Genomic DNA, 144,179 nt, shown 5'->3' with positions numbered 1-144,179 from the left:
AGAAAGGAAAAAAAAAAAAAAAACAGCAGGATGATCTTTGAGGAGGAACAAAAATGCAAAAGTGCTGGGGACAGGAAGATATTAGAAACCTGAATAAAATATTCCCACCAAAAGAAAGTCTTGCCTGTGAGAAGACTGTTCAGACTGAACAGTGCGGCTACTATGAAAGGGCGGGAGCAGTACATTCAGAAAATGCCCAAAACTAAGCAGAAAGAAAGTTTGGAAAGAGAGAAAGATTGCTGATATGGTTTAATTTGAAATCTTTCAATAAATTTCAAGTTCAAAGGGTGAATTCAATATTTTGAAAGAGAAAGATGTTAAGAAATCTGGGAAACTCTAGGCTGGTGACAGAAACTTATGCACTTATCAATCTTTGGCGGAAAAAAAAAATTACTCCAGAGAATAGCCATGTTTTTAAGATTTTAGCTGAAATAACAGAGAAGGGAGCCCAGAATATTGATCCTGACACATTTCACACCTTATTCTCAAAATATACACTGTAAAAATTGCCTGTTGATAGATCAGAAAAGCCCATCCCCTCCAAAAATGGATGGAAGAAGAAGGTACTCTGTCCCTGTGCAAAGATTATGAGTGCGGTGTTCGTTGGTTCAGTTTTGTTCCCTATGATTGAAATGGTTACCTGTTCATTTTATTATTGTTTATAGTCCTTATTCATATTCTCACTGAACTAGGGTTTATTTTTACTTGTTGAACTCTTTATTTAGTGGAACATTAGGCCTTTGACTATAATATAAATTAAAATTGTTATCTCAAAAACTAAAAAAAGAAATAAAACAGAGAGAGAGAGAGAAGAGGAAAGGGAGGAAGGGAAGTATCATTATATTCTTAGAATTGTGCACATAAACTACACTGAATCTGCTCTCTGTATTAATATCATATTAATATGAGAATTGATGAGAACTGTGTTGTAGTAACTATCTTTCAATTGTTGTGTCCCTGAGAACCTAATGGATTAAACAATTCTCTAAAAAAAATAAGATTAAATTAAAAAGCATACAAGTGAAAACAGAATCCTTGGAGAACTGAGAAAAAAGTACAGAAAAAAAATGAAACAAAATAATTAAAAGCTTACAAAGTAATAGAATGAGAGAAAAAGAAGATCTAATATATATTTAATTGGCACCCCTTTCATCAACATATGAAATCAAAAAATAATAGAAAAGCACAAATTCTTCAAACAAGAATGAAAAAACTTGTTTGGGAAGGAAAGAAAAAAAAAGTCTGAACTCAGATTGACATGGATTTTGCTTCTCTAAGTATTTCTAACAAGAAGAATATTGAGAAGTTTTCTAAGTTGATTCTGTGTTTTCTAGTATTTGTTCTCAAATGTAATGAGCTTTAAAGGCATTAATGACTTTTTTTCCAGCAATCAAGAGGGACTCTCAGTTCATAGAATGGTGTGATAATCAAAATATGCAAAATCCTGTCACCAGATGCTCTTACACTTGATCTTAGCCAAAAGGCCGAGAAGCGATCACCAGATGCTCTTACTTAAATAACTATAGAATGTAAGAGTCTGAGTAGCCATAGACTACTACATTAACCAAAGAAATAAAATGGAACAGATTAGTAGCTCCTAACTATGCTGCAAAACAGTAAGAAAGAAAAGGAGGAATTCAGGATTTCAAATTCACAACTCAAAATCTGCATAAATACCAAAAAAGTTCCTCTTTTTGTCTGAAAGAAATACTTGTCTCCTATAGTCACTGGACAGATAATTATGAAGATGATACCCAAAGTCTCATCCTAAACAACACGAATTGAACCCCTAGTTTTCCAGCATGTCTTCTGTCAAAATGAGGGTGTCATCTGGGAAGGAATGACATCCTGAAAAAGGAATGGAAACTTATGGGCAGATCTTTATGAAGGAGGGGACAATGAATCCTCAAATTCTTTGAAGTCTTCTTTACAATAGTAGGATTTTTGTATCTGTAAAAGGAACTGCATGGTTTTCTCTATGTAGATAGAACTCCAGGAAAGATCACTGGGATCCTTAGGGTATGAAATCACGGTGGAAGAATATAAAGATGGCTTTGAACAGTTTTATTGTTTTACTTAAAGAGCTTCAACAATGTGTTTGGATAAGTGATCAACACATGAACCCACAGATGATCCACAATAAATAAGGCAAAATGTTAGATTTGCCTTGTACATACTGTAGAAGAAGGGGCCCAGAGGCCTACAAGATTTGAAATTACAATGCATTTGTCATATAAGATCTGCTAACCCCTAGAGGACATAATTTTTACAACAGTGAGAAAGCCACAGCATTCTTGAAGATTTCTATGCTCTCTCCTCTTTAGCCAGAAATTACAGTGAAAACTGCTGTCATCAAACTGGGATCCCAAAATATATTAGGGATAACGAGATCCTGGGGGAAACAGAGACTGCCCAATTCTATAAATAATTTGTAAATTCATACAATTGTTTCTTTAAAGATTTATTTATTTATTTATTTGAAAGGCAGAGTTACAGAAAGGCAGAGGCACAGAGAGAAAGAGAGAGAGAGGTCTTCCATTTGCTGGTTCAATCCCCAGATGGCTGCAAAGGCCTGGAGTGGTGCCAATCCAAAGTCAGGAGCCAGGAGCTTCTGTGGGTGCAGGGGCCCAAGGACTTGGGCCATCTTCTACTGCTTTCCCAGGGCATAGCAGAGAGCTGGATTAGAAGTAGAGCAGATGGGGTTTGAACCATCACCCATATGGGATACCAGTGCTGCAGGTGGTGGCTTTATCCTCTATGCCACAGTGCTGGCCCCTAAATTAAATAATACTTAAAAGAGCTTGTCTATCAAAAAAATTACTTGTCTATCAAAGTTCACTTTAATTTCCTTGTTTGAACTAGCAAAAATTAAATAACAGCTTTTGTTATTTAGAGAAATTTTCAAACACCTTAGTAACAATCCACAATATACAAATATTTATGGCATTATAAAAACTCATTGCATAATCAGTTAAAATGTCTTCACTGACACAAAAGCAATTTATAACAGCTTGCTTATTTTTCATTTTAAGCATATTAAAAGAAAGTTTTGGAAATTTTTTCTACATTCCATAATATAGTTTCTTAAAATAAAATGGAATGTAAACAATACATTAGAAAGATCATTCACCCAAAACAAGTTGCATTTATCCCTGGTATGCAGGGATGTCTCAACATATGCAAATCAATAAATGATACATCAAATTAAAAATTGAACAACAAAAATCATATGATTCTCTCTATAGATGCAGAGAAACCATTTGATAAAATACAACTTCTTTAATGATAAAAATCTTAAGTAAATTAAATATAGAAGTCACATTCCTTAACACAATCAAGGCAATATATAACAAACCCACAGCCACCATCATATTGAATGGGGAAAAGTTGCAAGTATTTCCACTAAGATCTGGAACCAGGTAAGGAAGACCATTCTCATCATTACTGTTTAATATAGTTCTGGAAGTTTTAGCAAGAGCCATCAGGCAAGAAAAAGAAATCAAAGGGATACAAATTTGGAAGGAGGAAGTCACATTATCCCTATTTGCAGATGATGTGATAATATATAGAGGGGAACCAAAAGACTCCACAAAGAGATTATTGGAATACATAAGAGAGTTTGGTAAAGTGGCAGGATATAAAATTAACACAGAAAAGTCGATAGCATTTTTATACACAGGCAATGGCATAGCTAAGAAACAAATTGTGAGAACAGTATCATTCACAATAGCTACAAACAAATTCAAACACCTTGGAATAAATTTAACCAAGAATGTGAAAGACCTCTACCATGAAGATTATAAAATATAAAAAAAAAGAAATAGAAGACACAAAAAAATGGAAAAATCTCCCATGTTCATGGATTGGAAGAATTAATATTATTAAAATGTCCATACTACAAAAGCAATTTACAGATTCAACAAGATTCCAATCAAAATACCAAGGACATTCTCAGATCTAGAAAAAAATTATGCTAAAATTTGTGGAAACAAAAGAGACTCCAAATAGCTTTAGCAATATTACACAATAAAAACAAAACTGGAGTTATCATAATACTTCAAGACATATTATGGGACAATTATAATCAGAACAACCTGGTACTGGTACATAAACTGACATGTAAACCAAATGGAACAGAATAGAAACTCCAGAAATTAATCCACACATCTACAACCAACTTATCTTTGAAAAAGGAGCTAAAAGCAATCACTGGAGCAAGGACAGTCTCTTCACAAATGGTATTGAGAAAATTCAATTTTTATATGCACAAATATGAAAAAAGACCCTTACCTTACACCTTATACAGATCAACACCACAATGGATTAAGTATCTAAATCTACAATCTAATATCATCAATTATTAGAGAAAAACATCAGGGAAACTCTGCAAGACACTGGCATAATGACATCTTGCAAAAGACCCTAGAAGCTCAGGCAATCAAAATCAAAATAGACAAAAGGTATTACATCAAGCTAAGAAGCTTCTGCACTGCAAAGGAAACACTCAACAAAGTCAAGAGAAAACCAACTGAATGGGAGAAAATATTTGTAATCTATGCAACTGATAATCCAGAATCTATAAAGAGCTCAAGAAACTCAACAACAACAAAATAAACCATCCAATCAAGGAATGGGCAAAGAACACAAACAGGCATTTTTCAAATGAAGGAATTCAAATAAAGAACCAATACATGAAAAAATGCTCAGGATTACTAGCCATCAGGGAAACACAAATCAAAACCACAGTGAGGATTCACCTCACCCCAATTAGAATGCCTCACATGTGGAATCAACAAACAATAAATGCTGGCGAGGATGTGGGAAAAGGTATTCTAATACACTATTTGTGGGAATGTAAACTAGTACAACCATTATGGAAGACAATATGGAGATTCCTCAGAAATCTGAAAATAAATCTGCCTTATGACCAAGTCATCATACCCTAGGAATTCACCCAAAAGAAATCAAATAAGCATATGAAAGAGTTATCTGTATCCCCACGTTTACTGCAGCTCAGTTCACAATAGATAAGATATGGAATCAACCCAGGTGTCTATCAGCTGATGAGTAGGATAAAGAAAATGAATACACTATGGAAAACTACTTAGCCATAAAAAAGGAATGAAGTCCTGTCCTTTGCAACAAAATAGATGCAGTTAGAGACCATTTTCCTTAGTGAAATATGCCAATCCCAAAATGATAAATGCCATATGCTTTCCCTGACTTGTGGTGGTTAATACATAGATTATAAAAATGTAACATATATGAGTGAAATTGACATTTTGATATGTGCTTATTGTTTACAGCCCTTGTCATACTCTTGAGGAACAGTGGTTTTTCTACTTAGTACTTCTTGAATTCTATATTTGGTGGTGGGTTAATCTAGTGATTATAAAATAAACTGAAAATATGTTACTGAAAAAATTAAAAGAAAAAATAAGAAAGAAAAGAGGAGGGAGAGTGTGAGTTTGAGCAGGAGGGAGGATAGGGTAGGAAATATTATGCTCTTATATCTGGATATATGAAGTACATGAAATTTGTTCAGCTTGTATAAATAAAAATTTTTTAAAAATAAAAAATGGAGAATAATGTCATAAAATCAGGAATTATTTCTAAAAGCAAATTAGTAAGAATTTCTACCAAGACTATTCTAGTCCCTCTCCACTTGATGCTAACATTTTTAAAATATTACTTTTCATCAAATCATCCAGATAAAGGCCTCAAAAATAAACTAAAATTCCACAAAGTCAGCTATTGAGCAGAAGTCTAGATTCCGTGTGACTACTTTTAGAACAATACAGACCCTTCTTAATGTACTAGTCACACATTTAAAAATTTGTCTACTAAACAGTTTATTATAACATCTTTTACAAGAGAAGTACTCTAAGTATATGTCATTTAAAATACTCTATCACTCTCTGATTGATGAGAGGTACCATTAATATCATTATAATTAAAGCAGAATTCTTAATAGACTACTTCCAGGAGAGATTACTTTAATAGATATTCCCAGTTCCCATCCTGTCAAAGCTAAAAAATAATTTCCTCTAGTACTCATTATATATTTATAATATATAATAAACTAGTACTATTTTTAAATACTGATAATTAGGTGGAATACTATTAACTTAGATGTCACAATATATTACTCAGGGTATGTTGCTTACTAAGACAAAAAAATACATATTTTTAAATGTGATTTTATTCCTTACCTGAAAAAGTTAGATCCACCAAAAATTTCTAGACTTATTTATTTTCCACAAACTCAGGAATGATTCCATAAATACATATATACCTCACCTCCATGTCCAAAGGCATTGACCCAATTTCTGGACACCATGCCCATTTTAATCATTCAAATATGTGAGTCAGTGCTTCTGGGCCTTACTGTGGCTGGATTGACTTAGAAAACAACACCTGTTCATCTCCTGGCAAACATTCTCAATGATTTCCTAATTTTTTTATAAAAGGCAAGGTTCCTCCAACTTGTCAATGAGGACTAATGAAGAAAGCGCCTACATTCTATTTCATTACTTTGCTCCACCTAGTATCTCTCCTCATAAACTCAACCAGCCATTCTCTGTACTGTCAGGGAATCACTATCATTCACAGGCTAATGGATATTCTCTTCCCTGAGGAATAAAAACATTTATTTCCTAATTAAAGTATAATAATCCAATGAAGCCAAATTTGCTTTTTGTTTTCCATTATGTAGGAAACAGGCCAAAACTATTTTTTAAAGGGCTGTATCTCATGTTCACTTTTCTGCCATATTCATCTCAGATTTTTCTCTTTTCCTGGAAAATTTTAATTTCAAAAAAAAAAAAAGCTAGAACTCTATTTGCAAACAGCAAAAGGAAGATTGGCAACCCATGGAAGTATGAAGGCACAGTGAGAAATGTATAATGATTAAATACAAGTCATTCAATTTTGATGATAATTAGCAAATTTCCAATGAAACACTGAAAATGTACCAACTACATTCATTTGGGTAATTATTACTCAAATAAATCTATGTGTGAATTTATGCACAGTGTCTATATATTCCAGGCACTATGTTAGACTCTTCTTGCAGAATCTCATTTAATCCTCACAAAAAATCTATGAAGCAAATGTCATTACCTTTTTTTTGTTCCAAATGAAAAAACTGAGGCAGGGAAAGGTAAAATAATTTACCTATCCATCCACTGCATAGAAAAACAAAATGGGCCTCTATTTTTAGCCTGGCCCATCTGATTCCAAAGCTTTTACTCACCCTGCTAGACAACAATCTCTCTTCCCAAACATCCCTCTTAAGCTCTTGCATATCCTTTAAACTCCAGCTCAGATTTCATCTCCTGAAACATTTACTGAACCTTCCTCAGTCAGACATGAATTTCCCCAGTGATATATCTCCATAGCATGTTGGTTTCCATGGCCATTAGCTGCCTGCAAAATGTTGGAATGGGCTGTGGAAACTTTCCGCTCTGCCACTTGACTGGATCACCTTGAGTGCAGAAGGTGAATCCCATCTTTGCACATCAATGCAAAGGTTGGTACTGAATTAAGATCAACCATCAATACCAATAAATCTACAACCTGAAGAACTATCTTAATTATAGGCACATAAATCCATTCTGTAATATGTGGGTTGCTAGTAAATGTACAAATTCCCTATAATTTCACCCATTCTCATCAACAACAATAAATTATGTGAATGTAAAAATGTGAGATACACATTTCTAAGCTCTAGAAGCACTACTTATTAATAACTTCATAAAGTCAAACACCATTTTAATGAAATACTTAAAAACTTAAGAATTTATGATTTACAGTCTCAGGGCCAACATTGTGTCATGGTGGGTAAAGCCACCACCTGTGATGCTGGCATCCCATCCCAGTTCATGTTCCGGCTGCTGCATTTTCTATCCAGGTGCCTGCTAATGGCCTGGGAAAAGCAATGGAAGATGGCCCAAGTGCTTGGACCCCTGCCACCCATGTAGGGGACCCAGAAGAAGCTCCTGGTTCCTGACTTTGGCCTGGTGCAGCCCTAGCCATTGCGGTCATCTGAGGTGTGAACCAGCAGATGGAAGATCTCTTTCTTTCTTTCTTTTTCTCTCTCTCTCTCACTCACTCTCACTCTTTCTCTCCCTCTTTCTCTGTAACTATGATTTTCAAGTAATAAATAAAACCTAAAAAAGAAATGCAATCTCACAAAATATTAAGTATATTACTCTATACTTTGTCAATTGACTTTGAAGAAAGACTGGTTTTGTGGTCTGCTCTGACAAATTTATTGTCATTTCAAAGCTTCATTTACACTGAAAATAGATGTGTCATGAATCAAAAAGTATTGTCTATCAAACTGCTTCATGTGAACCTGCCTAAAGGAAATAGAACATTGGAATAATATATTTGATTTGGAATACTTTTAGAGACTCTACTTTAAGTATTTCCCTCTTTAAAATGTTATCTAATATTAAACAAAATACTTATTCTTCAATTCTTGGAGAGCTATCATAGATGATTTTAAATAACATTATTTTATTTAAATGCCTATATCACGTGTATAATCCAGTAGTAAAATCCATAACTTTGAAATCAAATGATCCAAGTTCAAAATTCAGCTTTGATACCTACTCACTGGGCAACCTTGAGAAGAGTACTTAACCTCTACATACCTCCATTCCTTATCAACAAAATGGAGATAATAATGAAACTTACCTCATATGGCTGCTAAGAAGGTTTAATAGGACAATCCATGCGAAGGACCTGGGGGAAAAATGAACATTTTATTATTATTATTTGCTGTTAGCAGTACTAACATGGTTCTTGTCTTTATTGTCATCATTGTTACTCTGTAAAGTGCTTAGTTCAATGCTTTTACACAGTAAGTATATAATTAATTTGAGTTACTCTCACTTTTGTTCCTGTTGTTAGTTTTATCTCACAATAATTATATCCTCTTGCAGTCTCAATATATTTTTAAAGTTGTTATATAACTGTTAAGCTATATTCATTATGCAAAAATTCAAATATTAAGTAGTTCAACATTGGTAACAGAGCAACAACCTATACATGATTTCATGAAATCAGGGCTCATTACTCTAAACTTCAGGAAATGAATCATGAATACACAGAACTATCAGCTGAAGATTGTGATTAGGAATTTAGAAAAACTTCCCAAAGAACACTTGTTGATCTATTATTTTCACAATGTAAAAATGCTTGAGATATTCCTTATTACATTATTACAAGTCATTGAAATAAAAATTAGAAAAATTAAAATTGTATTTTAAACAGTATACATATCATAAAAGTACTCTGTGTTTTATATTCTGTATGGTACTTTCAATTTCTTATCTCAGCTTTTATAACTAAGCCAAAAATCACGTAGAAAGGTAGTAGAGATGGCTAGAGGTTTGTATTTGCCACTCTCCACAAAGGCCTCAACAACCCACAATATACCTCAAAGGATATAGCCTGGCTTCCAGAAAGGACCTGGCAGGCAGAGAGCAGCTGTATTTCAGCCCCCAGGCACCAAAACAATCTGTATAAGGCCTCTGAGGAGACCAAATAGCCTCACAAATGTAGTAAGACGCTTCCTTGGACAATACCAAGCCAAAGCAATGAAAGGGCTAGAAGTTCATGTTTATACAATTCCCTTGGTCCCATGTCACGAGCCTTATTGAGAAGTGCCAATAGGGATTTGGAGGTATTGATGCTAAAATTTCCTCAGAGATTATACAAAAGATTGGGTAGGGTTACCTTATCAAAAGCCATTTGTAGTGATAGAAGAAATTTCATCTAAATATATAGTCTACCTCCTACTATTTTTTTATATTTTATTTTACTCTCTTGGGATGTTAGAGATTTATTCCCCTTAACAATGCCTATCAAAATATCTCTCCAGAAAATGTCTGGAAGGAGTTAAATGAACTCGACCTCTGCCATCTGGAAGTACAAACTGCATTCAGAATAGTGTATTTTCTGAGCAAGAGAGAGAGAGAAGCAAACTGTATGGCAATCATCAAAGACATATCAATTAAAATTGGTAAGTAGCAAAATCTGTTGTTGGTGAACTACTTTCTGCTCATTTTGCATTTAGAATACAAGGTGGTTAAGCCATGGAAGGTGCTGTTGATCTGTACTTGCAGAAGACAATTTGCCGCAAATCAAAGAGAAAATCCTGGGGCCATTGTTGTGGCACATAGGGTTAAGCTGCTGCATAAACCACCATCCCATGTCTGAATGCTGACTAGGGTCCCTGCTGCTCTGCTTATGACACAGTTCCCTGTCAATGTACCTGGGAAAACAGAAGAAGATGACCCAAGTACCTGATCCCCTGCCACCCACATGGAAGACCCAAATGGAGTTCTTGGCTCCTGGCTTGGGCCTGGCCTAGCCTAGGCTGTTGTAGGCATTTGAGGAATGGACCAGTGGATGAAAGAATTCTCTCTCTCTCTCTCTCTTTCTCTACCCACTTCTCTCTGTCATTCTTGAAATAGTTAAATCTTTCTGTAATAAAAGAGAGAATATCCTGAAGAATTGTGTGACACACATCATTGAATGAGAAATGGTAAACATATGTTAAAAAATTATGATTATACAAAGGGGTCATCAAAAAGTTTATGGAAAATATATATTATAAAAATATTATGTATGGACTTCAAAACGTTTGCACCAAAATAGACCTGTTTTCACTCCATTTTTCCACAAACTTTCTGAAGGACACTCATTTATTTATATTATTATAAAAATTTGAAAACACTAACAGTTTGCTATCTCATAAATGACATTTCCTTCATAAAAGACATAAGCTTATCTCCCATTTATATTCTCACATTAAGCAACTGTCAAAAATCCTTGCAGGTATGTGTGATATGATGAGTTGCTTTACTGTGTTGTGTACTTTGAGGTCCATGAGAACAGCCATTTGAAATGTGAATTTATATAGTATAATAGTCTGTTCCCACAGAGGAAGCTATGAATATCACTCAATACCTTTTGGCCACCCATGAACATCTCAGCAACTTTATGAAAAAAGGATTGTTATATGTAAAGTATTTATCAAACTAAATCTCACTTTTCTCTAAGTAATTTTTCTTTCATGGTTGTCAACTGACCCTGAAGACTGGGAAAAAAAATCTAACTTCTTATTTCAAAATATATTGCCAACTGGTGTAAATTTCTACCTATCAAGTGAAGATCAAGACAGTAAATGTTGGCAGGGTTGGTTAACTATCAACAAGGTTGATTCGGTTCCAGTTTATAGAAGCTGGTTTTCAAGTAGGTAGTATCACACAAGAATGTCAACTGCGAAGGTGAAAACAAATACCTATTCTCAGATTTCTTCTTTTATTCTTTCTTTATTTTTTATTCTTTGTTGAACTTCCTTTGTTCTTATTCTTTCTGTACTCCAGGTTGACCCCTGTCTATCCTTGATCTGTTTTCTCTCCGTACTGTCTCCCATCTCTTTTTTTCTGCATTCTCGTGTTCAAGTCTCTTGATTTCTCTTTCTGATTCTCTTTTTAAAACCATCTTTTGCCTTTCAGATCCTGCCTTTGTCACCAGCACTCCCCAACCCACCTTCCATTCACTTCTACATTTTCTCTTTGCCCCCTAACCCTGGGACTCAAAGCCTGCCAATGTTAGCCTGATAAAGAAACGTGTATTGCTTGAAGATGCAATCTTATCCTAACCTAGTCTCAATCACCAAAAATAATAATTATAATATTTCAAAGGGCAAGTGTTTAGCCTAGTGGTTAAGATGCCAATTAGGACACCTCCACACCACCCCCCACCCCAGAGTTCCTGGGTTTGCTTCATGGCTCCACTCCAAATTCCAGCTTTTTACTAATGTAGACCATGGGAGGCGACAGTGATGGCTCAAGGTAGCTGGGTACCTGCCATCCATGAGGGAGACCTGGATTGGGTTTCCAGCTCCTGGCTTCTGGATCAAGTCATTGCAGGCATTTGGCAAGTAAACCAGTGGATAAAAGCTCATTCTCTCTCTCTCTCTCTCTCTCTTGCTCTCTCTCTTTCCACACAAACACATTCTCCCTACCCTGTCTCTCAAACAAATAGTTTTTTAAAAAATAATACAAGTGTGAATAGAGGCTACTAGCCTTGAAGTTTTAGTAACTTCATGGAACAGCATTCCAAAAATGCGAAAACTTATCAGAGCTTCACATTTTTGGAATGTGAAATACTAAAAGTGTCGCTCCCCCTCTTCGTGGAGGAGCAACACAGGACCCTGCGCTGTTCTTTCGTCTGCTCGGCCCTCCCCGGGTTTGCTGCTGGTTCTTCCCGGGTTGGCTACTATCCCTTCCACCTCCGTGGAAGGGCAGTTCCCCCTGGCCACATTCCCCACTTCCGCAGGGGAGCGGCACACCGCCGGCCGGCTCTCTCGGGGGCTGCACGGGTTCCCTTAGATGTTCCCCATAGATGTTCCCGGTGCATGCCATCTCTCTCCTCCTTTATAGTCCTCCTCCGCCAATCCCAACTCGGCTGCCCACACGCCGAGTACGCTGCTCTCCAATCAGGAGCAAGTCCTACAGTTTATTGGTTGAACTGGAGGCAGCTGTGCGGAAGCTGTTTACTTCTCTCCCAGCGCCATATTGTGGGAGAGCAGATGCATAGAATAAGTCTTAATTCCAGTAACTCAGTCTAGTCCGGATTGCTCCCCACAAAAAGCAGTCTAAATGCTTTAATAATGTATCAAGAATTTATCACTATTAAGCTTTCCTTCATAGAAGTGTGATTTTATTTTCTACAATATACTATCTAAATTGGGTTTTAAAAGCATACCTAGACGCTATATTAAAAGAGAACATCTAAATAATACAGTATAATTAAAACATGAAAAGTTAGAATAACTACAGAGCAGTAGAGCTGAGTTGTAAAGAATTACCTGGGAATTTAGCTAGATGGTGCTAGAGCATGTGTTTGGCCAGTTGCAATATATAGTGGCTGAATGGAAATTACTAGGCCAAAGATGTTTCGTATATTTTAGGACACAGAATTCTGCTATAAATTAAAGAGAATATTATAATTAAACTTTTTAAAAATCTAAACATTCTCAGAGTGACATTTTACATCTTTGAAAGGAAAGAGACCTTCATTAATATTTATTATATATATGCTTAACCCTGAAGTAGGACATCAATATTCACATTCAGAAGTTTCATCATTTTGAAAGTTTTTAAGTCTTGTCCATTCATTAATTATATCAACATGTTCTGTGTATAGCATTCTGCTGGAAGCTTTGCCTTTGATCAAAATTGACAGTCACTCTGATTTTTCAAGAAATGTCTCCCTCCTCACAAATTACACAATTTCAAAAAGGGCCAATGTACACAAATCTTTCAGCTTCTTTACATAGCACACATTTAGCTACTGCATGGCTAACTTTCTATGCCATGTCATTATTCAGTTTTTTTAATTGTTAATTTAATTTAATTGTTTACATATTTTAAGTACTTTGAAGTGGGAAGAGAGGCCACTTTCATCAGCACGCCCACAAGAGAAGAGATTACTCTGGACTACTCTCATCTCATGTCAGAATACATTAATTTAAAAGTGAGTCACAGGCAAACTACTAACAAAAAAAATGAGTGGATTGTAGCTGTGTGTGTATATATAGTATATAATTAGTACTTAGTATTTTCATATCTTTAGTTTTTTCAGAAAAAAAATGGTTTGTAAGTTCTCTTCTCTGAGAGAGCATGGTGAAGACAAATAATTACCACTATGGCCAATGTCCACTTGCACAAACTGAGCAAGAATGACAGGGTTATAATGTATTGTCCCTATTTGAACTCTACATATCACTGATCTATATTAGGAATATCATATTATATATGATCATATATTTAGGTTCATGCACTGAGTTTATGACTTCTCTAGATCTATCCACAAAAGAGCAAAACTAAAATCTGAATCATCTGTAGCATGGACACTAATTTTGTTCTTTAGAACCCTATGGTGAGGCTGGTATTGTGGCATAGCTGTTTAAGTCACTGTCTGCAACACCAGCATCCCGTATGAGCACTAGTTCCAGCCCTGGAAAATGCACTTACAGTGCAACTCCCTGCTAATGTGTCTGGGAAAGCAGCAAAAGATGATCTAAGTACTTGAGTCCTGCCACCCATGTGGGTGGCCTGGATGGCATTCCTGGTTACTAGCTTTGGCCTGGCCCAGCCTTAACTGTTGCTGCCACTTGGGGAGTAAACTGGCAGATGGAAAATCAATCTCTCTCTCTCTCTCTCTCTTTTATTCTCTCTCTCTTTCTCTCTCTCAACTGCTTTTCATATAAATAAATAAATCTTAAAAAAAAAAAAACTTACGTTGTTTCCAGTAATGCCCTGCAAAAAGTGACAAAGATAATATTGATATGTATGATATCATACATAGATGATATTGCTAAGGCCTTTACTACACACCTGACTTAGAGAGAGAGAGAGAAAGGGAGGGAGGGAAGGAGGGAGGGGAAGGAGGGGATGGAAGGAAGAGAAGGAGGGAGGGAGGGAAGAGGAGAAGAGAAGAGAAGAGAAGAGAAGAGAAGAGAAGAGGAGAGGAGAGGAGAGGAGAGGAGAGGAGAGGAGAGGAGAGGAGAGGAGAGGAGAGGAGAAATAAAGGCTTTCTGGATTCTTTTCTTTTATCTTAATCTCTTTTTCACTTGTTTTAAATTACTACAAATCTATACCCCAGAGGGGAGGAAGAAGAGATTGAATAAAATTTTCTTGTGATTCTTCCTTGTGGAATTCCCCCACAAGCTGAGAGGGAGAACACACCCACTCAAGCCTGGAGGAGCCCTGTGCGTTCTGGAACTACTGATAAGCCAGCTAGATCCCCCTCCAGTTCTCAATTATGCACTGTCTAGAGAAGAAAGTCATAGAGTCAAACGTCTCTATAATAAATTCTGCTGGAGCCAGCAATGTGGTACAGCAAGTTAAGCTACCATCTGTGACATCAACATCCCATATGAGCACCAGTTAAGAGCCCTAGCTCCACAACTTCTAATCCAGCTCCCAACTAACGCACCTGGAAAAGCAGCAAAAGGTAGTCTCAGTGCTTGGGCCCCTGCCACCACCCACATGGGAGATCCAGATGGAATTCCAAGCTCCTGACTTCTGCCTGGCCTTGCTCCAGCCTTTGTAGCCATCTGGGGAGAGACTCAGTGAATAGAAGATCTCTCTCTCTCTCTCTCTCTCTCTCACTAACTCTGCCCTTCAAATGAACAAATAAATTTTTGAAGATGAAAATAAATTTTTCTTACTCAGTACATTAAACCATTTCCAACTGATAGAAATGCACAGACCTTAGTATAATTTGACTAAGTGCTGGATAATACCCACTTAACAGTTTTACAATGTTGGGTTGTAAGCATTAAATGAATTCATGCATATGGTACATTATAAATATTCATTCCTTGCTACCTTTTGTCTATAATTCTTAATAGCTGGAATCATGCTGGACGTGGAATAAGAAGAAGAAAAAGAAAGGTAAAATTATTCTACCTGAGTCGGTGGTCAATCCTACCAACTATTGAGCTCTATAATTTGGGGCCAATTCTATAATTTCTGAGCTGCACTTAAAACATTGATAAAACGTTTATAATAAAACCTCCTAAATCTACCTTCAGATTGTTGTGAATATTAAATGGATAATACATACCCTAGTGCCCACATAGAGCAAAAGTGCCATATTTCACAAAGACTGATGTTACTATTTTTATTAGGTGGAATGTCAACAGTGAATGTCTGTGGGATGGGGATAAGAGACTGCTAGAAAAATGAATAACTGGGGTCAGCCAGCACTGTGGTACAGTTGGTTAAGCCATTTCTTATAACAGCAGCACCCATGTTGGAGTGTCAGTTCAATTTCCAGCTCCTCCATTTCCAATCCGATTTCCTGATCATGTACCTGGGAAGGCAGCAGAGAATGCCTCAAGTACTTGGTCCCCTGCCACCCAAATGGGAGACCTGAACGGTGTTTCTGGCTCCTGGTTTCAGCCTGAATGAGCCTTGGCCATTGTGGCCCTTTGGAGAGTGAACCACTGGATGAAAAATCAATCTCTCTCTCTCTTTCTCTCTCTCTCTCTCCCCGTCCCTCCCTCACTCCCTCCCTCCCTCTCCCTCTCTCATTCTCACTCTATCTTTCAAATAAATAAATAAATATTTTTAAAAAGAAAGAGTAGTGAATAACTTTTGCTAATGAGTCAAGCCAAATAAATGAAATTAACATTCCTGAAAATTATAAAGGCTCTCTATCACATACCAACAGCCAGTATCATACAGAATGGGGAAAAGCAAAAAGCATTTCCCTTCATATCTGGAACAAAACAAGGATGTCCACTTTTTCCACTCTTATTCAATATAGCACTGGAAGTTTTAGCAAGAGCAATCAGGGAGGGAAAAGAAATAAATGGCATCACAATTGGAAAAGAAGAAGCCAAATTATCCGTGTTTGTAAATGGCATGATGTAAATGGAAAAACCAAACACTCTAGCTGCTAGAATTGATAAGTCAATTTAGCAAAGTTGCAAGTTACAAAATAAACAAACAAAAAACAGTAGCTCTTTTGTATGCTAATGATGAACTACAGAAAGAGAAATCCATTCACAATAACCACAAAAAAATCAAATAGTTAGGAATAATTTAACCAAAGAGGTGAAAGATCTCTACAATGAAAATTATCAAACACTGATGAAAGAAATCATCAAGGACACACAAAAAAGAGAGATATTCCTTGCCCATGGATTGGAAGAATCAATATCATTAAAATGTCTATACTACAAATTCAATGCAATCCCTATCAAAATACCAATGACATTCTTTACAGAAATAGAAAAAGCAATCCTAAAAGTCATATGGAAATACAAAAGACTCAGAATAGCCAAAGCAATCCTGAACGAGAAAAATCAAACTGGAGGAATCACAATTCCTGACTTCAAAGCACATTACAGAACTATAGCAATCAAAACAGCATGACACTGGCATAAAAACCGATACAAAGATCAATGGAACAGAATAAAGAGCCCAGAAATTGATCCAGATACATCCAGCCAACTGATTTTTACAAAAGTGCTCAGACTGTGCAATAGAAATAGGATAATCTCAGCCGGCGCCGCGGCTCACTAGGCTAATCCTCTGCCTTGTGGCGCCGGCACACCGGGTTCTAGTCCCGGTCGGGGTGCCGGATTCTGTCCCAGTTGCCCCTCTTCCAGGCCAACTCTCTGCTGTGGCCAGGGAGTGCAGTGGAGGATGGCCCAACTGCTTGGGCCCTGCACCCCATGGGAGACCTGGATAAGTACCTGGCTCCTGCCATCGGATCAGCGCGGTGCGCCAGCTGCAGCACGCCAGCCGCGGCAGCCATTGGAGGGTGAACCAATGGCAAAGGAAGACCTTTCTCTCTGTCTCTCTCTCTCACTGTCCACTCTGCCTGCCAAAAAAAAAAAAAAAAAAGAAATAGGATAATCTCTTCAACAAATGGTACTGGCAAAACTATATGTGTATATTATATTATGTAGATTATGTATATATATAGTTTTGCCAGTACCATATACATATACATAAATGAAATTAGAGCCATACCTTTCACTACATACAAAAATCAGCTCAATATAGATTAAAGGCCTAAATTTAAGACCTGAGACTATGAAGATGCTGGAAGAAAATGTAGGGGAAACATTCCAAGACATTGGTGTAGAGGACAATTTCTTGGACAAGATCCTCAGAGCACAGGCAACAAAACTAAGGAAATGGGATTATATAAAACTCAGAAACTTCTGCATAGCAAAGGAAATGACCAATAGCGTGAAGCAACATCCAACAGATTGGTAAAAAATATTTGCAAACCATCTATCTGACAAAGGATTAATATCCCAAACTTATCAGAAACTTAAAAAACCTCACCACCAACAACAACAACAAACCAGTCCAGTAGAGAAAGAGCAAAGGACTTCAATAGGCAGTTCTCAAAAGAAGAAATACAAATGGCCAACAAGTGTATGAAAAAAAAAAAAAAAAGCTCAACATCATTAGTCATCAGGGAACTACAAATCAAAACCACAAAGAGAGATCACCTCACCCCTGTCACAATGGCTAAAATCAAAAACACGGGGTAACAAATGCTGTGGAGGATGTAGAGAAAGGGAAACACTTATACACAGCTTGTGGGCATGTATACTAGGCAGTCACTGTGGAAAACAGTGTGGAGATTTCTTGAAAAGCTAAAACTAGTCTCGTCATATGATCCAATGAAGTTATTGGGTAGACCTAGTATCGTGAAAGCTCAGTGGAGAAGGAACTGCATTCCGGCTCCCCTACGTGGTTGTCAACAGGCCTCGCTTCCTTCAGGGTTCTTGGATCAGGAAACTCTCCTGCCTGTTGCCAGAGTCACTGTCCCATCCTAGTCGTGCGGACACCTCCAGTATTACAGCTTGCTTCTTCAAAGCCTAAAAGAGACAGTGATTCTAGCAGGACAGAAGACACAATTTATGTTACCATACTCTGCTGGTTAGAACAAGTTACTGAAGAGTAGGTGGTTGTACAAAACTGACAATCTTAGGAAGTGTGGGTCATTGAAGCTCATGTCACAAGCTGCCAGCCACATCTATGAGGTCTCATTTTCTCCCTTACACATCTCCATTGATATGTCATATTATAAACATATTTTATATACAAGAAAATTTGTTTGAAAGTAAATATAATGAATTGGCTAATCTGTTCAGAAAACATTTACAAAATATGTACATATGAGTTATAAAATTTTATTCTATGATGTGATAAAATCAAAGAAAATGTGCTTATCTATACAGTTTGCCATTCAGGTAGTTTGAAAAAATTAAAGCGAAGGAGGAAAAGACAAGGGGAGGAAAAAAAGTAATTTAATTACCACATACCTGGTAAACAGCTGGTTTAAAAAAATAAAAATATCATTAAAATGTCTTTAACTAGTCCACTATATAGACAGATATGAAAAGCCAAGAAGTTATAATTGCTGGGTAAAAAACATAAAATAAAATATATGCAATTATTACTGTAAAGTAAAAGCTATGTCTGTGCCATTATATGATTAAATTTCTATTATAGTGATATGGTAAGGGGATATTTTGTGATGTTGTTAGTCATTTATGGTTGTATTACCAATGCAGAATGGTGAAATAAATACCTTTTAAAAACTAAAATAGTATGGCTATACTTGACCAAAAATAAAGATTAGAATTATTTTATCACCTCAGATTTTCCCAAAATAAATTTTGAAAAATATGAACACTTTATAGGAATTATTCCTTCTTCCCACAATTACTACAAAGTGAATGAAATTACATAAATCGCATATGCCTTCCTCTCAAGCTGAAGCATGCCCTTCTAAACACAAAATGTCACATGGGAAGAAAACAGAGACGTCTGTGAAAATAAAAGACCCGTGTTTCAGGCCAGGCAGCTTATCTGATTAAGGAAAGAGAAGAAGGTTTATAGTCAAAGACTAATTCTCCAGCACCACTCCACCAGCTTTTCAAACAATATTTATGTCCCTCCAAGCCTCATTCACAACAGTTGAGAAGGGTTTCTCAATTCTTTGTGGTATTATTAATTCTTGGTTGCAGTTGTTTCGCCCAGGCTCTTCTAACATGCTAAGCAGAAAGAGCAAGACATAGATCACTGCTGCTGGAACAAATTAGAAGTAGTGGTATGAGGTTTTTCTGCCCACAACACACACATAATTGGAAAGAAGTTTTACTAAAAGGGATAAAATTGTATATTTAAATGTATGCCCCACCCTTTTTAGGTTTCTATACAAAATATATAAAAAACTGAATTCATGCAAAAAAAATTTAATGTTGAAGAAATAAGCTGACAGGAGGCACAATTTCCTAAGGAAAACAGTCATTTCAAGAGGTGACAACAGAAAAAAAAAAATCATTAGCTTTATATTGGATGCAAAATTGGTCATCTCCATAGTGTATAAAAAGGTGTCATTGAGAGCCACTCTGAAATAAAACTTCAGTTTTCCCATTTGGGTTTCAAAAACCAATAACAGAAGTCAAAAATAGAATGTCACTGCATACCTCTTTCCTGTGAACAATATCCCTTTCTTACCAACATTAAAGATACTTAAGAAGTTAGAGTTCAAAGACCAAAGAGAAAATGACTCCCATATTACACCAATCTGAAGATTTAAAGAATTTTTCTAATGTGTAATGTTTCTGCTAACTTGCCTTTGTTCTACTTGGGTTTGCTTTGGGGTGGGAATTTTTTTTAATGTAAGCAAAAATGAGATTAAACCATTATCAAAGCAGCAACTGTAGTTCATCAGCTTAGTCACCAAACTAACTTAGAAATTCCAAATGGTTGAACTGAGATGAGAATTTAAGCTTCAAACTGGAGTCAGGACATGAATTGTGTGTAATGTGTTGAGTTTTCCTTTATGAGTGCATATTAGTGACAGGAGTTGAATTATGACAAAGCAAGATTTATGACTATTTGGTTTAAATCTTATCAACAAGAACTTCATCAATACAGTTAGAAAAAAAAATGAGGGAATTTGAAAACATTTTATTACACTGGCTTTTAACTAATTCCAAAAATTCCCTGTTCTGACACCAAGAGACCTAGACTTCACCAGTCCCAGCTACCTACCCACTTGGCATCATAATGCTTCCATCTCCAAAATAATCTGGCACTTAGACTCCGAATTCAGATATACTTAGATTTGAATCCTGGTTCTTTCTCTTAATCCTCGTAGGCCCAGGGACTGAATATTTGCCTTACTGATAAACCTTACATAATTGTAGTGCCTTTGTACAATAGAATTGTGAGTAAAGGTAAGTAAAATCATTTAGCACAATGTCTGAGATATTTTAAAACATGGAATAATGGTTTGTAAAGTTAATTATTATTGACTTCATCACCTGCTTTTATGCAGTAAAGAGGTTCCAACTGGTATTGCTGAGAGATAATTTATTCATATACCTGATTTACTGCAGTTTCCAATATCTTTGTTTTTAAATGTGTCTAATCAATTTTCTTAAATACATATATTATTAATAAGTACTCATTTATCTGTCAGTTTAGAGCCAGACACAAAGGAATTAAGGTCACGAAAAGAATAAGCAAAATAAGATAAAAATATCGGGCCCAGAGGTGAGCATTGTAGCACAGCATATCAAGTTGCTCCTTGGGATGCCTACATCTCATATCAGTTCAAGTCCTGACTACTCTAATTACAGTCCAGCTTCCTGCTAATGCACCTGAGAAGACAGTGGATGATGGTCTAAGTGCTTGGGGCCATGCCACCCTAATGGGAGACTCAGATGGAATTCTGTGCTGTTGCAGGTATTTGGGAAGTGAAACAGCACATGGAAAATCTTTCTCTCTCTCTCTCTCTCTCTCTCTCTCCCTCCCTCCCTCCCTCCCTGCTTTTTAAATAAATACATCTTTTTAGAAATCAGGTTCAGGGGAAGAAAGAAGTAGTGAGATGAAAGTATACTTTCAGAGAACTGACAAGGACATAAATTCTCTTAAAGTCAAGTGACTGAAATGCTTCTTTTCGCCGGCACCATGGCTCAATAGGCTAATCCTCCGCCTGCGGCACCGGCACACCGGGTTCTAGTCCCGGTCAGGGCGCCAGATTCTGTCCCAGTTGCCTCTCTTCCAGGCCAGCTCTCTGCTGTGGCCCGGGAGTACAGTGGAAGATGGCCCAAGTCCTTGGGCCCTGCACCTGCATGGGAGACCAGGAGAAGCACCTGGCTCCTGGCTTCAGATCAGCACGCCAGCCGCGGCCATTGGAGGGTGAACCAACAGTACAGGAAAACTTTTCTCTCTGTCTCTCTCTCTCACTGTCCACTCTTCCTGTCAAAAAAAAAAAAAAATGCTTCTTTTTGGCTATGTACTTGAGAATTTCTCTCTCATAGTCTCTGTATCATGCATTTTTTTTTGGTGTTTTCAAATATGTTTCTCTTTTTTATCTCTCCACTCTGACCCTAAGTCAATGATTGCTCCTTATCTTGCTGTATACATTCTGCTCACGGAGGTAAGCCTGGAATCCACAGGAAGAATTACAGACATAAGAAGACCTAGAGACCATAGACACATCTGTCTTTCACTGGGACAGGAGCAAAGATGCAAAATCAGAACCATCAGACAACATCAAGTTCAAATTTAAATATGGTTTTGAATTAATGATTTAATCTTTAATAACTTACCTAGAAAGAAAAACTTGTTCATATTTCATTTTTTAAAGATTTATTTCATTTATTGAAAGGTGGAGTGATGTGGGGGGAGAGATAGAGAGAAAGAGATCTTTCATCAGCTGTTTCACCCCTCAAATGGCCACAACAGGCAGGCCTGGGCCAGGCAGAAGCCAAGAGCCAGTAATTCCATCTGGATCTCTGAAGAGGATGGCAAGGGTCCTTCTTGGGCCATCTTCTGCTGCCTTCCCAAGCACATTAGCAGGGAGATAGACTGGAAACAGAGCAGCCACAATGCTGATCCCAAACTTTTTCATATTAAAAAGACAATTTTCCCTGCTATTTTGGTACATAGTGAATTTCTTTATTCCTCTTTCTATGATGTTTCTTTCTTATTTAGGGGGAAATAAAGATGATAACAATTAAAACTTCAAAAAGTAGAATTAAGTGATTCTTGTTACATTCTTTACATGCTTTACATGCTAAGGAAAAAAAGAAAATTTATAAAAGTTCACTTTTTGAAATCATGGGCATATGAAAAGCATTGTATTCATCTAAAGTTAAGAGACATTTACCCAGCACTTACCACGCAATTGCCATTGTGTTAACTGCTGGGGATACATTTTGTGAAAACCTGGGGAGGAGGTCAGCAGAGAGAGGAGCTAGAGAGACAATGTGAAGCACTTGGAGGAATGAAGAAGCCAGGGAAAAAATCCCAGTGGAGGTAATGCCAAAGGACTTTTCAGAAAATGATTTCCACTGTTCAATGTGAAAATCCTTGCTTTGTTCCAATAGGATGCAGTCCTCTGCTCCCGCCAAAAATATGGTTATGTTTACTGCTTTCATCAATTCTTTGTGTAATTTCTTTGTTTAGTTGGTTAGTTTTTGGTTGAGGTTGGCATTTAATTCTTCATTAAGGTTTTAGTAAATAGGAAGTTTCAAAATATTTCTATTTCTTTTTTTTGTCTTTTACTTGAAAGGCAGAAGAAATGAGACAGAGAGTCAAATGGAGAGAGATCTTCGAACCATCAATTCACTCCTTCAATGCTTGCAACAGCCAGGGCTGGTCAGGTCAAAGCCAGAATCCAGTAATTCAATCTTGGTTCCACACATGGGTGGCAGGGACCCAAGTACTTGGGCTGTCACCTGCTGCTTCCCCAGATGCACATTAACAGGCAGCTATCCCTAAAGTGGAGTAGCTGGGCTTGAACCAGACACTCTAATACAGGATGTAGGCATCCCAAGTGGCGACTTACACACTGCACAAAACCTCTGCCCCGTGATAATTTACAACACATCTGTATTACCAGTGGGTAGAAAAGTAGCATGCGAAGGATGGTGAAAGGATCCCCAAGTTGAACTGATTGATAGACTCAAGAGTTTACAACAAAAGTAGCTATAAGACCATAACAAATCAAACATAAAAATTAGCGATCTTGAAGACAGACTATTTAAAAATTCACAGTTAGAGGAGAAAAAAATAGCAGGAGTGATGCAAGCTTATGGAAACTTTGGAACAGTATCAAAATAGCAAATATTTGAGTTACTGAGGTTCACTAAGAACTTGAACATGTCAATGTGCAACAAATTTTATTCAAAAACATGATAATGGAGGCAGGTGCTTGGTGTAGCAGTTAAGATACCACTTATGATGCCAGGATCCCATATCAGAGTGCCTGACTTTGAGTCCCAACCCCACTTCCAACTTGAGCTCCAGCTAATGTACACCCCAGGAGGCAGCAGACAACGGTTCAAGAACTTGGGTCCTTTCCACTAATAGAGGAGACCTGGATTGAGTTCTGACAGAAAATCAACAAAGAAACAACAGAACAAACCCGCATTATGTACCAAATGGACCTAAGTGATATCTACAGAACCTTTCATCCCACAGTTGCAGAATACACATTCTTTTCATAGGTGCATGGAACTTTCTCTAGGATGAACCATATTCTAGGCCATAAAGCAAGTAAGTCTCAGTAAATTCAAAAAGATCAAAACCATACCACACATCTTCTCTGACCACAATGGAATGAAGCTGGAAATCAAGAAGTCAAGAATCTAGAAAACATATGTAAATATATGGAGAATGAACAATGTGCTCCTGAATGAGGAGTGGGTCATAGAAAAAATCAAAACAGAAATCAAAAAATTTTCTGGAAACGAATGAAGATGACAGTACAACATTTCAAAACTTATGGAATACAGAAAAAGTAGCGTTATGAGGGAAGTTTATAGCAACTGGTACCTACATGAAAGAACTGGAAACAAACCAAATAAATAAGCTATCAATGTATCTCAATGATCAAGAAAAACAAGAACAAACCAAACCCAAAATTAATAGGAGGATATAAATGTTTAAAATTAGAGAAGGAATAAGCAAAATTGAAACAAAAGATCAGTGAAATGAGATTTTTAAAAAAAAGATAAACAAAATTGATACACCATTTGCACAACTAATCAAAAAAAGAGGGAGAAGACCCAAATCAATGAAATCAGAGATGAAAAACAAATGTAACAACAGATGCCACAGAAATAAAAAGAATCATCATGAATTACTACAAAGTAATGGCAATGAAATAGATGTGTAGACCAATGGAACAGAATAGAAACCCTAGAAATCAATCCAAACATCTACAACCAACTTACCTTTTTTTTTTTTTTCTTTGACAGACAGAGTGGACAGTGAGAGAGAGAAACAGAGAGAAAGAGAGAAAGGTCTTCCTTTGCCTTTGGTTCACCCTCCAATGGCCACCGCAGCCGGCGTGCTGCAGCCGGCACCCCGCTGATTCGAAGGCAGGAGCCAGGTACTTATCCTGGTCTCCCATGGGGTGCAGGGCCCAAGCACTTGGGCCATCCTCCACTGCACTCCCGGGCCACAGCAGAGAGCTGGCCTGGAAGAGGGGCAACCGGGACAGAATCCGGCGCCCTGACCGGGACTAGAACCCAGTGCGCCGGTGCTGCTAGGCAGAGGATTAGCCTGTTGAGCCACGGCGCCGGCTAACCAACTTATCTTTGACAAAGGACCAGTTATTACCAAAACACTATGGCACTGGCAATAAAATAGACATGCATCTACAACCAACTTACCTTTGACAAGAGACCTAAACTCAATCCCTGGTGCAAGGACAGTCTCTTCAGCAAATGGTGCTGGGAAAGCTAGATCTCTGCGTGCCAAAGTATAAACAAGACCCCTACCTTACACCTTATACAAGAATCCACTCAAAATGGATCAAGGATTTAAATCTTCCACCTGATATCATCAAATTCCTAGAGAACATTGGCGAAACTCCGCAAGACTATGGCATGGGCAGAGACTTCTTGGAAAAGACCCCAGAAGCACAAGCAATGAAAGCTAAAATTGACAAACGGGGTTATGGGATTATATCAAGCTGAGAAGCTTCTGCACTGCCAAAGAAACATTCAGCAAAGAGAAGCGGCAACCTACAGAACAGGAGAAAATATTTGCAAACTATGAAACTGATAAAGGAATATCAGAATGACAACAACAAAACAAACAATCCAGTTAACAAATGGGAAAAGGACTTGAACAGGCATTGTTCAAAAGAGGATATTCAAATGGCTAACAGACACATGAAATCAATCTACAGATTTAATGCAATAGCTATCAAAATATGACATTCTTCACAGAACTCTAAAAAAGTTTGTATGTAACCAAAAAAGAAAAACTGAATAGATAAAGCAATCTCAAGCAAAAATAGCAAAGCAACCTGAACTTAAAATATGCTACAAAGCTACAGTAATTAAAAAGGCCTGATATTGGAATAAACAGATACATAGACCAATAAAGAAGGACACTCTCACATCTACACCTAATTGATCTTTAAGAATGATGCTAAGTATATATTTTGGAAAAAGAACAATATTTTTTCACTTAATGGAGCTGGGAAATTGGACACCCACAAGCAGAAGAATGAAATTAGACCCCTATCTCCCACTATGTACAAAAATCAACTCCGAATGGTTTAAGAACCTAAATGTAAGGCTGAAACTTTAATACTACTAGAATAAGGCACAGGGGAAATGCTTTAGGATACTGGAATGGGCAAGGATTTTCTTGATCAGATTCCTAAAGCACAAGAAACAAAAGTCAAACAGAAATATGGAATTTCATCAAACAAGAAAGGAAACAAAGTAGAGAGACAACCTACAGAATGAAAGAAAATATTTGCAAGTTATACCTCTAACAAAAGATTAATAACCAGAATATATAGGGAATTCAAGCAACTCAATAGAAACAAAACAAATAATCCAATTGCAAATAGGCATTGGATCTAAACATATTTTTCAAAGAAAGACATATAAATGGCCAAAAGGAACATGAAAGACTATGCTCAACATCACTAATTATTGGGGAACTGTAAATGAAAATCACAATAAGTTACCACCTCACTTCCAGTTGGGCTTTCTGTTATCAAAAAGACAAAAGATAACAACTGAGAATGTGAAGAATGTGGAGCAAATGGCATCTCTAAACATTGTTGATGGGTATGTAAACTAGTAGAGCCATTGTGGAAAACAACAATAAGATTCCTCAAAAAACTAAAGTAGACTTTCCATATGATCCAGAAATTCCATTACTGGGTATACACCCAAAGGAAATGAAACCAGTAAAGAGACATTTACACTCCCAGATGAAGTTTCCAGAAATGGAACAACCTAAGTAGTCATCCACTGATGAATGCATGAAGAAAATAAAGTTCACATATACAATGGAATGCTATTGAATCATAAAAAGAACAAAATCATTTTATTTGTGACAACATAGATGGAACTGGAGATCATTCTATTAGTGTGGCACAGAACAACATATACTGCATGATCTCAATCATATGTGGAATCTAAAAAGTTGATCTTTCAGAAATAGAAGTTAACAGCAGAAAGGCGTGTACCAGAGATTGAGGAGCATAGCGGGAAGAGAGGAAAAGTTATATAATAGAAACTAAGTTAAAGTTGGATAGGAGAAACAGGTTCTGGTATTCTATTGCATAGTAAGTTAACTACATATATATTACAGGCTAAAGAAAGGGCTTTGACTGTTTTCACCATAAAAGATGATAAATGAGGACATTCATTTGTCTATTCTGATTTGAACACTACAAAATCTATACATGCAATGAAATAATACATGGTACCAATACACTCTTTTTGAGTATCAGCTAAAAATATATTTTTATATTTGTTGTCTATCAGTCAAATTCACCTGGGTATCCTATATTTTATCAGGCAACCCTAGAGGACAGCTCTCTAAACAACACTCAAGATTATTCACTCAAAGATGCAAAGTGAAGAGTGTTTATACTCTGGCTCCCATCCCCAGAGGGAATGGGGTGGGGCGGGGTGGGGGGGTGGTGCAACTGAGGAAGCCAATAGGAACAGAAAGAAAAAGATAAACAATGCAGCTGAAGCACAGTGCCATCAGCCTACATCTGCACACTGCTGGTTGCTGCAACAAAAGCCAGAGCAAAAATAAGGGCCAATACAATCATACTTAATATGTAAATTAGACGTAGCATACCCTATATTTAAATTGCAAAGAGAATTTTTCATATTTTGGAGGGAAAATATACCTTGAAAACTGATGCTACTTCTATCATTTCTCTCTATCCTAGTGACAGACATGAAAAGCCAATTTTCTTTTTTCTTTGCAACAACTTACAGGTGATGAAGATAAGAAGCAATAGTAGAGTGGACATGGTGGTCCATCCTGCTTGTATCCTCAGGTAAGTCAGTCTTGTTCAACAGAACACCAAGCAAAGCCACACTGATTCTGACAGCTTTTCTAAACAGTTAACAAGTCACCATAAACCAACACTGAGAAATCCTGGTGGATGTCACTTCACAACGAATGTTCACTGAGAACAATGCAACAAACAAATGAGATTCTATCTGGATCCTAGTAGAGCTAAATAAGAGCAAACTGGACAACCTGTCTCTTCCAGGATAGATCATGCCATTAAAGGATAGAGCTCTTTAACCACTCAGCAAGAATTCTAATGCGAAGGTTTCCCTAAACTAACCCAGAAAAGAAAATCACATACTAAGGAGTAGCTGGAATGATTGCATACATGAATCTTCTCCAAGCCAATTGAGACTTTCTCCACATTGATATAAAATTCCAGTACACTTTTTCTTGGTGGATGAAAATTGATTGTAAGATTCTCATCTTTTGATCTTTGCCAAGAGCTTCCAATTCTCCTTATTTCCATCTGATTTCAAACTGTCAGTAGTTTAAATAAATTAGCACTACATTTCATATTTTAAGGACTTTCCATTTTGTGAACCATTTTTATCTATTGACCTTTAAATTAATCCAGTTCAAAACTCAGTCATTTGCAGAATTTTGAAAAAAGGACGGTTTTTTTATAAGTACTATAAATAGTCTAGTTTGGGGATAGAGAAAGAAGGAAATCGTATATCCAGTATACCCAAAGAGTGGATTCACCTACAGTATTTGGCAGTACACATTCTTTCCTTGCGTGATATGTCACAATGGTAAATGATTTTGTAAATGACAATGGCAGGGTGAATTGCAAAAGTTCTTCTAATTCCTTGTACTGGTAATCCAAACATGTTGAAAGATTACACAGAAGTAAAATTCTCCTCACAGTGAAGTTATATATAATATTATGCTCCTGAGTACTCTCATTCTTTTATTCCCAAGATTTTATTCCCCTATGGGTTCATTTTTCCCCTTTTTCCCTCATCAAGAGGATATTTAGCTCATCTCTGTGGTCTCCATTTGGGTATACTATTCACCTGAGTGGAGTGTGTTTACATAGGCTGATACCTGCAAAGCACCAAGAAGTGTCTCCTTTCTCAGACTTTGTTATCAAAGTCATTAGGTCCCTGAGTTTACTCTCTGTATAGTTTACCATCTACATTGTCAGAAAAATTCCCTGTGGAACTAAGCCCATTAGCACATCACTTAAGTGAGGAAGTTAGAAAGGTGCAGAGAATAATAAGTATCCTGATAAGAGGGGAAAGGTTTTTCGGCATAAGGAAGGGATTACACATGTAATGAAAACAAGGCACTAAATTCTTTTCCTTTAGATTGTCTAAAGTCAGAAAAACAACAACACCACTTTACTACAATTGTCTCCTCATCTCCGGGAACCATAGAGTAAGCCTTGAAAGAAATTCAGAATTATTTCCAACATGAAGGATTGCTCCAATTATTCTAAAAGTTTAGTGTTCATAGGACCAGAGGTGAAGCAGAAAGTCATGTCTACTATTGGTCTTTTTTTTAAAAGATTTATTTATTTATTTGAAAGTCAGAGTTACACAGAGAGGAAAGGCAGAGAGAGAGAGAGAGAGAGAGAGAGGTCTTCCATCCGCTGGTTCACTCCCCAGTTGGCCACAATGGCCGGAACTGCGCTGATCGAAAGCCAGGATCCAGGAGCTTCTTCCAGGTCTCCCCATGGGTGCAGGGACCCAAGGACTTGGGCCATCCTCCACTGCTTTCCCAGGCCATAGCAGAGAGCTGGGTTGGAAGTGGAGCAGCTGGGTCTTGAACTGGTGCCTATATGGGATGCCAGCACTTCTGGCCAGGGCGTTAACCCTCTGTGCCAGAGCGCTGGCCCCATTAGTGTTTTTCTATTTTTATTTACTTAGAGCCCCATGGAAAGAATGGAAAATAAGAGCAGTCCCATTCATAATTTCTTAATTGAAAATTAAAGCTTATATTTTTATATCTGCTCCCTCCTTGCCATCTAACATCATAGAAAGATTGTGGATCAACTGCTTTACAGATGAGGAGACTGAGATAGACTCCCTTATGCGATGATTTATTGATAAAGCTGAGACTGGAACCTACAACATGAACTTAAAGTTGACCTACAACCTCTTTGGTGATTTCCTTCCACCCACTGTTGTCTTTGAATTATCATGTCATAAAGGCCACCACACACATAACCTATATCACAAAATCACAGTATATTTCAACAAAATGTGTGTTGCCACGAATATTCATAACTAAACCTAGGTTTTTTTCTACCCATATCTCAACTCAAGGGTGGCTTCTTGTTCTAACCAGAACAGCTTCATACCAGCAACAGCCTGCAAAACTATGTACCAAAAATGCAAAACTCTTTCATTATATTATGACTGAAAATTACTGTTATGTCAACTTTCTAATGGAATGTCCAAAACTGTATCTGGTTAATTTCAGGTAAACTTAGTCCAGTGTAGCAATTTCTCAGTTTAGTGTGATAATATACTTCATTTCAGATATGTAACTGGTTCTCTTTTTACTATCTGCTTAGTAGAGTTTATTTAATCTCCCAAGAATCTGTACAACTAGAAGGGAGCTGGGACAGAGGCTCTCCTACTCTCAGGGTGCTCAGTTCCACTTTCATGCCCCACCTTGGATACTATCGCCTTGACTTAAGTCTCAGAAATCACCAAACCTTTGTCATCTCTGTCCCTGTCCCTACCTCAGGAGTATCTTCATTTCTGCCACAGACTCCAGTCATTAGGTACAAATAGGTTGCTTTTGGGCCTGCTTCTGTTATAAAGTCCCTGTGATTTCAAAATAAGAACTTAAACTGAAACTATTTTGATCTTTAATTTGATAAATGTCAAGGGCTTGTGTTTCTGTAAGTGCTATATTTCTTGGTCTAGATATTTCTGTACCCCCCAAGACAGAAAAAAAAATATCAAAATCACCAAAGGAAACATTTGTTTTAAGGAATTCTATCTATTGAATAGTTAATATTGTAAATATAATTATCCTTTGATAAGTTCCTAGAATAAAAATTGTTTTAATGTTCTCATATCCAAAGGAACTGGAGGCATTGTTTTCTCAGGAAGAGCTTTCTACCTGAAAAACCTAATTATTAAGGGGAAAATAAACACAAGATACATTTAAAAACCTTAGCCTAGCAGTGATGACATAGATTTTTGGATTCAATTAATGTAATTCTGGTCTTAGCTCTAATCATTAAATGAGAGAATGTAAAAGAGAAAGTGGTTCTCACTTAAATATGGGTTACGTGGTTAATTAAACAAAACAATGCCAATCCTAATGGTCAGAATGTTAGACATATCCATTCTACATCCAATTCTAATCTAATATTGTCTAATAAAAAGCATAAATAAACTCTGCAACAAATATTTGTGGTTTTCATAGAGTCTGTGGAATTCAAATCCATGTCATAACTGAACTCATCATTGAACTAAAGGAAGAAGATATGTTCAATTTGAGATCATTCTACAAGGTCAGAAGCAGAACAGAGAAAACATTCTTTTGCAAAAAGACAGTCCTAATCATTGATATGTAACCAAACAAAACCTAATAAATTTAGACCAAATTACACAAAATATAAAAGAATAGAAGAACTCTGATCCTGGACTATAAAGCAGGACAACCTTTGGCTTCCCTAGTAATATCTGATAAAATGTGTGCATCTGACCTGAACAGTCATCATGTTTCCTATTGACCAGATACTGATGAGCATTGCTTTAGTCACTCTCATTTACATTAAAAAAAAAAAAACTCCTAAAAATTTTCTTAGCGAATAATTTACTTCCTAAAATTTGAGCGGCATTTGGAGCCAGCATTTGGCTCAGAGAGGTAAGCCATAGCCTGCAACACCAGCACCCACTATGAGTTCTGGTTCAACTCCTGGTTGCTCCACTTCCAATCCAGCACCCTGCTAATGCATCTAACAAAGGCAAAGGAAGATAATCCAAGTGCTTGGGCCCCTGTGGCCCACTCGGGAGACCAGGATGGAGTTCCAGGCCCCTGGGTTCAACCTGGCTCAGCCCTTGGTTATTGTGGCCATTTGGGTAGTAAACCAGCAGATGGAAGATCTCTGTATCTTACTCTGTGTCTCTGTCTCTCGTTCTCTCTATCCCTTTGTCTCCACATCTCTCTCTCTGTCACTCTGCCTTTCAAATAAACTGTTTTTTTAAATTGTAGTGGCATTCTAATTGCTATTAATTTTTCCAAGGTTTTCAAATGATTGAGAGAATGAGAAATAATTACTTTAACAAAACTGAATACCACAACAAAGCTTCAAAACGTTCTGGATGAGGCTCGCATTGTGGCATAACGGGTTAAGCCACCATCTGCAAGGTAGACATTTCATATGGGTACTGGTTAGAGTCCCAGCTGTTCCACTTTCAATCTAGCTCTCTGCTAATGCGCCTGGGAAAGCAGCAGCAGATGATCCCAGTTCTTGGGCTTCTGCACTCATGTGGCAGGTATGGAAGAAACTCCTAGCTCCTGGCTGTTTTAGCCATTTGGGTAGTGAACCAGCAGATAGAAGATCTCTCTATCTATATCTCTCCCTACCTCTCTCTCTCTGTAACTATGTCTTTCAAATAAATAAAATAAATCTTTAAAAAAAAAAGCTTGCTAGACCAAAAGGCCCTAAAATTAGTTATGACTTGAAATTAGAGATTAAAATATCAAAATGAATCAAATAGTTCACCAGTTATCAAATGTCCAGATAATGAGCTTTTCCAAGACTTTTATATTTAAGTATAGGGAAAGATAAAATAAAGTAGCTAGCATTTGGCAGAATACAAAGTCATACGTAATTAGAAAATTCATCAGTTCTGAAATGGTGAAAATGTATTAGTGGAAAATATGAAATACTCATAAAACCAAAAAGAGAGGGGAAAAAAGATTGTGAATTACAAGAATAAATTTTTACAATTCTGTTTCATACTTCTATTACCTAAATCTATTTTTCATTTCTTACTTGTTTTCCTTCTGAATGAACAGAGCTTACACCATATACCATGAAAATATTCCACATAAAAACAGGTAAGTTCAGATACATTTGGTTAAATACATTAGAATAAATCACACTTAATTTGCCTATTTTTCAAAGATTACCAAACAAGACAAAGTAAAAAGATTAGAGTGTTAAAAGTGATTTTATGAATTAGCAATATATATTCTCATTATGGTTGAATTCTTCAATAATCACGGGGGAAATCATTAATAATGTCTTTGAATCTTTAATTACAAAGTGAAGCTTTGCCAGGTTATCATAGATAACAGATTACAGCCAAGGCTTTAAAAAAATCTGTTTGGTCCAGGATTTGACTTTATCTAAAAGCTAATAAACTTAATAAATAGCCTATAACTGTTTCATGGATATCAAGACACAAGACCCTTGGGTTTAACTACTGACAGGCTGGTGCCGTGGCTCACTAGGCTATTCCTCTGCCTGCAGCGCCAGTACCCCAGGTTCTAGTCCCGGTTGGGGCTCCAGATTCTGTCCCAGCTGCTCCTTTTCCAGTCCAGCTCTCTGCTGTGGCCCAGAAAGGCAGTGGAGGATGGCCCAAGTCTTTGGGCCCTGCACCCACATGGGAGACCAGGAGGAAACACCTGGCTCCTGGCTTCGGATCAGTGCAGCGTGCCGGCCATAGCGTCCATTTTGGGGGTGAACCAACAGAAGGAAGACCTTTCTCTCTGTCTTTCTCTCTCACTGTCTAACCCTGCTTGTCACAAAAAAAATTTACTGATGACACAGCAAGCAGCATAACATAATATCATAACATCAGTTTTCCTCACCCACCACATGGAATTGATAACTTTATGACCCAAAGACACTATGTACATAGTGAGTTGCAGCTGAGGAACACTGAGCTTCCATTATCCACTACTATTAAAATGAGGAGTCAGTAAGCATGCTTTTGAAAGAAGTTACCTTAACTCTTAACAATGAAAAATAGCCCAGGTCAAAGAACTTGCACAGATTTGCAGTACTAGCACACCTACAGAATCACATAGGAGCACAAGGAGGACTGTGTTTCCAAACACGCATATTATTTGGCCATTGATCTCAACTCCCATAGGCATTTTCTTTATAACAGTTCACTGAAAATAGTCCAGCGACTTGTCTAAGTCAAATTCATTAGAAGATATGTATTTGGGGGCCGGCCCTGTGGCATAGCAGGTAAAGCCGCCACCTGCAGTGCCGGCATCCCATATGAACGCCAGTTAGAGCTCCAGCTGCTCCACTTACAATCCAGTTGTCTGCTATGGCCTGGGAAAGCAGTGGAGAATGGCCAAGTCTTTGGGCCCCTGCACCCATGTGGGAGACCCAGAGGAAGTTCCTGGCTCCTGGCTTCGATTCGGTACAGCTCCCTAACTGCCAACTGAGGAGTGAACCATCAGATGGAAGACCTCTCTCTCTCTGCCTCTCCTCTAAAAATAAACAGATATAAAAGATATGTACACGTTGAGAAAAAATAATTCATAATATATGTATACATGTTTTATTTTTCCCTTATTTTACTAAGATAATGTTTAAAGTTGTTCACTCAGTCTTATTTGAAACTATAGATAAGAGAAGGTGTTGTGGCACAGAGGTTTAATTTTCTACTTGGAGTACTAATATCTTACATTGCAGTGCCAATTAGAGTGATAGCTACTCTGCTTCCTATTCAGCTTCCTGCTAACACAACCTGGGAGGCAGGAGATGATGGTTCAAATGTTTGGTCCCTCTCACCCATGTGGGAGACACAGATAGAAGTCGAGGTGGCTTCAGCCTTGTCCAGCCTTGGCTATCACAAGCATTTAGGTTGTGAAACAGTGGATGGAAGATATATGTGGGGTTGTGTGGGGTGTTTGTGTGTCTATATCTATTCTCTGTCACTCTGCCTTTCAAAGACATGAAAATAAATAAAAATTTTAAAATAATGATAAAAACTTAGTGATAGATAATATGCATTATGAAAATAATTTGTCATTTATGATGTTTAAGTGAACTATTTGTCTCAAATGTCACATACTAACTAGGATCTATGGGAACATGACTGTCTTAATAAACATAAATATTCAAAAACTTAATATTTAATTTTAGGGGCCAGCACTGTGGTGCAGGGGATTAAGCACCCACTTAGGAGACCCAGAAGAAGCTCCTGGCTCCTGTGCACCTACCTAGACCTATGGAAGAATTCCCAATAGTATTGTTCAAAAGAATCAAGCTAGGGGCCGGCACGGTGGCATAGCAAGTAAAACTCCCGCCTGTAATGTCGGCATCCAGTATGGGCGCCAGTTTGCGTCCCAGCTTCTCCACTTCTGATCCAGCTCTCTGCTATAGCCTCACTTGCCTGGGAGACCTGGAGGAGGCTCCAGGCTCCTGACCTTGGATTGGCCCAGCTCAGACCACTGTGGCCATCTGGGTAGGGAAACAGTGGATGGAAGATGTTTCTCTCTCTCTCTCTTGCTCTCTCTCTCTCCCTCTGTAATTCTGCCTTTCAAATAAATAAATAAATCTTTTAAAAAAGAATCAAGTTATAAAACTCGAGAATATTTATAGGAATACAAAACTATCCATTGATCAATGAGATAAAATTCACAATTGACATTCAATAAAAAGTTACTAGATATACAAAGAATCAATAAAAAATGAAGATGCCATCTAAATTGACCCAGAACTTACACAGATTTAGAATTAGCAGACAGCAGCATTAAAATACTTTTTTAAAAGATTTTTTATTTATTTATTTGACAGATAGAGTTACAAACAGTGAGAGAGAGAGAGAGCGAGAGAGAAAGAGAGAGAAAGGCCTTCCACGCTGCACCGATCCGAAGCCAGGAGCCAGGTGCTTCCTCCTGGTCCCCCATGCAGGTGCAGGGGCCCAAGCACTTGGGCCATCCTCCACTGCCCTCCCAGGCCACAGCAGAGAGCTGGACTGGAAGAGGAGCAACTGGGACTAGAACCCGGTGCCCATATGGAATGCCAGCGAGGATTAGCCAAGTGAGCCATGGCACCGGGCCCCTAAAATATTTATTATAACTGCATTCTATGTGTTAAAAAGAATAAGTACAGACACAGAAGATATAAGAACAATACCCAAATTTGTCTTAATTTAACTTATCTCCATCTTCTAAACCTAATTCAATGTATTAGACAAAAAAAATCTGTATAGAATTAACAGATCACATATGGCAGAACAAAGGATAACTGAAATTCAGCATGTATTAATAAATACTACATAAAATTAAACAGAGAAAAATGAAGTTTTTGAAATAACAGAAATTGTAAGTAAGGTACACCTTCAAAGAGCACACAACTAGTAAGTGTGGTACAACTTCAGTATATTAAATCAGTGCTCTCAAAGGTGTTGGAGAGTTAGAAAAAAAATTTGAAGAAATTATGGCCAACATGTTTCCAAATTCATAAACCAACAAATCCAAATATCTTAATGAATCCCAAGTATAAGAAGCATGAAGAAAACTACATCTATGTACAGCAAAACCAAATTACTCAAATCAAGTGACATAGAGAAAATCTTAAAATCAGAGGATTCAAAAGATACACGCAGAGGAACACAGAAAAGGATGGCACTGGATTTCTTGTGAGAAACAACGTGCCAAAGAAGACAATGGAGTAGCATCTTTAAAAATTCTGAAGATTAAATTCTCAATGGATAATTCTATAACCAGGGAAATGATCTTCTAAAAATTACAGCAAAATAAAAAATTTTCAGACAAAAACTAAAGGTAGTCATAAAAGCAGACCTAAATCACAATGAAAGCTAAAGTGAATCTTTCAAATAGAAGAAAACTACAATAGAAATAATTATTGTTATTGTTGTCCACAAAGTAATGAATATCACTGGAAATGGAAACTGGATAAATATAAAATCATTTCCTCTTATTACTTAAATATCTTTAAAAGATTACTGACTATTTTAAAAATAACAAATGCATACTTACCTAGCAGGTGAGATACCATGATCACAAACGTGGTCTTCCCATGGCGAGGCTATCCATTACACTTCAAATGTGCTGACCCCTGCAATTTCCCCAAAGGTGGGAAACTCAACAGCTTAATTTTAGGTAGTGGGGGATTGCATTCGTGCGCTCCCCTAAAAAAAATATATAAATACAGTGTGGGTTATAATATATAAAAATAAAATGTATGACAACAATTGTGTAAAAGTCATGAGGGGAGAAACAGGTATTTACTATTGTATTTACATGTGAAATGGCATAATATCACATAAAGGTAGATGATGATGAGTTTAAGATATATAACATAAAACCTAAAGTATCTATGTGAATAACAGAAATTATAGATGATAAACTGAGGTGAAATAATTAAAAAATACTACTTAATCCAAATCAAGGAAAAGAAACAAATATGTACTAAAAAAATGCAAGAAGATAGACTTAACCTACCCATAAAAGGCAGAGACTGTCAGACTTGGTAAAAATGAAGGCTAAAGTGCCTGTAAGAAATATAGTGTAAAAATAAAGATACAAATAGAAGGGAACTTCTTTGTCCTAAAAAAAAAAAGACATCTACAAAACAACCACAGCTAACATCATACTTAATAGGGAAAGACCAAATGACTTCCTCCTGAGTTCAGGAACAAGTAAAGGAGATTCTGTTTTATCATTTAAATTAAGTACATGTACTATACAAGAATTTCTAGCTATATATAAAAGGAAAAGAATAAAAGACATTCAGATCAAGATAAAGAAGTGAAACTTTTATTCATAGGTCACATAATCATCTATGTAGAGAGATGATAAAGAAAAAAAGCTACCAAAACTTAAACAAACTTGAAGATATATTATCAACACAGAAATCAACTGTCATTTTTTAAGATTGTTTGAAGGTCAGAGCAACAGAGAGAGAGGGAGGGACATCCACTGGTTCACTCTCCAAATGCCTGCAACAGCCAAGGCTGGGCCAGGTTGAAGCCCACAGCCAGGAATTCCATCCATGTCTACCACATGGTGTTGTCAGGGACCTGAGTACTTGATCCACCATCTGTTGCTTTCCCAGACACATTAACAGGAAGCTGGATCAGAAGTGGAGAAGCTAAGACTCAAACCTGCAGTCTATTGTGGGATGCAAGTGTCCCAAGTGGCATTTCAATCCACTGTGCCACAACACTGCCCCTCAATTATATTTCCATTTACCAGAAATAAACAAGAAGAAAATGACATTTAAAAATATTATTTATAATAGCAAAACTATGAAATATAGACAAATGCAACAATTTGAAACATCTGAAAACTATAAAACATTAAAGAAAGAAATCCTAAATTAATTGAGACATATATTGTGTCCATGGATCACAGGACTCAATACTTTCAAGATGTTTATTCTCTAAAACTTACCTCACTTATTAAGTTAATCAAAATCCCAGCTCCTGTGTTGAAGAAAAAAGAAATCTTCTATTTTTGAAAGAAATACAGATAAATCTTCTAAAGCAATGCAATTTTGTTCTCTCTCTCTTTTTTTTTTTTTTTTTTTTTTGCTTAAATCTATTTACTTTAATTTTATTTGAAAGATAGAGAAACAAAGAAACAGATCTAGACAGATGGCAACTGCCATTCGATGACTCACTCCCTAAATGTCAGCCACAGGTAGGGTTAGGCCTAAGTCGAGAATGCAGTCTCCCGTATGGGTGGCAGGGACCCAAAAACTGGCGCTGCCATCTGCTGCATTAGCACAAAGCTGAAATTGGAAGTGGAACGAGACTTGAACCCAGGCACTCGTCTATGGGATACGGGCATCCAAGTGATATTTAAACCACTGCGCCAAATGCCCACCTCTGTTCTCTTACAAAGGTGTTTCACATATTCTAAGTGATTACGTTTCCACATAAAATTCATATCCTCTGATTCAAAGATTTCAACATAGATACAAAGGCCAACCAATCAATCTGACATAATAGAATTCAAAAATAAGGGTGGGTATTTTCCCTAGCAGTTAAACCACCAGTTGGGACACCCACATCTCACATCAGAGTGCCTGGGTTTAATACCTAGCTATGGCTCTTGATTCCAGCTTCCTGTTAATGCAGACCCTATGAAGCAGTACTGATGGCTCAAGTAGTTGGATTCCTGCCACCCATGTGGAAGATGTGGATTGAGATCCTGGCTCCTGCTTTTGCCCTCCCCCATGCTGTTGAAAGCATCTGGGCTGTGAACCAGTAGGTAGGAGAGCATGCAATCTGTCAAATAAACTTTGTAACTTTTTAAAAAAATAAATAGACCTACACATACATGGACAATAGATTTCATCAAAGATGAAAAGGTCATTCTGTCCAGAAAGCATAGTCCTTTTAAGTCATAGTCCTAGAATTGCATATCCCCACATTTTTTTAAAAAGTGAACTTCATACTTCATGTAAAAATTAACTCAGAAGGAATTCAAAGTATAAATGCAAAGGCTACAATTATAAAGCTTCTACTCTGAAACACAGAAGAAATCTTTGTGACCTTCGATTCTGTGCAGAGTTCATAGACACAAAATGCAAAAACAAATTCTATAAAAGAATAAACATAAACTAAACCATTAAATTATTTTTCTTAGGAAAAATGTTAAAAGATTGAGAAACACATCATAACAGAACAATATTTGCAGATAATTTATCTGATAAAGCATTTATATTAACAATATATAAAGGCTCTCAAAACTCAACAACAAAACTTCTATAATTTTTTTTAATTGGCAAAGGATTTAGACACATACTTCAAAAGTGATACTCAGGTAGAAAATAAACACATGAAAAAAATACTCAACATCATTATCCATTAGGGAAATGCAAATTGAATATACAACTAAACATCTGTTAAAATTAATAAATCAAAAACTAACCACTCCAAGTATTGAATAGAATGTGGAGGAACTAGAATTCTAATACACTGCTGGTTGGAGGAGTATAAATGATCGATCACTTAGCAAAACAATCAGAAATTCTCTTGGAAAGAAATCACTCACATAATCTAAACATTCCTTCTGGTGCTGTGGTGTATGGGTAAAGCCACCGCCTGCAGTGCTGGCACCCCATTTGGGCAAAGGTTAGAGTCCCAGCTGCTCTACTTCTGATCCAGCTCTCTGCTACAGTCTGAGAAAGCAGAAGATGGCCCAAGTCCTTGGGCTCCTGCACCTGCATGGGAGACCTGGAAGAAGCCCCTGATTCCTGGTTTCAGATCTACACAGCTCCAGCTGTTGTGTCCCTCTGGGGAGTGAACCAGCAGATGGAAAACTGATATCTCTCTCTCTTTCTCTCTCTCTCTCTCTTCTCTCTGCCTCTGGCTCTCTGTAGTTCTGCCTTTCAAACAAATAAATAAATCTTTTAAAAATAATTTAAAAAATAAACATTTCTTTCTAAATATTTATCTAAGCAAAATAAAGACACAAGTTCATACAGAAGCCTATAAAAATATCCATAGGCACTCTATTTGTAATAGTTGCAAACTGGAAACAATCCAAATGTCCATCAACAGATTGATACACAAACAATGGTACACCCATACAATGGAATGCTACCTAGCAATAAAAAGGCATGAACTATTGATAACCACTACAACATGAATGTATCTCAAAATAATGAAGCTTAAAGAAAGAAGTCAGACCAAAAAAGGAATATAAAGCATTTGTTGTAGTTTATACAAAATTCTAGGAAAAGCAAATTAAGTATTATGATCAGGGTTGCCTCTAAAAGAGTAGAAGCCTGGAAGAGGAGAAAGGAAAGATGGATTTCAATGGGGTTCAAACATTTAGCAGTATCAGAAACAACGATTAACTTGAATGTACAAGACCACTGCATGGTGTTTGCATATCAAAACATGCCATAGAGCTCAGGCCCTTGTGGCCATTTGGAGAATGAACTAGCCAGTGGAAGGCCTCTCTCTCTGTCTCTGCTTCTCTCTGTAACTCTTTTAAGCAAATAAAATAATAAATCTTGAAAAATAAAATTATAAAAGATACACAATTTTGCATTACTCACAGAATTTTTTAATTATAAGAGGACAGTATGAATGACTATATCACTAAAGAAGAAAATTTAGATGGAAGGAAAAATGTCTAGAAAAATATTAGCAAAAAAAGAAGTAAAATACTCAAATAAATCTAAAATACTAAAGATACTATATTCAAACTAAAATTAATTTTAAATAAATAAAAATAAGTATTTTACCAAAATGTAGGTATACTCTTAAAAATTATGCTATTTCCTGTTAAAAGATGATTAATTTAAAGTAAAGAAAAGAATAAAAATTAAGTTTCTGCTATAGAAACTTCAGTTGGTTATCAAACTGTAAGAGTTTTCGGTTTTCAACATAGTAAAATAAGCATGATTTAATTGTATTAGCAGACGATTTTCACTGTAATTTCTAGCACATTTCTCAGTAATGGTTCAAATAACCAAAGGTGTAAATAATTAACTGACTTCATTTAAAGGTGTTTTTTTTTTTTAACCCAACACTGCATTTTGAATAATTTCAGGGGCCAACATTGTGACAAAATGAGTTAAGCTACCACCTGCCATGTTAGCATCCCATATGGGTGCCAGTTTGTATCCCAGCTGCTCCACTTCTGATCCACCCCTTTGGGAAAAGCAGCAGAAGATGGCCTGTCTTTGGGCTCCTGCACTCACATGAGCACCAGGCTTCTGGCTTCAGCCTGCCAATCCCAGCTATTGTGACTGTTAAGGAAGTGAACAGTGGATGGAAGATTTCTCTCTCTCTCTCTCTTTCTCTCTACATCTCTCTCTATATCTCTCTCCATAATTCTGCCTTCCAAATAAATAAATCTTTAACAAATCAATTTCAGATCATGTAAAAAGAGGCAAAGTAGAAAGATTTATGGGTTAAATTAAATATGCCATATTTGAACCTAAATCTCCTCCAATCTTATGAATCCATTTTTCAAATCACTCTATTCCCCTCCCAAAAATTCTCAGCAATCCTTCTGCCCCTGCCCATGTCATTCACTTTTTATTTACCTTTTTTCACCCATGCTCCTTCATATCCCTCTGCACTGTTCATTTTTTCATTCTGCTTGTCGCCCTATATTTTATTCATTGTCTTCCCTCTGTTTATTCCTTACACTGAAAAAAATTACTCCAGTATCCACAAGGAATTTTTAAAGAAATATTAAAATTTTCATTTTTCAAAATAAAAAAGCAGAAAACTCTAAACCCAGCAACTGTAAAATACAGATTTCAACAGGGATGGAAACAAGAAAAAGAAACATTCAGATAGAGATCAAGACTTATAAAAGGGAGAAAATTAAAAAGAAAGGCAGGCAGGGAGGGAGGCAGGGAGAAAATATGGGAGAGAGGCAGAGAAGGGATAGATAAGTAATTATTAGGAAAAGTCAGTAATTTAGCTATTAATGCCAAAATGTAACTGCTGAGATAATCTTTGTGAATTAATTTAGCTCTCCTTTTTGTTTTTTAAGTCTTCCATCAGTTTATTAGAAAGAATGTAGACAATTAAAATAATCCCCCCTGTCATGAACATAAATTGAGGTTTTTCAGCCCTGGTATAAGCTGAATCGAAAAAAAAATAAAGGGAAAAAGAATTTCCAACTAGTGTATAAACATTTTATCACTCATTGGCCATACTGCCAGTGCAAATACAAATCTGGTCTAAATGTACAGACTCTCAAGCAACCATGTATAGAATTCTTCATCCTCCATGCTGTAAGATGTAAAAGCTTAAGGACCAAACAATACCAAATGTACAGGCTTCAAAAACCATCTAAGTCAGGGCATTCACTAGTTTTAGTTAAGATACATCTGGAACACTGGCAAGTGTTCACTTACATAGAATAATGTGAAGTGAATTTTTTTTAAATAAACTTGAGTGGAACACTCCTGAATGATAGACAAGTTATCAGTTTAAGAAGTCAGCCAATTTGTTTCAGCCACTTTTGAGTCCCTGTTCTAAAACCCAAAATTTACTTGTCTTTTCCTAAGCAGAGCACTTCCTGTCATGGCAGTATATATGGTATGAAGTAAAAGAGACAAGTAAAATGTTTTTATTTATCCAAATTGCTGTTATCAATTATCTAGGACCTACCTAACTTCATGGAAGTTTGGGAAATGTTCATGTGTAAGGTTGTTGCCTTAGCTAACTTAAAATTGCCCCATACAATGGTATGCATCAACCCTTAGTGAAACCTTTAAAAAAATAGGTTTAAAATGTGTTACAGGAGGCAAATGCAGCATTTGCCTTTAGAGCTATCAACTCAGGCATTCTCTCAATTATGAAGATTGGCAGAGAAATCACTTTCTTTCTCAAAATCCAGGTGATGACAATACACCTTACTCCAGATCTGGCATTTTTTCATCATCACGGTCTTGTGAACCATCAACCTCTCCACCTACTTCTGTTAAATCTCCATCCTCATCACCACCCTTGCTGTTCAACATCTCAGAGAAATGATCAAAATTAGCTATGCCTTCATCTGAATCATCTTCCCAATCTTTCCAATTTTTTTAATGATTTATTTATTCATTTGAAAGTCAGAGTTACACAGAGAGAGGAAAGGCAGAGAGAGAGAGACAGAGAGAGACAGAGAGGTCTTCCATCTGCTGGTTCACTCCTCAATTGGCCGAACAGCCAGAGCTGGGCCGATCCAATCCGAAGGCAGGAATCAGGAGCTAGGAGCTTCCTTCGGTTATCCTACCCAGATACCACGTGCGGGCAGGGGCCCAAGGACTTGGGCCATCTTCTACTGCCTTCCCAGGCCACAGCACAGAGCTAGATTGGAAGTGGAGCAGCCGGGTCTCCACCAGCGTCCACACTGCAGGCGGCGACCTTACCTGCTATGCCACAGTGGCGGCCCCTCTTTCCCATTATTAAAGTCCACAATAAGACAATTAAGCTTTGCCCTTTTTTTGTTACCTTTGCCCACGACTGGCCAGATTCTCCTTCTTGTGAACAACATAAAATTGATCTGTCTCTGGGGCCGAACCTCCGTCCACAATGCCAGCACTGCACATGGGTGCGGTTGGAGTCCCAGCTGCTCCACTTCGAATCCTTCTCCCTGGGAAAGCAGCAGAGGACGCCCCAAGTGCGTGGGCCCCTGAACCCATATGGAAAACCCAGATGAAGCTCCTGGCTGGGCCAGCTCTGGCCGCTTTGCTGCCATTTGGAGAGTGAACCAGCGGATGGAAGACCTCTCTCTTTCTGTCTCTACCCCTGTCTGTAACTCTGCCTCTCAAATAAATAAAACATTTTTTAAAATGCATCTTGTCCATTCTTTTGTGCTTGGAATCATCTCGATCAATACAATGAAAAAGGTCAATTTCCTTTAAATGCCTAAAATTATCACTTCCTCAAAGACAACTGCATGTAAGTTTGGATTTTTCAAAATTTACATTGACGTCTTTACTGTCTTCAACACAAAATTCAATGAAGACAAAGTCGCTTCGGTCATACCACTTTCAGAAGCGGGCTGCGTTGAGGAATGGGCTGGGGCTAGCGGGTGGGCTGCTGGCCTTACCGCGGCGGCAGCTAGGAGCCGGCTCCCCTCGGGCGGCGACTCCCCTCCAGCGTTTTCTCCTCTCGCTGCCCTCAGGCGGCCGCGGCGGGCTCGATCTGGGTCCCCAAAACGCACAGCGCGGGAGCGCGGCTGCTCATGTCCCGGCGAAGAGGGAAGGGAGGAGAAGGCGCGCGAGGACGGAGGCTGAAGAGCGCGCGAGCGAGTGAGGGGTCCTGAGGTCGTTTAGCGCTCCTGTTTAGAACACCACTTTCCGATGATCGTGACCGAGTCCTCCTGGAGATACTTTGTTCTGCCTTCGCTGGTTGACATCGTCTCGCTTCACAACAGGTTAAAACAAGATTTGGTGTCAGTATTAATTACATTTTCGTTTTTACCATGATCCAGATTGTGCTTTTTCTTGTTTTGCTTGTTATTAAGGAAAGGGCATCTGTTTCATCTACTATTGATCTTTAAAAGCCTTCACTTACACACAAAAGCAGGAGTCACAGTGGAGTACTTTGCATACTTCTTACAGAAATGTCAGAAACTCTTTTTACAAATGCAGCAGCTACCTGGGACTGAAAGACCAAGGGCCTTGGGCCAGAAGGCACTTTTACTCTCAAGGCCATATGGAATGAAAATTAGATAAAGAATAATGTTGATCTTCTAGCAAAAATATCTTATTTTCTGCAATCCATAGGTCTCACCTACTGGCAACAGTCAAAATAACCCACTGGGTTATTAATCCTACTGGCAAGACAGTGCCGGGAGAAAACAGTAATAAAAAACTCATCTCCTCCTTAACCCAAGGTGGGGTTCCTGTCCTTGGCATAAATGTCTTTGACAATAATGCCATTTTCAAAACCAACTACAAAAAGAAAGTATGACACCCCAATATGAGATGTGGGCACCCCAATATGAGATGTGGGCACCCCAACTGGCATCTTAAACTGATGAAAACCAAGTGTCCTCCCTAGAAAATATTCTTATCAAGAATTAATATCCTGTAACTGAGAAGTATAAGAATTCTGTTAGCAATTTATATTATCTGTGAAATAAGACATAAAGTAACTGACTTCTATTACCAGCTGGTGGTGGTTCCATAGGATTAACAGATGGGGCACTAACTCTATGGATTATAGGTTTGTTAGATTTACCAATATTAAATAACTGCAGAGTTGGAATGATAGCTGTTTTTAGGACAGATGAAAATGCAGTTTACTTTTTTTTTTTAAGATTTTGTTCATTTACTTGAAAGGTAGAGTTATAGACAGAGAGAGGGAGAGACAGAGAGAAAGGTCTTCCATCCACTGGTTCACTCTCCAAATGCCCGCAATGGCCGGAGCTGAGTCGATCTGAAGCCAGGAGCTTCTTCCAGGTCTCCCAGGTGGGGCCCAAACACTTGGGCCATCTTTTACTGTTTTCCAAGTCCATCGCAGAGAGCTGGCTAAGAAAAGGAACACAAACTGGGGTCCATAGGGGATTCCGGCACTATGCCACCATGCCAGCCCCTCAGTTTACTGGGTTTGAAAAGCAGAAAATAGACTAGCAAAGGATAAAGCATCTTAGGATGAACTTTAAATAATTTATTTACCACACACCTAAGCAGCAGTTTATCATTGTTTAGAAACAGACAACAAAATACATACTTTCATTGTCTGGAGCTGTCCAGGAATAACCAAACCCTTAATCTTTGGTATATCAACCATAAACGTGTAATATTTTTACAATTCCTATTCATCATAACATGATCATCATAACATGATCTTTTATAAGATCTGTAACAATTTTTAGAATTTTTTGGAAGTCAAACATAATTGGTGTTTCTGGCTTACTTTGAAACCATGACTATTACGTTAAATAATTATTGACACATATCTATAAGAGAAATTAATGAAGACCTAACTAGCATAGAGTTTGTCTGGCTCTGACCTTAGAAATTAGAAGAAACCTGACAGATGCCATCAAAATCACAAATTTTGCAGAAAATACATGCCTATTCTTGGTTAAATGAAAATATATTGGGGACCGGTGCTGTGGCATAGGAGGTAAAGCCCTGGCCTGCAGTGCTGGCATCCCATATGGGCACCAGTTCAAGTCCCAGCTGCTCCACTTGCAATCCAGCTCTCTGCTATGGCCTGGGAAAGCAGTAGAAGATGGTCAAAGTCCTTGGGCCCCTGCACCCACCTGGGAGACCCAGATGAAGCACCTGGCTCCTGTCTTCTGATCAGCGCAGCTCCGGCTGTTGCGGTCATTTGGAGAGTAAGCCAGTGGATGGAAGACTTTCCCTCCCTCCCTCTCTCCCTCTCTCTCTGCCTCTCTGCATTTCAAATAAATAAATAAATAAATCTTTTTTAAAAATATGTTCAGCAGGGCTAATCAAAGCAACTTACTAAATTGCAATATCAAGAGAGCTTCATGTTCTGCAATGGTCAGTTTTTATTGAAGAGTAATGTTGGTTTTTTTGTTTTGTTTTGTTTTTTTTTGTTTTTTTTTTTTTTTTTTTGGACAGGCAGAGTGAACAGTGAGAGAGACAGAGAAAGGTCTTCCTTTGCTGTTGGTTCACCCCCCAATGGCCACTCCGGCCGGTGCACTGTGCCGATCCGAAGCCAGGAGCCAGGTGCCTCTCCTGGTCTCCCATGGGGTGCAGGGCCCAAGGACCTGGGCCATCCTCCACTGCACTCCCAGGCCACAGCAGAGAGCTGGACTGGAAGAGGAGCAACCAGGACAGTACCCGGGGCCCGACCGGGACTAGAACCCGGTTTGCCAGCGCCACAGGTGGAGGATTAGCCTATTGAGCCGCGGTGCCGGCAGGCTCGAAGAGTAATTCTTAACAATCAATTATAATTTTTGATTGTAGATTTCTCAAGTTAAAATTAATTATATCTCTATAACATTCCTATAATTTGCTGGCATCAATATGGCATTTATGTTGCATTTGATATAAATTGTGAAGAATGATCTTCTCCTTCCCTCTTGTATTATGCATAAAAATTCTGGTTGTTGGTTTTTTATAACCATTTCTGTACATCTTCCACTAGCTTCTTTTCCTCATCTTACCATAGCTCTTGACTGTATCATAATATCCCACATTACAACAGAAACAAAAATGAAGGATGGATCAAGTCCATGATGTGGTCAAAATCCAGAAAAGCTAATGGAATGGCCAGGCCAAAGCCAAGTGTCAGGAATTCAATCTAGAGCTCCCTCATGGGTGGCAGCAACTCATGTACTTGAGCCATTGCCACTGCCTTCCAGAGTGTGTGTTATCAAATGCAGTTAGTAACCAGAGCTGGGATTTGAATCTAAGCACTATGATGTGAGATACAAACCTCATATTTGGCATGTTAACCAGTAGACCAAATGCTACCCATAAATATTTTTATTTTTAATTTTAAGGTGAACTAGAACAATTTGGAAAATTATATAGGTAGGGGACATATTAAGATCTTGGTGGGTAAGTAATGACAGATGAGGGAACAGAGGTGGAAGAGGTGTGAAAGGTAAAGGAGATAGGATGCTCCAAAGTGTCACATAGGAAAAACAAAAATAGGATCAGCAACGATGGATGAGGTGATGAAAAGATAAAGAGGAAGGAGAGCAGGGCAATGCTGACATGGGAAAAGGGTATTAATATTGAGATAATTTGGAACTTCAAAAAGGAGTCTGGCTTGTGGAAAAGGCTGAAGATTATAATTTATTAGCAGTACTCCCTCTGAAGTGAGAAGAAAAGATACAAATTGTTCCATGCATAAGTAGAAAAGAAAGTATGAGGCTCAATACAGGCATCAATGTTAGGCAGTTTTGAGAAACATCTGTATATCCATATCTATATCTATTCCAGACAGGAAGAGCTATCAGTAGACACTGAGAGAGGTGGGCAAAGGAAGAAAGAAGTCCAGGTGAGTCTTGAACAATTCTCTTATACCAATATTTTTGTAGTAGTGATTATCATTATGTTACCAATTTGCTTATTAATATGAATAGGGGAGTGGTTAATTACTCTGTTTGGCAGGTGGGCATAAAGGTATAGTCAGGTAGGAGCATGAGGTCACACAGGGGGTTTGAGGAAGGCATGGTCTTCAAGCTCAAATCTAATCCATTTTATCTTATATGCCTGCCTCCATCAATTATAATTGGATTTAACCTGATATTTTAAAAGCACATAAATAAATGCATACACTATGTTTCATTAAGTACTTTTGTTGTGGAGATAGGCACCCCTGTACTATGTTACAAGGATTGAGCACTCCAACTAGGATTGAAGATACCCTCCCCAACTAGACTTGGTCCAGATTCTTGTCTTCCTACAGGTACGAATACAACCAGGAAACATATAGAGGTGAACAGAAAAGGAGGATTTATTGAAAGGCAAAAGGATAATACCCACTCAAATCTGGGTGCAGACAACCTCAAGAGAGAGAATCCGCCTTTTTATAGATAAGGGGTGGGGCTACAGTGTGCTTGATGATCTCCAAAAAGGTATCATGGCATTTGGTGCCTGATGGACAGTGCAACTTAGCTGCACGACCCAAATCTTCATCCACGTTGAATGGGCACGGTAGGCAGTGGGAGTAGGGCAGTGCACATGGTTTGAGTGTTAGCAGTTCTTGTCCCTCACTGACTCCCTGCCTATCCCACATCACTTCCTTACATATTTGACATAAAGGAAGTAATTCTGTTAACAATGAGTAAAAATACATCTGTTACTATTGATGATTATTTGCTTACCATAAGAGTAATGAAATGATGATGATGGAGACTACAACAGAAGGCAGAAGACCTGGCTTCATGCTCCATCCCTCACCTGCTAATGCAAACTCAGTTCCTGGCCTCTAAGAATAGAAGCCGGGAAAGAGCCTAACCTTAAAGCCTGTCTCTCAGTCTGCTTCCTGAAATTATCTACATTTTCACATCATCAGTGCTTGTTTTCAGGGAGGCATTCACTCTGCTTTCAGAGCACAGATCCCCTCTCCCTCCCTCTTATTGTTTGGTTGGTCTCCTCACCTGCCAGGTGGCAGGTTATCTCTCCTAAAAAGCCTCTTATCTCTTCTTCATTTGTTTTCTAACTTAACCAAAATCCCCCTATCTGCTTTTAATTTCTTTGTTTGTTGAAATTCCTATGATTTCTTTTGGACAAGGTGAAGACTAAGAGGACCTGGGCTAGCTCAAAGAGTTGACTTAGCTGTGCCAAGAAATCCATACAGCTAACAGCATCTGGTCAAGCAGAGAGCATCTGTGTCCTCCATGTCTACTGTATTAAGAGCATTGCCACATTTTCTTACCCATCAATTCCCGTGTTCTGATCATGTATGAATGTCTTACAGTAGTGTTTTGGATTTCACTTTCATAATTGCTTAGAGAAATGTATATAAAAGATGCAAAAGAATAACTCCTAAATGGGAAATATATACATATATATGTGATTAAAAGGTACTTTACAAAGTACTTGGAAAACTGAAATTAAAAAATGTTTATTTTGTTTCAAAATATTTTTGAAATACATGCATACTATTTTCATAATATGCATTTTCCACAATCTTTATGTTTGTGTCATATCTTTTTTCTTTTTTTCTTTTATTTATGAAAAGGGAGCAAATTTCATGTATTTCATATATACAGTTGTAAGAACATAATTACACTTTCCATCCTTCTATTCCTCCCACCATGACTACCATACTCCTTCCTCCTTCCTTTCTTGTATTTCTTCTAATTTTTGCAGTGACATACTTTCAATATACTCATAAGCTTAATCTTCCAGTAAATAAAGAATTCAACAAGTAGTGGCTGGCATTGTACAGTAGCAAGTAAAGCCAGTGCCTGTGATGCTGGCATCCCATGTGGGTGCCAGTTAGTGTCCCAGCTGCTTCATTCCAATCAAGCTCCCTGGCTAATGCATCTGGGAAGGAAGTAGAGGATGGCCCAAGTCCTCGGACTCCTACACTCATTTGGGAGATCCAGAGGAAGCTCCTGGCTCTTGGCTTCAGATCAGCGCAGCTCTGGCTGTTGCAAGCATTTGGGGAATGAACCAGCAAAAGAAAGATTTCTCTCTGACCCTCCCTCTTTTTCTGTAAATGCTGCCTTTCAAAATAAATCTTTTTTTATTTTTTTTAAGATTTATTTTATTTATTTGAAAGACAGAATTACAGAGAGAGGTAGAGACAGAGAGAAGAAGTCTTCCATCTGCTGGTTCACTCCCAGATAGCCACAACAGCCGGAGCTGCACCAGTCTCAAGCCAGGAGCCAGGAGCTTCTTCTGGGTCTCCCACGTGGGTGCAGGGACCCATAGAGTTGGGCCATCTTCTACTGCTTTCGCAGGCCATGGCAGAGAACTGGATTGGAAGAGAGGCAACCGGGACTAGAACCAGCACCCATATGGGATGCTGGCACCTCAGGCCAGGGCTTTAACCTGCTGTGCCACAGCACCAATCCCTCAAAATAAATCTTTTTAAAAAACAGAATTCAACAAGTAGTAAGTAGAAAAATCACTGTTTTCAGGAATATAGACAAGAGACATAAACAATTATCAAATCTCAGAATGTCAATTTCACTCATAAATTACTTTTTTGTATAAATTTGTCAATTTTTATATAAATTTGTCAATTTTTATATAAATTTGTCAACTTCACTCATAAATTACTTTTTTATGTATTAGTTACCACAAATCAGAGAAAACATGATTTTTGTCAATTTAGGACTAATTTAACTAAGGATAGTGGTCTCCAATTATATCCATTTTGTTGTGAAGATAGGATTTCATTCTTTTTTATGGCTGAGTAGTTTTCCATCGTGTATGTATACCATGATTTCTTACCCAATCATCTGTTGATGGGCATCTGGGTTGATTCTATATATTATTATTGTAAATGGAGGTGCTGCAAACATGGGATTATAGATAATGCTTTCATATGCTGATTTCATTTCCTTTGGGTGAATTCCCAGTAATTGGCTGGATCATAGTAGATCTATTTTCAGATTACTGATGAATCTCCATACTGTCTTCCACAATGGTTGCGCTAGTTTACATCTGAATCAACAGTATTAGTGTACATTTTTCTCAACATCCTCACAAGCATTTATTATTTTTTAATTTTCATATGATGGACATTCTAACTAGGGTGAGGTAAAACCTCATTGTGATTTTGATTCGCGTTTGTTTTATAATCTTTGTGAAACCAATAGATAAGAATGTTATACTACTGTGGTTTTAATGACCTGTGATTATTTTAAAATTTACTGTATGTGGGTGAAATGGCCAATTTTTTATTTCAAACAAATAAATAAATCTTTTAAAAAAAGAAAGAAAATGATTCCAGCTTTTCCCCATTCATTATGATCTGCCTGTGCATTTGTCATCTATTGCCTTGATTATGTTGAGGTACGTTCCTTCTATACCCAATTTGCTTAAGGTTTTTTATCATGAAAAGACATTGTGTTTTATCAAATGTTTTCTATGTATTATTAAGGTAGTCATGTGGTTTTTACTCATCAGTTTGTTAATAAGATATGTCTCATTTATTGATTTGCTTATGTTGAAACATCTCTGCATCCCAGTGATAAAACCTATTTGGTTCATGGTGGATGATGTGTTGCTGCATTCCATTAGCTAGAATCTTGTTGATGATTTTTGCATCTCTGATTGTCGGGAATATTGGTCTATAGTTTTCTTTGTTGTATCTTTTTCTGGTTTTGGAATTAATGTGGTACTTGCCTCATAGAAGAAGTTTAGGAGGACTCCCTCCCTTTCAACTGTTTTGAATAGTTTAAGAATTGGGATTGGTTCTTTAAAAGTTTGGTAGAATTCAGAAGTGAAACCATCCTGTTCTGAGCTTTTCATGGTTGGGAGGGTCTTTATTACTGAATCAATCTCTGTATTGGTTATTGGTCTATTAAGATTTTCTGGCCAGCGCCGTGGTTTAATAGGCTAATCCTCCGCCTGCGGCGCCAGCACACCGGGTTCTAGTCCCGGTCAGGGCGTCGGATTCTGTCCTGGTTGCCCCTCTTCCAGGCCAGCTCTCTGCTGTGGCCCGGGAGTGCAGTGGAGGATGGCCCCAGTGCTTGGGCCCTGCACCCCATGGGAGACCAGGAGAAGTACCTGGCTCCTGGCTTCGGATCAGAGCAGCGGCCATTTGAGGGTGAACCAACAGCAAAGGAAGACCTTTCTCTCTGTCTCTCTCACTGTCCACTCTGCCTGTCAAAAAAAAAAAAAAAAAAAAAAAGATTTTCTGTGTCTTTCAGCAGAGCTCTGCTGGGCTATCAGCTGGCACTGAGAATGAGGTGGCTCTCTCCATGAATGGCGAGGCTCATGAAGCAGAGTGGATCCCCTGAGCTCTGTGACTGTTCCATCTATTTACATATAATGTTAATGTATATGCTATATTAATGTACACACAATAGTATAGGTGAATAATATAAAAACACTCCATTTTTTGAAACTTGAAAACTATTAAACACTTAAAAATTTGAAGCGTTCACTAAGCATGTTAGGAGAAATCAGAGAGTTATAAAAAATTTAGTCTGGTTTTTAAAAAAGCATTTATATAAATTAAAAAATGTAGAGCAGAGATTGCTTATTTCCAGATTGTTTCAGCTCTCTGGTCTGTCTCCCCCTGAGCCCTCTGTATTTAATAAGGTACTCATAGAGTCCTCCTTTGGAGAAATCATATGATTTCTCACTCAGACTGTTAAATTATTGACATTCAAATGGGACACTATTAATAATGACTTCAGGGAAACAAGTATAAATTCTTTCACTTTTAGTGTAACCTCTGGCTTGCTTTTGCCAATGAGATTTAGCATACCTGATAGAAAATGAAGCTGGCAATGTGTCTGAGCAGTAGAATTTGCCCTCTTGAACTTTGGCCATCACACAAGATGAGCTTCTCTTATGTAGTTCCTATTCCTTCCTCCTGTACCGTAGGATTAATACATCTGGAGGAAACCTGAGCCGAACCCATGGGAGATGCCAAGCCCAAGTCAACCCACAGCTTACAGCAGAGTAAACAACTGTGGTTGGGGTATGACTTATACCCAAAGCTTCACTTGATGGCGGCTTGGTCACCAATGAAATTGTATTGACAATAGTGACATGTTGAAGATGTGAGGCCTTGTATAAAGATTAGTGTTGGTCTCATGATGTGGGTTCGATTTTGTAGGAGTGGATTAATTTATGTGAGAAGAGGCTTTAAAAAACAGCAAATTTGGCCCCACCATGACTTCCAGCTTCTTCATTCACTGGATGAAATCTCTCCCCTCCCTTCCTCATGTCCTCCTGCTGTGTGGTGCTCCTGCCTTGAGGTCCTCACTAAAAGCCAGTGCTGGCACCATGTTGTTGAACATCTAGAACCTTCTGGACTAGATAACCTTCTCTTCATTGTAAAGTAATCAGACTCAGGTACTTTTTGATAGCTATCAAAATGGACTAAGATACCGTCTAGGACCAACAAAAATCTGTTTAAAACCAGGCATACATAGCTAAATGTTGACATAAGCCATTAAGTTTTGGATAACACTATTACACAGTTTTCTCGTAATTTCTAGCCAAGTATTTCTCGACGGCAGATACTGTTAGTTGTACTATGTGGTAACTACTGACCTCATCTTTCTTCAGATATTGAAGAGAACTATATTCCTAATTGCAAGGAAATTCTGGCTTAGGAGAGAAGTAAAAGCACATTCTACAACTGACAAAAATGCAGAGTAATGTTTGTCTAAGAGCTCAGTAATACAGCATTGAAAGTTGAAAATAGCTTTGACAATGACGCAGAAAAGGCTCTTGGTCCTAGCTGAGCAATGGATTATGTCATCTTCTGAGGCTTCTGTTCTTCCAGCTGTAAAATGAGTGAGCGTCTTAAACTAGATTAACACTTTGGTGATTCCAGCTCAAAAAAAGAGAAAAATGTAAGCTCTTGTGCTTACTCAAAAGACTGACTCATACAGAGTTAACCTCATCAAAGAAGGAGGGCGTAATATTAGAGTGGTATATGTGATGCGTGGTGTTACACTTCTGAGAGTGGGTCAGATTGAGATAGATTGGTATATTAAAAGATAATACATTGTGTGAGTAAAGAGTCAAGTGCAAATCAAGCAAGATCTGTACCAACAGAGAAAGAAGCTATGACAAGAAAAGTACTGTTTCATGCCTATAGCTTCTTAATACATGTTCCTTCCAAAAGAAATGAACTTTCTTTCTAAGTCTATTCTTATTTTATAGCATGTAAAACTTAGTCTTCCACAGCCACTTATAAATTCTGTGATTGTAAAGTGTTAAACCTCATGTACCACATTTTTAAAATTACTCTTTTCCTTGTGTTGTCCCTAAAAAGGACTTAAAATTATGTTTTGTTTCCATGGCACATCCACACAGCACAATCAGGAGCTGTGTGTCATACGCACTACTGAGTAGCCTATCCATTTGTAAAACTTAATATGGATTACACTCAGTCAACATTGGTCCACAAATCACCTGTGATGGTGAGGAAAGCCATAATGAAATCATGATCCTGAAATGCAATCAAAGAACTAGAACTCTTTGCTGTCTGTATGATGACACAATCTTTGAGTCCTAGAATAGCATTTTCTTAAAAATAGCTTGAATTCGGTCATGTTGAAGAATGAGCTTGTGTTTCATGTTATTACTTGCATTTGGAGTTCAGTTTAGGATAAAGCCGCTTTCAAAAGGTTACAAAAAGGCCCAGGGATTTTCCTGAAAGTTCAGTTCTGTACGCTACTGCCTGTCCTTGGGAGCATGGAGCCTTTCCAAATGCCTAGCCTTCCCACTGTCAGCAGGAATCATGAGGCCTGGAGAAGTCACTTGACAGGTGTTTGTTTACACTCTGGTCAATGCAGGTATGAAAAATAACCAAGTGGGGGGTCAGCATTGTGGTGCAACAGGTTATACTGCCACCAGCATTACCAGAATCCAATATGGGTACCAGTTTGAGTCCTGGCTGCTCTATTTCCCGTCCAGATCCCTGCTAATGTGCCTGGTAAAGCAGCAGCAGATGGCCCAAGTACTTGATCCCCTGCCACCCACCCATGTAGGAGACCTGAGTGGACTTTCTCATTCCTAGCTTCATCTGGTCCAACTGCAGCTGTTATGGCCATTTGGGGAGTGAACCAAAAGATTGAAGATCTCTCTTTCTCTCCCTCTCTGTTTCTCCTCCTCTCTGTGTAATAAATAAATAAATGAATTTATCTCAAATAAATTCAAATAAATAAATGAATAAATATTTACCTTTCAAATAAATAAATGAATAAATATTTTAATGAAAAGAAAGAACCAAGGATATATAATTGTCACAATTAAACAAATGTTATAATTGGAGCACAAATGAATAATGCCTTGTAGCTCATGAATTTATCATTTAATTTTCAAATTCTTAGTTTTTTTAATTATTGTGCATTTTTATTTTGTTCTGTACTCAACCCTAATCTAAACCAAGTGGGTAAAACTTTATTGTAAAGCTACTAAAAAAAGTGTGCTATTTTTAGACTTTACCTGATTGTGAATCTTCAAAGGGAGCTCAGAGCAACACTTGGAAAGCACACATTGTGGGTGGGTTTCTGTAAACACACTCTCTACTCTTCTTTGAAATTATGCTTGTAAGAGTTATTACACGGGAAATCCCCAGGGATGACTAATGCTTAAATTGAATAAATATCCCACACAGCGAAGGAATCCTAGAAGTAAGCACAGAGGAAAACAGCCCAGTGACCTCCTCTCTGCTTCTGAGAAGGGCAACCAAAGACATTCATCAATCATTACCCACTACACAGTGGGGAATGGTTCTTTTTGCTTAATATAATGAGAAAATAAGAATCAGTACCAAGTTCTCTTTTGATGAATAATGCTTCATATTGCAAGCTGGGCCAAAATAGAGGGTAAGAGAAAGAGATCTGCTTATTTACTGTATACAACCTTCAAAAACAGCTAAAAGATCAGGTACTGATAATTAATAGGAATTTCTGCATAAGTTAGTTTCTCCTTTGGTTATACTTATATGCATGGATTTCAAAATATTTTTGTACAGAAATAAGCATATCATTTAGTTTTAGACAAACTTTCTGAATCACCATATATATCTTTATTTGCTGTATCTTTGATAAAGAAATAATTAAGTACTATAATTATTATTATCTCTTTAGTTCTGAAGGCCTGAGTAGGGGCAGATCATGAAGGTCACAAAACATGAAACTAGGAATGGAAAAAAAATACTAAGAACTATGTGATCACTAGAAGTCTGGATAGAGAAGTATTTGAAAAACTAGATAAACCCATAAACCCATAATTCCCAGATATCAGAAACAAAGTTTACATTACATTCAGAAACTAAATTTGAGATCCTCCACCTTGCAGAAGGGTCAGCTGATAAGAGGTAAAAACTGTTTAAATCAGTGCTTCTCAAACTTGAATGTGTATCATATTACCTGGGAATCTCATTAACATGTAGATTTTGATTTAATAGTCCTGGAATGGAACCCAAGTTGATGCCTATGTTGGCAGTCCATATACCACACTCTACTCACTGTCTCCAGAATTTTGCCTACCCACAAGTTAGGCGTATTAAAAGCTTAGTAAACAGTACAGAGGTTTAAGTGATAAGAATCCCTGTCTCAAGAGGCTAAAAAAGCCTTGTGCCTTGGCCGGGATGTTGTGCATATCAACTTGGAGCCAACGTATGTATCAATCCCAGGAAATGCAGAGCCCAGGGCCCAAAAATGGAAGTAGTGAGCTGCGCCTGGGTAAGTAAATAGAACACATTTTGTAGGAGCAGATCCCAATAATACCCAATACAAATGTGGAGGCAAATTTTTTTCATTGACTTCCACAATCTGATATTAAAATTGCCCCCTGCAATGCAGTGGTCTTTAATACATGTTGTAGAAAAGATTTGGAGTAAACCTCAGTGACTTATTTAACTCAGGTTTATTAGGGACATCTTCATGTGTAACTCATTAGACAGGCAGCTGGACATGAGAATCCAAAGATCTTGAGGTTAGATTGTTTTAATTATGAGCTAATATTCATCATGTGTTGTCGCTCCTCCTCTTCATGGAGGAACGACACTAAACCCTGCCTAGGCTTCATATCCGAGTCACGGCACCATTATGTGCTCCCCCTCTTCGTGGAGGAACGACACAAAACCCTGCCTAGGTTTCCTATCCGAGTCACGGCACCATTATGTCGCTCCCCCTCTTCGCGGAGGAACGACACTAAACCCTGCGCTGTTCTTTTGTCTGCTCGGCCCTCCCCGGGTTTGCTGCTGGTTCTTCCCGGGTTGGCTACCGACCCTTCCACCTCCGTGGAAGGGCGGTTCCCCCTGCCACTTTCCCCACTTCCGCCGGGGAGCGGCACACCGCCGGCCGGCTCTCTCGGGGGCTGCACAGGTGTTCCTTCAGATAGGTGTTCCTTCAGATAGATGTTCCCCTTAGATGTTCCCCTTAGATGTTCCTGGTGCATGCCGTCTCTCTCCTCCTTTATAGTCCTCCTCCGCCAATCCCAACTCGGCTGCCCACACGCCGAGTACGCTGCTCTCCTCCAATCAGGAGTAGGTCCTGCAGCTTGTCAAGTTGGTGAGAGGCAGCTGGGTAGAAGCTGTTGCCTCCTCTCCCAGCGCCATATTGTGGGAGAGCAGATGCATAGAATAAGTCTTAATTCCAGTAACTTAGTCTAGTCCGAGTTGCTCCCCACAATGTGTGTTATCACAAATCAAGTTATTGAACTTCTCTGGGCCTCAGATTCCTCACCTGTGAAAGGAGCATAGTAAGGATATCAATCTCATAGAATTATTGTGATGACCAAATGAAAACACACAAAAGTCAGAAAAGTATCTAGTGCAGAGGAAATAAACAATGTGTGCTATTATTTGTTTTTATTTACATTAAGTATATATTTATTTGAATGATGGTTTGCTAACATATAGTCTACGACAACATATTTACATAGTAAAAGTCCATTGATTTATATGACTTAGTATCAATTGCTTTCTAAAAATGATAAATTTAATTAATTTTCTCTTCTTTTTCTCTCTCCCATTCCCCACCCTTCTCAGACTATATTAATCATTATTTTAGACTCAAATCAATTACATATATACATTTTAACTTAAAACATGCAGTATTTGTCTTTCTGTTTCTGACTCATTCCATATGATATACTGATCAGCAGGCAGTCCTATCCCTTTTTTTACAAATGTCAGAATTTTGTTCTTTTTATGCCCAAGTAATATTCCAGTGTGTGTGTGTGTGTGTGTGTGTGTGTAACACTTTATCATTCACCCTCTGATGAACATTTAGGTTGATTTTATAATTTATTTCTTGACTACTGTGAATAGTGTTATAAAAAATATGTCAGAACAGATATCTTTTTGAAATTCTGATTTCATTTCCTTTGGATATATTCCCAGAAGTGAGATAGCTGGGTCATATGAAAAATCCATTTCCTTCCTTCCTTCCTTTCTTCTTTCCTCCTGTTGCTTTCTTTTCTTTCTTCCTTCCTTTCTTTTGAGGAACCTCTGTATTCTTTTCCATAAAGTCTACTCAGTTGCGTTCCTACACAGTGCATTAAGGCTTCTTTTTCTCCACAACCTCACCATTGTCGTGTTTTGTCTTTTCGATAAAAGCCGTTCCACTTGGCATGAGATGATATCTGTTATGGTTTTTATTTGCATTTCTCTGATGGTTAGTTATTCTAAGCTTTTTTTTTTTTCATGTGTTTGTGGGCCATTGTATTTCTTCTTTTGAAGAATGTGTTTAGATCCTTTGCCCACTTCTTAACTGGATGGTTTCTTTTGCTGTTGCTGAATTTCTTGAGATTCTTATGTGTTCTGCATGTTATTCCTCTACTGTATACATAGTTTGCAAATATTTTCTCTCATTCTGTTAGTTGTCTCTTCATCCTATTAATTGTTTTCTTTGCTATGCAGAAGTTTCTTAGTTTGATATAATTCCAAATTTTGTATTTTTGTTCTTAATACCTGTACTTTGAAGATTTGTACCAACATCCTAAAGTGTTTCTGCTGTATTTCCCTCCAGTAGTTTTGTATCTTACTTTTAGATTTTTGATCCATTTTGAGTTGATTTTTGCAGCGGGTGAGAGGTTTAGAGGTTTTGTTTCAAACTTTTACCTGTAGAAATAGTTTTCATAGCACCATTTATTAAATAATTATCCTTTCTCCAGAAAGTACTTTTAGCACTTTTGTCAAAGATAAATTAGAGGTAGAAGCATGGAGTTATTTATATTATTTCCACTCAATTCCAATGGTCAGTGTGTCATTTTCATGCCCATTCTCCTGGGATACCACCTTCCTTCTGAACTCTACAGCTCTCAGCTCATGACTTGTATAGCTATTTAACCATCGCTTGTTTCAGACTGTCCTTGGGCCAATTGCTTTATTAATCTGCCTAAAATACTAATTCTAATTAAGTTTCTACTCTTCTCAATGATCTTGTCTTCCATATCAAATTCGAACTCTTCTGCCTGACATAACCTATCTATTTGACCTATCTGTATCCTGTCCATCACTCAGGTCAACAAATTGTGTATCATTCAATTTACCTTCTATGCTTTTCTTAGCAGTCATTTTCCTTTGCTCTGTTTGTCACCATTTTCATTTGTTCTAATGACCAGAAAGCCTTCCCAACGATATGCATGATGTGAATTCCATGAATTTGACTGGCAGTAGATTGGGATACACACATTAAGAGAAGAAAAACAGAAAGGACTCAAAAATACATTTACCCATATCGTTTCCTCAAAATCATGATTTCAGCTGAAGATTTAGACAAAAGTGACACGTATCAAAGTGTTTTAAGTTTACAACAAAGTGTTGTTGTTGGAAATGAGTTCTGTGAGTGACATACTACCCATTGTTTGACCACAGGTCAGCATATCCAAGCTGAACATGATCCCTACAACCTGCTGGAGATCACATTACCACACTGCATATGGGTACATAAAACTGTCGGACTGTTATTTCAGAAGACGTGCAAGGAAGAACATGATGACATGGGTCACTTGCTGCCAGGAATATAGCTTTAGGGCATGATATAGTTGTTTAATGGTCCACTGATAGTTCCTCAAGACAACTGAGGTGTTTAAAGTTTTAGCCACCCTGGGTGTATAAAAAGCAGTAATCAAGTCAAATGTCTTCTTTCAAAGTACTTTTTAAATATCAAAAATGAGTTTAATAATTATATTTTATTATATTACAGAAAAATAATAAAGATAAAAATAGCAAAATATTTCTCTTATCTATCACTTTTTTTAAAGATTCGTTTATTCATTTGAAAGAGTTACACAAAGACAGAAGGAGAAGCAGAGAGAGAGAGAGAGAGAGAGCTAGAGAGAGGTCCTCCAACCGCTGGTTCACTCCCCAATTGCCCTGATTGGCTGGAGCTGTGCCAATCTGAAGCCAGGAGCCAGCAGCTTCCTCTGGGTCTCTCATTTGGGTGCAGGGGGCCAAGGACTTGGACCATATTCTACTGCTTTCCCAGGTCATAGCAGAGAGCTGGATAGGAAGTGGAGCAGCCAGGACACAAACTGACGCCCATGTGGGATGCAGGCACTGCAGATGGCAGCTTAACCCACTACACCAGAGCGCCAGCCACTTCTCTATTACCCTTACATGAATTATAAAAATATGATTTATATTTTCCTCTTTTTTAGATCAGTGGCATTATTTCCAACATTTGCTTTCTATTTAATTTCCATGATACGGAAGAACAAGACTACCTGAAAGTGAATCACTCCTATTCATATATTTTACAAAAACATATTGCTCAGAAAATGATAGATGATGATGATGATGGTAGGTAGCTAAATAGGCAGATGATAGATAGAGGTGGATAGATATAAAACAAGTTAGACATCCATCAGCAACACTCAACATTTAAGAGCTGCTGACAACATGACTATCTCACACCAACAGAGACATTTTCTACACATGATCTTGGGTTCTCTATGTCTTCAATCTCAGACCAAATTCAAACAGGAAAAAAGGATAAGGATTTGAAGTGGGAAAGCACAGTGAGAAAAAATAACGAAGCAAAAGAAAGTAGCACTTGTCGATGACTCCTACACACCAGGTGCAAGGCACTGCATTGTTTTTCACACATTATGATAGAAGCTATACCTCTTATGTTTCAAGTAGTGAGCGCTTCTGAGCTCACACATTAATTTCTATTTGGAGCATTCATGCTCCAAATTCAGCCACTTCTGATCATTTAATCACTTTATTCACCATCAGCAGTGCACAGTTTATGATACATTAACCCATGCTTGTTTTTAAGCCAATATGGTAAGGATTTAATAGAAATTTTCTGTTAATTCACACTTTTTTTGCCCATTTTTCGCAGCCCATGCTTATACATTATGTTGAATACAAATGTAATATGACATGCAAAGCAGTTTAAATAAAGTTTTCTGATTATAACATCAGAAGTAATGCTTCTGGTTCAAAATGGCGTTGGAGCAGCAGCCTATGATATCTCCTTTCCCACTTCTTAATAAAACACCTCTAAAGAAACAGAAAAAAGTTCTGAATCTCATTGGAAATAAGAAATCAAAATCAAATTATTATAAGAACCTTAAAGATTTCCGCCAATTCTAGATGAAACTGAATCAAAATTTCAAATAATATCAGCACATTCCACCATGAGAAGAAGAAAAATTAATTTGAAAAGAGGAAAGTTTCACACCACACTATGTTCCTTTCTGATCAATAAACACAAGGTCCAGATACCACCTAGGAAGCATGGCAGCTGGAGAAGAGCAGGGAGTTTGGGGGGCACTGGCACCCCGCAGCCTCTTAAGAATAGATCTACAATCAAGTCTCTGGTAAGAGGGGAAGCAGTAAAAGGCCCAGTCATGGTACATATTGACAAGGAGAGTTTTCTACCTACTATGTTGAAGCTGCCAGAAAATGAATAGTTCTTCTCAATCCAACAAATTCAAACAAAAATACACCTGCTGACTCAGGGGAGCGGGTTAGGGATGGTTCATGGGAAAGTGTCACAGAGTTGGAGGTCTGAAGAGGGCATTTGATAACACCCTTGTGAATAATGCGGAGAGGTGGGAAAATTCACTCATTGCATCTTTTGGCAAAAGCTTAAAAATAAATTGATGCAGAAATATCAACATTGGGCATGTGGCGGGAGGTGACAAAAAGTAAGCATCATGTTGGAAACTCAGATAAATAATCTGTGAAAATAGCTTATAGCAAAACAAAAAAATAACAGAACTGTGAATTTATATTTTAGGATTATAGGGTATATTCAAACTTACTTCCAAAAGTTCATGGAAAATGGAATTAAAAGATAATTTTATTTTGATGCAATTTCTAAAACTCATGCATTGTTTTTTCACAATGTGCATGTTCCATGAGTTTTTTTTTTTTTCTTTTTTTTTTTTTTTTTTTTACAGGCAGAGTGGATAGTGAGAGAGAGAGACAGAGAGAAAGGTCTTCCTTTTTGCCGTTGCCGTTGGTTCACCCTTCAATGGCTACCGCGGCCAGCGCGCTGCAGCCAGAGCACCACGCTGACCCGATGGCAGGAGTCAGGTACTTATCCTGGTCTCCCACGGGGTGCAGGGCCCAAGCACTTGGGCCATCCTCCACTGCACTCCCTGGCCACAGCAGAGAGCTGGCCTGGAAGAGGGGCAACCGGGACAGAATCCAGCACCCTGACCGGGACTAGAACCCGGTGTGCCAGCGCCGCAAGGTGGAGGATTAGCCTAGTGAGCCGCGGCGCAGGCCATTCCATGAGCTTTTAAAGGCTATTAATATGCATATTGCAAATATTTTTGCACCAACATAAACTTATCTTTTAATTCCATTTTTTTTCCACAAACATTTTGAAGTACCTTCCTATTTATGAAGCAGAACAAGAAAACAACAAGAGAGAATAAGATGAAAATGAATCATGATGAGATTGTATAAGACCCAGACAAGGTAAGGGAGGATTTTTAGAAAACATAAAATATAAAAGCAGAATGGAAATGTTCAGAGATAAGGACAAGCCGAGTTTGGTGACGTGAAAAATCAAGCCAATAAGGTACAAGATGATCTTGAAAACCTCCCTGAAGTGCAAAGGATAAAATAAGAAATTGAAAATGAAGAGGAAAATGGTAATAGATATGGACAACAAATAATGCAACTCCAATTGAATAACACAGATGGGGAAAACAGATAATAAACACATCCAGAACTGAAGAAATTTTTCCTGTTTAAAAAAATAAAAACACTAGTATTTCCAGTTAGTTAAGACTTGGAAGAAGTGTAACCTATACATAAGTGTACCCTGGTAAAATATTTGAATAATAAGAATAAATTAAAAACCCACAAATATTCAGCCATACATAAAAAAATGAAAATCAGATCTGCCACAAATTATTGTTCTGTCAAAAAAAAAACAGAGGAACGATTCTATAGTCACTCCAGGATACAAGATCATTATCAAAGAATTTTATATCCTGTAACATAATCTACATGTGTGAAGGAAATGTAAAGCCATGCTCATTACACACGGGCTAAGAAAATATATCAGTCCCTTTCTTTAAAGTTATTTGAAGTGCATTCCAACTAAGCACAGGTAAATCCAAAATAATAACTAAAGAATTGAGGAAATGGCATGAATACCGCAAAGTTTGTTCTTAATGAGTTTGAACCTCAATCCTGAGTATAGATAGATTATGTTGTTTCAGGAGAATTCCAGAAGATGAGCATGAAGTTTCCAGATTTTAACATGATAGCATTATTTTTCTGTTGTCATCCCATCTAAGGAAATGTGTTTGGTTACTGCATCTTTAACATTCATGCTCTTATATATCCAAAAGAAATGAAAGTGGGATCTTGGAAAAGATGTAATCAGAATCCATGTTCATTGCAGAATTATTCACATTAGCCAAAAGGTAGACCAATGCTAACATCTACCCACAGATGAAAGAATAAACAAAATATGGAAAGACAAATACCACATGTGTTCTCTTATATGTGGAATCTAAAAAAAGTCTAGCTGAACATTGAATAGTGACTACTAGAACCTGGAAAGGGTATGGGGGTGGGGGGTTATGGGGTTTAGAGGGAGGTTGAGTAGTGGGTAGCAAAATTCCTTAGGAATTAAGATACCAGTTGGGATACTGTCATTCCATATCACTCCCAATTCCAGCTTCCTACTAATGCAGAACCTGGAAGGCAGCAGATCATGATCCAAGTGTTTGGAACTCTACCTCAATGTGAGAGGCTCAGACTGAGTTCTTTGCTTTGACCTGGCCTAGCCTTAGCTGTTGCAAGCATTTGGGGAATGAAACAGTGGATTCAAGTGCACTGTCACTCTCCCTGTCTCTCTCTCCCTATAAAATAAAAATGAAAAAATAAATAAGGAAAATGAGTTCTGAAAGAATGAATAAATGAATGAATGCCACATAATATAGGGAAAATGTAAGAAAAGATGCACAATACCTGCATATTAAATATTATAAAACATCTCAGATGTACTTTAATGTAAATAAGTGGAGAGCTTTACCCCACTTGTGGCTGAAAGACTCAATACTATTAAAAAGGTAAATTCTCCTCAAATTTAGCTTGAAATTCAGCAGAATCCATATAAAATTTCAGCTGATTTCTTTGTAAAATGATTAAATTGATTCTAAAATTCATATGGGAATATGCAGGACTTAGAAAGCCCCCCCACCAAAAAAAAGGAAGAACAACATCACAGGGCTTATTATAAAACTATAGCAAAAAAAAAAAACCCTAAGAATTAGTAATGGTATAAAGACAAATAGATCAATGGTACAGAATAGAAAGCCTTTAAGTAGACCAACATGTATATGAGCACTGATTTTCAACAAAACTGCAAAAGCAAATCAGTAGGAAAACAAGTTTTATAATAATGATGAAATAAAGGTATATCTATATAAAATAAATAAATTCATATACACTCTACCAAAATTGATTATAGATCTAAATTTAAACCAAAATCAATAAATCTTAGAAAAGCAAACATGGGAGAAAATGTTTTTTCATTGTTACTTTCATTGTGCATATTAATGGGATGCAGTGTGTTATCTTAATACATATTTCTATGTGTGATGAACAAACCAGGTAACTAAGAATTTCCATCCACATTTTTTTTTAACTTTTATTTAATAAATATAAATTTCCAAAGTACAGCTTATGGAATACAGTGGCTTTTTCCTCCTCATAACTTCCCTCCCACCCGCAACCCTCCCATCTCCCACTCCCTCCCCCATTCCATTCACATCAAGATTCATTTTCAATTATCTTTATATACAGAAGATCAATTTAGTATATACTAAGTAAAGATTTCAACAGTTTGCAACCACACAGAAACACAAAGTATAAAGTACTGTTTGAGTACTAGTTATAGCATTAATTCACATTGTATAACACATTAAGGACAGAGATCCTACATGAGGAGTAAGTGCACAGTGACTCCTGTTGTTGACTTAACAAATTGACACTCTTGTTTATGACATCAGTAATCACCCTAGGCTCTTGTCATGAGTTGCCAAGGCTATGGAAGCCTTTTGAGTTCACCAACCATGATCTTATTTAGACAAGGTCATAGTCAAAGTGGAAGTTCTCTCCTCCCTTCAGAGAAAGGTACCTCCTTCTTTGATGACCCATTCTTTCCACTGGGATCTCACTCACAGAGATCTTTCATTTAGATCACTTTTTTCTTTTTTTGACAAAGTGTCTTGTCTTTCCATGCCTGAAATACTCTCATGGGCTCTTCAGCCAGATCCAAATGCCTTAAGGCTGATTCTGAGGCCAGAGTGCTGTTTAGGACATCTGCCATTCTATGAGTCTGTGTGTATCCCACTTCCCATGTTGGATCGTTCTCTCCCTTTTTAATTCTCTCAGTTAGTATTAGCAGACACTAGTCTTGTTTATGTGCTTCCTTTGACTCTTAGTCCTATCATTATGATCAATGGTGAACTGAAATTGACCACTTTAACTAGTGAGATAACATTGGTACATGCCACCTTGTCCATCCACATTTTTATACATTTTTTATTTACACTAATGAATGTGACACAGTGTGATATTTCAACAACTGTATACTGGTGAAATTAGGGTAATTAATGCCTTCTCTTTATGGGCCTTTTAATCCAGTTTCTTAGACCCCACAAATAAAATTTAAAAAATTTGTAATTTAGTTTTATCAAATTAATATTTTTATTTTTGGAACACATTAAGAAGAAGATGACAAGACAAGCCACATTTTAAAAAATTTTACAAGCCATATATCAGATACAAAGGCAACTCCCAAAATCAATAGTAAGAAAACAATTAATGCAATTTTTAATGGAAAAATCTTTTGAATGGATATCAATGGGTTCAACAGGTGCTATGTAAATTAAAATATGTTCAACATCATCAGTCATTATATAAATTCAAATTAGCACAGAGAGATGCCACTACACAACCATTAAAATGGCTAAAATGTAAAAGACTCAGCAATTCCAAGTATTGATAAAGAATGTGAAGTTACTGAATCTCTCATATATTGCTGGTAAAATGCTGGGAATGTAAAATGATATACCACTTTAATTGCATTGGCATTGTAGGCAGCAGTTTAAGCTGCCACATGCAATGCTGGCATCCTATATCAGAGCACTAGTTCAAATCCTGGCTGCTGTGCTTCTAATACAGCTCCCTGTTCATGCACCTGGGAAAGCAGAGGAAGACAGCCCAGGTGTTTGGGCCCCTGTCACATGTATGGGAGACCCAGATGAAGTTCTGGGCTCCTGTCTTCAGCCTGGACAAACCCTGGCTGTTGAGGATGGAACAGATGGAAGCACTCTCTCTTCCCCCAACCCCACCCTACCCCCCATATCTCTCTCTCAATCTCTCTCTCTCTCTTTCTCTCTTTCTTTTTAAAGATTTATTTATTTATTTGAAAGGTACACTTAGAGAGAGGCAGAGGCAGAGAGAGAGAAAGGTCTTCCATCTGCTTGTTCACTTCCCAGATGGCTACAACAGATGGAGCTGGGCTGATCTGAAGCCAGAAGCCAGGATCTTCTTCTGGGTCTCCCATGTGAGTGCAGGGGCCCAAGCACTTGGGCCATCTTCTGCTTTCCCAGGCCATAGCAAAGAGCTGGACTGGAAGTGGAGCAACTGGGACTCAAAACGCCACCCATATGGGATGCCAGCACTACAGGTGGCAGCTTTACCAGCTATGCCACAGCACCAGCCACCCCAACTCTCTCTTTCAAATAAATAAATAAATATTTAAAACATCTTTTAAAAAAATTTTGGGGGCCAGCATTGTGGCTTAGCAGATAAAAGCCACTGCCTGCAGTGCCTTCCAATCCTGCTCGCTGCTAATGGCCTGGGAATAGCAGCAGAGGATGGCCCGAGTACTTGGGCCCCTGCTACCCATTTGGGAGACTCAGAAGCTCCTGGCTCCTGGCTTTGGATGGGCTCAGCTCTGGCCATTGTGGCCATTTGGGGAGTGAACCAGCAGGCGGAAGACCTCTCTCTCTGTCTTTACCTCTCTCTGTAACTCTTTCAAATAAATAAAAATAAATATTTTTTAAAAAAAGCTTGGTATAATTGAGCAAAGATAAACTTTTACCTTCAACATGATCCAATCATTCCAACCCTATATATTTGCCCAAGTAAATGAAAGCTTATATCTATAAAAGACTTGTATGAGACTGTTAATAGCAACTTTATTTTTAATAGCCAAAAACTGGAAACAACTCAAAAAATCCCAAAAGTCCATCAATAGATGCATGGATAAACAAAATGTGAAATATCTAGCAATAAAATAGTAATCAATAATTTTAAAAAAAGAAATAAACCAGGGTGGCACCACGGCTCAATAGGCTAATCCTCCGCCTGCGGTGCCGGCACACCGGGTTCTAGTCCTGGTCAGGATGCTGGATTCTGTCCTGGTTGCCCCTCTTCCAGTCCAGCCCTCTGCTGTGGCCCAGGAGTGCAGTGGAGGATGGCCCAAGTGCTTGGGCCCTGCACCCGCATGGGCGACCAGGAGAAGCACCTGGCTCCTGGCTTTGGATCAGCGCGGTGTGCTGGCCACAGCGGCCATTGAGGGGTGAAACAACAGAAAAAGGAAGACCTTTCTCTCTGTCTCTCTCTCACTGTCCACTCTGCCTGTCAAAAAAAAAAAAAAAAAAAAAAAAGAGCAGGAGTACGGGTGGGATGGTGAGGCAGAAGGAAGAGAATACAAAAGAATAGAAGGAAACTTTGTTGCTTATTGTTTTGATTGTGGTAATGGTTCACAGGTGTATACATATGTTAAGATACGTCAAAATGTATGTTTTAAATAGTTTGTTTCTATTATTTCTTTTTCTTTTTTTATTTTATTTATTTATTAATTTTTTTTTTTGGACAGGCAGAGTGGACAGTGAGAGAGAGAGAGAGAGAGAGAGAGAGAGAGAAAGGTCTTCCTTTGCCATTGGTTCGCCCTCCAATGGCCGCCGCAGCCGGCGCGCTACGGCCAGTGCACTGCGCTGATCCGATGGCAGGAGCCAGGTACTTATCCTGGTCTCCCATGGGGTGCAGGGCCCAAGTACTTGGGCCATCCTCCACTGCACTCCCTGGCCACAGCAGAGAGCTGGCCTGGAAGAGAGGCAACCGGGACAGAATCCAGCGCCCCGACCGGGACTAGAACCCGGTGTGCCGGTGTCGCAAGGCAGAGGATTAGCCTAGTGAGCCACGGCAGTGGCTTGTTTCTATTATTTCAATGATGTCTCACTGAAACTAATTTTTAAAAAACTGAAAGAAGATCACCAGTAAACTTCCTGCTCAAAGGCCCCATACTTTGTGAGCTGGTCCAAGCTGAGCTATAGGCATGAAAACTGAGATGGAAACTGTCACATCACCCAAGACTTCATCCCTAGTGTCACCTAGGCATCCCTAATAAGTGGCTTAGGACCTAAGCTAGATGCTATAAAACTTTCCCATAGCCAAAATCAGAAGAAGATGCATATAGATGGAAGACCTCTCTCTCTCTCTCTCTCTCTCTCTCTCTCTCTCTCTGCCTCTGCCTCTCTGTAACTCTGCCTTTCAAATAAATAAATCAATCTTTTAAAAAATTAGATTTCAGTGAAAAGGCCTAATACTTCGCCAATAAGAAGCTTAACAAGTAAAAAGCAAAAAGACTATAGTTTAGTGGGAATATATACAACGGTTATAAACAATAATTGAGCAGAAAAATGACCTTTTCACCCATATAGAGTAAATTTAAAGTAATCACAGATCATTAAAACTATGGTAGTATAACATTCTTAACCATTGGTTTGACAAAGTTATGAAGCAAAGTTTTACAAAATTATATTTGTATCAATAATAATTAGTAAGCATGTTTTTATTGCAGGTTAAAAACTGAAAGGTTGTACCAATTTTTTGCAAAATATTTTTGAAACATTCTAAAATATTTTCATTGCAATCTATTCATTGCCATGGCATATTTCAGAATACCAGGGAGAATCCAAGACCTGCCCTGTGAGGGTCTGCGTTTTGAGGAATAATCAAGCACTTGATCGCACCCATTGTGCTTGAGTCCTGTAAAGGTCATTGAACTAAAAGAAAAAATCCTCAATATTTGTGGTTAAGTTCCTGTCAAAGTGCAGCTTATCTGAAAAGGCCCCCAACCACAAACCTACAGTTAAGGATTCGCCTCTATAATCAAAAAGTAATAATGCAAAGTGCCCCTGCAAGTGGTAAAGATTAGAATTCCAGACAAGAGATTATGGTGGCATTTAAAGCTCAAAACATAGGACTAAAATCTAAGCCTAAGGGAGAGTTTCTGTGAATATTGAGAACTCGGCAGAGACTCCGAGTTGCAGCCCTCTTAAAGAGCAACTGTTTCTTTTTGAAGTGAACATGCATCAGTGTCTCGTACTGAGCACCCCTTTTGCTGGGCTAGAATTATTCCTTTACCTTAGGGACACATTTAGGAATAGGAAAATACATCACTCTGTATAAAAAAAAATTGAAATGTTCTGATGTTAAGTAAATGCTATGTAAAAAGAATTAAAAATATTATGTGGAAAGTTCTAATACTGTTATAAAGAGTAGAATAACATGCACTCAAGTATATTTCTCAGCACTTTTTTTTTTTTTTTTTGACAGGTAGAGTTACAGACAGTGAGAGAGAGAAAGAGACAGAGAGAAAGGTCTTCCTTCCGTTGGTTCACTCCCCAAATGGCCACCACGGCTGGCGCTGCGCCAATCCGAAGCCAGGAGCCAGGTGCTTTCTCCTGGTCTCCCATGTGAGTGCAGGGGCCAAAGCCCTTGGGCCATCCTCCACTGCCCTCCCAGGCCACAGCAGAGAGCTGGACTGGAAGAGGGGCAACCTGGACTAGAACCCGGCGCTCATATGGGATGCCGGCACCGCAGCTGGATTATTAACCAAGTGAGCCACGGTTTTAAATACAAGGTTATTACCCATTTAGCTTCTTATGTAGTCAGCCAAAAGACAGCATGAGCTATCTGACATCTAAAAAACCATGTCTTAATCTCGATGTTTACCACGTAAGTTAGTAGAGGACTTTGTATATTGTCGCTCCCCCTCTTCACGGAGGAACGACACTAAACCCTGCCTAGGTTTCCTATCCGAGTCACGGCACCATTATGTCGCTCCCCGTCTTCGTGGAGGAACGACACAGGACCCTGCACTGTTCTTTTGTCTGCTCGGCCCTCCCTGGGTTTGCTGCTGGTTCTTCCCACGTTGGCTACCGACCCTTCCACCTCCGTGGAAGGGCGGTTCCCCCTGCCACTTTCCCCACTTCCACGGGGGAGCGGCACACCACCGGCCGGCTCTCTCGGGGGCTGCACAGGTGTTCCTTCAGATAGATGTTCCTGGTGCATGCCGTCTCTCTCCTCCTTTATAGTCCTCCTCCACCAATCCCAACTCTGCTACCCACATGCCGAGCACGCTGCTCTCCTCCAATCAGGAGCAGGATCAGCTCCTGCAGGTCATCACTCAAGCTGGCGAGAGGCAGCTGCGTAGAAGTTGTTACTCCCTTCTCAGCGCCATATTGTGGGAGAGCAGATGCATAGAATAAGTCTTAATTCCAGTAACAGTCTAGTCCGAGTTGCTCCCCACAGTATATGGCAAGTATTTAATAAAACTTGCTGAATGGACAAAATGAACACTGATCATGATAGTCCTCTGCATCAACTTTAATAACCATGATCTGAAACAGAAGGAGATAGAGTCACTGAGTCATAACATCTTATTAGCTCAGTATATAATCAGATAACATTCAGCCAATACTGACATATAGATTGTTAAAATATTCTAAGAAGGATATTTAATGTTCAAGAGTTATAGAAAGAGTTACATACTATGAAATAGTTTTAATTTAATTGCCTAGGAAGAGTGTCACTTGGACATCTGCCCCCCATATTGGAGTGCCTGGGTTCAAATCTCAGCTCCTAGCCTCCTGCCAGTGGACACCCTGGTAGACAGTGGGTGATGACTCAAGTAGTTGAAGTAGTTGAGTCTTTGCCACTCATTTGGGAGACCCAGATTAATTTATCTGCTCCTGGCTTTGACCTGACCCAACCCAGGCTGTTGAAGGCATTTGGGGAATAAATCAATAGATCAAAGATTCTCTCTCTCTCTCTCTTTCTCATTCTCTCTCTGCCTTTCAAATAAATATAAATAACTTTCAATAATTAAATTGCTCTAAGTTCAGCAGAAGCTGAGAAGATATTCAGTGTCATGAACTGTATCATTACTGTTAAAAGAAACTCTCTACTTATGGAAACTAGATTTTACCTTATATCAATTTAATTGGGAAGACCTGGAAGATTCTGATATGGTTACTGTCAGGTAGTAGTTAACTTGTCCAGGATTGATCCTTTGCACATTATCCTCCAAAAGGGGCGGGGGGGGGGGGGGGACTAGCCTGCTGCAGGCTCCAGGAACACCAATTCAGCCCAATGCATAAGGCAATGACCTAGCAGGTAGGATGTACATGCTGCTTGGCCATTTATCCTTGTAGCATGAAAGACATAAATTTTCATAAGTGAATTTATTACCATATGTAGCACTTTCTTGACTTTTAAAATGTGTATTAATCCAAGTTGAGCAGCTAAAATATATGAGGAATTTTAAGAAATGTTTGTCTTTATATTATTGTTTTCAGTCAGAGTCTTGGTTTGTTTGAACCAAACTTTTTAATTCACATTAAACCATTGGGCTTACCAACAATAATAATGTATTTGAATTTCAGTAATAGTCTAGGTTCCACACAGTTTTCCTGTCTTAATTATAAATTCATATGTTAAGTATTATTTTTCTGTAAGAGATAGGCAAGTGTAAAGCAATTTGTGGCTTTTTTGATTAATCATAGGAAACTGTGTTCCATATTCAGAAATGTTATTCATAGCTAGAAATCACCTATTTAATTTAAACAAACACCTTCAATAGGATTTGAACAATTATAGCTCATCACATTTTAAGATTGGTTAATTATTTTCCATAGATCTCTACTGCACACAAACACACACACTCATTCACACACAATATAAGGCAAGGAAGTCTGCTTTAGTTCATCTCAGAAAAATCTTGTAGCTTAGTGAGTTGGGCTGAGATCAGAAGACTCTGAAAGATCCTTTCAGCCAGCTGTTAAGAATTTGGGAAACATCAAGGTAGTTGAAAATTCAAGAGGACAGTTTAATTAATGAACAGCACATCATTTGGTTAATTTAATTGTGGTGAATTTTATTTGGAAAGCTATTAAAAACTATTATAATATTTAGATTTACATAAGAAACTGTATTCTGTATATTTTTGCATTTATCCTGAAACTTCTTTAGTACCTGAGAATCCTAGAGCATTGTAATTTTAAACGAAGCATTTATTGAACATCTACCATGAGCTAGGCAAAGGGCTGTATGTTCTATCTGCATTATTTCATTTAATCTGCACCATCTTTTTTTTAAAGATTTATTTATTTGAAAGAGTTACACAGAGAGAGAAAGAGAGGCAGAGAGAGAAAGAGGTCTTCAATCTGCTGTTTCACTCCCCAGTTGGCCGCAGGGGCTGGAGCTGCGCTGATCCAAGCCAGGAGCCAGGAGCTTCTACCAGGTCTCCCATGCGGGTGCAGGGGCCCAAGCACTTGGGCCATCTTCTACTGCTTTCCCAGGCCACAGCAGAGATCTGGATCCAAAGTGGAGGAGCCGGTTCTTAAACTGGCACCCATATGGTATGCCGGCACTGCAAGCGGTGGCTTTACCCGCTATGCCACAGCACTGGTCCCTGCATCTTTATTATTTGGTAGACATTATTACTATGTACACTCTCTGATTGTTAACCTGAAGCTTAAACAAGTTAGGTATACTGGGAAAGCTAGCATAGGCTGTTTGTTGAAGAGTTGGGGCTTTAAAGTTTGAGTAAATTCTTATTCTTCACTATGCCAATATTGCCTCCAAAATATAGATTTTAAATACTTCAAGGTATACAAAGAATTCTCACAGATTATTTTATTTAATCCTCACAATAACCTCTCAGAGAGATGTGCACACTTGGTACTGTTGTGTAGGGGAGCCCAGACTCAAGCCCAGGCTAACTTAAAAGAGCATTCTGTCAAAAGCAAACATCACAGTACTGCAACTAACAGCGAAAATAATTCATATTTCTAAAAGTTAGCTTCGAGGGAAAGTAACTGTAACTGGTAGGTAACACACACATCTAAAATACAAAAAAAAATTCTAAGTATTTTTTTCATTCAGCTTATTCCTCATCTACCAGGAGACATTTTTAATGAGAAAACCTTATTTTTTTCTATTTAGCTAATGAAAACCATGACTTTTCTGCTAGTGGTGATCATTTTGAAGGTGGAAGATTATTATAGACACATCGATGATGAAAAATTTACAATAAAAGAGTGTAGCAAGTTTTTAAGCTTTGCGGTCACAATTTTAAACATTGTTAGTAGGTCCTTTATTGACAGATTTTACTTGGTTTGTTTCCTAAATGTTTTACAGAGAGGAGATGACAGGATTGGGGACATTCCATTAGCTTATTTTATGGATCTAACTGATCAGCTTGTCTTTTCCTAGCCATTCAGAGCACTCAGCACTTTGTTGAGGATTGACCTGCCAAAACCAACAATGATGATTCAAGTAACCAACAGCATCTTCATATATATTAATATTCCAAGGCAACATTTATCTTCTAGGTATTCTTGCTACACTGACATTTAAAAACCAAATAGCTTTTTTTTTACTTTATCCATTTCATTCAGAGTAAGGTTTTAGCAATAGATTTAACTGCACAAATATCTGCTTGGAAAATATCAAGAAAGAAAACAGGTGAAATTGTAAACAATATGTAGGCAGTAAAATTGTATTTTTCATACTCACAATTACATATTATATTTAAACACATGCATAATATTATTGCATAATATAATACTGTTTATATAAAAACATGCTACACTTTGGATGAAATCTAAGTAATTTTCAAATTTTGACTCTATGTATTTTTTGCAAGCTGTAATTTAGCAGCTCCTGATAAAATATGGTACCACTGCATTCAAAATGGAAACAAACAGTTTTTATTTACCTTTTTTATAAAGAAGATTAAATTCTAGTATCAAAAGAACAATATTTATTCTGCAGGATGTAGGTTTCTCCAATAAATATTCAAATTAAATGACATGCAAATATAGACCCAATGAATGCGAACACAGCATCAGTTCAGTATGGAAGGATCAAAGACCATCTATCCAAAAAATTATATGAAAATTATTACTTTAATTCAAAAAACTGAGGAGTTGCCTGTGCCTGTGGATCCTCTTCTTTCCTTGTCTACTTTTTCGCCTGTAGAATGTGATTGAAGTGGTTGAGAATGTTTCCCATCTTAACCTGTCAGGGAACCCTAAAAGCATCCCATGCCCTCCTGATCATCACATGGCACTGAAATAAGGTGGGACACCTTGCGTCTGAAGTACATCTGACTTCCAGCCTGCAGCTTCTTGCTTTTAAGCTTTAACAGTCTCGGAAACTGCAAAGAAAACAATATAAAAGCACCTCATAGATTAACAGACCATTACTAGTCCTCGACACTTCAGCCGATGAAACCTCCTTGATCCCAGACTATAAAAACGCCTTCTGAAGGCGATTGAGCTCCTCTTTGATTCTTGGCCCAAGTCTTAATTTTCTCACAGTGCTGAAGCTCTGTATTTCATTAGGGATATCGTCTTAAATCCCTGTGTGTCCCTACTTGTTTTAACAGGGTTTCTCTTCTACACACTCATCTGTGTCTATGTTGAGGTTAACGAGTATGTTTTTTAAGTTTATTGATAATAAGTACAGAAGTTTTTGTTTGGTTTCAGGTGACATCCAATGGTCATGAGTCTGAATTTTTCTCATTCTGATCTGATATAATCATTTCATATTGAGCCCTTAAGTAAAAAACATGCCTATTAGAGGGTTAGGTTCACATTTTGTTTCACAGCTCTCCAACTTACTCTGGCCCTTTATGTCTCTATTAATTTTATAGAATCACAAATATCATCAATAGACACACAATCTTTTCTCTTACACAGCATAAATAATATTGTCAAAAGAATTGAATCTGTAATTCCTCTATAGAGGCAAAATGTGAAATCTGTATTTTCATTCAAGCTTAATTTTAATACCATATGTTATTTATTGTGTATTCATAATTCTTTTATGAAAAAGCATATCAAACAATCTAAACATAAAAAGCTTTCTTCTCAGATATTATCTCATCTAGAACTCAATCCACAAGAAAATGGCTTACAAAAGCACTGATTCATTTTTAGTTTAATATTAATAGCACCACCATTGTTTTCTGATTATAAAAATAATATGTACTTATTTAGAAAAATTTTACTTTACAAAAAAAGAATAAAGCAAATGTCAACTGAAATTTTTTTCTCTAGTAATGCTTTTAACGAATTAAATTATTTAGCCAAAACTGAAATTACTTGCCATGATGTTAAACACCATGTAAAATTCAGTAGCCAGCAAAGTTCCTATCTTTTAGGATTTAAATGCAAAACTATAAGTACTTATGCTATTATGTCAGCCATTTGTCATTGAGTAGTCTACTGCAAAAACTATCTAAGTATTCCAAAATTATATTACCATTGTTTAAGTTATAAAACTAATTAGATAAAAGTGGTTGTTTGACAATAGGTCATAAATGATAGCTATTTCAATAGAGTCATATGTCATAAGTACATAAAGAGATACACTCTCATAGATCTATATAGAGAGCAGGTATTTAATGTCACTATTATTTAGAAGTCACAAGTCTCAGGAGAAAGGAGCATAACCTGGAGTTGTGATTAAGGCAAAAACATCTCCTCTGGACTTTAGAGTTAGCCAACAAGAAAATGAAATGTTTTATACTCAAAATTAGGAGCCATACCAAGAGCAATTGGAACTGAATTAAACAACTCTATAATGAAGGTATAACTTTCTAAATTACCCCAGTTATTCTAAGTTAAATAATTTTGGGGTTTTTTTTGGGGGGGTTCAATGAAGACAAATGTAGGTATGTGTGTTTAATTACCTATCATTGGGCCTAAATGTACACTGACTTTTACAAACCTACCAAGTCTTTTCTTCTTCTGAACATTAAAAGGTTATGTTGCAGAGGTGGGTTAGTGAGAGGCAAGCATAAAACTAATTCAGATAAAATCCCAAAGTGTGGCTTACTGAAAAGTAGTCCCATAAAAGGGTATCACAGGGATGGATGGAGTTTGTCCACTGGGGGAATCACTAGTTTGTAGAATTTTGGCAAGTCAGAGTTTCAGTTTTCTTACCAATTACAGTGAGGAAAAAGTAAATGCTTACTACTATTAGTAGTAACTTAATTAACAATTAGAATGAGGAAAGTAACTGATTTTGTGAGAATGTTGGAAATGTAGTAAGAAGATGCACAGACTACCTGAAACATAGATTCTGAAAAAGTCTTGATTCACTTCCATTCCTACTGAAACTAGAAGCAACATACAAAGTGGAAATAATCAAACTATTCCCACCCTGAATGCTTTTACTAAGCATCTATGTAAGAAATAATGTTATATAATGCATAAAATATATTAAAGCAAGATTATGGCTCCCTTTGAAGCCCTAGGATCCAAGGTAGGTAAGGTACATGAATGGCAAAGACTGTGAATACAGAGAGGATATACATTTCATGGGATCTTGCATATGCTACTCCAAAAAACAGTAATCTGGTCTTAAGTCACGCAAACTTACCAAGCCAACCATTCATTCACCCTTCATACAATGCATATGTTAGGAAAATAGATTCACTAAGAAATAGATTTTCTATTGTGAATTATTAATTAAAAATGATAATTATAAAATTAGGTAATTGGGAAGGATATAATAGCATACAACTTATTTTGAAGAGTTGTTTTATATTGACATATATGTGTTTATGTGTAAGAGTATACACACAACCATATATATATATATTGTCCAAGTATTTCTGTAAAATAGAATTATAGAATTAAAGGTGTCATACAGTGAAATAATAAAAGCTATTCATAGTTCTAGAGAGAAAGGTTCTACAGGTAGAAAAGATTTAGAAAAAGTTCAAGCAAGTTAAACCAGGATTTAATGTCCTTAAATTTAGTCATTGAAATTTAAATTGTTCATTTGGCTCTGATTTTCTAATAGAAGCAAAGCACAGAGGAAAGCTGTCAGACACAGAATCAAACTGATCAATAAACTAAATTTCCTGCTTGCATCTGAGAAGTGAGGCTTCTCCTTACATGGAGATCTGATAGAAGTTTCTCCAGTGAAGTTCCTCATTAAGAGGATATTAAAAGATGAAACAGGCAATATCAACAACAGCTTTCAGTAAATAAAATAAAAGATTGATTTTAGGGGCTGGTGTGGCACAGCAGGTTAAGCTGTCACCAGCCGTGCCAGTATCTAGTGCTAGTTCAAGTCCTGGCTGCTGACTTACCATCCAGCTCCCTGCTAATGGCCTGGGAAAGTAGTGGAAGATGGCCCAAGTGCTTAGGCCCCTGCCTCCCATGTAAGAGACCCAGATAAAGTTCCTGGTTCCTGGCTTCTGGGTGACCTGGTCCAGCCTTGGCCCAACCCTGGCCTTTGCGGCCATTTTGGGAGGGAACCAATGATTGGTTCCCTTTCCCTCTCCCTCTCTCTTCTCCTTCTCTCCCTCCCTCCCTCCTCCTCTGTCACTCTGCCTTGCCAATAAATAAAATAAAGCTTTTTTAAAATATAGATCATTTTTTAAAAAGAATCTATCTTCTGAGAATACTGAAATGCAGATTAAAGAATTAAAATGAAATTTCTTTGTACAAATTCACTGTGAAATAAGATTACTGGCCAAATTGTAAGAGGGATTATGTAGCAGGGGCTGGCACTGTGACACTAGAGGGTAAAGCCGCTGACTGCAGTGCCGGCAACCCACATGGGTGCCGGTTAGGATCCCCAGCTCTCTGCTATGGACTAGGGAGGCAGTAGAAGATGGCCCAAGAGACCTGGAAGAAGCTCCTGGCTTCTGGCTTTGGATCAGCCCAGCAGCCATTTGGGAAGTGAACCAATGGATGGAAGATTCTCTCTCTCTCTCTCTCTCTCTCTCTCTCTCTCTTTCTGGCTCTCTCTGTCTCTGTAGCTCCATCTTTCAAATAAAATAAAAGTGGAGGAGAGAATATCACAGAACAATTGCTTCAATGTCTCCTTTGTTCTCATTTATAAAATGAAGAAGTCAACTAAATTGGTTTTAAAATTTTTTGATTCAACAAAGAGCTTCACAACAGCTCAACTGGATTTGTGTAATATTTTTTATGAAAGGCAGGATAACAAAAATATCATTAGCAATGCTAAGGAGTGGAATGTGGTAAAGGAGAAAATACAATATGATGGGCTGACTCACAATCTATCGACTTCCCTAGGTGAACTATATGAAAAGAAATACGCCAAACTGCCACAAATTTAATCCATTCTAGCAAGCATGGTGTTTTGAAATATTTTTAAAATTTAAATATGGAAAGATTTCATATGCAAATGTGAATTTCTGTCTTCTCTTAAAAGAGTCAGCAACATGCTCGGATGGAAATCACTGCTGCTGTGCATCTGACATCTCCTCAGCCAGGACACGCACTGCAGTTCCCACAGCCCTGGTGATCCTCTAGAGTAAGATGATGTCACCTTCCCTTCACCGCTATGCTTGTGATGTTTTTCTTCATGTTTCAGATTCAGAAGAGTAAAACATTACAATTTTTCTGGCATCCAAATGTCTCTTTCACAAATAGGAAGAGGACAGATCAATGAAAATAGCAGTTTGTTTCAAGAAAATTAGAGACTTTGTTACTTGGTGGAAGTGAAGAAGATGTCTCTATAATTACAATGCATTCAGTTGGCCGGCGCAGTGGCTCAATAGGCTAATCCTCTGCCTGCGGTGCCAGCACACCGGGTTCTAGTCCGGGTAGGGGTGCCGGATTCTGTCCGGGTTGCTCCTCTTCCAGTCCAGCTCTCTGCTGTGGCCTGGGAGGGCAGTGGAGGATGGCCCAAGTCTTTGGGCCCTGCACTCGCATGGGAGACCAGGAGGAAGCACCTGGCTCCTGGCTTTGGATCGGCGCAGCACAGTGTGGCAGTCACAGTGCACCAGCTGCAGTGGCCATTGAGGGGTGAACCAATGGAAAAGGAAGACCTTTCTCTCTGTCTCTCACTGTCTACTCTGCCTGTCAAAAAAAATTTTTTTAAATAATAAAATGCATTCAGTTAACATGACCTGTTTGGGTCATCTGGACTACTCTTTCTTTTAACTTTTATTTAATAAATATAAATTTCCAAAGTACAACTTTTGGATTATAGCAACTTTTTTCCCCCCATAACTTCCCTCCCACCCGCAAACATCCCATCTCCCATTCCCTCTCCCATCCCATTCTTCATCAAGATTCATTTTCAATTATCTTTATATACAGAAGATCAATTTAGTATATACTAAGGAAAGATTTCAACAGTTTGCACCCACACAGAAACACAAAGTATAAAGTACTGTTTGAGTACTAGTTATGCCGTTAATTCATATAGTACAGCACATTAAGGACAGAGATCCTACAAGGGGAGTAAGTTCATGGTGACTCCTGTTGTTGATTTAACAACTGACACTCTTATTTATGACATCAGTAATCACCCTAGGCTCTTGTCATGAGCTGCCAAAGCTATGGAAGCCTCTTGAGTTCACAAACTCCGATCTTATTTAGACAAGGCCATAGTCAAAGTGGAAGTTCTCTCCTCCCTTCAGAGAAAGGAACCCCCTTCTTTGATGGCCCGTTCTTTCTACTGGGATCTCACTAGCAGAGATCTTTCATTTAAAATTTTTTTTTTTTTTGCCAGAATGTCTTGGCTTTCCATGCCTGAAATAGTCTCATGGGCTTTTTAGCTGGATCTGAATGCCTTAAGGGCTGATTCTGAGGCCAGAATGCTGTTTAGAACATCTGCCATTCTATGAGTCTGCTGTGTATCCCACTTCCCATGTTGGATTGTTCTCTCCTTTTTAATTCTATCAGTTATGATTAGCAGACACTAGTCTTGTTTATGTGATCCCTTTGACTCTTAATCCAATCATTATGATCAATTATGAACTGAAACTGATCACTTTGACTAGTGAGATGGCATTGGTACATGCCACCTTGATGGGATTGAATTGGAATCCCCTGGTACATTTCTAACTCTACCATTAGGGGTAAGTCCAATTGAACATATGCCGAGTTGTACATCTCCTCCCTCTCTTATTCCCACTCTTATATTTAACAGGGATCACTTTTCTAAAATTTAAATTTAACTAAAGTTAAATTTGAACACCTAAGAATAACTGTGTGTTAAAGAGTTCAACCAATGGTATTAAGTAGAACAACAACAACAAAAAAATACTAAAAGGAATAAAATAGTAAGTTGTTCCTCGACAGTCAGGACAAGGTCTGTAACTTTGGTTACACAGTACATGAAAGAATCACTATTTAACACACAAGACATTTCAAAAAGTTTATAAAAAGGAATTAAAAGATTGGTGTATTTTGATGCAAAAACATTTTAAGATTGATGCATGAGTATAATCTTGTACAATAACTTATTCAATACAAAACAATGTACCTTGGTTGTATATTTATTTCATATCTCTAGGAACAACTAAGAAAAAATAATGTTTCCAAAAGAAGTATTAAAGAATATTCTGACAGAAAAATAATTTATCTCAAAAACTCAAAATTCAACTAATATCCAAAAAATTATGAACACATGATTTCTTTACATTTACCTATGTGAAAAAAATTATAATTTTTTAATCATATAAAATTACATATTGAAATGTAACTATATAACAAACAAAAAGAACTTAATACTTTACCCTTTTAGTATTTTTTATGTTCTACTTAAAACTATTGGTTGAACTCTGTAATTAATACACAATCACTCTCAGGTGTTTAATTAATGCTATAACTAGTACTCAAATAGTATTTTACACTTTGTGTTTCTGTGCGGGTGTAAACTGTGGAAATCTTTACTTAATATATGCTAAATTGATCTTCTGTATATAAAGATAATTGAAAATTAATCTTGATGTGAATGAAAGGAGAGAGGGAGTGGGAGAGGGGAGTGTTGTGGGTGGGAGGGAAGTTATGGGGGAGGAAGCTATTGTAATCCATAAGCCGTACTTTGGAAATTTATGTTCATTAAATAAAATAAAATAAAATATAAAGAAAAAAAACAAATGTAACAATGTGCATATGTATTAATAAGCACACTCATGCAGGACTTAACATTTAGTTGGAAATTATAGAAGCAGGATGCACTAGAGACCTAGCAATCTGTTATTTTAATGATATAATTAAAGTTGTTAATATGAGTTTGAATATGAACTCTACACCAGAGATGGAAAATTGGCTAAATAACTGTAATAAACTGAATTAGCACAGTGCACTTTTTAAGATTAGGAAGAACTACATAACAGAGTGACATGCTTGCAGAATTACATGCCATCTAGAAGCTTGGTTTTGTAAATTTATATTAATCAGTTGGCTTATTATAGTAGAGGTGAGAACCAAGCTATGTAGGATATAAAAAGAAAAGCAAAAAATCAATCAAGATATAAATTAAGCTCTAGGAAAAAATATAAATAAAAGTAAAAATCATTTACAGAGTCCCTCTGGTAAATGAGACACAAATCTTATCACTTTACACATGTCAACCTGTTTGATCTCCTCAATCCACCCATGAATTATGTTTATTTTATCCATAACTTTATGTACACTCAAAAAGAGTATTAAAAACCAGAATGGTGAGAACAAAATGGCCAGAGAATTCTTAAGAAAGCTCAGTACACCACAGCATCGCAAAAGAGACCATAAAGAACATCAGTTTCTCACTCAATGTCCCAGGAAACTTGTACAAAAAGTTCTCTCCACAGCTGACTGACCCCAGACTGAGGGGCATAGTCAAGTAGAATAGGCAACTTTTTAAAAATACTAACATGTAATAACTGTGCATAATAATGGGATATAGTGTGATCTCTCAACACATGCATGCAGCATACACAGAACAAATCAGGATGATTTGTGTTTTCATCTCCTTATCATGTATGATTTAAACCTTCCAGCTCCTCTATCCTAATCCTTCATAAAATATACAATAGATTATCGTGAACTGTAGATATCTTATAAGCAACATTTGAAGTGGGAAGAGTTATCTATACCTCTCACTTCTTGTATCAATATTATCATTTCTCAACGATAAGATTCAAGATAAGGTAAAATCTCAATTACAATTCTGGAATCCTTAATTAACTGCTATTTTTGTCTACAATTTTTGGAGACAGTGGCAAATATAAGAAAAATAATTTAACATTGGATATAGTTAGACAAATGCAAACAATTTTTACAATATATTCAGAGTTTGGCATAAATTAACATCCGCCACTGAATCCTGTACATTCAAATCTATGCAGTAAAAACCCTGACCACCAAGTAAGGTTGGCATGCCATGTAACCTAGTTCCTGAAGTGAGAGGGGCCGGTATTCAAATCATAATTTTTCTCCGTGCATGGCAAATTATCAGGCTTCAGCATATTCTGCTGTGTAAAATGGGAACAATAGTAACAGTATCTACTCCATACATGATAATTAAATGAAATGACCCATGTCCAGCACTTAGTAAATGTTCCTTAAAATTCAGTTTTTCTATTTTTAACTTTTTAAAGCAATTGTGTGTGTATAAGTGTGTGTGTAAGTGTGTGGGTATTTGTGTGTGTGTTAGAAATCTTTTGGTAATAAAGTCAATCCTATGCAGATTTTATTGTTAAATATAATCTAATCTGAAGATGCAATTGATTCTAACACCATGCTGTACAATTCTTCCCCTCCCACCCTCCCTCCCTTTCCTCTCTCTCTCTCTCTTTTAACAAAGATTGTTTTCTTTACTGAGAAGCATACACCCTATGGAAAGAGAAGCCATTTGAGAATCTACTGGGTCCAGGTTTGAATTTCACTGGCCACTTGTCAGCTGAGATGACTGCAAGTTAGTTAAACTCTCCAATTCCCAATTTCTCACACTTTGTCTAGTCTTTGGCAAAAGGGTTAGAGTAGCTACTTGACACAGAATAGGCCCAAAATAAAGTCATTAATACACTGTGCATTGTTACTCAATCTTCACATGGACATTTTTATTAGCATACTCAATATCTAATTCCTATCACAACAAAATTTAACATTTTTAAATACTTTAATAGAATGTCTTCACCTTACTACCACTTTCTGTTATTTAATAAATGAGTATGAATTCAATTAGTTGGAAAGATACTAAATGCTACTGAATTTGCTAAATTAGAGACCTTTGTTGAGCCATGTGACCTCTTCTCCTGAGTGATGTAGATAGAAATATTAACTGAGTATAAAAAGGGAACATCTTATATTAAAGATTTTAAGAAAATCTCTGTTGTCACATGTTGATACTGTGAAGTCTTGGAAACCTTCCTGATACTTTTCCATTTGATGAAAATAAAAGAATTACTTTTTCCTTTGAGTCGTGCTCAGACATGAAGGCAATTCAAAGCAAAGTGATTACACTTTTCAGCTGGATTGCAGAATGACAATAACAGATTTGGGTATAAAGAATAGAAAATCATTATTATATTGTTTTGGTTGTTTTATAAATAATCAAAAAGAACCAAAAAGATTCCTTGCATTGACCTCCAGCAAAGATAGATTTTTAAGTAGACAGCTGGTTAACATTATCAGAATGAATCATGGACCAGAAGTGACAGCTGGATTGGAAACAGGGAGGCCAAGAGATACCAGAGATAATTTCTGTGTTTTAAAGGGAGATTCTTTTTCCATGCCTCTGACCTGTTCCTACATACATCTTAATTTAAGATGACAGAGTGATAAAAAAAAAAAGAGTACAATTATAGTACAATCCAGTACAAGCCAAGGGATCTGAACAAATAGTAGTATCTTAAAGGTGGTATATTTTCCAACCACAACAAGGCATCCACTCCACCCAAGAACATTTGCCTAAATGCTGGAAATACTGGTGCTCTATTTAGAACTGTTTAATGCTTATCTTCTTAACGAGGAATAAACCATATCTGTTTTTATGGTCAAGTTTAAACAAGACTCCGACCTGTAAGCTTGACAGGTGAAGCGACACCAATCTTTTCTGCTTTAAAACTAGTAAAAAAAAAAATATGTCTTATGCTTCTCAGACTAGACACCAAAGTTATGAGCATTTTTTTCCTGAGTCAGTGTGAATGTCCCCACCTGACACGCACAAAGCCTAACTATCAAACAGAACGATGATGCTGATGTTCAACACCTGCACTTCCAGATCCGCCAACAAAGACGGAACCTTCTTCTACCCCCACACCTGCTGGATGGGTGAATGTCTTTAACCTCTTCTCTTGATGGGTCCCCACAAGACAGAAATGGAAAAGAATACTCTTCAAAGGGTGGCTCCAAGAAGAGCAGGCAAACAAAACTGCTCTATACCATGAGGTTTAAATGCTTAATTATAGACTATTTCTGGCAACATTCTGGGAAAGAAACTTTATATTAGAAGAAAAAAAGGATTCACAATTGCTCCAAACTGAAATGGGCAAAAAATATGAGTTACTAAATGCAGCTAAAATGATAAGTTATTACTTAAAGCAGATTAAATGTAGGATCTTTAATAATATGTGTGGTACTAGAAAATTTATGGAGCATAAATACAGCATATACATATTTCTGAAAAATATTTTTGAAGATGAAGATGGACATGTAACTTATAGAGTTTAAACTCTTGAGTAATTAATCAATTTTGTGCTTTATGAATTCATACTATAGGTAGTATGCAATTATTTTAATCTACATTTTAAGCTTTGAGTAAATAAATAGATGAGATTTTAAGAAAAGAAAAAATATAATATGTTTTGGGAAAATGTTTAATCAACCCAAGTATTGGTTGTAAAGTATAAAAACAATCAAGATCTAAGAATTGTGCAACTTGAAATATCACTTTATAGAAAAATTGAAATAATTCACCTTGTTAACCATTTAAAATAGAAGTATATATAAAAGATAATATAGTACTAGGATTTATACATGTTAACACAATTGGGAACATTGAAAATAGTTCAAATACTGTATTAAATTCCTATATTACTGCATATATCTTTGAGAATCTGTTGAAGCAATTCAAACAGAATTCCATTTAAAAATAATTTCAGATACTATGTTAAATTTCTATGTCATCAAATTATATGATGTCTTTTAAGCAATTTTGTTTTTAAAATACCATATATATATGGTGTATCTAAGTGATTTTTACAGAACAAAATTTTTGTCCAACTTTAATAGATTGGATGCACAGAAATCACTTCTTTTCACTTGTAAAAACCAGGGATACTCCACTACATCATCCTCATTTGTAACACTGGAATTTTTTCAAGGCTTGAGGGGGGAAGCTCAAAGGTGTGTATTTCAGGTGTTAGATGTGGGCAGGAGCAGAATCCCTTTGGAGTTTCTGGAAGATGAAAGAATGAACTTTCTTTCATGCTCTTTCCTCATCAGAGATAGAACAGATTTGTGAAGCTGCAATCCAGCCAAGTACTATTCTGAGCTCTGGAATTCTTCCCAAAAGTTATGAGTGGGTGATTTTTTTATTCAAACAAAATGGTTTAGTCATTTGTGTGATATAATCACTCAAGAGAGTGAGTCTACATTTCAGAACAAGCATCATTAGAACAATCCATACGTCAGAGGACACCCTTCTAACCCATGATTGAACTTTGGCAGAGTAGTTAAAATTCAAATTGGATTGTCCACCTCCTATAAATGAAGCTAAAATGTGCTGACAGTGTGAGGATAAGGTTGGAGCAAGCTAATAGGTTTTAGGGTCTGAAACTTTTGATAATCTGGCTTTAAGTGTCATGGGTCTTTCAAGGTGGATTCCATCTGTCCTATAAAGTTATGTACTGAAACATAATGCATCCCTTTGATCTCCTTTGTAAAACTCCTATGAAGTCAACAAAACGCCCCCATTGATTCAACAGCCAGATCCCCAACTTGTTGACAAGAAAGATTTTAACACTTGTAAGTGTTAGTAAACAGTTGAGTGACCTGTGTGTTGACAGGTTCTTGGTAAAAATACACAGCACAGGGAGGGGATGACTTTTGTGGTTGGTACTGGCTGTCCTACTGATATTTCATCCAAAATAAAACAAAAGTGCATAGCAAAAGCCAGAATTAGATGTGATACCATCTGATTATATTTTATATATATATATACATAATTTTCAATCATTCCCTAATAAAGCATTTTTCTTTTTTTTTCTTTTTTTTTTAAATTTTTGACAGGCAGAGTGAACAGTAAGAGAGAGAGACAGAGAGAAAGGTCTTCCTTTTGCCGTTGGTTCACCCTCCAATGGCCGCCGCGGCTGGCGTGCTGCGGCCGGTGCACCGCCCTGATCTGATGGCAGGAGCCAGGTACTTATCCTGGTCTCCCATGGGGTGCAGGGCCCAAGTACTTGGGCCATCCTCCACTGCATTCCCTGGCCACAGCAGAGAGTTGGCCTGGAAGAGGGGCAACCGGGATAGAATCCAGCACCCCGACCGGGACTAGAACCTGGTGTGCCAGCGCCACAAGGCGGGGGATTAGCCTAGTGAGCCGCGGCACTGTCCATAAAGCATTTTTCTTAAAACATAATATATTTGATAGCCAAATCACTTATGTTAGTGAGCAAACATAGATGCATGCTTTGGTGAAGAACACATATGAGATGTACATGTGTGCATTTGTAAATGTTTGTTTATAATACCATGTATTTGTGTGTATACTTGACAGGTGCATAGAAACACCATTGTGCCATGAAAACTACATTGACTTTTATAGTCAGAAAGATCAAAGTCTAATGTTGGCTGTTCCAGCTGTGTAATCTTGAGCTTTTTTCTTGACTTTAGAAATGAATAGTTGCTAATACCCACTTCACTCACTATTTGAATTGACACCAGTTATGTTAATCAGTTGGCAAATAATAGCAAAAAAATAGACTGTTGCTATTATCCTATTTGTCTTTGTCTCTCCCCACATCAACATCATACCTAGATATAGGTCCAAGTTTTTATCCAGTGTCAGAACTTAATGAGTCTTCTGCTGCAGCATCCACATATGTCCTCATGTTCTTGAGGCACTCTGCATAGCCTTGGTAGCTCTTTTGAATAGCAAGGAAATTGTGGTCTCTGTAACATCTGTGATTCCCTGATGACATATCCCTAACAAGTCAAAATCTTGTCCATCCTTCAACACCCAGTCAGGAGTCATCTCTGTGAAGACTCCTACAATCCTGCCAGGCAGCAGTAACTCACTGTTCTTTTCTCTGTGCTCCCAAATATTTGCTCATGCCATTATCATAGCATTCATTAACGTGCATTATAAAGTCCTTGTCCTGTCTGCTGCTTCTTAGAGAAGTCCAGTTCCATGCGGTCAGGATCTGTGTTTTGGTCTTCCTGACACCCACAGCCTGAAGCTCAGAGCCTGGGAGACAGCAAATGCACGACAAAGGATGGAAGGAGGAAAGAAAGCCAGAGTACTATTTGCCTACTTTTATTACATTGTGTCTTTGACAAGGTACTCAGCAATGGGTAAGGTTTCAAAATAAATAAACAATTTTCATTCTTTGAAAGAATCAAATAGTTCTAAATCCTTCTAACTCTTGGAAATATGACTATTACTTCACAGTCTCTCTTCCATGCCTCAAAGATCTGCTAATTTCCTAACACCATCTAGCCAAGCACCTGACAGATGGCTCTGAGATCAACACAGCATTTATGTGTGCAAACCAACGAATGTTCCACTCAGTGGCATATGTGAACACACATTATCTCTGCTGGATGCGTCAGGCTTGCAAACAGACCTAACTGAGCAAATGTGCAGGTCTGGTGAATTTATCTAAATACGTAAGCCTTTTGTTTAATTCAACATTCTTCTATAGCTGACCATTTATAGATTTATTCCCTTTTTTTTAAAAGATTTATTTATGTATTTGAAAGTCAGAGCAGCACACAGAGAGAGGAGAGACGGGGGGTGGAGGGGTCTTCCATCCACTGGTTCACGCCCCAGTTGACCACAACGACCGGAGCTGTGCTGATCCAAAGCCAGAAGCCAGGAGCTTCTTCCAGGTCTCCCATGTGGGTGCAGAGGCTCAAGGACTTGGTCCATCTTCTACTGTTTTCCCAGGTCATAGCAGAGAGCTGGATTGGAAGTGGAGCACCCGGGACTTGAACCGGCGCCCATATGGGATGCCGGCACTGCAAGCAGTGGCTTTACCTGCTACGCCACAGTGCTGGCCCCTAGATTTATTCCTTTTTTACATTTCACCAGTCTTACTCAGCTTCAATTCTGTATATTGCTTTTCACAGGCATTTCTCTTTACACATACACTTTCTCCCCCTGGAGTTTAAAGCCAGAGAGGGGATGGTGCTCTGCCTGTCTTGCGTTGCCATCACCTTCCCTGTTCCTCTCTGAGGACACACACAGACATGCATACACACACACACATCTGTGCACATACGTTTACAGAAGTGCCATTTTCAGTCATCTTCCACAGTAATTGCTACCACAGTGATCTGCCTACAGCTTAAATCGGATAATGTCACTTTCATGTCAGAAACTCTGCTTCACCAATAATGAAACACTAGTCATAACCAAACTACCTTTCACCAGTCAAAAATGCTGTGTTCGCTTATCTCTCCTTTCCTTCTCAAATATTATTTCCATATTCTGAAATACCACACTCATTCTTTTTCTGCAAAAAAGTGTTTGATTTTCTCCTGAATTCAGATCAATTATCAGCCTCTCTGAAGAAGATTTTCATAACGTTATATTCTCCTAAAGAGCTGATTCTCGGGGCCGGTTCTGTGGTGTAGCAGGAAAAGCCGCCACCTGCAGTGCAGGCATCCCATATGGGCACCGGTTCAAGTACCAGCTGCTCCACTTCTGATCCAGCTCTCTGCTGTGGCCTGGGAGAGCAGTAGAAGATGTCCCGAGTCTTTGGGCCCCTTTATCCGCGTGGGAAGACCCAGAGGAAGCTCCTGGCTCCTGGCTTTGGATCAGCACAGCTCCGGCCGTTGCGGCCAACTGGGGCAGGAGGTGGGAGACCTCTCACTGTGTAACTCTGACTTTCAAATAAATAAATAAAATCTTTAAAAAAAAAAAAAAAGAGTTGATGCTCATCCACTTTGCACCTAGAGAATGCTGAGTAAATGCATGAGTGTACACCATGCCCCTACTACTGTGCTTTAATTGTTTACATATGAGAAGGGCTTCAGTCTATGCACATTATGAAAAACTGCATGGTTTTCAAACCAAAATCAACTTAACTTTCAATTCCATTTTCCCCAAACTTTCTTTTCCTATATTTCATCTGATAATTTTTATATTCTTTTCTTCATTTTCCCATTTTAGTTTTTTATTTTCAATTTAATTAATTTTAACAGATTCAATATGACATAGATACAACACTAAAGGACTGAACTACATTTTTAGTTCATGCTAGTCTCTCTTCCCTCTACATATTTTTAATTTTTTAACTGACACATGAAATTGTACATATTTATGGGATACCATGTGATTTTTGATACATGAACACATTGTATAATGTCCAATAGGAGTAAACATACCTCAAACATTTATCATTTCTTTATGTTGGAAATGTTTAAAATTCTGTCTAGCTTTTATGGTTTTAGATAAATAGTTCCTGTATCATTATCTACTGTTACTGTACTGTGCAATAGAACATCAGAATTTCTTACCCCTATCTAATCATCACTTAGTCTCCATTAAATAAATTTTCCTCCCCCATCCTCCCCAGGATTCTTCCCAGCCTCTGGTAAACACCAGTCCACTCTCAACTTCTGTGACATTATAGAGTCCTCAGGTGGGTGTATTACAGGTACTTTTCTTTCTGTGCTTATGTCATCTAACATAGTGACCTGCAGTTCTATTCATGTGGCTGAAATGACAAGATTTCATCTTTTTATTGTTGAATAGTATTCCATTGTATACAGAATACACCACATTTTCTTCAACCTTTCATCATGATGGACTCCATATCTTGTCTATTTTGAATAGAACTGAAATAAACATGGAAGTGCAAATGTCTCTTCAACTGACTGATTTTATTTCCTTTGGATCTGTATCCAGTAGTGTGGTGTCTGGACTATATGCTAGATCTGCTTTTTAGTTTTGTGAGGAACCTCCATACTGTTTTCCACACTGGCTGTATTAAGTCACATTCCCACCAGCAGTATGCAGTGGTTCTCTTTTCTCTAAATCCACATTAGCACTTAGTATCTTTTGTCTTTCTTATAACTGCCATTCACATTGGGGTGATGTGATATCTGATTGTGGTTTTGATTTGCATTTCCTTGATGTTAACCTTTTTTCAATGTACTTGTTGGCTATTTGTATGTCTTCCTTTTGGAAATTGTCTGTTTAAATCTACTGGCCACTTTTTTAAATGATTTTTTAATTTTAATTTTTGAATAGTTTTAAATAAATTCAATATATTTCATAGATACAATTTTAAGAATGTAATGAGATTTCCACCCTTCCCCTCCCTTTCTCCTACCCTCTCTCCCTTTTCTCTTTCTTTTTTTAGCTTTTGAGATAACGTCTTTTAAATTTATACTATAGTAAAAAGGCTTAATGCTTCACCAAGTAAGAAGCTTAACAAGGAAAAAGCAAAAAACCCTAGTTTAGTGGGACTATAGATAAAGGCATTAAACAATAATTGAGTGGAAAAATGACCATTTCACCCATATACAATAAATTTTAAAATAATCACTGATCATTAAAAACTACAGTAGTATAACATTCTTTTTTTTTTTTTTTTTTTTTTTGGACAGGCAGAGTGGACAGTGAGAGAGAGAGACATAGAGAAAGGTCTTCCTTTTGCCGTTGGTTCATCCTCCAATGGCCGCCGCGGCCAGCGCACTGCGGCCGGCACACCACGCTGATCCGATGGCAGGAGCCAGGTACTTCTCCTGGTCTCCCATGGGGTGCAGGGCCCAAGGACCTGGGCCATCCTCCACTGCACTCCCTGGCCACAGCAGAGAGCTGGCCTGGAAGAGGGGCAACCGGGACAGAATCCAGCGCCCCGACTGGGACTAGAACCCAGTGTGCCGGTGCCGCAAGGCAGAGGATTAGCCTAGTGAGCCGCGGCGCCGGCCAGTATAACATTCTTAACCATCGTTTTAACAAAGGTATAAAACGAAGTTCTACAAAACTATAGATCTTTTGTGCTATTGAGTTGCTTGAATTTTTCATATATTCTAGTTATTAATCTCTTATCAGATGTGTGGCTTGTAAATATTTTCTCAGTTCTTTAATTTGTCTCCCATCCAAGTACTAACCCTAAACTTTTTGAAAATTCTTCATCTATCTTCTTTGTGTGGTTGCATACTATTTGAGAATAGAAATCGAAGCCTTGCTCATCAATTGTATAGTCAGAGCCTGGGATGTTGTGTGTACTTTATTTATTGGATGTGTAAAATATATAGATATTGTCCATAAAGAATTTATATGAAGCAGATGTTTATCCTAGCATTTCAGATGTACACAAGGAAGCGAGGTTTGCTCTGCAGTTCCAACTCCCTACAGCAGTTTTCCACCAATGCAGAACCTAGGAAGAAGCAGTGATGACTCAAATAATTGGATTACTTCCAACTATATGGGCTACCAGGACTGTGTCCCTGCCTCCTGGTTCTGCTCTGGCCCAATCTCAGTCATCGCAGGCATTTTAAGAGTGAACCTGCAGTCTAGATCGATCTTGCTCTCTCTCTCTCTCTCTCTCTTTCACTCTCTCTCCCCACTTCCCCACCTCTCCCCCTCCACACACACACAATTAAAACTTCAGAGATTGGAACTAAGGAGGTTAGCAGATTAGAGTAAGTTTAGTCAAGGATGCTTGAAATTATGTCAGGTTATTTCTTTAAGTAAGAATAAGTAAGTTTTAAACATTATGTATCTCCCTTACTAGCCAAAAATTTTCTGGGACTGCCAGGTGACACAAGAGCAGCATGGGCACATTATCAATGGATTGTATTTTTTAACATCACAGCAATAGTAAAATTTCAGAAGTATAAGGCAGTAAGACACTGGAATATACATTTGAGTAGAAGACAAAGGGTTTTCCCTACGAGTGTGGTCTCTTTCAGTTAGGAATACTGCCAGTGTATTGCATTCTCTGAATTATCTTTGACAAACTCTGCTTTTCTTGCCAATCTCTCCCAAAGGATATGAAATCTCAGTAATAACAAATTAGCCAGCCTCAATTCTCTTGCTCATGCCCTGGCTACCTTGAATAGCTATCTCTCTTTCTCCTTCCATAAAGAGAGCCAAAGTCAGTCTGGCTTCTTTCCTAGTGTAACATCAGTTTCTTGGGAGGCAAAAATGGTAGATCTCTACAATATCCAATTTCTGACAAAACAACAGTCTACTGAACCAGTGAATCTTAGAGTCATAAGACAGTTTAATGTAGCTTCATGGCATAGACCCTGACTTAGAAAATATCTCAGGCAGAACTAGGGGATGGGCAGAAATAATTGCCATGCCAACCTGTGTTCCTAAGTTATCTAAGTGGCTCCATTCTGGCAATATGATTCTAGGTCATTTATTTTGTGTAGGCTTTTTTTGCATGAATTTTCTAAGTTCTCATGCTTTCCAAACTTTAAAATTTTTATGAAGTGTCAAGGTCTCTACCCATTATTTCTAGTTGTCTTTCATTCTTGCTAAAGAAATGTTAAGTCTTTATGTCCATGGTTATATTTTTAAGATTTCTTTATTTGAAAGTCAGAGTTATAGCAATAGAGGGAGAAACAGAGAGAGAGAGAGAATCTTCCATCCCCTGGTTCACTCCTCCAGATGGTTACAATGACCAGGGCTGGATCTGGCCAAAGCCAGGAGCTAGGTGTTTCTTCCAGGTCTCCCACATGAGTGGTAGGAGTCCAAGCACTTGAGAATCTTCAGCTTCTTTTCCCAGGCTATTAGCAGAGAGCTAGATTGCGAGATGAGCAGCTGAGACTAAAATGGTTGCTCATATGGGGTGCTGGTGTCATAGGCAGTGGCTTTACCCACTACTCCACAACACTGGCCCCTGTCAATGGTTATTGAAGAGCATATGGCAAAGCCAAGATCCAGAAACAGGAAAAAACTATAATACATCTATCCAGCCCCTTCATCTATTAGATGAAGGAAGTTAAACAAAGCCTAGCTATTTGTTTAAGGTCATTATGTTCGCTAAATGAAATGGATCAAACTTTAGTCCTTTTTTTTTTTGTTGGTGTTCATTTACTTATTTTTATCTATTAGAGAGAGAGGGAAAGAGAGAGAGAGAGAGGGAGAGAAATATCTCCCATGGACTGGTACATTTCCCAAATGTACACAACTCTGGGGCTGGACCCACTTGAGCCTGTAACTCCATCTGGACCTCCCATTTGAGTGGCAGGGAATCAGCTACTTGAGCCACCATCTGCTGCCTCCCGGGATGCACATTAGCAGGAAGCTGGTTCAGAAGCAGCCAGGACCCTAACAAGGCACTCCAACAAGAGATGCAGAAATACACCCCACAGCTTAACCAGTTGCACCAAATGTCTGCCCCAGAATTTTAATCTTAACCTATTAGTCACATTTCCCACAACACCTTGCTAGTTCTGCTGCCTCTCTTAGATTAGCAATATTCCTAGAGTAAGGATTATCTGTATTCTAAATTGTTATAATAAAAAGAAATTCCCCCTCTTAGTTCACTTCAGTGTGTTCAAGCCATTCTTAATTCACAGATGTATTGCTTTTGCCATGACTAGAGATCATATTTAAATATAAGCTATGATCTTCATCACTGGGATTCAGACATGTCTAGTTATACTAAAGCATTTTGGATATAAGTTGTCAATGTCATTTATTTAATAATCTTTTTACTGAATATCGATTATGTGCTAGGCTATCTATTATATGCTAAGCACTTGCTAGTCAATGAGGATGCAATGATGAGCCAGAGACCCTGTTACAACTTTGTGGAGCTTGCAGGCTAACAGAACACACACACACAAGCACACACACAAATAAGAATGTGCAACAAATATATTAATTGTGCTGAGTGCTGTGAAAGAAATGGAACTAGGAAATTAGATTTGGGAAGGAAATTACATTCTAAGCCAAACACTGAAGAGACACAGGCATTTTGCTACAAGATATGAGCATTTATAGGACTGTATAAAGGAGACGGTCTTTTGTTTGGCATAAAACTTTCCCTTCTCCTTGATAAATAGCCAATGCATTATTCTGTATTGGAAATTTTGAATCAAATGGAGTTAATTATGGTTATTAATCACCAATTAAATTGTGCTCAGTTTTCTTGTTAAACATATGGGTTATCCATTCACTTTAGACTGCCTTTAAAACTTGGCATTTTTAACCACAGCTATGGTTGAAGATTAGGCCAACTCTGAAGTCCAAAAAGATGGCTAAATTTTTTGATATAAGAGCTCTTCTTTTTCCTTGCACTGGTTCAGAAATGGTGCACATAAGTTCAATTCTCTTTAATCATTTGGAATGGGAGACAAATTCAATTCTCTTCTTACCTAGCCTTTGCTTCTGAGCTTCTGGTAGGAGATTCCAATCACTCACAACCTAGATGGGAGTTAGTGCTCCTCTTAGGAAGGCCGGACACTCTGAACAAATGAACAATTTTGGGAGGAATTAATTGGGGATGTTAATGGGGAAAGACCCCAGACACCATCTATAGTTGGTTTCTGTTGTTTAGAGCTACCATATGCTCTCAAATATATGCTGGTATTAAAGGAGAAAAGATAAATAGACCATGTAATTGTGAATTTCATATTAATTGAGACAAACAAAACCTTCTAAAAGCAAAATGTCATGAAAGATAATAACCATTTAGAACTTAACAGTTTCCATTTTGACTTTCATATTAATTACATTAAGGGAACAATACAATACATGACTCAGAATTTTCCAACCATAAAGAGCAGCCTGTGAGCATCCAAAAAGCTATCAGCACTTTGATATTACTTCTTAGAAGATAAAAATAGTGTGGATTGGGTTTTTTAGATACACAATGCTTTATTTATTTTTTTAACTTTTATTTAATGAATATAAATTTCCAAAGTACAGCTTATGGATTACAATGGCTCCCCCCCTATAACTTCTCTCCCACCCGCAACCCTCCCCTTTCCCTCTCCCTCTCCCCTTCCATTCACATCAAGATTCATTTTCAATTCTCTTTATATACAGAAGATCAGTTTAGCATACATTAAGTAAAGATTTCAACAGTTTGCACCCACATAGAAACATAAAGTGAAAAATACTGTTTGAGTACTAGCTACAGCATTAATTCACATTGTACAACACATTAGGACAGAGATCCTACATGAGGAGTAAGTGCACAGTGACTTCTGTTGTTGACTTAACAAATTGACACTCCTGTTTATGGCATCAGTAATCACCCTAGGCTCTTGTCATGAGTTGCCAAGGCTATGGAAGCCTTTTGAGTTCACCGACTCTGATCATATTTAGACAAGGTCATAGTCAAAGTGGAAGTTCTCTCCTCCCTTCAGAGAAAGGTACCTCCTTCTTTGATAACCTGTTCTTTCCACTGGGATCTCACTCACGGAGATCTTTCATTTAAGTTTTTTTTTTTTTTCGCCAGAGTGTCTTGGCTTTCCATGCCTGAAATACTCTTCTCAAGGGCTTTTCAGCCAGATCCGCATGCCTTAAGGGCTGATTCTGAGGCCAGAGTGCTGTTTAGGACATCTGCCAGTCTATGGGTCTGCTGTGTATCTCGCTTCCCATGTTGGATCGTTCTCTCCCTTTTTTATTCTATCAGCTAGTATTAGCAGACACTAGTCTTGTTTATGTGCTCCCTTTGGCTCTTAGTCCTATCATTACGATCAATTGTGAACAGAAATTGATCACTTTGACTAGTGAGATGGCATTGGTACATGCCACCTTGATGGGATTGAATTGGAATCCCCTGGTATGTTTCTAACTCTACCGTTTGAGGCAAGTCAACTTGAGCATGTCCCGAATTGCACATCTCTTCCCTCTCTTATTCCCACTCTTATATTTAACAGCAATCACTTTTCAGTTAATTTTCAACACTTAAGAATAACTGTGTATTGATTACAGTATTCAACCAAAAGTATTAAGTAGAACAAACAAAATAATACTAAGAGGGATAACGTATTAAGTTGTTCAGCAACAGTCAGGGTGAGGGCTGATCAAGTCACCGTTTCTCTTAGTGTTCATTTCACTTTAACAGGTTTCCTTTTTGGTGCTCAGTTAGTTGTCACCAATCAGGGAGAACATACGATATTTGTCCCTTTGGGACTGGCTTATTTCACTCAGCATAATGTTTTCCAAATTCCTAACAGGGATCACTTTTCAGTTAAAATTTAAACACCTAAGTATAATTGTGTGTTAATTACAGAGTTCAACCAATAGTACTAGAACAAAAAAAAATACTATAATGTACAGCAACAGTGAAGACAAGAATTGATCAAGTTACTGTTTTTCATAGTGTCCATTTCACTTCAACAGGTTTCCCCTTTGGTGCTCAGTTAGTTGTCACCGATCAGGGAGAACATATGATATTTGTCCCTTTGGGACTGGCTTAATTCACTCAGCATGATGTTTTCCAGATTCCTCCATCTTATTGCAAATGACCCGGTTTTGTTGTTTTTGACTGCTGTATAGTATTCTATAGAGTACATGTCCCATAATTTCTTTATCCAGTCTACTGTTGATGGGCATTTGGGTTAGTTCCAGGTCTTAGCTATTGTGAATTGAGCTGCAGTAAACATTCAGGTGCAGACAGCTTGTTTGTTTGCCAATTTAATTTCCTTTGGATAAATTCCAAGGAGTGGGATGGCTGGGTTGAATGGTAGGGTTATATTCAGGTTTCTGAGGAATCTCCAGACTGACTTCCATAGTGGCTTGACCAGTTTGCATTCCCACCAACAGTGGGTTAGTGTCCCTTTTTCCCCACATCCTCGCCAGCATCTATTGTTGGTACATTTCTGAATGTGAGCCATTCTAACCAGGGTGAGGTGAAACCTCATTGTGGTTTTGATTTGCATTTCCCTGATTGCTAGTGATGTTGAACATTTTTTCATGTGCCTGTTGGCCATTTGGATTTCCTCTTTTGAAAAATGTCTATTGAGGTCCTTGGCCCATCTCTTAAGTGGGTTGTTTGTTTTGATGTTGTGGAGTTTCTTGATTTCTTTGTAGATTCTGGTTATCAACCCTTTATCTGTTGCATAGTTTGCAAATATTTTTTCCCATTCTGTCGGTTGCCTCTTCACTTTCCTGACTGTTTCTTTTGCAGTACAGAAACTTCTCAATTTGATGCAATCCCAAATGTTAATTTTGGCTTTGACTGCCTGTGCTTCTGGGGTATTTTCCAAGAAGTCTTTGCCGGTACCTATATCTTGCATGGTTTTTCCAATGCTCTCTAATAATTTGATGGTGTCAGGTCATAGATTTAAGTCTTTAATCCATGTTGAGTGAATTTTTATGTAAGGTGAAAGGTAGGGGTCTTGCTTCATGATTCTGCACGTGGAAATCCAATTTTCCCAGCACTGTTTATTGAATAGACTGTCCTTACTCCAGGGATTGGTTTTGGATCAATGCTTTAAATAAATTAGTACTTCATTCCAGAAACAAAGTCAGGACTAACATTGCAAGACATGATTCAATTTCTTCAAACCGTCAAGCCTTTGAATTACTTACAGCAGTACTTCTGCCTTTCTTATGATACTTCAGATTATTATAATTCTTTAGTTCAAAAGAAGAGTGTTTTTTTAACTTTTATTTAATGAATATGAATTTCCAAAGTACGACTTATGGATTAAAATGGCTTCCCCCCCATACCGTCCCTCCCACCCACAACCCTCCCCTTTCCCACTCCCTCTCCCCTTCCATTCACATCAAGATTCATTTTCAATTATCTTAATATACAGAAGATCAGCTTAGTATACATTAAGTAAGGATTTCAACAATTTGCTCCCACACAGAAACATAAAGTGAAAAATAATAGATGATTTTTTTAAATGATGATGAAATCAGATCAGACCTATTGTCATGTTTAATCCCGGTGAGAGTCAAGTTGGGAATTGATAATTTCTTTTTTTTTTTTTTTTACAGAAGATCAGTTTAGTATGCATTAAGTAAAGATTTCAACAGTTTGCACCCCCATAGAAACACAAAGTGAAATATATTGTTTGAGTACTCGTTATAGCATTAAATCTCAATGTACAGCACATTAAGGACAGAGATCCTACATGAGGAGTAAGTGCACAGTGACTCCTGTTGTTGACTTTACCAATTGACACTCCTGTCTATGGCATCAGTAATCTCCCTATGCTCCAGTCATGAGTTTCCAAGGCTATGGAAGCCCTCTGAGTTCACCGACTCTTATCTTGTTTAGACAAGGTCATAGTCAAAGTGGAGGTTCTCTCCTCCCTTCAGAGAAAGGTACCTCCTTCTTTGAAGACTTGTTCTTTCCACTGGGATCTCACTCACAGAGATCTTTTGCCAGAGTGTCTTGGCTTTCCATGCCTGAAATACTCTCATGGGCTTTTCAGCCAGATCCGAATGCCTTTAGGGCTGATTCTGAGGCCAGAGTGCTATTTAGGACATCTGCCATTCTATGAGTCTGCTGAGTATCTCACTTCCCATGTTGGATCACTCTCCCCTTTATTTATTCTATCAGTTAGTGTTAGCAGGTACTAGACTTGTTTATGTGCTCCCCAAAAGAAGAGTGTTAAGGGAGAGTATGACACTGAGCTTCAACCATTCGATCTGGCAAAAAGAAGGAAAAAGGAATGGAGGAGCAGAAATTTAGCTTGGCTGACATACTGACCCAGAGGATCTTTAATGGTTTGTGACACTATAATGGCTTGTGACACCTATAAAAATCTCAAATGGGGGCTGGCACCGTGGTGAAGTAGGTTAATCTTCCGCCTGCTATGGCCTGGGAAAGCGGTAGAAGATGGACCTTGGGCCCCTGCACCCACATGGGAGACCTGGAAGAAGCTCCTGGCTCCTGGTTTTGGATTGGCGCGGGTCTGGCCGTTTCGGTCATCTGGGGAGTGAACCAACAGAAGGAAGACCTTTCTCTCGACTCTTCCTCTCACTGTCTGTAACTCTATCTCTCAAATAAATAAATATAATCTTTAAAAATAAAAAAATTAAAATCTCAAATGATTGGAATTATATGCAGTTTTTTTTCTTTTATAGATAACTAATACAAAACATTTAGAAAAAAGAGTGGGCATTCAAAGTGCCTGGGTTTAAATCCCAACTCCATATTCCGATTCCAGATCCTAGGAGGCAGCAGATGATGGTGCAAATAACTTGGTTCCCCTCACCCACATGGGGCTCCTGAGTTGAATTCCTGGCTCCTGCTTCTGTGTGGCCCACCTCCAGTGTAGCTAGAGCCATTGCAGGCATTTGGAGAGTGAGCCAATGGACAGGAGCTCTCTGTCTTTCTGTGTGTGTGTGTGTCTGTCCTTCTCAGATAAAAAGAACTTTAGAAAATATCAGATATATTAAAATACAATTAAGTGGCTATTCACGGTTTGCATAGAATATGAGCTGATTTTCTACTTTGTATGTGATGTCATTCAAATTGTCAATTACTAAAGGTTAGAGATCTTTCTGTTAAATTAATTTTGAAACACAAATAAGATAAAAGCTTCAAAATTAGCATTTCTCATCATAATAATAACAAGATAATAACATGACTTTGTGGACTATAAATAAAGGTGACATTTTAAAATCTGAATTCTAAAAGGGAGAAAACTTCAAAATTATGTACATTGTAAGTCAAAAATAAGCTAACAAAAATAGAGGAAATGTTTGTCTCAGCAACCATAAAGGACAAGGTAAACAAAACAATTGCTTGGAAGAAGAAATATATATGATCTGAAGGCACACTGTGAATCATGATCCAATGTATTCTGGATAATTGTCTAACTCTTGGAAAATTCTTACATATGCACAGTATGTATAAAGTGCATATATAATACTTGAAGCTCTCCTTTAGTTGTTCCAAAATGTTGTCAGATAAGCAAAGTCATGGCTCAATATCTTCACGTGTTGCAAGTTTCTTAAACTTTAGCCATGTCTGTAGTCCTTTAAGATATTTTATGCAAAATTGGCTTCTGAATAAAACCTATTGTTATCTACTACGTCTAAAATCCAGCCCTGGGTAAAGTGTTATTAGAGTCCCAGGTGTAGAGTACAAAAAACAATCCTTCAGTTTCACTCTCCTAAATCTCTTGCAAATCTTCCCTGTAGGCTCCGTCATATGGTAAAGAAATTCTGCCTGCCTCAGATCAGAATGAGGTCAAATCAAAGATTTATTGTATAAATGAAACTGTGACTCATAAAATTACTTGTATCTCATTTTCCTGTGCAAATGTTTCTTGAAGTAGAAATAATACATCTTTGATAGAATATTTTACACTGTATCAGCTTTGTATATGGGGGGGGGGGGCTTTCACACTTCAAAAGAGCTGTTTGCATGTTTCTGCTTCTGTGTACTCCAGGATCTGGGTCAGAATTTGCCAATTAACATTTCCCTGAAGTCTTCGTGACTCTATGAATGTTAGAAGGTGTTCTTAGAGAAAAAGCTATTGTGACATCAGAAGAAAATGAAATTTATGTAATTTGTATTTACCTCATTAGATGGCAGCACAGCATCCAAAACCAAATTCTAACATTGTAGGAGGAAATATCATGTCTCTTAACATTTGTAAATGAAAATAGTTAAATGCCCTGAAAATAAGTATTTATTTCAAAGTTCTCTATCCTATCTTTAATGTGTCCATCCAAACTCATACATATTTGGAAAACATTTTACATCATACAAAATTATATTTGTGTTCATTCTTTCCAAAAAATCTATTGAGCACCAACTACATGATGAGGACTGTCCTAAATGCTTTTTTTACACATGTGGACAAAACAAAGATCCCTGCCTGCCTGGAGCTTACCTTCCAAAGGAGAAAGGCACTTTAAAAGCAACAGAAAATATATGCATGTGAATTAACTAGTATGTTAAAAAGGGATGAAAATCTATGTAAAAAAACAATGTAAAGAAAGAATCCAGAGTGCAGGAGTAGGAAGTCAGAATGTTCTGTTAAATAGGAAAATGAGTATAAGTCTCACCAAGTAAATGACCTTGAGAAAAGAATGGAAGAAGATGGCAGAATTTGCAAGGGAGGCAACAGTAAGAAGACTATCCCTAGCAGATGAGGCAACTGATGTGGATGGCAAGGATGTCACCTTCCCTTTCTGAAACAGAGTAGAAATGGATGAATAAGAAATTTGATCAAAGAGGTGGACATATGTAAAGAGAGGGCAGAAAATATAAGGTTTGGGGGCTGGCACTGTGGCACAGCAGGTTAAAGCCCTGGCCTGAAGACTGGCAACCCCTATGGGAGCCGGTTCTAGTCCTGGCTGCTCCTCTTCTCATCCAGCTCTCTGGTATGGCCTTGGAAAGCAGTAGAAGATGGCACAAGTCCTTGGGCCCCTGAACCCACCTGGGAGACCCGGAAGAAGCTCCAGGCTCCAGGCTTCAGATGAGCACAGCTCTGGCCGTTGCGGCCAATTGGGGAGTGAACCAATGGATGAAGGACTCTCTCTCTCTTTTTCTCTCTCTCTCTCTCCCTCTCTGCCTCTCCTTCTCTCTGTGTAACTCTGACTTTCCGACTTTCAAATAAATAAATAAATCTTTAAAAAAAAAGTTCAGAAGCTACCAACAAAGGAGACTGAGAAGGAAGGAAAGGAGGATGGGAAAACCCAAAGGGGTATGGGTATCTGACAATGTTAATGCAAGAAAAATGTCCTGATAACTGCTAAGAGAAGTGGCATCAAGAGAAAGCGTATTGTTTTTATTATTAAGATGCAGAAATGACAGCATACTTGTGTACCAGTTGTGATGCTCTAGAAGACAGAAGAAGTGATGATGCAGGAAACAGAAGAGAGAATTGCTGGAGCAATACCCTGGATCAAGTGAGAGAAAATGGAGTGGTAAGATGGGCCTTGGTTGGCAATCTAAGAAGTTCAAAAGGCAAGAAAGCAGAGTATGTGGGTGAATATTCTAACAGGTGAAAAGAGTGTCTAAGAAAGAGTGAAGTGGTGAGTGCATTAGGGAAGTATAATGTGACTGCCCAGTATTAAGAGTCCACTTAAAGTTTGTGGTCATGATGCTGAAAGTAAGACACTCAATGTGGTCAAGTGTCTTTCTTCAGTCTCATTCAGCTTACCATGTGCAGACAGATAACAGGCAGAGTTGGACTCAACAAGGATTATCACTGTGGCAAGCAAACACAAGTTCAGCCAATGGAGCCATCATAATGATTAGTCATGAAACTCATGTTAAATAGGAAGAGAACTGAGGAAATGAAGGATGTGAAGGATATCAAAACAATGGCAAAATGAATTGATTAAAAATATTGGTTGAGTTAAAAGATCATTGTGGACAGACACTGACAAAGCAGACTAAAAATATGGGGAATGGTGGTGGCCACATGGGAGGCATAGAATTGAATTGTAGAGAGGTTACAATTACTGTAACTAGTTGGGGAGGGAATGAGTGACAGAGGCAGGGTTTTGTCATTATATGTGTTGCTGTCCATGGTCTTTACAGTTCTGTAAAATGCTTGCTTTACTATTTGAGATTCTTCTTTGCTGTTTACATACAACAGCCTGAACCAAATTTAATATTTAGCCACCCTTCATAAAATCTTTCAGTCTCATCCAAATAAGGTTCTTGATAATAAATTAACTGTGACAGGAGAGTAAATTTCAGTTGTGCCTTTTTACCTACATTATCTACTGCTTCTAACCTTTCTTTCTGTCATCTTGTGTGGTCCACATGGAATTAGGTGACGGGCTGTCTTCAATCACAGCTGTCATTGCTTCTTATCAACCTGTGTTCTCATACTCTTAATGAAAGTGTAGTGTTACATTTCAGCACACTACAACAAAGTGCCTGTTACAGGTTCTGGAAGTTCCTGCTTTTCCATGATTATTTACTGGTTGTTTGTTCTGGAAAACACAGCTGCTCTAGGAAGACACAACAAGTTTTTTTTTATTTGTTTTTTACTAGCTGCACCCTCCCATTTAAAGATCTTAGAACACTGGATGTATTTGAATGACATTTTGTTGACCATAAACACTAACCGATTTTGAGAACACTTTTTTTTTTTTCGGACAGGCAGAGTGGACAGTGAGAGAGAGAGACAGAGAGAAAGGTCTTCCTTTGCTGTTGGTTCACCCTCCAATGGCCGCCGCGGCCGAAGCACCGCGCTGATCCGAAGCCAGGAGCCAGGTGCTTCTCCTGGTCTCCCATGCTGGTGCAGGGCCCAAGTACTTGGGCCATCCTCCACTGTACTCCCGGACCACAGCAGAGAGCTGGCCTGGAAGAGGGGCAACTGGGACAGAATCCAGCACCCCGACCGGGACTAGAAGCTGGTGTGCCCGTGCCACAAGTGGAGGATTAGCTTATTGAGCCGCCGCAGCGCCAGCCTGAGAACACTTCTTATAATTGCCTATTTTAAAAAGAAGTTGTGGCAGACTTCTCCATTAATGTTGGCATTTTCATCTGTATGAAAACTGATCTTCATCTATGTGGACCTTGTCAAAGCTTTGAGAGATGGTTCTCCCGCTCCCCACTAACTGTAAAGTTTTCCTTGTTTAGTAGGAGGAATCATTTTTTTTTTCGTTTTTCCATTTTCCTGTAGCTGTCAGACAGCAACATGATTATTTTCCAAATAAAATTATATATGTACCACTGTAGTTTCTTCTTGCACATAACATTATTATGAACTGATTTGGAGGGGATATCTATGGATAGAATTGTAGATTCCAAATCTAAAATATCCCTTCTTTTACCAGATATAATCTGGTATGTTGCTATTAAATTACATTTATATGGGAAAATAAACTTTGTCATTTTGTTTCAGTAAATTCTTGCATACTTAACATGTATAATATATATACATATACATATCTATATATTATATATTTTATATAAATTCCTATATGATAGAATAACAGAATTAAAAGATATAACTTCCATTTATGTATCTGAAAAGGACTGCAAAGAAACTACAGGTAACTTGTCAACATTTAAAAAAATATTCAGAGAGAGGCCAGCGCCATGGCTCACTTGGTTAATCCTCCACCTGTGGTGCCAGCATCCCATATGGGCGCTGGGTTCTAGTCCCGGTTGTTCCTCTTCCAGGTCTCTACTGTGGCCTGGGAGGGCAGTGGAGGATGGCCCAAGTGCTTGGGCCCCTGCACCCGCAGGGGAGACCAGGAGGAAGCATCTGGCTCCTGGCTTCGAATCAGTACAGCGCTGGCCATAGTGGTCATTTGGGGGGTGAACCAATGGAAGGAAGACCTTTCTCTCTGTCTGTCTCTCACTCACTGTCTACAACTCCACCTATCAAATAAATTTAAAAAAAATATTCAGAGAAACTCATAGCACCTCTTGGAGATGTACCTCACAAGCTTTGTCCTGTTACTCAACTTGTTTCCACTGTCCACTAGGCACATGCTATATTTGGCAGACAGAAAACACAGTTGTAATAAAGCATTCCCCATGCACCTAAGAAGCTTATTGATTCTAGTGATATAGATAAATACTTATATAACTCATAATAATTCATAATAGAGATATGCACTGAAATTGAAGCATCAATAAAAGGTCAACAGATCCAAGAGCCACAGAATGTCTCAAAAACAACCTGACATCTACTAGGGATTTGAAAATTGAATTAATTTGGCCATGATGGGAAAATCAGGTTTTTCAGGCATAGGTCAACACATACACACACACACACACACACACACACACAAAAACCCAAGAGGTTTTGTTTTTAATGCCATTTTTGTAAACAGAAATAATATTAGTATTTCCAAATTGCCAAGCATGTGAAAAGCAGGGGAGATTTTTTTCAAATAAAAAGCATATTTTAATCTTCCATTCAATGTATATTTATCTGGCTCCAGCTGTAACCATACAATATATTGGGTGTTAGTGCTAAAAGAGAAATAAGAAGGATAATAATAGCTATTCAGTGTTTATCTCTATAGACAGGCCATGTCGTGGGTTAATAAGTGACTGAAATCAGACTACCATTTTGAACCCCACTTACAGTAATTACTGACTATGTGGCCTTGGTTAAGTAGCTGGTCTTCCCTGTGCCTCAGTCATTGGTTTGGACAATAGGATGATATTAGACTCATTCACAGTGTCGTCCTACAGAATAAATGAGATAATCAGTGTAGAGTGCTTATTGCTGTACTTGCCAAATGTTATCACTGTTAGGTGCTATCATTGCAGTCTGTAATACTGTATCGGATAGTATGCCTTAGGCAAAAACAACAGAATTGAGAAAAGAAGTGAGAATAATTGGTCATATCTATGATGGAACTACCTGTATCTGCCTGCCCAGAACAACAAACCCTCATTCTAGCCTTCAGTGGTCTTTCCAATTGCCTCAGTATCTGAGATTGCAAAGACAAAATCCAAATATCTGAGATTGTCAAAGCAGTTAGGAGTAAGAATGAGACAAGAGAGTTTAATAACTTCTCACAAACTTCAGCTACAATAGCTCTTCGCATTTTCTGCACTTGATACTGGTACCTACCCTTGTACAAGGTTGCCTACAAAGACTAATTCAAGATGTCAACAGTAATACTCTCTTCTGAGTATGGGATAATATCCACATTCATGACTGCTAGGATGTCTAACATTTGTAGTCAAGCAACTTTTCAGTAATAATTAGATAGCTAAATATCTTGGTATTGTATTGAAAAATCTGTATGTTAAAAGAGGAAATAATTGAAGCGGTAATTGTTTTAGATTTGTATCCTTTATCATTATCATAGCAGCTTTATAAATGAATGACAACATGATGTTTATAATATAATATTAAATATGGGCTATAAGTGTCTCCGTAGTATTTAAGTTCTACTTAATTTTTGATCAAGTTTTCCCAACTTTAATTATATAGGAACCATATTTGGCCTGTTATTATTTATGTCTTTTCTTTACTGGTGACCTACAAACTTTCTGTTTAATTATGGGTCTATAAAAGAGGCATTCCTTTTTTTCCTTTTTTTGTACTACATTAAATCCTTTTTAGGTATCTCAGAGGTTTTGGCAACAGCATAACATAACTCATATTCATTATTTAATTCCTAATGATTGATACATTTAAGAACTTCCAAGATTTTTGGAAAGTAAAGAATCCCATGGATGTGAGTTATGTTATATGTTATATGTTATATGTTAAGCAGTTTTCATACACATTTTGGTATAAGATTGATCATGCCATGATTTATTTTGAAGATAAGAGGGTGCTTCAAAGAGTTTGTGGAAACTTAAGATTAAAATATGTTAATTTGGGTGCAAAGAATTAAAATACATGCATACTTTCTTCATAATATACATTTCCCATGAACTTTGAATATCTCTTGTATATGAGGATGAAATTTGCCTTTGACTGGAATGAGGTTGTTTGTACCCAGCTGACTCCTGCTCCTCCTCACCATCTTCATGTTACTTCCAGGGAGTGAACCATCATTTTGAATTGCGCTATTGCAATAGGAGACATTAAGTAGTCTTTCAATGTTGAAGGTTGGCTGGTATGATTTTTCAGTTACTTATTTGTTACTTGGCCATTTTAGGTTGCTCCACAGGATCTGGTATCCCAAGAAGACTTGGGTTTCCTTGACCTTTGAGTCTATAACAGGCTTAGTCTCTGAATTTATGATCATCTGGGGTTAGAACAATAGACTTTCTTTGGAAGGTTAACAATCCTCCCCTTTTCACTACCTTCTCGTACCCAATTTTTGATTTCTTACCTTTCAGGTTTGTTTTCTCTCTGTGCTCTCCCAGCCTCCCTTGCAGGCTTTCTCTGTGAGAAGTATGTTTGAACAAAGTGAAGGTAGTCAACCGAACTATTTGTTAGTATAACTTAAAACTCTGCTAGAATGTTGTAATGGAAGAAATTAATCAATACAATTCTGTGCTTTGATGGTTTTCTAATTTATCAGGCAATAATTCAATCTTTAATCACAAGACTTCATCATTATCCAAACACATTCTTTAAAACAGTAATCACATGATTTTTTTTTTCAAATAGGTGCTTGAAATAGTAAACCAGGGGCAGATTTTGGCCAAGTGGTTAAAATGCAGGTTGGGATATGTGCATCACACGTCGGAGTGCCTGCATTCGAGACTTGGCTCTGCTCCTGACTCCAGCTTCCTGTCAGTGTAGATCCTCGGAGGCAGCTGTTAAGGTTCAAGAAACTGGGTTTCTACCAACCCATATGGGAGACTTAGACTGAGATGCTAGACTTGGGTGCCCCCAGCTGTTGCAAGTGTTTGGGGAGTAAACCAGTGGATGATAGATCTCTCTCTCTCTTCCTCTGTCTCTCAAATAAAAGTAAAATATTTAAGAACTTGTGGGGTCCAGCAGTAGGCATATAAAATGCTCTTGTTTCGAATTACAAGATTTCTCAAAAATAAATTACTGTTTTCATGATTTTTATTAAAAATACATAAAGTTGGGGCCGGCGCTGTGGCGCAGCTGATTAATGCCCTGGCCTGAAGCACCAGCATCCCATATGGGTGCCGGTTCAAGTCCCGGCTGCTCCTCTTCCCATCCAGCTCTCTGCTATGGCCTGGGAAAGCAGTAGAAGACGGCCCAAGTCCTTGGGCCCCTGCACCCACGTGGGAGACCCAGAAGAAGCTCCTGGCTCCTGGCTTCAGATCGGCGCAATTCTGGCCATTGCGGCCAATTGGGGAGTGAACCAACGGATGGAAGACCTCTCTCTCTCTCTGCTTCTCCTCTCTCTGTGTAACTCTTTGAAATAAATAAATAAATCTTAAAAAAAAAAAAAAAGAATTGGCCCAGGGCCAGCACTGTGGCGTAGCAGGTAAAGCTGCTGCCTGCAGCACTGGCATACCATATGGGGACTGGTTCAAGTCCTGGCTGCTCCACATCTGATCCAGCCATAGGAGGGCTCCCACATTGTGAGGTTTATTTCTACTCTACCTTGTCCTCACAGTGAATATCAGAGAAAATTCTCTTTTTAAAGAAATATTTGTTTATTTGAAAGGCAGAATTAGAGAGAGACAGAGACAGAGAAAGCAAGAGAGATCTTCCATCTGCTAATTCGCTCCACAAATGGCCACAACAGCAGGGGCTATGCCAGACCCAAGCCAGGAGCACAGAATTTCTTATGGGTCTCCAGCATGGATGCAGGGGCCCAAGCACTTGGGCCATCTGCTACTGCTTTCTCAGGCACATTAGCAGGGAGCTGGATCAGAATTGAAGCAGTTTGGACATGAACTGGCTCCCATATGGGATGCCAGCATTGCAGGCGGAGGCTTAACCCGCCATGCCACAACTCCAGCCCTGAAAATTCCCTCTTGATTCATAGGGATAGGAAGTTTGGGAGGGGCTGGATGTTACCATTTGAGACAAGCCAGAACACTTTGTTCTTCTGAATGGTCTGTGCCCATCACCAGCCCCATCTAACTAGGTTGTCCCTCCTGAGGCTGGAGGCCAGGGCAATATGTACAGCATTCAGGAGATGAGAAACACTGGTTTAATTCACACTTCAGGCGTTCTGGCTCACCAAAGGACTGAAACCTAGTCATATAACCAAAGAGCACTTCCTTCCCCTACACCTTAGCATTTCACTACCAAAGGCCGATTTACTAGAAGTCCTCTTACCTGGTATACCATAGCCACACTTTAACAACAAACTGTAAGGCATTATATAAGGCACCAAAAAAGTTCACTAAGACTGAACAAGCATCAAAACCAGAGTCAATTATGGCAGGAATATTGGAAGTATCATCCTAGGGATTACAACATTGGTAATTGTTATATACTAAAGATTGTAGTGGAAAAGCTAGAAAATATATAAGAACAAATGAATAATATAAGCAAAGAGGTGAAAATTCTAAAAATCAAAATGAAATGCTAACAGTTAAGTCATGATTATTGCTCACTGTTTTTTTTTATTCTATTTTTTCAATTTCTCAGTTTTCTTTGCTAGCTGTTCCTGATCCTTACCTCTTAAATATTAGTATCTCACTGAATTTTATCCTTGGTTCACTTTCTATTTTGTTTTGACCTTCATCTCTATCAAACCTAATTTTCCTTTATGTTATTACAGACCTATAGGCCAATAATTCCCACATCTCTAACTCCCTTCTAGAAAGTTCTTCAATACTCCAACCTGTGTTTTCGCATTCTTACTGTCAATTTGATTTGCATATTCCATGGGTATCTGTTTCAACATATCTCTAAAATATTCAAACTCAATCTTCCTGGCCACCTTACAACTAATCCTTCCTTTGTAATCATTGATTCTATTAATGCACTGCTATTGAGTCATCATTAATCTTCCCTAATCCAATTTCCTACATCTCATTTTTCCCCCAAAGCTATCTGCTTTCCCTCTAAAATTCCTCAACTCATCTTTGAAAGATTAAAAGCAGTCACATATTATTTGCCACTCCTTCCATCATGAAGTGTATGTAGTCTGACTCTCTTCCTACCTTGACTGGATTTGCACATATGATTTGATTTGGCCAATGGGACATCAGCAAATGTGACATACACAGAGGTTTGCTAAGTACATGTACTTGGGAGTTTGTCCTCTTGGAGTTCTGACTTGATAACACTGCTGTTATGTAAGGAAGTCAGTCTAACCCCAAGAAGAGACCACATGGAGGAGGGGGAGATGCCCAGACCCACCGCCAGCACTAACAGTGAGACGTATGAGTAAGTAAAAATTTTCCAGCTATCACATGATTGCCACCACAGAAATGAACTTAAGCATGACCAGCAATAGAACAAACCAGCCTATCCATAATTCAATAAAAATAATAAATTGTTCTTGGATATAGCCACTCGACATAAGGTAATTTGTTAAGCAACAGTGGTTAACATAATTGGCACTCCTTTCTCTCTGTATTGACCACCATAATTGAGGTTCACTAAGTCTCCTCTGAATCTTGAAAGACAACTGATCTCTGTAACTCCCACATTTCTCTCCTAATTTATTATTACATTTATATACAAGGGGCCATCAAAAAGTGCACGTGTATGTTTACCCTGATTGCATGTTAAATGTTACATACATGTATCAAACATCACATGTACTCCATAAATAATACAATTTTATGTCAGTTAAAAATAAAAATTATAAAGTTCATGGAACATACATTTTAGGAAAACACTATGCATGGATTTCCAACAATTTTGAACAAAAAATAAACTTATATTTTAATTCCATTTTCCTACAAACTTATGAAGCACCTTCATATAATCATATCATTCTCATACTCATACACTTTCAATAAGCACATTGCAGCGAATAATGTTAAAGTTTCATTCATTGCCCTTTATAGTCTCTACCCAACTTACTAATCTAGCTTCGTTCTTACCACATCTGCCACACTGAATTCCTATAGGTAAAAACAGAAACATGAAAATAACCATGTTTTTATCACAACACTGGACATCTACTTATGTTAATGTAATGTATTTAAGATACCTATGCATATGTAATATACTTAAGATACCTATGCATTTAATCCACCAACTGTAAAACGCTAGAGATGCTTATAGTACCTAAAGCATGAGAAACATTAAATTCCTGCTTGTTGTATGAAAGCTTCACAGTAACCAAGAAAATTGGTCTTACACCATTTTATTTGAGTTTTGTTCTTGAAAATAAGTCAACATTGTCAGTTTTACAGACAAAGAAACAAGATTGAAAAAGTTATGATACCTACTCAGTTTTCAGAATAAGAGAGCTTTAAATCAAAGTTTTGTTATTGGGTTGCTAGCAGAACACGATCAGCTCTAATTAGCTACTCTCCATTTTCAAAACACAATTTATTTCTATATTTTCCAAAAGTAAATTTAAATACTCTACCGTAATCAGGCTCCCTACCAGTGCTGCTTAATTCTTAATAATATTTCCTTGATTTCATTTTATAAATGTGAATTCCTCACCTTTATTCTAATGTAGTTATATGGTAATAAAATCATTTTTAATGCTCCTTATTATGGTCAACCCATAAATAGCTTAATCCCCTCCCCCACAATATCTTCAGAAAATGTTTATCATTCCAGTAGGGGTGGCCAGGAAAATCAACATATTTAATCTTCACGTATAATAGCGGGCTGAAAGCCAATAGAATCAAAGGGCAAGTCTGAGCAAGGAAGAAAACAGGCAACTGTGGACAAGCACAAGGGTAAAGCACTCCTTCATTAGGGGCACTATAAAGTGTATTCTATTTTGTAGGGGGAAGGTGTCTGGCGTGTAACAAATTTTCCCAGTCAGATGAATCAATTAATTCATAAGCTTTTATTGGAATTCCGCTCTTGGGCGAGGTTCTCCAGTCCCAGCAGAGCGGGGGGGGGGGGGGGGGGGGGGGATGGCGCATCAGAGGTTGGGAGGGCTCCTTTTATAGATACAGGGCATGGGGGTTAAAGGTTGAGGCAGGTCTGATCCTCATTGGTTGACCTGAGTAAGACATTATTTCTCTCATTTACTTAATTATGATCTTGGACATTTATTTTCTCTAAATTGTCTGAAAAATAAGGATAATTATGTCTCACAAAGTTGTTCAGGGTTCAAGTGAAATATTACACATAGAACACATAGTGCAATGTCTGGTATATAGCAAGAGTACAATAAATTGTAATTATAATTGTTGTTGTGTTCAAATGGCCAACAGACACAAGAAAAAATGCTCAGGATCACTTGCCATCAGGGAAATGCAAATCAAAACCACAATGAGGTTTCATCTCACCCCAGTTAGAATGGCTTTCCTAGAGAAATCAACAAATAACAAATGCTGATGAGGATGTGGGGAAAAAGGTACCCTAATCCACTGTTGGTAGGAATGCAAACTGGTACAGCCACTATGCAAGACAGTATGGAGATACCTCAGAAATCTGATGATAGATATACTGTAGGACCCAACCATCCCATTCCTGGGAATTTACTCAAGGGAAATGAAATCAGCATATAAAAGAGTTATCTGTACCCCCAATTTTTTATTGCAGCTCAATTCACAATAGCTAAGATATGGAATCAACCCAGATGCCCATCAACTGAAGACTAGATAAAGAAATTATGGGATACGTACACCATGGAATACTACACAGTGGTAAAAAAAAATGAAATCCTGTTGTTTGCAAAAAAAAAAAACTGGAAAACATTATACTTAGTGAAATAAGCCAGTTCCTAAAAGACAAATGCCATACATTCTCCCTGATCTCTAGTAACTAACAGAATACTAAAAGGTAATCTATAGAAGTGAACTGGACACTTTGAGATGCGATGACTTTTCAACAGCCCTTGTCTTGACTGTTGAGGAACAATTTTTTTGTTTTTTTGCATATTATTTGTTTAACCGTACTTAGTGTAGGTTTAATATCATGTGTATAAAGTCAATTGAACATAGATCTTAGTGAAAAATAAGGAATAGGAGAGGGAGGAGAAAGAAGGTGGGAGTGCAGGTGGGAGAGAAGGAAGGGAGGGAAGAATCACTATGTTCCTAAATTTTTATTTATGAAATACATTGTTTGTGTATATTAAATAAAAGGTTTCAGGGGGCAAGTAGATTTCTTGGGATAAAGGGACTAATTTCTCATGCTTAGTATTGGAGTTTTAAAACAATATCCTCAAATTTTAAAGCTGTTTTGTTAGTTGTGTTAACACTTTATTAGAATGGTAGTATCATGCTAAGTTAAGACTGGGAAGAAGTTATTGGTCAAATTTTGTAAAACACTCATGGTTAAAGCCATCACATGGCAAGATGAGTGGGACTACCATGATTGATTTGGACAAAATCAAGTCACTCCCCACTATTTGGAAGGAATACTTTCTTAAGATACTTGACCACTCAGGTATCACTGATAGAAAGTGAATCCTATTAGGACTGAGGAAATAGTTGTCAGGTCATCAACCAGTGGTGTCAGCTCCAGTTGTTCTACATCTTTTTTCACTTCCTCATTTATTCACTTTACCTCTCCAGTTTGGCATCTGTCCCTCTTGTTTTTGAGTTGCCTCTTGAATTCACCATAGCTTCCCATATGCCAGATTTAATCAACATTTTTTAGCCCTCACCTTTTATACATTAATATACAACATAGTTGATTAATCACTCCTTTTTTTTTTCATTTTTTTTTTTGACAGGCAGAGTGGACAGTGAGAGAGAGAGACAGAGAGAAAGGTCTTCCTTTGCCATTGGTTCACCCTCCAGTGGCCACCGCGGCCAGCGCGCTGCGGCCGGCGCACCGCGCTGATCCGATGGCAGGAGCCAGGAGCCAGGTGCTTTTCCTGGTCTCCCATGGGGTACAGGGCCCAAGCACCTGGGCCATCCTCCACTGCACTCCCTGGCCACAGCAGAGGGGTGGCCTGGAAGAGGGGCAACCGGGACAGAATCCGGCGCCCCGACCGGGACTAGAACCTGGTGTGCCGGCGCCGCTAGGCGGAGGATTAGCCTAGTGAGCCGCAGCGCCGGCCCATTGATCACTCCTAAAAATTCTTATTCCTTTATATGTAAGATGCAAAACTTTACTGATTTTCTTTTTTAAAAAAAGATTTATAATTTATTTGAAAGACAGATTTACACACACACAGAGAGAGAGAGAGAGAGAGAGAGAGAGAGAGAGAGAAGAGGTCTTCCATCCATTGGTTCACTCCCCAATGGCTGCAATGGCTGGAACTGCACCAATCTGAAGCCAGGAGCCAGAAAGCTTCTTCCAGGTCTCCCACACAGGTTCAGGGGCCCAAGGCCTTGGGCCATCTTCTACTGCTTTCCCCAGCTGTAGCAGAGAGCTGGATCGGAAGTGGAGCAGCCAGGTCTTGAACCAGTGGCCATATGAGATGCTGGCACTGTAGGTGGCAGCTTTACCCGCTATGCCACAGCACTGGCCCCTATTTACTTTCTTATCTAACATCTCCCTCTGTTTCTGTTTCTCTTCCATTTTGTCTCAGAATTTTAATTTTTCCCCTACCATTCATATGCAAATAACTGCAAAATTATATTTCTAGCCAAAATTTCCAGACCAAAAATTTCAATTCCTTACTTGACCTGTTCACTTTATCATTTCATTGGCATAACAGAGATAACATTTTCAAAACTGAACTTTTCATTGTCTCCCCAATTTTTTCCTCCTCCATTCCATTATTTCAAAAAATGATACTAACACTCCCTACCTATTTGCTCAAGCCAAAAATCTGGGCACATCTTAGCACATATCTCCCTCTTATGCCCACTGATTTTATTTTCAAAATATCCTGAATCTACCCTTGACTCTCCGTTTTCACTGCCAACAACCAGTCCGAGCTATTCCAACTTTTTCACTTAGACTAACACAATTGTCTCCTCACAGTGTTTATTTTCTTCCACTCTTATTCTAATCTAATCCAAGGTTTATGTTGCAGTCAATATGGTCTTTTACAGATAAAGATGAAATGTTATCATTCTCATGCTTAAAATCTTTCCATGACCTTCAAAAACATTAAAACACACTCAGAAAACTCCATATGGCCCACAAGGGCCTGCATAATGTGGTCCAAGCTCTTCAATCTCATCTCACATTAATGTTTGCCCTCAATAATTGCTCTCTAGGCAAACTGGTCCTTTTTAATTTCTCTATCATACTCTTTCACAACTACAAGGCTTTTATCATGCTGTTCTCCAGACTGCTGTCCATACACATCCGGCCTCTCACATACAAACTGTACAAATTCATTTTCTAACTGCTGTTCATCCTATGGAGAGGCCTTCTCCAATTCTTTCAAATAAAGGAATTTCTTCTTGTGGTCTTTCTTATAGTACCTTATACTTTTCCTTCACACTTACCACAATCTATAATTTTAAAATTTATTTTAATTTTTAAAATCAACTGTAGATGGGTCATTATTAACAACTTTATGCTTTTACAGTCTGATTAAAACTAACTGCAATTTAGAGTATTTGTTAATTTAAATACCTGCAGATAGATACCTTACTAGATGTTTGGAACCCAATTCCCTTAAGATCGAGTAACTAGGATAAAAAAGTGTGTGTGTGTGTGTGTGTGTGTGTGTGTAACACACACAGGGATTCATGAGTTTCTCTATAACTTTGGAGAACTCATAAAATTCTAAACTTCATGAACATACAATGGTATCCTAACAGCCATTTTAATCCAACACAATTCAGACTTTTCTAAAAGTAATTATTCTCACAAAAAATTAGATCCAAGAAAAGGAAATATAAATTCTATTACATTCAGCTTCCAGTTTTATTTTAAAGTATGAATGTGGAACCTCTCACACAACTAAATCATATATATTTTAATAATTATATACCAAAAAATACCTGTATGTCTTTATGGATCTCTGTCTTGTTATTGATTTTAATTTATTAAAGTGCATCAATTGATCTATGTCAATTATTTTAAATGAAATGGTATTAGTAACATTGTATCTTTAACATCTCAAATAGGAAATCCCCATTAGTGTAATAAATAATATATTTGGCAGGAAATTGGCAAGCCATCTTAATCAGAAAACTTTCTGGCTGACAATCACACAAAATTGAGACCACAAAGCATATCTTAAATGTTTCAGCACTTGGATTTTCCTAAATACTTCTTTTAAGTTCTTTCTGAACAGCTTGCACAAAGATCAAAACATGCTAATTTCATCATTGCTAGCCAAAATCATAAAAGAACCTCATAAAAGCACATGGATACATTTACTAACTTATAAACAACAAACTGTTTCATGGTTTTATTGAAAAGAGTCAATAAGATAATAAGATAAAAGATTTTCCTCTTTTGTAAAATGAAGAGTTTGAACTAGATGATAGTTAATATATCTTCAAACTCTAAAGCTCTACATTATTTTGCTCCAAGAATAAATCAATAGTATATATGATCTTCCTCTCACAAAAAAAAGCAATAATTAATAGGGTACATTATTCACATACTTCACCACATCTACATTTTGCCATATATTTCTTAATGGATAAACTGATACGCAAGGAGATATGGGTTCATTTTTGCCTATCAGGAAAGTGAAAATGCAAGAGTAAGTCATTACCTCTTCTCAGCTTAGACAAGCAGCCATTTTGGAGAAATTTCTACTACTCTTCCATTCTCTTTTTCTGTATTCCTCTCTCCACTCCAATTCTATGAAGTACACACACACACACACACATCACCACTGTCAACACAGCATTTCCATTGTGGACACAGCAATGCTCCCTCTGTTGAGGGCAATAGAGAGCATCCTCTGGAAACTACAGTGTGAACACCAGGCTTCCTAAAGACTCATTTCAGGTGTCTCCCCTGACAGGTTAGCTTAAGCTTCTGCCTTGTGAAGTCACTTTGCTCAGATTCTATTCACAACCTTTGGAAATGGTTCTAAGAGGTAATAAATTTTAAAACCAAATTAAGGGGGGCTGGCGCCATGGCGCAGTAGGTTAATCCTCCACCTGCAGTGCCAGCATCCCATATGGGCACCGGTTTGAGTCCCGGCTGCTCCTCTTCTGATCCAGCTCTCTGCTGTGACCTGGGAAAGCAGTGGAAGATGGCCCAAGTGCTTGGGCCCCTGCACCCACATGGGAGACCTGGAAGAAGCTCCTGGCTCCTGGCTTTGGATTGGCCCAGCTCCAGACATTGTAGCCATCTGGGGAGTGAACCAGTGGATGGAAGATCTCTCTCTATCGCTCCCTCTCACTGTAACTCTACCTGTCAAATAAATAATAAGACTAAAATCTTAAAAAAAAAATTAAGGGACAGGCACTGTGGCGTAGTGTTTAAAGCTGCTGCCTGCAGTGCTGGCATCCCATATAGGTGCCAGTTTGAGTCACAGCTGCTCCATTCCCAATCCAGCTCTCTACTATGGTCTGGGAAAGAAGTAGAAGATGGCCCAAGTCCTTGGGCCTCTGCACCTACATGGAAGACCCAGAAGATGCTCCTGGCTCCTGGCTTTGGATCGGCCCCACTCTAGCCATGGCAGCCATCTGGGGAGCGAACCACGGATTGAAGACCTCTCTCTTTCTCTCTGTCTCTGCCTCTCTGTAACTCTGCCTTTCAAATTAAAAAAAAAAAATCTTTAAAAAAATTAATTAAGAGTTGTTGCTAAGCAAGAAAGGGATTTTAGGACTATCTGCACTCAGATCGAAGCTGTACTATACCACTTGGGCAAATAGATCCTCTTACATTAAAGATACCAGTTATGGGGAAGATGGCATATGGAATTTATGAGAAACCTCAATGTGAAAATCACAACAGGTTCCTGAGGTACTGAATTTAGGTCACACAATCAATTTTCAATGGAGGATATATGACTTTTGAAATGCAGCTCTTGACACACTATTGAGAGCCAAACTGTGACACGCCAAGTATTCATATAAGCCAGAATTTCCCACTTTGAGCTGAATCTTATATCCACTCCTCTACTCCCTCAGATAGCTCAGACCCCACCCATGTCATTCACCACTATTGCATGAACACTTCTTCCTCAGTGCACTGCTACAACCCAGAAGGAGGATCTTGGAGTATCAGCTAATGAAAGATAAAAGGGCCGGAGCTGGCTCTGTGGCATAATAGGCTAAGCCTCCACCTGCAGCATATGGGTGTGAGTTTGTGTCCCAGCTACTCCTCTTCCAATCCATCTCTCTGCTTATGGCCTGGGAAAGCAGTGGAAGATTGCCCATGTGCATGGAAGACCTGGAAGAAACTCCCGGCACCTGGCTTCAGATGGCTCAGCTCCTGCCACTGTGACTGTTGGGGAGTGAACCAGTGATTGTTACCGCTAGACTGTTACTCTACCTCTCAAATAAATAAATAAAATCTTCGAAAAAAAAAAAAAAAAGAAAGATGAAAATGCCCAACACTGATTTACCAATGGGTTGGCTCAGTATGTGGATGCAAACCACTGTGTATTAAATCAAAGAAAGTCCTCCCAGTATACAGAGTACTGTGGACAGTAGATTTGACCATCCACTCTGTGTGATAAAAGAAGTGGCCTGAGATCAGAACATGTAAGTACTCCAAATAGAAGAAAAAATATTGAAGAATTGGGCATAAAGAGATCTTATAGAAAGAATTACATATGAACAAATAGCAGTGGGCATAAAGTGTGAAAATCTTTGTATTAAAACTTGATACCAATCCAAGAGTCCCTACCATGGAAGAAGAACTAAACCCACCAAGTAGATAAGATGATTCAGCCAGTAGATGCCAGCCAGCATCTAGCTTGACCATGCCTGTTCTGGGAAAATGAACAAACAATGGGTCATGGTTAAAGCCCAGAACCATTGGTCCCACATTTCATGAACAATCTAGATATTGCTGCTTCTGTCAGAGTTCAACCTACCAGCAATCAAAACTAATATTGCATACTTGATTTGGCACCATTGTTCAAGGAAAATATCTGGTTACTTGACAGCAGGTTGTGTGGGGAGCAACTCGGACTAGACTGTTACTGGAATTAAGACTTATTCTATACATCTGCTCTCCCACAATATGGTGCTGAGAAGGCAGTAACAACTTCTACGCAGCTGCCTCTCGCCAACTTGAGTGATGACCTGCAGGAGCTGATCCTGCTCCTGATTGGAGGAGAGCAGCGTACTCGGCGTGTGGGTAGCAGAGTTGGGATTGGTGGAAGAGGACTATAAAGGAGGAGAGAGACGGCATGCACCAGGAACATCTATCCGAATAACACCTGAGCAGCCCCCGAGAGAGCCGGCCGGCAGTGTGCCGCTCCCCCGTGGAAGTGGGGAAAGTGGCAGGGGGAACCGCCCTTCCACAGAGGTGGAAGGGTCGGTAGCCAACCCAGGAAGAACCAGCAGCAAACCCGGGGAGGGCCGAGCAGACAAAAGTACAGCGCAGGGTCCTGTGTCGTTCCTCCACGAAGAGGGGGAGCGACAGGTTGTCTACACTGAGCCCCTTCTCTACGAAGGCCTGTGATTGATTCCAATAGAAACAGACCTTTGGATATAGATTTTCTTTTTTCCTGCCCATGGGTCTCAGCCAGCATCACTACCCAAGAATCTATTCTGTGTGCAAAGGCTCCCTTATACAGCACGGTGGCTATGCAAGTAGGTCCATGAGAACAGGATGCACAAGTCATAACAAGTTCTGCACCATCCAGAAGCTATCGTCATGATACAATACTGTAGTAACTTGTTGGAGGCATCACTGAAGTACCAGCTTAGAGGTGATAATTCACAAGGAGGGGGCCATCATCTCCAGTGCTCAGTGCTAGAGTCTGACTCTCAACACTGGAAGTTACCAAGAGAAGAAAAAGATTAAGCAAGGGTAAATGAAACTAAGGTTAGATAATGCTGTGTGGAGCAAGGGCTATCAGTTATGACTGAAACCAATTTCAGCAACAGTGACTAAGATTAGTCCCACTCTACAGAGAAGTCTCCTCTTTTGTTTCCTCTCAGAAAGAAGAGAAAGGAATCCTGGAGGTGTGTTTTGACAAATAGGTCAAGTAAATGAGTCCCTGCCATCCATATGGGAGGTCTGGATTCAGATCCTGGCTCCATCCCTTGTTAATGTGGGTATTTGAGGGGTTAATCAGAAGATGGGATCTCTCTCTCTCTCTCTCTCTCTCTCTCTTTCTCTCTCAGATAATAAAAAAGAAGAAATACTTCATACTTGCAACAATATGGATGGATCTCAAAATCATTGAGTTCATTGTAAATGCCTCCAACTATATACTCAAATCTAGAAAATGAGTTCATTGTAAATGCCTCCAACTATACTCAAATCTAGAAAATGAAAGCTAATTTGTAGTGACAATAAGCAGATCAGTAGTTCCCTAAACAATGAGCAGGGTGGGAAACAACCACAAATGAGCAATGGAAAGCATTCTAGGATGGAAATATTCTGTATCATGAATGTAATAATTGAAAAATACTGGAGTTCCAAGATGGCGGAATAGGGAGGGAGCACACCGATGGTCCGGGAAGGGAAGGTTCAAAGAGGGGTGAGAATTTGTAGTTTCAGGAAAAGGGAAGCTCTTCCAAAACGGGGGAGACAGGGTGGACCTGCAAGGAGGACGCAGACGCCTGAGGAGCAGGACACCAGCAGGAGTGTGTACGTGCCAGTGCTGGAAGCCGAGGTGAGACAGGGCACTTGCCCAGCACCACAGTAGCAGCCGCTGCCGCCCCTCCCCCAACCCACCCTGGGACAGACACTGAGACACACACGACTGAGTGGGGGAGGAAATAGAAAATGGAACAGAGTAGTGCCTGCGGAAAGAGTGAGCGATTCAGGGGGTTTGATTGAGGGACTGAACAATCCAGGATCCCTCCCCCAAGTCGGAGCTGCAGCAGGCGAGAAGCAGCCATCTTGTTTGTTTACATTCAGGCTTAAAGGAGAACTGCCTCTGCCTCTGCACTAACCTTCTGAGGCGGAGCCCAAAGGTGGAGTGGAGCCACACGACACTCCTTGCGCAGGGGCGGGCAGCAAGGGAAGGCAGCTCAAAGCCCTGACACCAGTCTACTCAAGTTACCAGAAAAAAAAAATTGAATAGCTCCCACGGGAAGAGGGCAGGATCCAGGGGGACAAACTGAGGGATCAATAATGCCAGGATCCTTAGGACCGCCCAACCCACAATCAGAGCTGTAGCGGGCAGAGTGCAGCCATCTTGTTTGTTTACATTCAGGCTTAAAGGAGGCTAGCCTCTGCTCCGAAGGAGGAAGCAGCAGGGGCGGAGTCCAAAGGTGGTCTGGAGCTACTTGACACTCCTCACGCAGGAGGTGCAGTGAAAGTGGCTGACCAACGAACCCCAGGCACAGACACGTAAGGGCGAACATAGGAACAAGGAAACCGGCCCCCAAAGGGGCGGAGATTGGCACCTCAAAGTCCTGACACCAGCCCACTCAAGTTACAAAAAATAAATAAATAAATAAATAAATAAATAAATAAGTAAAAAATAAACAAACAAACTCTAGAAGGCAGAGAAGCCTGCTTACACTGGATATTGGTACAGACTCACAGCAGCCCATAGCAGAGGGAAATCATCCTGAAAAACCACCCAGATGGAATGCCAAAAAAACAAAACAAAAACCCACAATAAGAATATAGAAGAACATATAAACTCGCCAATGGAGCAGGCTAAACCAACCATAACAGAGGCTGAAGAAGAAGAAGAATTTGAAACTATGACAGAAAAAGAATTCAGAAAATTAATAATCAGAATACTTAGAAATAATGAGAAACAGTGTCGAGAGCTGAACGAAAAACAAGCCCAAGGATTAGAGATCCTAAAGAGAAGCCAGAATGAAATACTAGAACTGAAAAACTTAATTGACCATATAAAAAACACCGTGGAATCCCTCGGAAATCGAACAGATGAAATAGAAGGGCGAATATCAGAATTCGAAGACAAACTTCCAGAAATAATACAGTCAGTTAAAACGCAGGAAGAAGAAATTTAAAAATTAAAAAATATGGTTGGAGACCTACAAGATTCAACCAAACAGTGTAATGTTCAGATAACAGCAGTCCCTGAGGGGGTGGAAAGAGAGAATGGGTTAGAAGGTGTTTTCAATGAAATAATATCAAAAAACTTCAAACAAAGGCAGCTGGATAACAACAGGAAAATTCAACAGATAGCCAGGATTCTGAACAGGGTAGACCAGAAGAGAAATTCACTGTGACACATTGTGGCAACACTCAGCTCAATGACCCACAAAGAACAAATCCTAAAATGTGCCAGAGAAAAACGACAAACACATTCAGGGGGAAGTTATTCAGACTCACCCCAGACTTCTCATCACAAACACTACAGGCAAGGAGACAATGGCATGATATATTTCAAGTTTTAAAAGACAAACAATGCCAACCTAGAATACTATACCCTGCAAAGCTATCATTTATGAATGAAGGGGAAATAAAGATCTTCCAAGACAAACAGAAACTGAAAGAATTTGTATCCACACGTCCAACCCTGCAACACTTGCTCAAAGACGTGCTGCACACAGAAATACAAAAACAAGAACTTCACTACAAAATAAAGCAAATGTAGAGTAACTTACAAACAAAGTTCAAAATACATAAACAGCTCGTTTAGGAAACATGAATGGGAAAAGACAGTACTTAACAGTAATCACACTGAATGTGAATGGTCTTAATTCTACTACCAAAAGACATAGACTAGCTGATTGGATCAAGAAAGAGAATCCATCTATATGTTGCCTTCAGGAGACACACCTTATCAGCAAAGATGTACGCAGACTGAAAGTGAAAGAATGGAAAAAGATACTCCAAGCTAACAGAAATCATAAAAGAGCTGGTGTGGTCATCCTGATATCAGACAAAATAGACTTTAACATAAAAACTATTAAAAGAGACAGAGAAGGACACTATATAATGATTAAAGGATCTATCCAACAGGAAGACATTACTATTATAAATGTATACGCACCTAATTACAGGGCGCCTGGCTACCTGAAAGAATTACTAAAGGATTTAAAGGGAGATATAGATTCAAATACAATAGTAACAGGGGACTTCAACACCCCACTCTCACCAATGGACAGATCAACCAGTCAGAAATTCAACAAGGAAACAACAGAGTTAATTGACGCTATAGACCAAATATACCTAATAGATATCTTCAGAACCTTCCACCCCACAGCCAAAGAGTTCATGTATTTCTCCCCAGTATATGGAACATTCTCTAGGATTGACCATATGCTAGGCCATAAAGGGAGCCTCAACAAATTCAAAAAATTGAAACTATACCATGCAGCTTCTCAGACCATAGCGCAGTGAAACTCAAAATCAACAACCCAAGAATCTCTAAACATATGCAAATATATGGAGAATGGACAACATGATCCTAAATGAACAGTGGGTCATCGAAGAAATTAAAAGAGAAATCAAAAGATTTCTAGAAACAAATGAAAATGATAACACAACCTATCAAAACCTGTGGGACACAGCAAAAGCAGTGCTAAGAGGAAAGTTTATAGCAATTGGTGCCTATATCAAGAAGCTGGAAAGGAACCAAACAAATGAACTCTCCATGCACCTCAAGGATTTAGAAAAACAGCAGCAAATCAAGCCCAAATCCAGGAGGAAAGAAATACTAAAGATGAGAGAAGAAATAAACTGAATTGAAACCAAAAAAAAAAAACAATACAAAAGATCAACAAAACCAGGAGCTGGTTCTTTGAAAAAATAAACAAAATCAACACACCATTGGCCCAACTAACCAAAAAAAGGAGAGAGGAGACCCAAATCTGTAAAATCAAAGATAGTAATGGAAATGTAACAACAGACACAACAGAAAAAAAAAGAATCATCAGAAACCACTACAAAGAGATGTATGCTAACAAATTGGGGAACATGGAAGAAATGAATAGATTCCTGGACACATACAACCTTCCTAAGCTGAGCCGTGAAGATATAGAAAATCTAAACAGACCCATAACCGTGGAAGAAATTGAATCAGTAATAAACGCACTACTGAAAAAGAAGAGCCCAGGACCAGATGGCTTCACCATCGATTTTTACCAGACATTTAGAGAACAACTAACCCCCGTTCTTCTCAAGTTATTCAAAACAATTGGAAGGGAGGGAATCCTCCCAAATTCTTTCTACAAAGCCAATATCACCTTAATTCCTAAGCCCGGAAAAGACACAACACAGAAAGAAAACTACAGACCTATCTCCCTGATGAACATAGATGCAAAAATACTCAACAAAATTCTGGCAAACCGAATCCAACTGCACATCAGAAAGATCATTCACCCAGACCAAGTGGGATTTATCCCTGGTATGCAGGGATGGTTCAATATTCGAAAGTCAATCAATGCAATACATCACATTAATAGACTGAGAAACAAAATCATATGATTATCTCAATAGATGCAGAGAAAGCATTTGACAAAATACAACACCCTTTCATGATGAAAACCCTAAGCAAATTGGGGTTAGAAGGAACATTCCTCAACACAATTAAGGCAGTCTATGATAAACCAATGGCCAGCATCATATTGAATGGGGAAAAGTTGGAGGCATTTCCATTGAAAACTGGCACCAGACAGGGATGCACACTCTCACCATTGCTATTCAATATAGTCCTAGAAGTGTTAGCCAGGGCCATCAGGCAAGAAAAAGAAATTAAAGGGATACAAATGGGAAAGGAGGAAGTTAAACTATCCCTATTTGCAGATGACATGATACTATATATAGGGAACCCGATAAATTCCTATAAGAGACTATTGGAACTCATAGAAGAGTTTGGTAAAGCCGGCGCCGCGGCTCACTAGGCTAATCCTCCGCCTTGCGGTGCCGGCACACCAGGTTCTAGTCCCGGTCGGGGCGCCGGATTCTGTCCTGGTTGCCCCTCTTCCAGGCCAGCTCTCTGCTGTGGCCAGGGAGTGCAGTGGAGGATGGCCCAAGTGCTTGGGCCCTGCACCCCATGGGAGACCAGGAGAAGCATCTGGCTCCTGCCATCGGATCAGCGCGGTGCACCAGCCATAGCACGCCAGCCGCGGCGGCCATTGGAGGGTGAACCAACAGCAAAGGAAGACCTTTCTCTCTGTCTCTCTCTCTCATTATCCACTCTGCCTGTCAAAAAAAAAAAAAAAAAAAAAAAAAAAAAAAAAAAAAAAAGAAGAGTTTGGTAAAGTAGCAGGATACAAAGTCAACGCTCAGAAATCAACAGCCTTTGTATGCACAGATAATGCCAGGACTTAGGAAGAACTTCTAAGATCGATTCCATTCACGATAGCCACAAAAACAATAAAGTACCTTGGAATAAATTTAACCAAGGATGTCAAAGACCTCTATGATGAAAATTACAAAACACTAAAGAAAGAAATAGAAGACGAAACAAAAAAATGGAAAAACCTGCCATGCTCATGGATTGGAAGAATCAATATTATCAAAATGTCCATTCTCCCAAAAGCAATTTACAAGTTCAATGCAATACCAATCAAAATACCAAAGTCTTTCTTCAAAGACCTAGAAAAAATGATACTGAAATTCACATGGAGAAACAGGAGACCCAGAATAGCTAAAGCAATCCTTTACAATAAAAACAAGGCCGGAGGCATCACGATTCCAGACTTCAAGACATACTACAGGGCAGTTATAATCAAAACAGCCTGGTACTGGTACAAAAACAGATGGATAGACCAATGGAACAGAATAGAAACACCGGAGATCAATCCAAACATCTATAACCAACTCATATTTGACAAAGGACCTAAAACCAACCCCTGGAACAAGGACAGCCTCTTCAACAAATGGTGCTGGGAAAACTGGATGTCCACATGTCGAAATATGAAGCAAGACCCCTACCTTACACCTTATACAAAAATCCACTCAACATGGATCAAAGAACTAGAGATGTGCCACGACACCATGAAACTAATTGAGAGCATAGGGGAAACCCTTCAAGATATTGGAAAAGGCGAAGAATTCCTGGAGAAGACCCCAGAGGCACGAGTAATCAAAGATAAAATAAACAAATGGGATTACCTCAAATTGAAGAGTTTCTTTACAGCAAAGGAAACAGTCAGGAAAGTGAAGAGGCAACCAACAGAACAGGAGATGTTATTCGCAAACTACACAACAGATAAAGGATTAACAATTAGAATCTATAAAATGATCAAAAAACACCACTAAATCAAAACAAACAACCCAATAAAAAAATGGGCCAAGTACCTTAACAGACATTTTTCAAAAGAGGAAATCCAAATGGCCAACAGACACATGAAAAAATGCTCAGGATCCCTAGCCATCAGGGAAATGCAGATCAAAACCACAATGAGGTTTCACCTCACTCCAGTTAGATTGGCTTACATACAGAAATCAACCAACAACAGATACTGGCAAGGATGTAGGGAAAAAGGGACACTAATCCACTGTTGGTGGGAATGCAAACTGGTAAAGCCACTATGGAAGACAGTTTGGAGAGTCCTCAGAAACCTGAATATAGCACTACCACAGATCCAGCCATCCCACTCCTTGGAATTTACCCAAATGGAATTAAAGGGGAGAAAAAAAGAGCCATTTGCACCTCAATATTTGTTGCAGCTCAATTCACAATAGCTAAGACATGGAATCAACCTAAATGTCCATCAACAGATGACTGGACAAAGAAACTATAGGATATGTACTCTATGGAACACTATACGGCAGAAAAAAAGAAAAAAAAAACAATGAAATTCGGGCATTTACAACAAAATGGAGGAAGCTGGAAAACATCACGCTGAGTAAAATAAGCCAGTCCAAAAGGGACAAATATCATATGTTCTCCCTGATCGATGGCAACTAAACGAGCATCTAAAATGATACCCATTGAAGTGAAATGGACACTATGAGAGCCAATGACATGATCAGCCCTTGTCTAGACTGTTGACGAACAACTTACTATTTTATTCCTTTTAGTATTTTGTTGTTGTTGCTGCTGCTCTGTTTGTTCTACATAAGACCACTGGTTGAACTCTGTAATCAATGCACAATCATTCTTAGGCCTTTAAAATTAACAGAAAAGTGATCTCTGTTACACATAGGAGTGGGAATAAGAGAGGGAGGAGATATATAGGTTGGCACATGCTCACTTGCACTTACCTCCAATGGTGGAACTAGAAATGTGCCAGGGGATTTCAACTCAATCTTACCAAGGAGGCAGGTACCAATGCCAGTGCACTTGGTAAAGTGATAAGTATAAATACACGACCAATCAAAAAAATAGGGTATGTGTCGATGAGATTTCACAAATAAGACCAGTGTAAGCAAATAATGAAGGATAGAATTAAAAGGGAGAGAATGATCCTGCGGGGGAAACAGGACACACAGCAGACTCATAGAATGGCAGCACTCCTGCCTCAGAATCAATCCTTGGGACATTAGGATCTGGCTAAAAGGTCCATGAGAGTCTCACAGGCATGGAAAGCCATGACACGGTGGCAAAAAACAATCTAAATGAAAGATCCTGGTGAACAAGACCCCAGCAGAAGGAACAGGCCATCAAGGAGAGAGGCACCTTTCTCTGAAGGGAGGAAGGAACCTCCACTGTGATAAGGCCTTGACTAAACAAGTTCAGAGTCGGTGAACTCAAGGGGCTTTCATAGCCTAGACAGCTCATAGCAAGAGTCTTGGGTGATTGCTGACATCATAAACAAGAGTGCCAATTGTTAAATCAACAATGGGTGTCACTGGGTACATGCTCCTCACGTAGGATCTTTGTTCTTAATGTGTTTTACTATGAAACTTAAAAACAACGCTAGTAGTCGAACAATACCCTATACCTTGTGCGGTTGTGTGAGTACAGCCTGTTGAAATCCTTGCTTAGTATATACTAAGTTGGTCTTCAGTATATGAAGGTAATTGAAAATGAAACTCGATGAAGGGCGGGATGGGAGAGGGAGTGGGGGAGGGGAGGGCCACAGGAGGGAGGGAGGTTGGGGGGGAAGCCACAACAATACAAAAGTTGCACTTTGTAAATTCACATTTATTAAATAAAAAAATAACTATATAACAAACAAAAAAAGAAAAAGAAAAAAAGAACTTAATACTTTACCCTTTTAGTATTTTTTATGTTCTACTTAAAACTATTGGTTGAACTCTGTAATTAATACACAATTACTCTTAGGTGTTTAATTAATGCTATAACTAGTACTCAAATAGTATTTTACACTTTGTGTTTCTGTGTGGGTGCAAACTGTTGAAATCTTTACTTAATATATGCTAAATTGATCTTCTGTATATAAAGATAATTGAAAATTAATCTTGATGTGAATGGAAGAGGAGAGGGAGTTTGGAGAGGGGAGTGTTGTAGGTGGAAGGGAAGTTATGGGGGGGAGCTATTGTAATCTATAAGCTGTACTTTGGAAATTTATGTTCATCAAATAAAATAAAATATAAAAAAAGAATGTAATAATTGCAGGTATATATATATTTTTCAAAAGTCACAAAATACTACACTTAAAATCTGTGAGTTATTCTGTCTCAGTTATACCTCAATAAGAAAAAAAATTAAAGACATTAATAGTGATCAAATTAAAGGAAACTCGGGGGGCAGCGCTGTGACACAGTGGATTAAAGTCCTGGCCTGTAGCACTGGCATCCCATATGGGTGCCAGTTTGAGTTCCGGCTGCTCCTCTTCCAATCCAGCTCTCTGCTATGGCTTGGGAAAGCAGAAGATGGTCCAAGTGCTTGGGCCCCTCTACCCACATGGGAGACCTGGAAGAGGCTCCTGGCTCCTGGCTTCAGAACTTGACCAGATAGTTGTTCATAGATTTACACAACAGTCAGAACATGCCCATCAACAGATAGATACACAATGTGGCACACACACATTCAACCTTAAAAAGGAGGTAAACTCTGACACAGGATACAATTTTAATTAATGAACCTTGAAAACTTTAGTGTAAGTGAAATAATTCAGTCACAAAAGGATAAATATTGTATGATTCCACTTGTATGAGGTTCCTAGAATTCTCAGATTCATAGAGTGGTGTTTGCCAGGGATTGGGGACAGATGGGTAGGGAATTAGTAACTGATGGGTACAGAGTTTCAGCTGGGGAAGAAGAAAACACTCTGGAGATGAGTGGTAGTGATACTTGGACCCTAATATGAATGTACTTAATGCCACAGAACTGCACACTTAAAACTAGTTAAACTGTTACCTTTTATGTTATGTGTCGTTCACCACAATAAAAAAGGAAGAGTAGTGAATACTATATGTGAGGGGGAAAAAAATGGATGCTTTATCAAAATTAATGCTTTGTTTTATGGGTAGAGAAACATGAAGACCACAATAAGCTGATTTGCAAGGAACAGTGATGCATCCTAGGCCTTGAAAACTGATAAGTAAGGGCTCAAGGAGGTTAGATAGGAGGAATTTCAATTTGCTGCTGTTCTGATTGACAGGATGGGAGAACCCAGTAACCCAGATGATTATCTTCAGAAATCGGCATCTTAGGTCTTCTCCCAAAGGGCTGTTTCCACTTCCACAAGCTTTTAATGGAAGCGTAAATTTCATGAGCAAATGGATTCAGATTTTGTACACTGGCTGCCTAATAATTTCCCTGTGGTACAATAAAAAGATTAGATTTGAGCTAACGTGACTCCAAGTTCATAAGAAAAGCACTGGCAAGTTGCTAAGATTTCAAGATCAATAGGATCCAAGAATCAGTGCAAATTGCAGGCACTGCAGCCATGGCAACAACCCTGGCAAATCCTCCCCTCAGATAGTAAGGAGCCACTTCAACATCACTGGGAGCTGAGCCAAGCGAGGGAATACTGAGACGAGAACTGTGTAAATCTTAAGGAAAAACTTCTCCCTTCACATGAGAAACAAAGGACAGCTTCCAAAGCTTTTTCTTTTATTTCTTCTAATCTCTCTAAATTTGAGACTCCTGGTGCTAAAGTCTGAGGATACAGACCAATTTCTCAAAGGGACGGACAAATTGTTCCCCAAAAGTCCTTAAGAGTCATGTCCATTAAGTATCAGATCTGCCTGGAGATATCCTAAACCCTATGGCTTGTTTTGAATGAAATAATAGTCAAGAATCTCAGGACTTTTAGAATCAGATGGAAACCATGAATTAAAAAGAGGGAAATTGTTTTTGAATATTGAAGTGTGAAAAGTAGCTGAAAAGTAGCTGAAGTTGCTGGGCTGTGATAATTTCTGGATGTGAAGAGCCAAAATTGTTTCACCTTTCTGAGAGTGTGTAATTGAAAAAGATTTATTGAAATTTGAGGGAAGACAAGAAGTTCCGTTCAAAAAGTTAGAAACCAGAAGTCCAACAGTTGGGCATGTCAAAAGTGGACATCTAGAACAACCCTGTATCACTATGACAATAGTACCAAGTTGTAGTTGAAGTATGCCACATTACATAGTAGGGGTTTTAAAGAAACAGAATAACCTCATACACCACTTACTCCTTTAACTCCCTTGTTTAGTCCAAAATACAGATGGACATTAGATCAACCTTTTAGTAATATATGGCCTATGATGTAGCGAAGGCATTCTTTAGATTGCTCTTTTTTTTAAAGATTTATTTATTTATTTGAAAAGCAGAGTTACAGAGAGGCAGAGCCAGAGAGAGAAAAGAGAGGTCTTCCATCCGCTGGTTCACTCCTCAAGTTGCCACAACAGTCAGAGCTGGGAGCCAGGAGCTTTTTCCAGATCTTACACACAGGTGCAGGGGCCCAAAGACGTGGGCCATCTTCTTCTGCTTTCCCAGGCCACAGCAGAGAGCTGGATCAGAAGTGGAACAGCTGGGACTTGAACTGGCACCCATAAGGGATGCAGTGCTGCAAGCGGCGGCTTTACTAGATCCCTCTTAATTTTGATCTCCATTGGAGTTTTCCTTCATTCGGCCAAAATTATATCTTTACTGTCCCACTACAAGAATAGACTCTAATAATAATCCAGTAAGGTGAAATTAGCTCAAGGGCTAATTCAAAGAGAAAACTTACTTGTCTCATAAATGACACTTTGATTAGAAGTCAGAACTAATTATATCTATGTCTGTCTTCCTTCATTAGTTTCATAACTAAAAATAATAGAACAAATTAACAGGAAAAAATTCAAGAGCCATTGAATGAGCAATCACTTTTCTGGGAGTACTGTTATCTGGAGCAAATAAATTATACACTGAATGAGACAAAAATTTTGTACTTGAAACCTACATAATTCAACAAGGGGCAAAGAGCTTAAATGGCATATATGGTTCAGTATGGGAGAAATGATTGGTGAAAAAGATAAAAATGAACATATTTATTCTAAAATTATGTTTTCTGGGAGTGAGTGATCATCCTAGTGGTTAAGACATGTGAGTCCCACATCAGTGTGCCTGAATTCAATTTCTGTTTCTGGACTATACAATAGTTCAGTATGTATTATTTGCATATTCCCAACCATGTAAGAGAAAGAAAATGGCTAAAGAACTTACAACATCCAAGTGTGATGCATAGAAGTATTTTTCTCAATAAGAAGCAGACTGTTGAACTAATGGAATTAAATATTTATCTGTCTTCTCTCCTTGCAAATCCTTTAGCCTTAATTCTGTGCATATTACTAGCTCAGCTTGGAAACCTTAAAATCATATTAGTTATACATTATACAGAAATACCTGAAATTGTTCTAAAGAACTAGCAGTGGATCCCTTCTTCATCAGTAGGAAAAGGCAAATATCAGGACAAGGAATAATGTGGGGTCTTCAAAAAAGTTTGTGGAAAATGTGTATTATGAAAACACTGCATAGATTCCAAAACTAATTTTTGCACCAAGATAAACTTACATTTTAATTCTATTTTTTCACACATTTGTAAAAATATTCTCATATATGCATGACATTAATTATACCACAAAATATAATACTCCCTAAAGTACCCTGAGTAACAGTATCATTTTCTTGGCAAGAGGAAATATGTGTCTCAACCTTACATATCCTATATCCTCAGGCCCAGGATAGCATCTCTGCTAATGCCTGGAAGCAACAGGCTAAGGTCACTTGAGCCCAACTTCAGGTTCTAGATTCCTGTCAAGGATCAAATGAAATAGAATGAGCTTATAAAAGTGAATATTAGAGGGAATGGTCACTAGAATTGAAGTCAAAGAAACTGGACAACAAGGAGAATATGTCATCCAAATAAATAATCAGTTTAAAACATGTAAGCAATGGTCTTTCAGAGGTTTCAGGGAAGAGTTCACCGTTGTGAGCTTTGTGTTCTTTGTGTTCTTGTTGCTTTCATTACTTCAGTTATAACAGTTATAACAGAGGCACAAATACCCTTTATCCAATTTGCCTTGGAATTTTGCATTCATTTGTTCCTATTCAATTAAAAAACTGAGAGTGAGAGCAGGCACTGTGGCTCAGCAAGTTAGGTGGCTGCTTGGGAAAACCGTATCCCATATTGGAATTCTTGGTTTGAATCCCAGCTATTCCATGCTTCTGAGCCAGCTTGCTACTTATGTACCTGGGAAGCAGCAGATGATAGTCCAAGCACCTGATTTTCTGCCACCCACTTGGGAAACACAGATGAAGTTCCAACCTCCTGGCATCAGTCTGGGCCAGCCCTGGCTGTTGTAGGCACTTGGAGTGAATCCTTCTTTTTCCCTCTCTCCTGTTTTTCTCTTTGTCACTCTGCCTTTCAAATTAATAAATAAATCTTTCAAGAGTAGAATGTGCTAGAGGACTCTTGGCAAATCCTTAGCAAGTCCTTGGCAACCTGGAGTGTATGTTGACCATTTGTAATATGCCAAACTTGTCTTCATCTGTTCCAAGAGATTAGTTCAATTAGTTCAATCACCTAGCGACAATTTGAACAAGGTATAATAAGGAATGGAAACCAACACATGAGATTTTTCCGTATCATTTGGAATTCTGCATACTTGCTTCTCGTAAAGTTTATGTTAGACAACAGAGGATGTTCACATGTCAGTGGCCCAGATGAGAAAGGAAACAAATCTGGCTTGATATCACCACTCAGATATAATATTACTTCTGCAGGTCAGGCACTCAGGTTTTAGCTGGGCCCAAGGCTCAGGGTTTCACAGGACTGTGACAAGCAGGTACATTTCCACCTTGAAGTTTGACTCGTGAAGACTCCACTTTCAACTTAGGTTGTTGGCAGAATTTGATTTCTTGCAGTTATAGGAATGAGGTCTCTAGCCTTGGGCTGGATGTTGGCTGAACTGCTATCAGCTCCTAGAGGTCACCTGCAGTTTGTTGACATCGGGGTTTTCCCAGCTTAGCTGCTAACTTCAGCAATTCAGCAGTGAGGCCTCTAGAGCAACTGCTGGCAAAACCACAAGTACGATAGCCCTTCTTTTGTTATATTATATTCTGATTCGAGGAGAAAATCACAAGTGCTCCACAGGTAATTGCACAAAAGAATGAGAACCAAGAGGCAGGAATCAGGAGGGTAACATTTTACAATTTGGGCACTACTGTCACATGTATCACATGGAAAAATACATTCCCTTTCTCTCAAAGTTCCCAAAAATATCAGTCCATTAGCAACATCAAATTTCATTATCTGTATCCTGAATTTTATTATCTGTATCCATTCCAAATCTTTCACTCTCTCATAAATAATTAGTACTTTCATTCCATCTTCACATATCTGCCTCGTGTAGATATAATCCCACCTTGTTCTTCAGCCTAACAAATAGAGCAAAGACAGAACAGCTCTACATTGCATCCCAACTGTAGTAGGGTTATTTAATACAAGGAATTGATTTAAAGGAAACAAAACCCCTCCCACCCTAGGCAGTGTTTAAAGTGAACTTTAAGGACCAGCCTCAGACACTGAGGCCACTTAGGACGTGAACCAATCGATGGAGATCTGTCTCTGTGTCTCTGCCTTTCAAATAAAAGCAAATAAATGTGAATGTTAAATATTCATGGATGTAAAACATTTGCAGCTTGGATCCTGAGATAGGAAAGCAATATCCCATTATAGACCATCATAAGACCTAGGTGCACGGTATATATATTGAGGACCAATATAGGGGAAATATGAAAACATTTGGTCATGACCAAAACAGAGACCAATCCATCAGTTACACTGTTTAGAGATTAGTGTCAGAAGTCCATGAGTTTGTCAGTATGCACATTTATTATTAGACTGAGGCATAGCCAGGAAAAAATGTAAATACTTCTGCCAGAATTATAATTTAGTCATTCTCAGATTGATAATTAGTTTTGTTGTCATAGGTCCCAAAGATACTACTCTTGTTGACTGGCTTGGTTACTCAAGCCTCAGTATTACAGTAAAGACTTGGGTGTCACAGTGAGAAAAATTAGCTCCTTCCCTTAAAGAAAGACGTCTGAACAAAGCTTTGAGAGCAGATGTATTGTATCCATCAAATAGGCAAAATGGTTAAAAAGCTTCCTTAAAAATTCAACCAGTTATTCCTTGCCAAAAATATATTTAAAGGCATCAATGGGACATACTAAATATGGACAAAAGTTCAGCTTTCTTGAAGGGAAGAAGAGCAGTGACTGAATACAATATTATCATCTTCTAGGGCTTTCTTATCCCCTAAAGCCTATCACAAATTTCACCTCCTTAGAGAAACCTTCTCTGACTCATCCTATCTTGGTTTATTCTTTTTTTCTGTATCCAGAGCTTGTTTTCCTTGTAGAACACAACACAATCAGCAATTACAATATTTATTAATTTATTTACTGTCTGTCTCTCTTGCCAGACATTAAGTTCATGATGCAGGGTCCACCTTTGTCTTAATTACATTTTCCTTAGTGACTAACAAAGTGGTGTACAATAGCCTTTAATGAATATATGTTGAATAAATGACTTAATAGTAGATACAATGGAGAGGATACCACACTCAGGTAGGTAAGGCCTCATCATTGTTATTGAAGGTGCCAAAAAGAATAATTCTTTACGCAATCATATTGGGCAAAAGAAACAGTCTTCACACATGAAACCATGAAAATAAGTAAATATAAATTAGCTATTATGTTTCTTGATTTTCAACAAAAGTCTTCTTTTGGGAGATTATCATTTTTCACTGTTATGTAATTAGAACTTTCACTTAAAAAGCAATGAAACCAAACTTAAAGTCAAAATATTTAATTCCCTTTTGAATGTGTGTTGAGCTCAATACAAGTCAATACAGCATTTTTCTAAGCCAAAAGAAACCAAACTTACATTTAGAAGGCAACGACTGAATACAAATATAATTTATGCTATGTTTTTAAGAGAAATTCAAGATCTTATTCTATGATTAATGGGTTACAATAGGATGTCTTTACAGCTCAAGATACCACAACAAAGTAATGGCACAATAAAGGAATTTTGTTGTTTTTTACTCTTATCTTCATACACCAGTAAAAAATAAACTCTTTAATAAATAAATATATATAATAAATATTTCCAAATTGAAAATGTATAAATAAGTCCATTCTTTAAAAAAACAATGTTCCATCTTGGTGTTACATGTTTTAAGTCCACATTTCACCCAGGATTTTTTTGTTTTGTTTTGTTTAACATATAATGCCATAACTTGCAAAATTCTACAAGGCCCTCAAATTTACATAGCAATAATCTTGGCCAGTGATGTCATTCCATTTCTTCAACATGAAGTATCTATTTTTAATGTAACTTTCAAAGTAAACATAATCCAGAGAGGTGAGGCACCAGCAGCAAATTAGGTGGGTTCCCATTATCCAAGTTCAACAGATTTTCAGCTTCAGTCTACTGGTAGACTGAGCCAATGTATCTAAGGGAACATAATACACTTCTAAAGAGTGATTTCGACCTACTTCAAGTCAAAATATTGTTTTGCTTTTTCTTAATATTCTTCACAAATTCAGTCTCTGGTGGAAAACAGACTCCATGATACTCTGAATGTCTTCCTGGGCTGTCATTTTATGATAAGAACTGTGATAAGAAAGCAGGTTGTTTTCTGGTTCTTTGATAAAGACATTGTCACACATCAAGTATACATCAGCAGGTCCTTGTACAGTTCTGGAACTCTTTCTGGATCCACTGGTCTAGGTAAGAAATGTGTAAATTTCTGATGTCTTTTGGACCTGGCACCATCTCTTGGAGTTCCATCTTTGTTAAGTGCCACAAAATACCTGCGGCCAGTGTCTCCATGTTTATATACATTGGACGAATAGGTATTATACCAGTTCTCCTCAAACTGCTCCCTGAAGATGCATTCAGAAGTCAGTTTCTCCTAAAAGAGAGAAGATAACTACCATTAAAAATGTTTGAGATAATTTCCTTACAAAAGTGTCAATTCTATGCTTTCATTTGACTGTAACTACAGCCATGTCAAAAAAAGAAAAATATTAAATTAGTTTTGTTTCATTGTGCTTTAGTCCTATGTTACCTGGAATTCTTTCTCCCAGGTAACTTCATTCAGTATATAGTTCAGAGAACTTTAAGTCAAATGTCAAGTCCCAATTTTATTTTCAAATGCTTACTAAATATTCTGCACTTCACCAGTAAACTGGCCTATAATTTATCTCTTCCAACATTAGATGCCCAGGTTCCACATATCAAGTCTCTACTATGACCTTGGAACACTTCATGATTCTACAAAAAATTCAAATTCTGAATTTAATATCATCTGTCCAAAGTATGTATCTTCCCTTTATGAATTCATTCAGTGTTAATGACCCATTTCCTATGATTACCTTTATCTTTCACTCTTAAGGTAAATGTAGTAAAATGCCAATTGTTTCTCATCTTTTCAAGATGGACCACGGTTGCTTTTTTAATCCAACACATATATGAAGATTATGTGCATGCTTTTTTTCTATTGTCACTTGAGAAATTCTATTATATTTTTCCTCTTATGATTATTGTGTACTGCATTATTTCTCTTTGTCCTAAGATGACAGGCTGGAAAACACAAGTTCCATCCTATCAAAGGACAAGTATTAGTCTACTTTCTGAAATATTATAGACAATTTTTCCCAGAGTATATTAAGATTCTAGCTTCATATTGTGACCTCAATTGAGTTTCTAAGAAAAGGAAAGTTAGTGCCATATGCTAAGTCATAAAAAGAAAATTCTCCATGGAAATAGTTAAAGAGACTTTGACTTAAACCAGAGCATCCATATGAGAAGATGGGTGGGAGAGGGACACTCATTTACATCTTACCAATTTTTAAAAATAATGTCAGCAACTGTGAACACATATTTTAGAAGTTAACAATGAAGAAAATAATCTCTATAGTGTTTCAAAGTACTTTAAAATTGTTCTTTTACTCTAGTTCTTGAGTTGCTGTTGCTGCTCTGTTCCAAAATAAAACAAAACCTCATGCTGATGAGTTGGTTGAAAAGTGTACTTTAAGCACAATACTTAAACATTTATAGTACATCCACAGATGAGCATTTATCCACAGCGGCAAGTTGAAAATTTCCTGATAATTACAGTGAGCCCATGGCTGCTATAATTATCAGGACTATGGACAGATAGACCTACTGTGTGGTTTTCACTTTTTGTTATTGATTGTAATATTCTAAGATTTCATTTGCTCATTTCCTTCATACAAAGAACAGCAAATAAGTGATAAATATTTAGCTATGGAAGATGATACTGGGTGGCAGAGAATTTTCCATGCAATGAATGTAAAGGTGAAAAGAAGCTAATGTACCAAGACAAAAACACAGCTTCCATTTTTCACGGTTTCTTGTGGAAATTATCAAAATATGGAAAAAATTAGTGAGATTCACGGTAATTGGCAGGAAGAACTAGCAACCTGAATGCCATAATGGTTGGGGGTTTTAAAAATGTAACGGGGAGATAGGCATTTAGCACAATGAATAAGCCACTGTTTGGGATTACTGCAACCCATGGAGGGACTGGATTTGAACTCTGTCTCCAGCTCCCAATTCCAGCTACCTACGAATGCAGACCCTGAGAGACAGTAGGTGATGGTTCAAAAAGTTGGGTCCCTGCCACCCATTTCGGGGTCCTAGACTGAGCTCCTGGATCCTAGCTTTGTCCTGGCCCAGCCCTGGCCATTGAAGGCATTTGGGGTGTGAACCAGCAGGTGAGAGCTCTCTTTCTCTCTCTTGTCTCCCCAGATCTCCCTGTCTCTATCTCTCTCTGCCTCTCCTCTCTGTACCTCTCAAATGAAAAAAAGGAAAAGAAAAGTTTACTATTACCCACATAAAAATGGAAATTTCGTAGCATATATATTTCTGATTTCTACATAAGTACATTTTATATACCTCTTCTGACAGACATTATTGAGCAACATTGTGATTAGAAAGTGCAAGGTCACTATTTCAAGAATATTATATATAATAATAATAAATAGTAATACATACTGATCCATATAGTTCTCCTTTGTCATTCATTCCAAGGTAAAGGCCACTGTCCACACCTCTAATACTGACCAGTCCCACTGCCACACTGATGAATTCCAGAATACCTGAATTTATAAACAAAACAATTATTTATATTTATTAATGAACATGACTAATGAAAGTCTTCCAAACAATTGCAGTAGTAAAACAATATTAGTAAGTATAATGATGTATGTGGAAGTTCTTTGTAAACTCAACATTACTGTGGAATTGTTTTATTGTGATGCTAATCCATTTTACAGATGAGAAAAAGACTTGATAATTCATTCAATGTGATAGCCAAATACTAAGAGTTTAGCATGCAGAAAAACGTGATGTTCAAGGTGTGAAATTTTAAATCAGACTGACCCTGGTTAGTCTGATTCACCAACTTGCTGGTATTCTTTGAACTCCAATCTCCGCATAAGAAAATGATGTGAAATGCCTCCCTCAGGAGAGTGGTGAGGATTGACATATGTAGGCATCCCACAAATGGAAGGTATTATTATCAAATGTTAGTGTTTAAGAAAGGTATTCATAACTCTCCAATATTTCATTTACTAATTTTAATCACTTTTTATTCATGTGTTTTTGTGCTCGTTTGTTATACAATTAATAAAGACAATCTTCTAGCAAAGCAGTATCTCTATACAGGTATAAACGTGTTTTAGTTTATAAGGGGCTACTACTTATATGTTCTCGTCTGGTCCTAAACAGGAAGGGAAGATACTATTCCCCCCATTTTACATAAAAAGAAACTAAGGCTTGGAGAGGTTTATTATCCTGCCTAAGGGATATGACATTTATAATTGATATAATTAATACTTGGACTTTCACCCCATGCTCTACTTCAGGAGACTTTTTTGAGGATAATATAGTAGTTTCAAATTGTTCTAGATTACATAAAATGCTATGTTTCCTGACCTAGGATTTTTTTACATAAATCATAGTTTACAGAAGTAAAAGCATTTTGTAATTCATTAAGTATAATAACCAAATACCAAAAATTGAGCATAAAGTAGATTTTGCTAACAATAACTTTCTAGATTTAGTTTTATTTATAATAGGTAAACAACTATTCAAAACTATGATGCATTAATAACATCATAGTTTTAACAAACTTAACACCTCCCTCTGCATTACCTTTTTTACTGCACACACTAACCTTTGGACTAATGCCTTTTTCTAATTCTTTCCCTTGGACTCTGCTGAAAAAGAATAACCACACTTTCTTTGCTTGGAATTGCCTTCCTCAATAGCTTTCACCCCTTCACCTCATCTTAAGCTCTACAAACAGAACAAATGTGCACCATTTAACCTGACTCTTGCTCTTAAGTCATTTCTTGCTTTATTGTGCAAGTTCCTGTTTGTACACGTGATACTTCCCAGGCCAAGGGAAAGCACAGTTGGACTATTTGCTGATAGGGAGGACTCTATTCTATCTCTAGAGCCTAATTCACTCTGGCAGAAACCTAGATTCTTGGCAAGACAAATGAGCTCTTTCAAACTATTGGGAGATCATGTAGAACACTAGAGCTATCAAAGATCTTAGAGCAACAATGCACTACTAAATAGTCTATAAGTGGTTGGAAAGAGGCAGTGTCCCTAATTGAGGGCCTAAGGCAGGGAGAAGATAAGACTTAACAGGAAGGTCCAGACTTCATAGATAGCCATCATAATGACAAAATGTAGAGGTAGGGAGTAAACTCACTGCCAAGCTCATGAGTGAAGGATTCCTGTTAGATACAAAAATATAGGCCCAAACATAATTGGCAGAAAAAAATATGTTAATGGACTCTTCATCCAGGATATTAATTACAAATATATAATTACTTTAAATTGTTTGAATGAATGTTACATTCAAACTCAAAAGTGTACTATGTCTGATGTGGATGCAACTTAACTCCCATAAAGTATCTGATTTACATTAAGATGCTCTTGTCTTTCAAAGAATAGAAACTGATTAACTGATTAGAAGGTAGAACAGACCCAGTTTTCAAGTACAAGAGAATACAGGTTTAATCTCCAGTAGCTAGTTACATAACAGATGTCATAAACTGAACATTTCCCCTAAAAAACCAAAATGGTGTAATACCTAAAAATAGTTTAATTTTTATCATAATATAATTCTGTCATCTCACCAAAATATATGTAGTTGTAGAAAAAAAAAGATTAGTTATGTTCTTAAAATAATTATGCCCAATAATTTCAACCTGATTAGGCAACATCTAAAATCTTACATATAACCAGGCATAATTTTGAAATGATCCATGGGACTTATGGGAAAACTGTTATGTGTTTTTTTGTATTCCTCTTAAAGATGTTAGCCACACTTTTTAATTCTGATCCTTTTTTCTCCTCAAGGAAATAGTATACCACATAGTAATTTGTAATCATTTGATTCTTTAATGAGATTTGACAAGTCTTTCTTATTTATAATATGAGGTGGCAACTAAGCTAATTCCTTTACAAAGAGTAGACATGAAAAACTTTCCTTAAGAGGTAATCACAGATTTTAGATAGATTTTCTAATGCCCAGTGTCCCATAAAAAGACTTGGAGGTACTTTGTCTTTCTGGTATCATTTTCAAAGCCAGTCTTTTTACAAATCATAATAAACAGGTGAGTCAACCCACAATGCAACCACATCAGACAACACTATGGAGAATAGGGGAGAATAAAGGAAAAGCCTTTAAAGGAATACGTTTGATCTCAGGCTGAACTTTTTTTTTAAAGTAATGATTCCATGTTTACGTATTAGGTAAAGTCTTCCTACTGTACTACTGTGCAGAAACACTCTATTGTAAACACAGAGCAAAGTCAGATGGGAAATTATTTTAACCTCCCAGGGACCTTTCTGTTTATATTCTATTGATGTGGTTTTGAAGTTTAAAAACACAGCTTTCTGAGTTTTTATTTGATCATGTTCAAGTTACTATAAAATTATGCTATATACTTTAACATCTCAAAGAGTCATTTTTAGTTTTTCCTAAATCCTTACTTTAATGATACAGAAATGAGTTTTAAATAGAAAAATAATTTGATAATTAGTAATTGAGGCCCTAGCCAAAGAAGGAAAACAGAGAAAGAAGTATATAATAATATACATGTAGAATGTACACTTTCCTCTTGCCTATTCTCCCTTGTAGTCAATGATGATGTATAAGCCACCAGGATGCATTATAATATACCTTCCTTTAGGCTACCACATTATTCTAGTTAATCTTCCTTTTCTGCAACAGTGAGTATTCTTGTTCCTATATATAAAACCTCTCCTCACAGAGTTAAATCCACACAAAATCACATCAGACCAAAAATTATACAAAATTCTACCAAAAAGTTTTAAAGTTCTAGAAAGATGATTAACTATGATATATAGCATCCATTCCTAAAAGAAAGGATTTAAATACCAATTTAATGAATGTTATTAATCTATAAATATTCACTAATCTCATCACACAGGGTCAACCTAACAAAATGATACAAAATGCAAGAGGCGGGGCCAGCACCCTGGCTCACTAGGTTAATCCTTCGCCTGCGGCGCCAGCAACCCTTGGGGCACTGGGTTCTAGTCCCGGTTGCTCTTCTTCCAGTCCAGCTCTCTGCTGTGCCCCGGAAGGCAGTGGAGGATGGCCCAGGTGCTTGGCACCTGCACCCGCATGGGAGACCAGAGAGAAGCACCTGACTCCTGGCTTCAGATCGACCATTTGGGGGGTGAACCAACGGAAGGAAGACGTTTCTCTCTGTCTCTCTCAATGTCTAACTCTATCTGGCAAATAAAAAAATTTTTTTTAAATGCAAGAGGCAACTCTTGTCGATGGTGAAGCTAAAGTTGAATTACAAGTGAATGAAAGGCAGAATTTCCAGTGCTACTTGATATATGGCAGAGAGGGGGGAGTATGAATACTACTTAAGCTTCCCTTCCACTTACATTATCACATTTGTGTGCACCTCCCTCTAAATCTTTTTGGAAGCTGTACTGGGTGAAGTGCAGTCATTCTTAAAGGCAGGAGAACTGAGCCACCTGGTGTCAGCAGTGTTCTGTAGAATCAGAATCTCAGCCTGCTCCATTTAAAAACCACTTTCCAAAAGTGACCCCAGTTGGCCACTAGGTCATGACACTCTTGACTCATAGTCAATCGGAATTTGGAAGAGATCAGTGGAAGCAGCACACATATGGGTTTTTTAAAGTTAATTTTCTAATCCCTTAAGTGCTGCCAAATGACCACCACATGCAGAGTTACAAATGCTCCTCAAATGGAGATTCCCACTTCTCCAAAGTTTTAATGAGCACTACAAGTCAAAGAAATGAGAGTGTAAGAACTAGAGGGTGAGAACAAGAAATACAGAAATAAGATTCTCAAAAAACTGCACAAGGCAAAGAAAGGGAAAAGGCAGCTAATGCTGTGTTGCTCACTTACACTGATGTAAATGATGTCCTTTAAAATAAAAATGACTCTCTCCAATGAAGTCCCAAGTTTGATAATCAAAATACTTGGAGAGTGTTTGCCGGTTAACTCTAATGTATTGAAAACTTTATCTCTGGGAGAAAGACTTAGGGATGCTGGGAATCAGAAATCACCTTAAAGAGATCATATAATTTAACCCCATCATTGTGCAGACCAAAAAAAAAAAAAAGAAAATAAAAACCGTAAGACTCTAACTGATGAGGCCACTCATTGCTTACAACAGGCAGCTGGGGAGGAACGGACAGCACCGACCTCAGGATTTCCCAATCTAGTGTCTGTAAGAGGTACTATCTGAACCATTCGCTGGTTTCTTTCTTATAACCCCAGGCATGGCGGCAGGAATTCTGAAATATCTCCCGCTGTGTTCCCACCCAGATCTTCTTTCCTTCCCCAGTTCCTCTTACCAACCGCCCATACCAAGATCCTTGCTCTCTGGTTTCGCAATCTCTGAAGAGCGGCTGGGCTAGAGATCTGGGCATGCTCAGTGGGTGGGCGGGCTTCCTCCCCTCCTCCCCGCCTTCCCTCGCCCAGATAGAACTTTGGGAGCCCTGAGAACCGCAGCCAGGTGAGCTCGCCGGTAGCGACGGTGCCCTTGGGAAGTTATCTGTCACCTCTTCAGGTGAACATTTACAGCTCCCGACACAGACACGCATCCTAGGCAAGAGCGGCCCCCTAGGCAGTAGCCGCTGCTGGATAACCAAGTGCATAACCGTGGGACATGTCTGCAGAAGCAGAAGGCTTCGAATTAGTTTCTGCAAAGCGGATAGTACTGCAGGAAATAGGAAAGGAGGTAGTAGAAAATAACACAGGATTCTAAAAGATTGTCTGCGAGTTGTGAGAAA

The 144,179-nt window shown here is 38.1% G+C and overlaps 1 protein-coding gene, 1 non-coding gene and 1 pseudogene across 5 annotated transcripts in view; 1 reads left to right on the top strand and 2 right to left on the bottom strand.

The window, feature by feature from the left end:
• The first annotated feature begins 36,873 nt into the window (after positions 1-36,873).
• On the top strand, positions 36,874-37,036 carry LOC127490476 (U1 spliceosomal RNA). Its single transcript, XR_007918423.1, has one exon. It is a non-coding gene; the product is annotated as a U1 spliceosomal RNA (small nuclear RNA).
• Positions 37,037-43,239: 6,203 nt separating this feature from the next.
• On the bottom strand, positions 43,240-103,903 carry LOC100340728 (prostaglandin E synthase 3-like; annotated as a pseudogene).
• Positions 103,904-135,531: 31,628 nt separating this feature from the next.
• The window catches only part of FGF20 (fibroblast growth factor 20), a 9,720-nt gene continuing 1,072 nt past the window's right edge, over positions 135,532-144,179 (bottom strand). Inside the window, exons 1-3 of one of the 4 annotated variants that reach the window (XM_089325890.1) lie at positions 143,742-143,866; positions 138,852-138,955; positions 135,534-136,743 (exon numbers count right to left, since the gene is read on the bottom strand). In XM_089325890.1, the coding sequence (XP_089182016.1) occupies positions 136,498-136,743; positions 138,852-138,881 (276 nt within the window). In that variant the 5' untranslated portion in view covers positions 138,882-138,955; positions 143,742-143,866 and the 3' untranslated portion in view covers positions 135,534-136,497. Of the gene's footprint in view, positions 136,744-138,851; positions 138,956-143,741; positions 143,877-144,179 lie in introns of those variants that run through there. The other 3 variants (XM_089325888.1, XM_089325887.1, XM_070068480.2) reach the window with 3 other exon arrangements.

The sequence above is a fragment of the Oryctolagus cuniculus genome, chromosome 2, assembly GCF_051225735.1.
Source record: "Oryctolagus cuniculus isolate XC-2025 breed Fujian yellow rabbit chromosome 2, ASM5122573v1, whole genome shotgun sequence".
Taxonomy (NCBI): domain Eukaryota; kingdom Metazoa; phylum Chordata; class Mammalia; order Lagomorpha; family Leporidae; genus Oryctolagus; species Oryctolagus cuniculus.
This window is presented reverse-complemented; position numbering and strand designations above follow the sequence as displayed.